This window comes from Pteronotus mesoamericanus, unplaced genomic scaffold, assembly GCF_021234165.1.
Source record: "Pteronotus mesoamericanus isolate MK-2021 breed Mesoamerican mustached bat unplaced genomic scaffold, CSHL_Meso_final contig_2, whole genome shotgun sequence".
NCBI lineage: Eukaryota > Metazoa > Chordata > Mammalia > Chiroptera > Mormoopidae > Pteronotus > Pteronotus mesoamericanus.
The window spans coordinates 11,982,932-12,107,185 of record NW_026555084.1 but is presented as its reverse complement, the minus strand read 5'-3'; the positions used below and the strand labels follow the sequence as shown (position 1 = coordinate 12,107,185).

Below are 124,254 nucleotides of genomic sequence, written 5' to 3'. Positions count from 1 at the left end.
AGCACCAAAAGACAAGTTTTAGTTTCATCTCGTTCCACTGGTCTGTATTTTCATTCGCTCACCTATAGGAAGAGATGTATACCAGGGATCAACTTCTTTGTAAAGTACTGAATAGTTACTTAGCAAGCCTTGGAGATTTTCACAATAACAATCAAAAGGATGTAGTGGCAATTAATCCTCAATCAGAATCACCTCGTAAAATGACCTAAATGGTGCCTAATATTTCCATAGGCAACATTTACCATGCCTGGAGAAGCTAGCTTTCTTTTCTTATCAAATTTAGTGTAATTCAAATAAAAAAAAAGTAAAATGTCTCTGCCTTTACTCCCTTCTCTGTCTATAGGAGTCAAAGTAATCTTTAAAAACATTAATCAGCTCAGATCATCCGGTGAGGAAAATCCTTCTCAGCTTCCCAATCAATGCCTTGGAAGGGAATATAGTTTTCATGCCTCTGTGGAAGAAGAGGGGCCACATACAGGGTCTGGCAGGAGTAAGGCCTGCTTGATAGTTGGCAGGGTAATAATATGGGTGTAATAATTTACAGTTTTAATTTGAATATTTGACCTCAAATGTCATACAGTATGCTTGAATGTGCTATTGTTATGTTCCAGAATTACATGCTTATGAGTTTGTAATAGATTTTGTAATAAAAAAAGAAAACATTATTTGTGCCAGACCCTTGTTAACATGACAAGTTCAGGGGAGGCTTGTGTGGCAGCCTTAGAAACTGAGAGACCTAAAGTAACCAAAAAGGATGGTCTAAAATTAAAACTTATTAACTAAAAACAGTTCCTAGCGGGTAATCACGTCCTAGGCAGTATTTTTCCCTAACAAACGCCAATGTTTACTCTAACTGAGCCTATCTACTGTCTTTTGCTATCTATTGCATCTATGATAACATACCTGTGGAATGTCAAGGTAACCTCCCTTTTTTCCCAAACCCCTTGGGCACAAGCTGAGACCACAAATCCCCTCATTACTATTGTTAACGATCCCTTACCTATGTATGTAAAACAAGTATGTGTCTATCATTTCACCTTTTATCCAAACCCAGAGGTTTCCCTGCTTTGCTTTCTCCTGCCTCCCCTAATCTCTCAGCAATGAACTTCCTGTAACCACCTCCTGTCTCCTTCTTTGATTCTAATGTGTAAAATAAGGCGCTAAACTGCCTTCTCCAGGGCATCTCTCAATCTGTTGAGATGTTGCTTCCTGGCAATTGTCCTCGGTTTGGCTCAAATAAACTCACCAAAAATTCTCTGCAGGTTTGAACGTTTCTTGCGTGGACACCTCCAAGACCTCGGCTCACCTGGCCTCTCCGTTTTTCCTCTCCAGCCTTACCTGGGGGATCACTTTGCCTTGGCTTCACTTCTCCAAAGCCGCCTCGGGCTTCTTTTACTACCTCTTCCATGCAACTCATTTTTTGTTGCCTGAAATTTACTGCTCCCAATTCCCCATGTACTCTCTTTACCCCACTGTTTCCTTCTTGATAGTTATCCAAGTTCTCATTACCCTTCTATTTCTTACTCAATGCTTGTTTACTTGTTTTGTTGCAGTCCCTGACACCCAGAGTTAAGCTGCAGGAGGCCAGGAACCCTGTTTCCTTCACCAGTGTATCCTCCAGGGTCATCATGGGTCTTTGTACAGAGTAAAGGGCCCATAAACAAAACTGGATAAACACCCAATCTCATAGTAGAAGACGCAAATCCTGGTCTTTTCTCTGGGAGCCAAGTGACCTTAAATTACTTAATGACTTTCTGTGAAATTAGGGGAATGAATTATTTGGAACATCTTTATGGACCCTCTCAGCTTTGGAAGTCTTAAGGCCTATTATTATTGGTAGATTTTTAAATCTCATGTTATTAGACTCTGAGGGAGAAGGAAAATGCAAGAAAATCAAATGAAATACAAGTAAGATTTGTTATCTATTTCTGGATATTAAACATGAACTCTGATCTCATCGGAAGTCAGGTTTTTCAGGTTGTCATTGAAAGATCAAAATAATACTCAAATGCGCAATCATGAAGTATGACATTTGCTTTATACTTAGAAGTTTGATAATCTGTTGATAATTTTCCAGAGTCAGAAGGACCAGAGTTAGAAGGACGTTTTTTCTATTATGTAGAAAAAGCAGGGAAAACACCCTGAGAAAGCAGGAAGTTAATCCCAGCCATACCAAGAAAACAAGCCAGTTGGGCGCATTCTTTGGTTGACTGTAAAGGCAAACATATAATCTTGGTGAAAGACGACATCACACAAAGTGACAGACCTTGGCTACTTTTGGCAGCGAGGGAGCACTCTACCAATTGTGTCAATTAATTGATGGCCATCCAAGTGTATCGACACTCTAGTGCAGTGGTCTCCAACCTTTTTGGCACCAGGGACCGGTTTTTTCCACAGATAGGAGTGGACAGAAGGCGAAGCCCGGCCAGGGATGGGGGTAGCCGAATGGGGGTGGGGGGGTGTAGCCGAGTCGGGGTAGGGGTGGGGAGGGGCGGGGAGGGGCAGGAGGCGGAGCTCAGGCAGCTCCCCTCACAGCGCGGTTCCTCACAAGCCACCGACCTGTACTGGGCAGTGGCTGGGCGGCTTGGGACCCCTGCTCTGAGGGATACAAAGGTGTTTTCAGACTTGGGCTCAGAGGGTGATTTTATGCTTGGAGTTATTTACCTTCTTCCTCATTTTCAAAATATTTCAAACCCAAATATTTTTATTACGTTTTATCTTCATACACATCTTATACTTTAACAAACGCACCCTGTTAGATTTATTTAGGATTGGGAATAACAGAAAGGCCTCGCTGGCTGAGGATATCACCCTGACTGGTTCTTAAGGAGATCCATTTTACAACTAGTATTAATTTTTTAAAAACCTATATCCTTCCAGCTGAGATGATGTTAGCCGTACTTTCTATATTTGGTAGTTCAAAGACAATAGTTTTGAAAAGGAAATACGAAATTACGTTATTTAACATATTCTCCAGCTACCCTCTTGTTTGGAGCCTTCCTCCCACTGAGAATCAGTGATTTTGTTCCAATTTTGAACTAGCTTAAGGGCAGTATAAAACCCGTTGTTTACAACACTCCAAACCCTCTTGAAATACATACCATCTGTGCTTTACGTTTATCTTCACTAACCTGAGAACTAAACACCATGTTCTGGGCGAAGGGGTTGGCGGAGGGGCGCGGTGCGAGGGGCGGGGGGGGGGGGGGGGGGGAGATGTTTCCTGTTTGATTGTTTCAGTGCATACCAGGCCTGAGCACTGCAGGAAAAAACAAAATTCCAAGAAAGGATTGGGAAGGCGATTCTTCACGTGACTAGCCCCTGATAGGGCTGTCCCTATCTCTTCACAAGTGGGTGAAAGGGTATGAGAAATCCACAGGACAAGGAGGCAGGAGTGTCTTGCCTGCTTTCTCCATCACAGTATTGCTTAAGGGAATGACAAGTCTGGAGCAGAGCGCTAACAAAGCTTGAACATCTCAGGGAGAACAAACGGAGGCCGCCAGGAACAATTATTTATTGAATACACATATATTTTTCTCACTGTGGGGTATTTTTTCCATTTATTAGTCCAACCATTTTGTGAGATAGTTACATCCCTATGTTACAGATGAGTAGACAGCCCCTCATTTGCAGGGGAAAGGAGTTCAGACAGTGCTTTTGATGCTGAACCCTGGGGGCCAGGGTTGGGGGAGGGAGTCACCCCGGAGAATAGCTTTTGGGAATCTAGTTTGAAACTGAGGCTGAAGGCCAGCTCGGCATCCAGCCTTGGAAATGGAAGGATTTTGGAGACTACCCTTAGAGGGAGATGCTTAAAAATAGCAAGGCCCAGTGACTTGGGGTTAGAGCCTCTAGGACGAGCATTGTGCTTTGGGACGTCCACACTTCTCTCCGGGACGGGAATTGGTAGCCGCGTGAAGGAACTCAGTACTTTGACTTCTTTCGCACTGCTGGAGGCCACGAGGCGACGATGCATCCCAGCCTGGCTGAATGATGCCAAGGACTGGCGTTGGCAAAGAGCCTTCTTTCCAAACAGGACTTACCGGGAATTGAGGAGGACAGGGATGGGGTTGGGTGGTCGGTCTTAGGATCTCCCTAGGCTAGGCCTGGGCCCCATGGCTCTCGCACTAAAAATCTGCCGAGCCTGCTTAGCGTCCGCCAAGTCTCAAAGCTTCTCGGAAGGCCAGGCAACGTCTTCGGTCTCCAAGAGCTTCCCCCACGGGAGCCCGCATCCTTCTAGTAACTCGAGCAAGTCCCGGTGGGACCGTTGCTATGGTAACGTTGCTCGCCCGGCTCCTATAGGCCGGGAGAAGGGAGGCGGGTCTTGGCGGACGTCACCCACACTCGGTTTGGGGGTGTTGTACCCACCTGTAACTAACTGTTTGCCTGGAAGAAAGCCGTGAGGTAGATGCTTTGTAAGTGAGGAGTCCAGAGGGGCGCATTAGTGCAGAGTGAAACGTCAGGATAACCAAGCTCCCCCCAAGTCCGCTCCTACCAAAGATTTGAACATCCTTCAAAGCAGGGGGTTGGAGGCGTAGCAATTTGGAATTTGATCTGACCCGCTACGTCCCTCGGTTCACCTAGGCCACGCCCACCTAGGTGGGTCTAATTCTAGACCACGCCCCTTCCCTGGGCGCATGGGAGAACCAAAATGGAGGAATAGGGCTCAACATTAAATTGAGTCAGCGAGACTAATCTCGCGAAGGCCTAGGGCGGGCCGTGTTCCGCATGCGTCCTCTGTGGCCACCCCGCCCCGCCATTTTTGCGGCGTCCTCTTAGTTTTGCGCCTGCGCGCCTGCTCCTGCGACCTCACCGGTTGGGCGAACACGCACGGGATCGCTGGGGCGCGCAGGGGAGGAGTAGGCATGGTCAGGCGCGCGCGCGTCGGGAGTGACGTAAAAGGAGCAGGCGAGTTGGGAGGATCGGGTGGATAGAGTGGTGCAGCCATGGTGTTTGGTGAGCGCTGCGTAAGGCCGCTCTGGGGACTAGGGCGCCCATCTCGGTGGCCCGCTCGATCCTAGGAGCAGATCCGGGGCAGAGGGAAGACAGCGCCGGGTCAGGGGCCGCAGCTCCCGCTCCGCGGAGTCAGCCCGCCAGCTTGCCCGCTCTCGCGGGCCCTGCCTGTCAGGGTAAGCGGGCCCGCGCTTACTGGAGAGGAGCGTGAGACGAGAGAGTGTGGGAGGACATCTGGGTGTGTGGGAGGAAGGGGAGTGGGGCGTGTTGAGAGTCAGGGTGTGTGAGACGAGAAAGGCCCATAGAATAGTGGTAATATAATAACCACTACTACACGGTAATATAATAGTGATGTGTGCCAAGACTTTACAAAGCAGCTTAAATATGCTTCATTCTACTTAACCTCTACTGGCGTCTTCTGAGGTGTATACTGCTATTAAACCCATTTTATACGGTAGGAAAACTGAGGCAAGAGGTTGCGTAATTTATACAAAGCCCCACAGCTGGTCGCTGGTTTGGCTTCGAATTTAGGTCTACCTGACTTCAAGGCCGGTAATTGTCATTGTTTTGCACAAAAGATGGAGGGGAGGGATGAGTGAGAAGTGAGTGGATAATCCAGAACGCGAGGACAATGGTGACGTGAGTTTGGAACCTTGCAGGCTTCCCCCTTCTTGGTTCTTGTAGCTCCGCAACTTTTCCTTGCTGTTCTATGGCTTTATGAACCGGGGCTCTTGCTGTGGAGGAGCTAACTCACAGGCCTGGACCCGATGGGTGGTTTTACTGCGGTTCAGTCCAGGATAGCGTCTTCCGACACTGTGTGTTTTTGGGGACGCGGGAAGACAGCGGTGGCGACTGCCGTCCGTGGTTGTTTATAGAGAGGACGCTCTTCCTAGTTGCTGCCGTTTCTTCTGACGTGCTTCTACTTCCTTTTCCATCTTCTGCACGCGCTGCAAAGCCTTTGTTCAGCGCTCTAGAAGGGGGATGTGATGTTTACTGTTTTCTTGCACACTTAGGTTTAAAACAAAACCAGAAAAACGAAACATTTTTTTCTCAAGCTTGCTCAGGATTGCTTGCAGAGAAAGCTTTCAGGTGGGTGTATGATTAGTTGCTCTTTTAGAGATTTCTTGGGTAAACAAGGAGCTTTGTTTTGGAGTTGTTTTACTCTAAAGGTCATCAGGAACGATCTGAACAGACAGTACCCAGAGATCAGCACAAGGCAGGGACCTCAGTAATTTCTAGCGAATATGTGTTTGAAAGGTGTTTGACACCTTTCCTTCTTGCACAGTCTAGTACTGGGAAACAACAGGTATCAATTAGTACTTGTCTTTTGCTTTCATATGGAGTGAAGCAGCTCATGTGGAGTCGTTTTAAAGACAGCCTGTCAGGCGAACATTGCATGCGATCAAATCTATCCTTAAAGGTTCCTTAGGAAGTTGCGAAGTTGTAGATGACAGACCTGTTTCTCAGTAAATCCAGCAGGCTCAGTTCTTTTCTTCAGCTTTGGAACTTGTTACTGTTTCTTTGGTTGTAAACCAGATACAGTACTTAGGTTACCTTTAGGGACTGTGTTGCACAGATACACCTATTTGAAGGGCATTGTCATTCAGCCCTGTGCGGTACTCTGTGCAGTACTCTGGATGCAGGCACTGAGAGACTTGGAAGGACGAAGACTAACCAAGGGGAACAGTCTTTGTGATTCCCATCTCAGGCTCATTCTGGAGCATGTGCTCACTGAATGGAAAGTGGCAGGCAGAATTGCTGGCATTTCTTATTATTATTTCACTTTTTGGCTAGCATATTCAGTAATTTATGCTAGGATAAATGTGCATAAGATAATTCCTCTTAAATTTTTGAGTGGCATTATGTTTAGGGGCTTGCAAGCTATTGTCTATTTCCTAACAGTTTTCGTTGAAAAGAGTTTGGTACAAGAATGTCTTACATATTTTTGCCAATAATTTGCTTTTGTGTTCCTAATATGTCAGATATGTGTAACTATGGTTAGCTTTAAAAAAATTTTTTTTCTTGGAAATGGAAGTCACGATGCTACCTTATTATGTTAGTGTCTCTGAATTTCAGTTTTTTATCTGTAAAATATAGGGAAGACAGCATTGTACCAAGTTGTGAGTTTTCTTCACTGTTATTTTGGAACAAAACCCCACATTGTGTATCAGTCACATGTTTTGCATTATCTCTAAATGATGAAGACTTTTAAAAACCGTAGCCACAATATAACATAACACCCAAAACAGTGAGGGTCAGGGGGCAACCCTCACAGAAACCCAAAACAAAAAAGTAAATGACCAGCAGTCATTGTTCAGACTTATAATGGATTAAAAAAATTGATAGCTTTTTTGCCCTTGCTGTTTGTTTAAAGCAGGATCCAACTAAGGCATATACATTTTGATTGGGTGATATGTCTCCTAAGAGTCTTTTAGTTTGATTTCTTGTAATTTGTTGAAGAAGCTGGGTGGTTCTGTAGTTTCCCACAGTAATTTCTGGATTTTGCTAATTGTGTTGTTGTGGTATCTTTTAACATGTCCCTCTGTCCTTTATTTTTCCTGTAAGTTGATAGTTAAGTCTGGAGGTATGGTCACATTCAAATTAGATTTTTTTTTCTTTTTCCAACTGCAGTCATGTGCCGCATAATATTTCGGCCAACAGTGGATCGCATATACTACAATGGTCCCATAGGTTACAAGGGAACTGAAAATTCCAACCTCCTAGTGACATCATGGCTGTCCTCACATTGAAGTGAAACACATTATTCATGTGTTTGAGGTGATGCTGGTGTAAAACTTCCTACACTGTCAGTCTATAAAGTATAGCATATACAGTTATGTACAGTACATAATACTTGATAATGATGATAAATGATTATGTTACTGGTTTATGGACTTACTATACTATACTTTTTATTGTTATTTTAGAGGGTGCTCTATCTACTTATAAAAAGTTTTGCTATGAAAGAGTATGCTGTGTTTCACCTGCAGCAGCCTCAAACACATGGTGTTTACAGAATCTTTTGATTGCATCATTTCCTTATCATTGATTAAATCTTGTGTTTTTCGTATAACATATTGCACAGGTTTGTAGTCTGTACTGTACAGACAGGTGTGAAGTGGGCTGTGCCACCTACGTTTGTGTAAGTGCAGTCTGTGATGTTTGCACAACTGTGAATTTGCCCGATGATGCATTTATATCTCTCAGAATGTATTCAATTAAGTGGTGCGTGACTGTTTTTGTTAAGCGGCACATGTTACCTGGTTGTCTCTTTTTGTGATGATAACAGCCATTGTGATTATTTTAGCAGCTTTATTGTGGTATAATTTGCATATTATGAAACTTGCCTATTTTAATGTAGAGTTCAGTGATTTTTGGTAAATTTACTGAGTTTTGAAATTATTGTAATTGAGTTTGGGAACATTTCTATTGCCTCAGTAAGCGATCTCATTTTCAGTCCATTTTCTGTTAAGCCTCATTCCTATCCCCATCCCACCGCTGTAGTCTGCTTTCTGTCTTAATAGATTTGCCTTTTCTGGTTACTCCATATAAATGCTATTATGATTATTCATTAGGAATCACAAAGTAGTGATATTCTATCATTTCATATTCATTTGTTAGCTGTATAACTTCTGAAAAGAAACCCTCAGTTCTTTGATTACTTCAAGGTACAGTTTATATAGGAAAGGCAAGATACGGTTTTTAAAATACTAAATTGATTCACTGGCATTCTCCAGTGGTGACCAATTAAGTTTGTTTTCTTCATTATGAACTCATGGATTTAAACTTATCTGAGAAGGTAAAAAAAAAAAAAAATTTTTTTAAGCCTCGCCTGAGGATATTTTTCATTGCTTTTAGAGAGAGGAAGGGAGGGAGAGAGAGAAATATTGATGTGTGTGTCTGTGTGTGTGGGGAGGGAGTGGAGAGAAGCATTGATTGGTTGTCTCCCATAAGCACTTGGACAAGGAATCAAACCTAAAACCTAGGTATGTGCTGTGATCAGGAATTGAGCCCACAACGTTTTGGTTATGGGGGCGATGCTCCAACCAACTGAGCCACACTGGCCTATAGGAAAAGTTTTAATAAACTGTAGTAATTATCCATTATGATTGTTCATACTGTCTTTGACCAGACTGTAAGATTGTTTTGGCTGGGGAATCTGGTTCTGAGAGTTTAGTGTAAATATCTAATTGTCCCCTTTTTAAGCCTATTCTGTGCTGTGTGGAGCCAAAGCCTTTTTTTTTTTTTTTTTTTTTTTTTTTTTTTTGCTTGGGTCCCTTTTGTTGCTTTTGCTTTTATAGAAATATCTCCAGGAGCTATACTCACTTCCCCTGATGTAATTTATGGTTGCATATGAAATGACACTGAAAAGGAAGTGCATTTTTTCAGTTAGGGAAATAAGGAAGCTAAGTGGTAACAATTTAACATTAACGGGCATAGAAATGGTTTAAGGCCCTTATGCTGGTTTAAGCACGGTTTAGAATCTAATTAGTTCCAACATTTTCTTAATTATGGTCAGATAGTAAAGTCCACGCTCAGTCTGAAGTTCTGCCCTTTTCTGATGTTCTTTATTTTTCCATTTGCAAGCCTTTCATTCATGCCTGTTGTGTACAAAATGAAAAGGAGACGAATGGATACTGCCTTTAAGGAGTGTCCACTTAAATTTGTTAGGAAGATACTGCAGTCTACTTAAATTTTAGAGTGATTGTAGAAAGTCTGCTATGATTTCTGAGAAACAAACATGTTGAAGTGTAGAGTGCCTTAAATACACGGAATCTTTAAAGGTTGCTTACAAACCAACAGATTGGTTTCTTAGAAGTTTCTCGGAGAAGCTGCTCCCAGTGAAGCTCACCTGCAACTTTCTCCTCCTCCCTCCCCCAGTGCTTCTGTAACTAGTTTCCTGAACCCACGTCTTCGTCTTCCACACCTCACTTCTACTCCTGTTTCTCTCTCTCTTCCTTCCTTCCTTTTCTTTCTTTTCCCTCCCTCCCTCCCTTCCTTCTCTCTTTGTCTTCCTTTCTTCCCCTTCCCGCCCCCCCGCCCCCCTTCCCTCCCCCCCTTCCCTCCCTCCCTCCCTCCCCTCCCTCCCTTCCTCCCTTTCTTCCTTTCTGGATTTTCATTTCATGATTTGAGAGAGAGAGAGTGAGAAAGAGAGAAAAACATTTTGTTGTTCCACTTATTTATGCATTCATTGGTTGATTCTTGTATGTGCCCTGACTGGGGATCAAACCTGCAGCCGTGGTGTATCAGGACGATGGTCTAAATAACAGGGCTACCTGGCCAGGGCTCTCCTGGGACTTTCTAAATAAACTTTTCCTTGTATTTGAGTCTTGGCTCTGAATTCTTTCTTAGCCAGACCTCAAGTGCTGAGGTTGCTGGACCAAGGTCTGGTCTGACTCCACCTGTCTAACACCGTGTGCCTTTTTGCCCTCATCAGTAGCATCTTGGGGACATGTAATATAAAATTGTAGTCATTCCCCGCATTTGTTCGTTTGGCTGCTAAAAGATCTCTGACCAAAGAGGTCAATAGGGACTGTATCAAAACATCAACAGAGAGAGATCTTATCAGAACTTAATTAGGGCTTCTAATTAGGGAACCAAACTAAGGATCCTTTTAGCACTCAACTAGGCATTCCCCTTGATTTAGAAGTACCAAAGTGCACCCACATCTCATTTAGCTAACAAAAATAATGTTTACCTTAACACTGACCTCCTGGTGGGCCTAAGTCAACAAAGACAGGAGAATCATGTCTCAGAACCCCACTGAAGAGATCTGGGAGCTCAGGCACACTTTCTGCAAGTCTCCAAGTTACCATCACAGTAATTTTTTGACACTAGCACAGTTTGAACAATGCATGGCTTGTTTGCTGCTCTTTGATAAATAGAAATTATTAAATAAGCCAGTGGGCACTGTTAAGATTAAAAAAAAATTGCAAGTCACAGGAGGAAATTTTCTACGTAATAACGGGACTGACTCAGTTTTTATGAAGTTTTATGAAGTACCATATTGACTTGTCTATTTCATCTGTATCATGAATGCAGCTCCCTGTCTGCCTCTGTTTTGAAGAATAGTCCTTTCCTCCTTTTCAAATGATTTCATGTTGCGGTATCTTTAAAAACTGTAAATGGTCCTAGTAGTCAGTAAGAAAACAACACAAAGCTGAAATAGTGGTTGCTGTTCTCTACAAACTTAGAGACTCTAGCCATGAATAAGCAAAATTTTCAAAGCAAAGTAACATTCACAAGAACATAATTCTGACTGGAAAACTTACAAAGAGGAGCAAAACTTAAATTAGTCCCAACAATAAAAAAAGAAAAGAAAAAAAGTTTCTCAGAGAAATGACGACACTGGGCAATGCCAGTTTTGTTTTCCAGATGCTTATTGAAAAGTAGAAAACAAAGATTTTCCTTGCTCTTTCCTTTGGAAGACACGCTCATTTTACTGTTTTCTAGGAATTTCCGCGAGTACATACCCTGGTGCCCACTTTTAATTGTTTTGAGGATACCTGTGGCGGGCTTGCTTTTTAAGTAAATGCCCTATGGTAACTATCTTTTTATGACTGAGCATCTCATGTTGAGTTTGCTAAAATAACAGCATTACCCCAAGGCTAAACCATCTTGAGTTTTTATCTTGCAGAATACTATCCCCTCCTGTCCTCCCAGAATATATACCATAAGTCATTCTGTGTTTGTTTTTTTTAAAGATGTTATTTATTTTTAGAAAGAGGGAAAGGGAGGGAGAAAGAGAGGGAGAGAAACACTGGTCAGTTGTCTCTTGCATGCGCCCCAACTGGGGATTGAACCCGCAACCCAGGCATGAGCCCTGACTGGGAATTGAGCTTGGCAACCTTTTGGTTTGCGGTATGACTCCCAACCCACTGAGCCACACCAGTTAGGGCAGTCATTCTGTTTTGATTGAATTATTTATACCTGCTTTCTTTATCTTGCCTGTTGAATTGCTGCTTGGTTTCTTTACAATATTATGTGTTTGAAAGTAGACATTAATAACGCAAATTCAAGTATTTCTTATGATTGTTAAGGTTGAAATTAGCATGTATTTTGCCAATTAAATCCCTGTTTGCACACGTCTAAGGAGACACTATATGAAGTTTGTCAATTGCCTCTACTTCTATTTGACTTCTGAATTGTAGGGAAAAAGAATTTCTGTTTGGAGGATGGAGGGGGAGCCCCATAGCCATAGCCATCATATAGGTGTAAAACTTTATGTGTGAGAATTTGGGTCCACATTCTCTCAGGCTTTCAGAGATCCCGGGTGCATGTAAGCTGGCTCCAGTGATTCCTTTAGAAACGTTTCCGTGATTTGGCCTCTGAGCAAAGTGCTGTGAAAGTTACTGATACGGGCATGTCTGTGGTCTCAGGGGACTCTGAGTCTTTGGGTATCCTGGAGAGGGCTGAAAACGGGCTCAGGGTAGTGATTTTCCTTCTCTGCTAAAAGGAAGCTTGGGCAAAAGTTTCTTCAGGTTTTGGAATAATTTTAGTTTCTTTAGGGTAAAGAACTGTGAGTATATGTGTGGGTGGAGAGTAAATACTGTAATAGTCTTTAATATTTTAGCTTAAATTAGTGACATGATGGTAAAATATTGTTTTGCTGTCTGTTATATTGACATAACAATGTGTAAACTTACGTGATTGCAAAATGTGTTTTTGAATCTAGATCACATCAACCATTGGCTTGTTGTCTGTCATAGTCAGCTGAAAGTGACTTCTGAAGTTTCTTCAGGATGCCTGCAGCGCTTGTGGAGAACAGCCAGGTTATCTGTGAAGTCTGGGCCAGCAACCTGGAAGAAGAGATGAGGAAGATCCGAGAAATTGTGCTCAGTTACAGTTATATTGCGATGGTAAAGAGCTCTACTCTCTTTGACCCACCTTCTGGTATGGACTTAGGGAATATTTAATGTGAAGTTTTGAAATAAGTGATTACACTAAAGTGATGGTAAATTAAACCTGATGGAAGATTATATTGCTGTTAGGAAACATCAGGGTAGCCAATATGTTTGAGAAGGGTATAACCTGTAGTGTCTTAGATATTTTGTAATGTTACTCTGTATTTAAAAGTGTTTAAAGCAGAAGTATGTCAGCAGTAGAGCACCTCTGTCCCTTAGATATGGTAAATTTGCATAGTATTTAAAACAATTTTTAAAAATTAGTTTCCAGCATTTAAAAATCAAGAGACCATACTTAAAATCCAGATTTTTGCCATCTCTGGAAAAATTGGGAAGATCTGGCAGTATAGGGGCCACATTCCTGCCTGGCATTGTGTATTATGGTGATATCGAGGGTCTCTTAGGGGAGGCACGTACTTGAGTTTGCGCCAGCCCCCATTACTTATAAACATTTTCGTATCCAGTTTACTTCATTCCTTTACATGAGCTGCTTAGAGTTTGTGACCCCTGCTGTAGAGATTATAGAATTAAGTCTTTAGGTTGGTATTTAGTATTCCCTATGATCTTGTTCTTTTTACTCAAGCTAAATATGGCTATTTATTGTTTTTTTCTGAATGGCATTTTTATTTTCCTATTTTTGTATTTTTATTCACATATTGTTCTCAACCTAGAATGTTTTAAAAAGTTTTTTTTTTTTTTTTAAATTGATTCCAGAGAGGGGAAGAGAGGGAGAAGGAGAGGGAGAGAATCATTAATGTGAGAGAGAAACATTGATCAGTTGCCTCTTGTGCATACCCTCACCAGGGACCATACCCACAACCCAGGCATGTCACTGGGAATTAAACCGGTGACCTCCAGGTTTGCGGGATGATGCCCAACCAACTGAGCCACACCAGCCAGGGCTAGAATATTCTTAACTGCCTATATATCTACCTATTGTTTGTCACTACTTCTGTTTTTAAACTGTGCAGAATCTGTAAATTGTAATGCAAAGCTTCATGATTTTAGTGCTTCTGTAGCTGTCAACAAGATCAGTATTTTAATTTTTAAAGATTTTATTTATTTATTTTTAGAGAGGGAAAGGGACGGAGAATGGGAGAGAAACATTGGTGTGTGAGAGAAACATCGATGAGTTGCTTCTTGCATGCCCTCAGCTGGGGACCTCGCCTGCAACCCAGGCATGTGCCCTGACAGGGAATCGAACCAGCAATCTTGATTCACAGCTGGCGCTCAATCCACTGAGCCACTTCAGCCAGGGCAAGATCAGTATTTTAAGATAGATTTTTCTGCCCAGCCTTGGGTCTTGTCACTTAACTTTTATAAATTGAGGTAAAAATTTTGTTTATGAATGAGCAATTCAGCTTCCAGTATTTTGTGAAACCTGATGATGAGATACTTTTTCCTTTTCTAGGACACAGAATTTCCAGGTGTTGTGGTGCGACCAATTGGTGAATTTCGTAGTTCCATAGATTACCAGTATCAGCTTTTACGGTGCAATGTTGACCTTTTAAAAATTATCCAGCTGGGCCTTACATTCACGAACGAGAAGGGAGAGTATCCTTCTGGAATCAACACTTGGCAGTTCAACTTCAAATTCAACCTTACGTAAGTGTCTGAGACACTTCTGAGTGTTATCCTTAGATCTGCTATATTCGTGTAGACTGATTTCTGAGTTTAATTTTAAGTTTTGTTTCTACCGAACCCAGGTAAGGGTTGGATGAAGCAGTCAAGCAAAGGATGGATAGAGAATGTGAGAAAGTAAAGTGCCTCTTCAAGAACTCTTACAAATCAATAATAAAAGGACAAATAATCCAATTAAAAATGGGCAAAAAAAAAAAAAAAGAATAGATATTTCTCCAGGGAAGATATGCAAATGGTCAATAAACCCATGAAAAGATGCTCGCAATCATGTCATTGGAGAACCACAAATCAAAACCACAGTGAGAGCCCTGGCTGGTGTGGGTCAGTGGACTGAGTGCTGGCCTGTGAACCAAAGGGTTGCTGGTTTGATTCTCAGTCAGGGTACATATCTGGGTTGCAGACCAGGTGCCTAGAAGAAGACGTGCGAGAGGCAGCCACACATTGATTTTTCGCTTCCTCTTTCTCCCTCCTGTCCCCTCTGCCTCTGTCTAAAAATAAAATCTTAAAAACAAAAGAAAACAAAAACCATGGTGAGATACCACTTCACATCCACTGTGGCCTAAATAAAAAAGACAACAAATATTGACGAGGATGTGGAGGAATTAGAATACTCATGCATTGTTATTGGAAATGCAAAATAGTACAGCCTCTGGAAAACAGTTTAGCTATTCCTCAACAGGTTAAACATAGGGTTTCCATATGACCCAGCAGTTTCACTCATAGGCATAACTCCAAGAGAAAGAAAACATATATCCATGCAAAAACTTGTATGAGAATATTCATAGCAGCATTATTCATAAGGACCCAAACGTCTGTGAACTGACAAATGGATAAATTAAATAGTATATCCATGGAATTGAATGTTATGGAGCAGTAAGAAGGAGTGAAGTTCTGATATATGCTATACATGGATGAACTTTGAAAACATGCTAAGGAAAAGAAGCCAGAAGCTGGAACGTTATGGGATCATGGGGAGTGAGTGCTTAATGGCAAGAGGGTTTCTTTTTGAGGGGATGAAATAATTTATAATCGATGGTGGTGGTGGTTGTGTATCTGTGCTTTATTAAAAACTAGTAAATTGTATACTTTAAACGAGTGAACTGTTTAGTATGTGAACTATATCTCAATAAGGCTATTTAGAATTAAGTCAATTTCCCAGTTAAGAGATTAGTGTTTGACCTGCCATTTCTTTACTGGTTGACTTTGGGTCACTTATTTTCCCTTTTGTAATTCAGTTTTATCTGTAAAAGAGGGTTATTAGTATCTTTCATAGTAAAATAAGGTACAGAGTGGGTGCTAGTCAAAGGTAGTTGAAACTGAAGCCTGTCTGGTAGTGGGAAAATTTTGATGTAATTAAAAAAAATTGTGGTAAAAAAGTAAAATTTACTGTTTTTGCGCTGTTGTGAAACAGAACTTCAGAACTTTCTCATCTTGCAAATCTGAAACTTTATCCCCATGAAATAACAAGTTGCTTTTTCCTCGCCCCCAAGCTCTTGGTAACCCTCATTCTACTTTCTGTTTCGGTGGAATCTTAGTGTCTGTTGTTTTATGACTGGCTTATTTCACTTAGTATAAAGTCACTGAGGTTCATCCATGTTGTAGCACACGGCAGAATTTCCTTCCTAAAATTGAATTGTATGTATATACCACATTTTATATTCATGTGTTGATGGACATTTGGGTTGTTTCAACTTCTTGACTATTGTAAATAGTGCTGCTATGTACATGGAGGTGCAAATACCTCTTCGAGGCCCTGTTTGCAGTTCTTTTGGTTGTATGCCCAGAAATGGGATTGCTGGATCATATGGTACTTCTGTTTTTAAGTTTTTGAGGATGGTAAAATTTTTAAGGGGAAAATTATGGGGAGACTATTATTTTGCTGATTGTTTGAGGTGGTGTTAGTATATTTCTTATTGGGTTCCAGTTCTTTAATAATGCTCTTTTTAACTAGGCATCAGGAACATTTGATAGCTCAGGAATAGTTTTTTGTTAATTGTCCATGTGTTTTGGAGATTTCTTTGAATTTCGAAGAACAATTTTGGGAGATAATCTGGATTTTCCTTTAACTGCATTATTTTAGTCCATTGCCAAAACCTGTTATTTGTAGCATAATGATAGCATTATATGCAAAATAATATTTTTTATTTCAGCGTTTGTGTATGTTTTTAAAATAATGTTTATTTGAGGTGGAATAAAAGATTGTAATTCAACACTGCGTTTAATTTAGTGACAAAAATTAAAATTGTGGTTTTCTTTCTGGTCATCTTACCTAAAATTATGTAAAAAACAAAAGAAAGGAAAACACTGAAACCTAGTTGAAAATGAGTTATTTCCCTACCTTTGTGTTATTCTAAATATTCCTTGTTTAAATTAAGGGATATATCTTTAGAGTGAACTATTATGCCAGAGTTACAGATGCTCACTACTTCTGTTACATTATCCATCAGCTAAGTTGTGAACACCTTCCTTTTCAGAGAGGATATGTACTCCCAGGATTCCATAGATCTCCTTGCAAACTCGGGACTGCAGTTTCAGAAGCATGAGGAGGAAGGGATTGACACACTGCACTTTGCAGAGCTGCTTATGACGTCGGGGGTAGTTCTCTGTGACAACGTCAAATGGCTTTCATTTCACAGGTCAGCCCCAGAGGATGTATATCTCTTAATTTGGGAGCAGGGAATTGAATTCTTATGTTATTTTTTAGGTTCTCTTGGCTCTCTTCTGTTGGGCACTGGCACTAGCAGTTATAAAGTTGAAATAGTAACTATTAACTCATTTTTGTTTTTCAAACAAACACTTTGGAGCTCACACTGGCTTGTGTCATGCAGTATTGGGCTCTATCATGTGGCTGTCAGCAGGTGTATTCCAAATGGAAAGATGGAGGTGGGGAAGGTTGAAGCGCTTCCTTGTCTTTTCTTAACATTTAAGTGGCTGGCCTGGAGTTTCCTATGTATTTGGAAGCCAGATTCTCCTTAGATGTTATTTATCCTTTTCAGTACTTACAAAGTTTTGACAAAAAGCCACAGCTATAAACCCTTGGATTTTCTTGTATATCTTCCATATTAGTCTGTTATTTTTTAATGTAAAGTTCAGATTATGGTAGGATAAAGTACTTTGGAAGACTCAAAGGTAGCATCATAATCTTTTGATAAATAAAGTGGTTGAACATTGGGACCTAATAACTGCTGCTTTTTCACTTTAGTGCCTCCTTCTCTCCTTGCAGTGGCTATGATTTTGGCTACATGGTAAAGTTACTTACAGATTCTCGTTTGCCAGAAGAAGAACATGAATTTTTTCATATTCTGAACCTTTTCTTCCCATCTATTTATGATGTGAAATACCTGATGAAGAGTTGCAAAAATCTTAAGGTACAATATTTTAATACTCATAAAAATAACAACAAAAAGCCAAAAAAGCAAACCTAATTTTGCTTTGTTATTTGTTCAGCATGTATTCTTGAGGGCCTGCTAGGTGCCAACATTGTGCTAGGCAGGTTGTACATAGAGCTGATTGGCACTGGAATTTGTGTGGTTACTGTTTTTAACATGGGCAAGAAGGGAGCCTCTCTGCTTCTCTCATCCTAAGACAAGGTTTTCTTCACTTCAGGTCCACAAAGCTAGTGAAACAGTTGGTAACATGCGGAGTGTGTGCCTTTTGCCAGTAATAGGGTCTGTAATGTACCAGACTCTCAGATCAGAGAAGTATTCTCCACCCTAGATCAGTGATTTTCAACCAGTGTGCCACAAGAACTTTTAGAGCGTGAAATACCTGACTATTTAGTCGGGGGCACTTTCTTCTTTTCCCCTTAGATTGTCAAATAAAAAAATTATGCCCTTGCCTGGTAGCCAAGTTAAATAGAGTGTTGTCTTGATACACTCAGGTTATGGGTTCGGTGTCTCTGGTCAGGGCACATACTAGAACCAACCAATGAATGCATAAATAAATGGGACAATAAATTGATGTTTCTCTCTCTCCGTTTTTCTCCCTTCCTCTCAAATTAGTAAAAAACCCCAAAAAACAAAAAAACAACAGCCAACACAACAATCGCCATCGAGTGTGAATTCCTTGTCTTGAACCATAAATATATGTCATGTAATAAGAGTTGCATCTTGTTGGTCACACTGCATAATAAGGCTTCATCTAATTGGTTAATTCTTAGTACCAGATATCCTTATATAGAAGTACAGGCACCTCATTTTTTTAAAAAGTCACTTTGGAGCAAAAAGGCATATAATTCCTTTTATTATTATTATTATTTTTTGTAAATGAATAAAAATTATCCCTTTTTTTGTCACAGCAGCAAAAAATATATTTTTCAGTGTGCTGCAGAATTTTAGTAATTATTTATGTGTGCCAGGAGATGGAAAAGGTTGAAAATTGTTGCCCTAAACAGTTTAAGAACTCACTACCCTAAATTATTGACATAAGAGATTTGCTGTTTTGGATTAGATTGGCATTTACCATTTATTAAACCTTGTTTTTCAGCAGTTAGGACTTTATGGGGTAGAAATCTGACAAAATTAATGATAAAGAAAGGAATGAAAAGTGGAATATAATACAATGTATCATTTGGAGGGCTGGGTAAGGCCTGTTAAGTAAATGGCCTGTTCCCACTTCTCCTCATGGAAAGAAACTCCAGCATGGACTTAGTTGATTCTAGTAGAGGAGTGTGGGTCTGTTCTATTATCTTTGCTCTCCTTACATCTGTCTCCAGGGAGGTCTTCAGGAAGTTGCTGATCAGTTGGATTTGCAGAGAATTGGAAGGCAGCATCAGGCAGGCTCAGACTCGCTGCTGACGGGAATGGCGTTTTTCAGGATGAAAGAGGTAAGGCTCGGGAGCTGGGTGACCTCTGTGGGCTGAGCCTCCTTGAAGATTTATAGCTTCTGTTGGAAGTTGATGACCACGGGAAGCAGTTGATATTTTGTTTGTTTGGTTTTGGTTTGTTAGGATGTTCAATTAAATGTAGTTTGGGAAACAAAGAAACATTCTGAAAGGGCCACTGGTATGCCCAATCTGGAAGTGTATGTGGTGTGCCTAGCAGCTCTAATTGTTGCAACTATTTGTTTTTCTTCTGATTTCTATCCTGTGAACCCATTTGCTAGACCACCCACTTATCCCACAGCTTTTCCTCTAAGGTCAGAAACAAGACAAGGATGTTCACTATCACTACTTTAATTCAACATGATATTGGGAGTTCTAGCCAGAACATTTAGGCAAGAAAAAGGAGCTAAAAGGCCTCCAGATCAAAAAAAAGAGGAAGTAAAACTCACTATTTCCAGATGACATGTTGTTATATATGAAAACCTTAAAGTCTCCAACAAAAAACCATTAGAACTAATAAATTCAGTACAGTTGCAGGATACAAAATCAGTATACAGAATTCTGTTGTGTTTCTTTATACTAATAATGAACTTTCAGAAAAAAATTAAGAAAACAATCTCATTTATAATTGCATCAAAAAGAATAAAATGCCCTGGAATAAATTTAACCAGAGACCTGTACACTGAACACTGTAAGACAAGGATGAAGGAAATGAAGACGACACAAATGAGTGGAAAAGTATTCAGTGCTCATGGATTAGAAGAACTAATGTTGTTAAAAATGTCCATACTGTCCAAAGCAATCTACAGGTTCAGTGCAATCCCTATAAAATTCCAATGGCATTTTTCACAGAAATAGAGCAAACAATTCTAAAATCTGTATGGAACCACAAATGACTCCAAATAGAGCGATCTTGAGAAAGAACACAACTGGAGGCATCATTCTTGCTGATTTGTCCTGTGAAGTATAATACTTTTGGTAGTGTCTGGAGACACTTTTGGTTGTCACATCCTGTGGGGGTTTCGGGGGCAATGTGCTACTGGCCAAGGACACTGCTAAATATCCTGCAGCACTGCAATACATTGGACAAGCTACGTCCCCAACCCCATCAAAGAGTTATCTTTCCCAGTAGTTCCAGGGTTGAGGTAACACCCTGTTATATGTCCATGATCTCAGTCATGACAGCCTATTAAATTACTCTGTTTTAAAGATAGGGAACAGTGCCTTAAGGAGAGTTGAAGTGCTTTTCCCAAGGTCACATGGTGAGTCAGTCTGTAGAGCCCAAGCTCTTAACCATTGCACAGCATGTTAAAAGAGAAGGGACATGGCCTAGCTGATAGAGCAAAGGGTCACTGGTTCGACTCCTGGTCAGGGCCCATGCCTGGGTTGTGGGTCAGGTCCTTGGCTGGGGGCATGCAGGAGGCAACCAGTCGAAGTTTCTCTCCCACATCGATGTTTCTCTCCCTCTCATTCCATCTCTTTAAAAATAAAATCTTTAACCCCCCGCCCCCCCAAAAAAGAAGGGACAAAATGGGACATTTATATTATACAGCAGCAGCCGCACAGGCATCCTGGCGATAAAAGACCTCGTGGAAAAATAGACGTCTGTTCAGAAAGGAGCATGAAGAGGTTTGACCACCTTTCTTTGTGGAATTAGTTTCTAGTTGGCTAGATTTTCAGGACTCCTATTAAGAGAGCTGGGAGGTGTTGATGTGGTGGTATTGAGATTTGACATGACTCTTGGTGTGATTCTTACCATGGGTTCTCTGTCCCATTCTGCAGTTATTTTTTGAGGACAGTATTGATGATGCCAAGTACTGTGGGCGGCTCTATGGCCTGGGCACGGGAGTGGCCCAGAAGCAGAATGAGGATGTGGACTCTGCCCAGGAGAAGATGAGCATTCTGGCGATCATCAACAACATGCAGCAGTGATGGCCCGGGGCTCTGCAGGGCGGGCTCGACCCCATAGTGGTGCTTACTGAGTACTTACCTCCCTCCCCGAGAGAAACGCTTCTTTTGAGCAAACTACCATCTGCATTGAGCAGAAAGACAATTTTGTTTTACTGAAGACAGAAGAGGTCTATTAGATCCAGAAGAGGGGAGTTTGCTCTGCATTTGTAAACAAGTCTTACCTATTCCTCATCCCCAGGCCTCTTCTCCAGTCGCCTCCTGCCACCAGCATCCATGGCTCATTTGACAACTTTTAAAATATCCAGGATGAGTGAGAAACAAACTAGTAAAATGTATATAACTCTAACCTGTTGTCATTCTTTTTCTTTTAAATTTGTTGCTAATCTCTGAGGATGAAGACTTCTCACTATGATTCTCAGCTGAGCTGAGGGCTTCCAGGAAAAGTGGAACAAAATGGTATTCTTGTTAAGCTTGGGTGATAGGTGTTGAGTCTTTTCCTTTCTTTTCTTTCTTTCTTTTTTTTTTTTTTGTTGAGACTTCTTGAGGACACTTGCTTTCCTCACACTGTGTTAGTCTTTTTTTTATGTACTATTATGTGGGAATAAATTTCACACTCAGTGCTGAAATTTGAAGACTAGATAATGAAAACTTTTCTTAAAAATAAAATTCTGCCGAATCTGTCTACTCTTTATTCACGAGGAATGCCAGAGTGGGTATTAAGGTAACCACTTAAGTGTCTTTGTGTTCTGTTGTGCTGCTGAGATTTGCCGCCACACATGCTTCATTTGAAATCATTTATGTTTTCATACAAAATCATGGATTTGATCCTGAAGGAAATTAGTTAAGATCAGATTTTTGGATCATAAGTCTGTTGTAATTTCAGATGGCCGCTTGTATTCTCCCACCACTCCTTTCTATTTCCCCTGCTTTTCCTTTCAGCAGACCTGGTAAGAAGTTAGGGAGGTAGATTAATATGAGTACCAGGAATCTGAGTCTTTAAAAAGTTTTAGTGGTTCATATAAACAGGGCAGTAAGGAATTTGGTTTATAGAGTTCTCTTGGAGTAATGTTGCACAACTGGAGTAGAAAGCTCAGGACTGTAATCCCCCCGCCCCCCCAAACTAGTCATTTAGGAAGTACACTGTATTTTCTTTTGAATGACTACAGTATGGACAATTTTGAGAAACCAAAAGCCCATTTGCAATGGTGGAAGTGAAAACTGGTAACTCACCTAAGTGGATGTCTTGCATTTTAAAAGCTTATAGAAAACTCAATTTGAAATGATTAAAAAATGTCAACTTATAAGCTGGTATTTAAGATGCTTGTAAATATATTTATGTTTTTAATTTTGTATAATAAAGATTTCTTTTTAACCACTGGCATGAAGTTTTGGTCTTTCATAGAATTTCTGGCTCTAGAAATGGAAGTTTGCTGTCAGTAACAAGCATTTTGTCTGTCCCCAAACTCTTGCCTCCATTTCCCAAAGTGAAGCTTTTAATAAGCAGCTGTGTAAGTGGAATCATCACTTCACACCTGTTGCTGATTATTGGGCTTTCTTTGGAATCCAGTTTTAACTATTTTGGGGAGCCAGTCTATGATATATAGTGAATTAGCTTGTTAATTAATGGAATTCTTGTACACAAATTGAACTTCTGATACCCTCAGAACTTAGTTTCTAACCCTTTCTGTTGGCACAAAAATGTGTGGCTATAAGAAGGTCAGGTACAGGAGCAGATCCAGGATTCTGACTGGCATGTTCACATACAGGATGTGAGATATTTTTTACTAAGATTGGCTGTTTTAGAAGTTGCATAGGCCAGTGGTTCTCAGCCAAGGTGCTTTGGTGTGCGGGCGACTACAGTTCTGCACAGATGTCCTTCCAGATTTGAATTAAAATAGGAACTATCTTCGCAACAATTGAGGACAGACTTGTTGACTTGTCAGGAGAAATGTTGAGATGAAGCACTAAGTAAATTCAGTGTTGAGTGGGAGTCTGGTCACTTACTGCATGGGAGAGATTAAGAGACAGCTTATTAAAGTGCTAAAGGTCCCAAGTACAGTAGAACTGGCAGGAGCTTCACCTTGTGTACGTATGGGTGTGTGTTGGGCTGTGTGAGTGGTTATACGCAGAAAGGGATGCTCCTGAAGATTAACCAGAAGAATGCTAACTATGGGTGTAACTCTACTGCACATATACTGCCAAATGTTCTTGAATTCGAGTTCTGCTAACTCAATAAGGTTGACTGCAAACCACAAGCCTCGTTGTCAGCTACTGCTGTTGTGAATTAGCTCAGTTATGAGTATTCTTTCAATTTTATAATTTACTCATTCAGTAAAGTGCTAGGGATAAAACAGCACATGGAAAACTGCCTCTATCCTCATTAGAGTTTGCAATCTTAAGTTTGCTACCAGACAGTAAATAGTTAACAAAAATACACTTTGTGAACTGTGAAGTATAGGACACTGATGTCCTTGCGTTTGAGGTTCTCACTATGGGACAGTCTTTTTGGAGAAAGGACATTGAAGCTGAGACCTGAGAGATGAGTAAGAGCGGGTGAGGCAGAGAACATGGGCAAAACCTGAGATGACAGGAGAATTACTTGGTGCGTTCCAGCAACTAAGAGACCAGTGTGGCTATGATCTAGAAGCAACGATGAGAGGATCTTGACAGATGACCAAGAGGTAAGGGCTGGGACCCAGCAGGACCTTGGAAGCCATATTCAAGGTGACCTTTTTTCCAGGAGTAATGGGAAATTACTGAAGGATGTTTTTTTTTGTAAGAGGGTATTGACAAGATTTGGTGTGCAATTTAGAAGAGCCATTGGTATATAAAAATGAAGAATGGAGTATTAGGCAAGTGCAGATGTGGACATTGTGGGAGCTGAATGCAGTCATCTGGGTAAGAGGATGGTGGTTTGTACTAGGTACCTTTAAAATTACTTTGGAAGTGGTAAAGGACCAAAAATTATTCTTTAGTTGCTTAGTGATATATTTTGTCCACTCAGAAAGCTTGAGTGAACTCCTCAGTACTTTGGCTTTTTGGGGTTCTGATAATTACAGAGATAGAAGTAAAAACAATTTATTCAAAATTAGAATAGCTTGAGTACATCATATAGTATTGGAAAGAGGAGTTTGAAAGGAGGTAAGAGTTGTGTCATTTATGTTATCATGCTACTGGGTAGTTTCACTGCTTGGTTGTCGAGTAGTAATTCTTGCTCTTACCAAGGCAGTAAGAGAGGAGTGTGCAGGATTCTTCCACCGACAGGTGGTAGTTTCGGTACACCACAAAGTTTAAAATTTCTACTTGAATAATACATACTGTTCTTCACTCAAGTGGAAGGGAATATTTTTCCATCCCTGCAAGTGAAGCACTTATTCATTTTAGCAAAGACTGTAGAACTGGTATCTACTTGTCCACTTAGTCATGCCTATTTTTATCTTTGCAACTCAGAAGATTCTCCAACCCCTACTAAAAACCGTCTTCTTTCTAGAGTTGATTTAACTGTGTAAAGAACTGTGAGGATCAATATTTCCACTTTCGAGTTTAGCATTTTTAAATTTTAAAGCTAAGTCTCTTAAAAAACAAAAAACCACCACCCAGTAAGTCACATACTTTAAAACCACCTCGTAAACTTCTTCCTTCCTAGAGAGTTCCTGTTAGTGAATTTCATTATTGCTGCCCACATTAATAATACCAACCCTAGGGAAAAAACTGAAAAATAAACTGGACACTCAAGCAGAAAAGCCTTCACAATATATTCCAAAAGAAAATAGTTCAGTTATTGGGAAAGAGTGCTTGCTCTCAACCCCACCCAACTAAGTGGTAAGTCCTAGCAACTGGGATATTACGGAAACAAAGGTTCCTGACCTTGTTCAACTATTTACATAACCAAAGAGGAGAACAGACCTCAAAGAATGCCGTTTAGCCAACAAAACAACCACCAAAACAAGGATTTGTAATTAAATAGTATGTAGGGTCCCATTATACAATTACTCAAAAGTCAGAGTCCAGGGATCCACAGCTTACATATACAAAATTAGGAAGCAATACGCATTTTTCTTCAGAGATCATCTGTGGCTTCCATCTAATTCTCAAAGGGTCCCTATGATCCAAAAAAGATTAAGAACAACTGGAACAGTAATTTCTTCCTGAGCTATTTTTGATCACCATTAAAACTGGAGGGATAAGACAAATTTGAGTTATTTGTCCTTCTAACACTTTAGTAAGTGATACATGAAACAATAAAACCAAATTTTTGACCTCAAGTTCAGACAGAGGGTAAAGAGTCAACATGATGGGTAAGGCCTATTTCACAGTCAGCAGAAGTAGCAGTAGTAGAGTAGAAGGGGAGAGCCCAAGTTAACAAAAACAATTTAAAAGACGATGCAACAGTCAAACTGCAGCAATTCTATCTTGAACAAGAATGACATGTTTACAATCAGGAAGCATCTATAAAGGTAGCTTGTGTATAAGAACATAACACTTTGGGTGATTACAAGTTTTTCCTCTTTGGGTGAAACCTACATAAGGCTTTAGAGATGATCAACAATCACGCTTGCAGGTGTTACTTCTAATAACAACTACTGGCTTTTAATGTCCTTCAGTAGGAGACCACAACGGAGTCCAAAGTCAGAGTCTACCGTGTCTAAGGGTACAGTTGATTCAAACTTGACCCTCATTTTGTATTATCTGAATCACTGCCAAAACATCTAGGGATCATAGCGAACATCTGGCAGAGGTGAAAGGTGACAGATGGTTTGCATTTGGCACAGTTTATCTTAAAGGTCCTTGAAAGTTCATGTGCAGAAGGTCTGGCAGTGTCTTTGGTAAACTTTAGTGCTGCCATATTTCTGAAGGAGCTCCTGGGCCTGTTGCTGCATTTCCTGGGTCACGTGGCCAGGACACTGGGACCCGATGTGAAGCAGGACGAGGCAGCACTCCAGCACATCTGGGAAGGGCCAGGCCTGAAAGATGACATGAAAATGAAACAAGGAAGCACTTGCAGAAGAGCCACCGACATCTGCACAGCAGGCACCTGTAACTCAGTCTCGTCCACTGATACTTCTCAGGCACAGTTGTCTTGTTCTTCATCAGCTACTTTACGGAGAGATGATACTCAAAACTGGGATGGCTACTGGGATGTCTTTCTCCAACAAATACAATCTAGTCGTCTTCTAGAGGTCCACTCCAATTAATTTAGAAGGTGACAATTCTATTACTACTAGGGCCACATCCAAATACACCTGTCCATCTGTAAGCTATCAAATACATGGCCCCAACTTTATTTTTACTTCACCTCCCAAATACAGAATTTGTTAAGATTTCTCTGAAGACTGAGGTATAAAATTGCTTGTGTTGTCAATAATTCTACTTGCACAAAATATTTTAGCTAACCAAAGACAATTGGATCCTAAAATTTTAAGCACATATGAATGCATAAAGACTTCAGAAACTAAACAGAAAAGTAGATGATCTTTAAGAATTTGGTGTGGCCGATTGATAATACACAAAGTAATGTTTTACCAAATGAACTGCTATAAATCTTACCTTAACACTCTCAGGAAACTTGGCTATTGTCTCATTCGCCTCCGTAAGCCTTTTGGTTAATTCAGGCAGAGAAACTGGCTCATTTTTCTCGTTTTTACTAGTAAATAATAATAGAAAGTATAAATCATTATGTCATTATTAATAATAAATAATCATTATTTAGTACCATAAATCATTATGGTAACTTTTAACTATTATCTATAAATAAAACTCCTTTGTCACCTGGGTCTTTATCTCCCATCTTTAAATACAAAGTTCAAGAAAAGGCACTTTAATGTGAAATGAAATGAAGCTTTCAAAATGCAATTTTATTCCTTGTCATTTTCCAAATCCCCACTTTTGAGAGACTGAGCTCCAATGAATATATAGGACCCTTAGGGATTCAACCTGCAGCCAAGAGCAGAGGGCCTGGATTTACTAGGGGAATCGTTGGACAGAGCTGGGCTCTTCCCCAGGGAGTGTGCGGATGCACATTTTTCGGGGAAGAGTGTGTTAAGCTTCTCAAAGGGGTCCTGTGATCCAAAGGGTAAGAGCTGCTGGGTTACAGAACTTCCCAGTGTTTTTCTTGTTATTAAAACCAAACCTAAAGTTGCTTAGAGTTTGGAAGCGTATTGGAAAAGTAACTCAAAACTCTGACTCAAGATTTCAATGGGAGTATTTAAATTTAGAGCAAGAAGTATAAGGGCTTCAAAGCTTCTTAATTCTAATTTTTTAAAGTTAGTACTAACAGCTGTAAGTTTATCATCTGTTCTAGTGACTGTATTTTAGGCCCTGTGCTGGGGGACATAAGGTAAAACGCTCTCATCATAGTAACCAATCAATAACTGTTAGTCACTGCCAACACCACAGCAAAGCGCCTTGTGATAATAAAAGCTCTACAGTGAGTGCCTGGTGACAGGTTCCTGTTGTCCATCTGGTCCCTGTTTTCAATGGAAGTGATTAGGATGCTACAGTATTCTGATCATTGGGAATATTCTCACTTCAGTGAGCAGTTTTGTACACTACCCTCTTCGTGTATTTTTTGTGACAGTACAAAACAACTGAAAAACAGTGGTTTTCATTAATGATGCAATAATACAACTCATTTTACATGATTGGACTTTTTTGGAATCTATTACTGCACAAAGTATTATTGTTATTAATAATATATGTGATTTTGTTTAACTCTCAAAACAAGCAAGGCAGGAGTTGGTACTTCCATTTATAGATGAGGGAACTAAACTCAAAGACACTGATTCTGGCCTGAGGCCACTTAACAGGGCTAGGATTAGAACCTGCATTGGCTCCAAAGCCTGTAGGTTCATCACTATATTATGTTGCTTCCAAGTATCCTTATCAATCTCATCAGGTTTTCAGGTGATTACATGAGAATCCAGCAGGGTATTTTTATTCCAACTTCTATTGACTTGGTACTTACCCCGGGCTCTGAGGACTAGAGAGGGACCGTTCTGCTTCTTGTTCAGGGTCATTTTTATCAGGACCATTTGCTGTGGATTTACAGAGTTGACTCTTCTGGTGTTGACGGATCATTTCTGCCAAGGTCTCCTGAACTTCAGCAACAGTTCTCTGTGAGTTTTGGAGACTGGCGTGCTTTTCTGAAAAGAGCTCCTTGCAAGTGTTCAGCATTCGCTCACTTTCTTCAGTGAGTCTCATGTCTAGTTCTGGAGGCCTGCTTGGCTCTGGCTCAGAGGCCTGGGGGTCGCTTGCTTCAGGGCTGGCATCGTCCAGCTGCTGGCATTGTTCAATAGAGGCCGTCCTTCGGTGAGCAGCCCTTCCCCGGATACTGGATTCGGGGCAGGGCCCGGAGAGCGACCACCAGAATTCATACAGACGTCCATAAATAAAAAAGGCCTCCAGACTTTTTAAAGCTGGTGTGGCAGGGGACTGACAGTCACCCAGCTTGTCTCTGAGGTGGTCACAGCCTAGGAGAAGCAGAAGAGAACTTAGGGTTGTGCATTTCTTTATCGGCCAGAAATACGGCTTCCTACCTGCATATTGTTTCCTTTCCCCTATGGGGCAGACTCCAGGAAAAAGGGCAGCAGTGATCCATGGGACCATGTGCCTGCCACCAAAAGCCAACCAAAGCTAAACACTTCCTGGCCTAGGACAATGTTCTTGTTGCAACAGGCTACAAGTCAGTCAAAGCATGGTGGGAAAAGTACTCAATCTGTCCTCCTGAAGGCTCTCGGGATCCTGTTGTTTGTGAAAATATCAGTGTTTTAATTCAGTGACTAATGATGGAGCTCAAGGAATGCCTATCTTTTGTTGTGCTCCTCCAGTCTTACTAACTCATGAGGACAATGCTATTTCTCTTGCTCCTACACTGTGTGTCAGAAAGTAAGTAGGAGGCAGTAAGGCAGGTAGGGCCAAGGAAAACAGCGCAGCCATTCTGGCTACCTCTTAGGCGCCTAGGTAAGAGAATTCAACTTTCCACTAAATGACACAACTGGCCAATAACCTCTGCACTCCCAGTGCCTTCCCATCACTGGTGCGGGGGCCATTACCCTCAGGAAGAAAGGCTGAGTGCACTTCCTGCATGACGGTGAAGTTCCCTGAGTCGTAGCTCCGGACCACAGCCCGGAGCAGTGCTTCCACGGCCTTGTCCCAGGAGGCCACCTGCTGGCTCAGCACTGCCAAGGTCAGGTCGTGGCAAATGTGAAGCAGGAGCTGGAGGGAGAAGCCAGAGTCTCAGTTAAACGTCCTCCCACAGAAAGCCCTAGGACAACACCAGAAACATTTCTGTTAACTGCACTTGGGCAGCAGTACACACAGTCCACATTTAAGAAAGGTCCTCCTTCCACCATCCATTTTTGCTTCCCCACCTGAAACTTTCATATCTAAGTGCAAAGCCACATGCATTGTCTGAGTTAAAGTCTGCTCACGTAAGAAATATCCTGACATTTGCATTTAATTAAAACAAAAACTGAGCTTCTGGAACTAAAAGCTGTAATTTAAAACAACAAGCAAACCTGGAATATAAGTTTAAAGCTTTATCAATTTTACTGAGGGATTTGATAAGTTTTGGCAAATACATATCTATATAGATATATATGCTATAACTGCAACCTAAACAAGACACAGGGCATTTTCCTCATTGTAAAATATTCCCTTCTGTCCCTTCGTAGTCACAATCCCCTCTCCCCACCCCCAGTGTGATTTTTGTCACTGTAATTTTGTGTTCTCTAGAATTCATATGAATGGAGCTGTAGAGTATGTAGTCTTTTTATCTTGGTTCTTTCACTTACAGTGCTTTTGAGGTTCACTGATATATTTGTGCACCAGTAATTTCTTCCTCTGTATTGCTGTTTAGTATATATAGCAGTCCACTGTATGGATATGCCACAGCTTGCACATCTGTTCACCAGCTGATGGACATTTGGGTTGTTCCTAGTTCTTGGCTATTGGGAACTAAGCTGTACATTTGTGCACAAATCTGTGTGGACACTGATTTCGTTTCTTTTAGTAAAATATCTAGGCAGTGGGATTGCTGGGTCATTGAGCACATGAATGTTTAACTTTATGAGAAACTGCCGAACTGTTTTCCAAAGTGGTGTACCATTTGAGGAAGTCTCGTTCATCAATAATATAATGTTCCTTCATTTTCAAAAGAGAAAGTAGGTAAATTGAGCTATATTCATAGGATGGGTGTAGTAGTTATAATGAATCAATTTGCTCTCTTTACATCAACGTAGATAGATTTGACAAACAGTGGTCACTGCAATAAGCAAGGCGCAAACTGACACACGTGGTCTGACACGGGGCTGCCTCTGGTGCCTGGCCTAGGCAAAGGGAACAGGACTGAGGAGGGGGACATAAGTGACTTCCACCGGGTTGTTTCCTTTACCGAAAAACAAAAGAAAACACAAAACAAATCCCCCAAATACTATGAAGCAAAAGTGACAAAATGTGAATGTTTGTTAATTCTGGTTGATGGGTACTGACGTTATTCTCTGTGTTTTTCTCTATTTTTAGACTTCTTTTTCTCTTTTAAGAGGGAATGCTGATTTAAATCTAATCTCAAAGCTAAAGGGCTTTAGTCAGTCTACAGGGATCTTTCCAGGTTGCCTGGGCCTGCCTTAGTCTTTTCTGAAATGCAAACTGGCATTGGACTTGTTTCCTTATTACACTAGACATGGATTAAGGAATTTTTACACCTGAGCGATTAATATCAGAAGCTCATGCAGATGGGGTACCTGTTTGGAGGGAGTGTTATTGGTAGCAGAGGGGTACTGGATGTTTTGCAGCTGCTGCAGTGCTGCCTGATACTGCTGTGGGGTGTCCAGGCCGAAGGCGCTCTTCCATACGGCAGTCACCCGCTCCGTGAGGGACCCTTCAGCACCGGTGGGCCATGCATTGTAGGAAGAGGTAGAGCTTTTGCCGTCCGCTAGCTGGCTTTCTTCCCGGTGCTTAGAGAGTAGCTCAAGAAGGCAAAACACCAGTCTCTGACCCTGGAATCCAACAACAGAGGAGAGGAACTGTCACGCGGGGCAAGTGCTTGATTATCTAGACAGTTTCCCTAGGTCTCTCACAGTAGCCCCCTTCACATCTGCAGCAACCAAACCCCCTTTGTGGGCTGCGTGCCCAGTGTGAGTCATGTATAAGGGGAAAAGAGGTGATCTAGCAGACAGTTTTCCCAGGTATCTTTTGGAGAAAGTTCCTATCCATACCCTTGGAACCCAAAAAATCACTTTATTATAACATGGAACCCCAACAATAGCTGTACCCACCACAACCTAAGCCATATACAGATCAGCCAAGATCTGTACTGGGATGTGCCTTTCCCCTGCCCAAACTTGAGATTAAGGGATACAGTGAAGAGTCCACTGGGCAGAAGGTGCTGGAGCAGATAAACTGTGTGTCTCTGAGCTGGGGCAGTAGTTAGGGGCCATGTGCAAATAGGCTTAATGGGGTTGGCTGGAAGAGAACAGAAACACAGTGAAAGGTCTGGGAAAATCTTTATTTTTGTTGGGTTTTCATGTGCCATGAGATTCCTATAAATACTATTTTCTCAGTTAAGCTTGGGAAGGTCTCCATTCCTTACCACTGAAATAGCCCTTATCAGAATGTTTAGCATAAACTTATGTGTTTACTTGGTTTGTTAAGGATGCTTGTTTAGGAGAAAAAAGTAAATGGCTAAATGGAAACCATTCCAGAAACTTTTTGTTGTGGATAAATTAAAATCTCTCTAGATTTGTTCATTTTGTAAATAATATACAAAGTGACACTATCTTTGAGGGTGTGCTACTTTTGCTTCCTTTTTTATTTCGCGGTTCCCAGAAAGCTGCTTGCTCACCTAGCATTTTCCTGGGCTTGGAATATTCAGCTAGGAATGATTTTTAGGCTCCGTTACTACACAGGGGAGAGGAACTGAAAAAAGTTTACATTACATCTGACAAAGCAAAGTCATCTAACCCGGACCAAATGTTTTTGTATTTTGGAAACTAGACGAGTGTGTTGCATCTTCTAAAGTAATCTCAATTTTGATGTGTCAAATAGGCAGTGGAAGTTACTGATTTTCAACCACATGGGAACAAAACATTTAATGGAACATTTCAATTTCACCACACTTCACGGCACATAGCTGACAAGGGGCGCTGCAGGCAGAGCGCCGCAGCTTCTGTTAGAGGCCAGTCCTCTCCCTTTTCAGTGATGTGATGATGTCAACGAACAAACACTAGACTGCCAGCCCAGGGAGGGGCCAAGCTGACTAGTCTATTCATGGATGTCTCCACACACTGATAAGCAATGGGAATGAATGTGAATGACCACATTATCTCCTACTCTGCATATGGCAACTGTCTAATCCCGGTACCTTAGTGGGATAGTATGTCCGGGATACCTGCCAAATGAGTACAGCTTGTGCAACTGGGTTATTCACTTGGAGTTTGAGGAGAAAAGGATCTGGGGCCCTTCTTAAATATCAGGAGATGCAGTAACAGACCGACCTTCAGACTTTCATGGAGCTGCAGGGCTTCCTGGGCTCCCACCCAGTTCCTGGCCAGAAGCAGCTCTTGGGCACATCTGAGAGCCAGGGAAGCGGACAACTCGTCCTCTCCCACGATTGAGGCCAACTCTGCGGCTGTTCTCAGTGATGCTGCATCCCCCTTTTTGGCCAAAACTTTGGCTGCATCGTAAGCGGAAGCGGCTCCTAAATAGCTACAATACAAAAGAAAACTCAGACCGTCATAAACAGATCTTCTACTCCTCCCTCGAAGGTCAAATTCTTTCCTTCTGTCAGCTTGTCGTCGCCTCGTGTGCGTTCCTGTGGTTCCAGGTATGCCTGACTTTGGCTAGAGTCCAGCACAGCAGAGAACAAGGGACAGCATGATACGGGTTAAGGACATAAAGGAATCCAAATACTTGCTGAATTGAACCCAAGCAAAGGAGTCTCTCTCTCCTATTTTTCCTGATGGTACAAGACATCCCTAGAAAAAGGTTTAATTTCTTACCATTACTGGGGTTTCTTGAATAAATAGTTTGGGTGGTAGATCTTGTGAGTCTTACAAAACGGTTTCACACACATACGCTTTTTTATTTTCTAGTCACTTTACCTCCACCTCTCAGCTGATCACTTTTATTCTCATCCTGCTCTTCTGTGCCACGGCTTGTCTGTGTGTGGGTGCGCTCCTGTCCCTCTGAGGCTTACCATTTAGCTGCTACGGCATAATGGCCATCTTTTTCAAGGACGGCTCCCCAGCTGAGGTACAGGTCCTTCAGGACGGGGTCCTCTGGGCGCAGTCGGGCCTTGGCAACTGCAATGGCCTCTCTAGAGGCAAGAGCACATGGTTAGCCAATCTACAAAGGCTTCCCTGGGAGGAGCTCGTGGGAGGGGCTGCAAGGCAGGACAAGCTGTCCCTTTAGTGTTGTTCCAACTTCTTATAAAAAACTGTGTTCCTGCCTATACGGGAAGCTAAAACCACATGCTGTGCCCAATTCTTCTCCCACGTCAGCAGTTCTGTGGATGCCTGGGGGTCCTCAAGACCCTTTCAGAGGGTTGAGGTCAAAACTGTCTTAGCCCTGACTGGTGTGGCTTGATGGGTTCGGTGTTGTCCTGAAAAACAAAAGGTCGCCGGTTTGATTCCTGGTCAGGGCACATGCCTGGGTTGCTGGCCAGATCCCCAGGTGGGGGTGTGCAAGAGGCAACCGATTGATGGTTCTCTCGCACATCGATGTTTCTCTCCCTTTCTTTCTTCCTCCCTTCCCCTCCCTCTAAAAATAAATAAATAAAATATTTTTTAAAAACTTAATAATAATGCTAAGAGATTATTTGTCTTTTCTCACTGTGTTGACATTTGTACTGATTGTGCAAGAGCAATGGTGGGTATCTTGCCAGTATCTGAGCAAGAATCAAGGTAGCGGTCATTGTAGTCTAAAAAAGAAAGGCCAAGGTCCTTGATGAAGTAGTAAAAATGATTAATTTTACTACACCTCTCAAGCTCATGCCTTTTTTTTAAACATTAAAAAAAATCCTCAGAGGATGTTTATTGATTTTTAGAGAGAAAGGGAGAGCAGGGTAGACAGAAGAAAGAAAAACATGAAGAGAAAAACATTGATCAGTTGCCTCTTGAATGTGCCCTGACCAGGACCGATCCCCCAGCCTTTTTGGTGTATGGGACAATGCTCTAACCAGCTGAGCCATATGGCCAGGGCAGGCCCATGCCTTTTTAATATTCCATGTGACAAAGTGCGAAGGGCAAAGAATACAAAAAAAATCTTTGCTGCATTCCAAATGTGATGGTTGACTCTAGGATAAACCTGTATCAATGAACTGTAAGCTGAACTACCTGCTTTTTTTTTTTTCATGGAACCTCATTACTTCTTGAAAGAATGACTACTAAACAAATGATAGTTATTCATTATTGGGTATTGGGTATTGAACTAAATAAGACTGTTCCTTTGCAGAGAACAACCAAAAGTATTGTTGCCCACAGTAAAATTTGAGCTTTTGTGTGAAAATTGGAATTTTAAAAACTTGTGCTTGCCACTGTGCGTTTGATAGTGTCCTAAAATTTCAAGCTGTTTCTGATGAGATTGATGGTGACATTAAGGAACATGATCTTTTTTTGATATTTTCTAATAAAACATGTTAACATTTGAAGGATCGTATAACTCAGTGAACTAATATTTTCCAAATGACACAAACCTTCTGAGTTGCAGGTATTTTAGATTAAGGCGATAGAGATGGAGCAATATTAATGAAGTCTTTTGAGGCTTTAACTTATAGCCCTGATGGAGTAATGGGGCCCAGACTTAACCCTCCTGCCTTGAAACAAAGAACTGGATAAAATAGGTATGAAACAACTGTTTTCAGAGATTGGGCACCAGGCAGTGCAGGATTATCACTGGAGAGGAGGAAACCAATGATGTGAGCACTATCATGGCTTCTTGAAGCCACTCGCCCACGGGCAGCCCCGGCAGAGCCTCAGCCGTCTCACTGTGTCAGGAGAAAAAGCAGCTGGAATTTGAGGGGAAGGGAGAAGCTGTCCAGAGGAAGAGCTCCAGAACTCTGTTAGGGGTCCCACTGAGGCTTTGCATGTGCAGGAAACTCACTGAGGCTGGACAAAGGACAATCAGGGAACAATTCCCAGAGCTCACTCAGGGCTTGGGCACTTTTGAGTTTGACCAGCCCAGCATACAAGGCATTCAGGAAAGACACCAGAACAGAAGGCAGGAGGGCAAACGAATTCCTGAGTATGGATTTCTCTAAATCTGTCCTAAGAAGGCTTCAAAACAAGCCATGGAAAGATCAATGATCTAAAGGAAAAGAGGATAAACAAAAAGAGTTTCACCCAAGCCATCATATCAAATGGCTGAAAATCAGTAAAGGAGCAAGTACTAAAAACAGGGAAAAAAGACATAGTTCCTATGTCACAAAGATAAAGGGAGGATGAAGAGAGCAAAGTGGGTCAAATATATGGTAATGCAAGAAACTAGAGTACACAGTAGAGTACACAGATGTTGTATTACAAAGTTGTACTACTGAAATTTATATAATGGTATTAACCAATAAATTAAAAAAAAAGAATAAATGCAGTCAAGTCAAGTCAAAAATGATGCAAGTCTAGAGAAAAATGACAGCCTGGAAGTGCTGAAAGACAAAAATTGCGGATGGAATTTCATCAGCTGAACTACACTGAAGAAAAACTGCTGAAGTTCTTCAGGTGAAGAAGGAATTTATAGCAACTGGAAACTTGGATCTATGTAAGGGAATGAAAAGTGCTGGAAATAGGTATATGGGCAAATAAGAAAAAAGTTTTAAAAAGACTAAACTTCTCAGCAGCAGAAAGGATAGGAGGAAGGAAAAAAACAATGTATACAAGAACTGGTATAATATTATTTGAAGGCAGACTGTGATAACATTCCAATTAAAAGAAGGAGACTATCAGACTGGATAAAAAACAACTTCCAACTATATGCTGTGTATAAGAAATATTTTGCTCCTTTTATTTGTTGGTACTTACATATATAAAGTCATGTGCCATATAATGTTTTAGTCAGTGACAGGCCACATATATAATGGTAGTCCCATAAGATTATAATGGAGCTGTAAAAATTCTTATTGCCTGGTGACATTGTAGCCATTATAAAGTCATAGCACAATGCATTACTCACACGTTTGTGGTGATGCTGGTGTAAACAAACCTACTGCATTGCCAGCTACATAAAAGGATAGCATGTACTATTATGTACAGGACATAATAGTTGATAATGCCAATAAATGACTATGTTACTGGTTTATGTATTTACTGTACTGTATTTATTATTACTTTAAAGTGTACTCTTTCTACCCGTCTTTTGATTGTACCTTTTTCTCTTGTGCTTGGTTTAATCTCATGCTTTGTATAGTAATGGGCTATATAGGTTTGTAGCAAAGGAGCAATAGGCTACACCTTACAGCCCAGTAGATGTGTAGTAGGCTACGCCATCTAGGTTTGTGTACATGCACTTATGATGTTCCCACAATGATGAACCTGACTAATGACACATTTCTCAGAACATTCCCCCTGTTGTGTAGCAGCACAAGACTGCAGTGTAGTGAAAGAATAGTAACTTGGACGGGAAGGCTCTGTATCAATCTCAGGGGAGTGGTTACTTACAGAGAAGGGATGAGGACAGAATTGAGTAAAAGCAATTCAGCTAAATCTGGAACATTATACTGAAAAAGTATACAAACAATTGGGGCATATGGAGAGCTTTTGGGGTGACTCGGAGATTCTGTCTCTTCATATATGCAGCTTAAAAAGGGAGTTCCTCTTTTAATAATTCATTAAGCTCGTTTGTCTTATGCTGTCTTCTCTATTTGTGTTGAAGTAACACACATAGTACCGAAGTTTATAAAAGTGAAGTTTAAAAAAAGATCAGCGGCATATGTTGATAAAAGTTAACATTTGTTAAGTACAGGTGGTGGGCGCACTGATGTTTGTTAAGCTAGCATACCTATATTTCTGTATGTTTCACATGTTTAGTTACCATACAGGTTTTATGCTAGAGCTGTTAAGTAGATTCATTTCACGCTACATCCAACTATTGGTTCAGCTTCTGTAGGGTTTTACCTGTAGAAATGGTTTGACTTGAGCAGCTCCACAGCTTCATATACTTTGTGGATAGAAAGTAGGTGAGAGGCAGCCTTGACATACTGATCCTGAAAACATAGCTGTTTGGCAAAAGCTTCCACAGCCCACAGCCACACATGGTAGCCAGCTTAAAAAAAAAGAAAAAGAAATATGGTGGTTAAATAAGTAGCAGGCTTAAGGGGGGAAAAACACTGTACATGTGTATATCTGGGTTGAAAACACTTTTTTAGTCACTGTATTAGGCAGACAATTTAGATAACTCAACGGCCATTATAGATCATTTGCTTGGCCTACCCCTCCCCACACCCACGTTTTGAAACATAAACTGTTGGATTATGTAACGCATACAAAATTCAAAAGGTATGAAAAGTTCAGAAGCCAGGAGAGTGGCTGCCCGCGTCAGGGTGTGGTGTGGCTGCTGACCGAAACGGGGCGTGCGAGAGGCTCCCAAGGTGCTGGCAACGCTATGTCTCCTACTATGGGTACTGGTTATGAGAGTGTACTCAACTGGTGAAATCCGTGATATACCCATGATATGTGTACTTTCTCTGTGTGTGCGTGTGTGTCTATGTAGATATAAATGTGTGTGTGTGTGTGTGTGTGTGTGTGTGTGTGTAGCATACTTGAACAAAAAGCCAAAAAACGGCACAGCATAAAAGGCTTCCCTGTTACCCTGGCACCCTCCTGCCCATGTCGTCCAAATTCCTTTCCCTAGACACAGTCAGTAGTAGTAGTTTCTTTTGAAACCTTTGGAGATATAGTCTATGAATATATACACATACATAAATATGAATGACAGTGTATTAAAATTTCTGTTGTGCATCTATACCTTGCTTCTTTTCACTTACTATGCTCTGGAGTTCTGTTCCATATTAGAATATACAGAGCTACCTCATTCTTTAGGTATCTGTAGGAGTTTCTACTGTGCAGAAGTAACCAGTGTCTCACGATGGACACAGAAGTTGTTGAGATCTTTTGCTATCACCAATAATGCTGCAATAATAGTCTATGAAGATTTGCCAATTTGCATGTGTGAGTGCAGTTAAATTCCTACACAACTGGAATGACTGAGTCAAGAGGGATGTGCTTTTTAAGTACATTAGATGTGGCCAAATCGCCCTTCAAGACATTGCCCATCATTAGTAGACATATCCTAGAGATGAAGGAGCTTTTGTTGAAAAGAACGTACCAACCGGTGCCATGGCCACGAGATTGTCTGTCAGCTCCCCTCTTTCCGCCGCAGTCTGGAGAACACCTTTTAGATCTCCTTTCCACAGCATGAGCTGGTGGAATAACTCAGGGTGGCCGTTTTCCAAGTGACCCTTTCCTGTTTGGAGGAGAGATGATGTTTGGAAGATGCTTCAGAAACACCTGTCTATACTAACTTCTGCAAAAAGGCAGGATGAAAGAGAGGAACATACTCCTAGAACACGTAGTCACTTACTGATGGGGAAGCCACTTCCCAGCATGGTCACCATGGGGCCCGAAGCCCCGTCCCTCGTCCACTCCCTCACTCACTCTCCCTCAGGCACTCAGAGTAAACTCCGTATGCTCAGGGTCCTGTGACGGACACAGGGATCTGAGTGTGCAGACTGGGGAGCACAAAACCTAGGTAGTTGACATGTAAAACTAACCATCACAGGGCCACAGGACGGCAGCCATAAAAGACATACAGACGGAGCTTTAGGGAACAGGGACATCTGCCGTAGTGCCGACAATTAAAATAAAGGGAAGCATTAGGGAAGCATAAAGATGGAGGTGCTCTGTGATGGGCCGTGCCTCACCTTCCGCCTCCATCATTCGGTACAGGGTGGCCCTGTCTGTGAACAGCCCCAGGTGAACTCTTTCCTCAAGGTCCGCAGACACATCCTCGTTCAGCTCTGCGAATTCAGAAAGACAAAATAACCGGATGACACGGTTACGCAGGCTACTGTTTTCCTAATTACTTCTGCATGCTATGCCCAGAACACCAACGTCAGACCCTGAGAAGGAGTCCTGTGCCTTTGTTTGCTCCAACAGAGACTCCTGCTGGTTACGAAGGTAGCAAAACATGAAAATATTTCCTGTTTGTTAAGCTTAGCTTGGGTGAACCCAATGGGACAATTTAGTTTATAGTTTGCTCAAAGAGAGATTGGCGGGGGGAGAAGGACTGTAAAAAGTTAACCCAAAATTTAACATGTATTTAAATGAAGTAAAAACCAAAACATAAAAAACCTAACAAGTGAAGAAATTTCCTTAACGTTCACCAGGATCTACCACAAAGGGATTCAAAGTTCATTCTCTGTTTTTAAAAAAGTCAACTGAGTAATTTTTTAATAAGGAAAATAATGTAAAACTATATGCTTAATTGTGTAAGTTATAAGAAGTCATCACAAAGTTCCAGAAAGAGGACTATGTATATAATAAGAGCATAAAATATGTCTGGAGGGAGACAGGAGACTGATGACAGTGTGGCCTTGGGGAGAAACGGAACAGTGGCTGTTAGGGGTACGAGGGAGTTTGACTTTCTTTTTACACTGTTTTAATTTCATTTTATCATGCACATCCCTTTTCAACATGTAAAATTAAAAATTAAAAAAACATAATTACTCCATTATCAAAATAACAGGCATTAGATGAGAGCTTTGAAAAATTAAAACCAAAAGACCTTCTGTAAACAAAAACTTCCATTAATTTTTCTTAAAGAAACTGCCATATTATGGTATATTTCTGTTAGGCAAATAATTTTGTTTCTACATGAAGGAACTGTTGATTCATGTGGAGATACCGAGCCCGCACACCAATTCCAGCACACAGATGGCCGATAGCAGCCTGACTGACGCAGAGCCTGGCACATCAAAGGCACGGGAGTGCGGGCAGTGGGCCAGGAAAGGGGGCTTGGCAGTGGGATGCGGGAGAGGGGAGGGTGGCAAAGAACGGAGAAATACAAACGAGTTTGGGTATTTGTTTGCACATTCATTCAGCAAATAAACAAACATCTGTTGTGTGCCAGTTCCCAGAAGGCTACAGATGGGCCGAGGAAGTGTATTTTCATACCTTTGGAGTATTTTGCAGTTGCTAGTACCAAACAGTCCTGATGAAGCTCCTCTTTGGACCTGTGGTCCAGGCTTGTACTCAGTGGAAGAATGAGACGGGCTTTTCGCTTCCTGACTAGGGCTTCTGAAATGTAATAAAAGTATGGACTGTGTAAAGAACAGCTGATCAGAAACACGAAACTGAAGGCCAATGTGTGAATGTACCCTACTGGAGGGATATTGCTGGGTACAGAAAGTCTCACTTTTGAATTAAATTAGCTCGCGGCAGTGTTCACAACACACACAAACATGACCCTGTGAACACTCGTGAAACAACATCAACAACTGCAAAACAACACTTCATCAAATACTAAAAATGTTTTAAAAACTTGGCCCAAAATTGAGATATAATCAAAACACAAATATTTTAACACTTGAAAAAACCCCACACACTTTTGAGTTTTCAGTTGCATGTAACGTTTGAGGGTGATTTAACAAAGTACTTTAATTATTAGATACCAACCTGGCTTGTCTTTAGGTAGCTCCTTTTTCAGTGAAGTGACTTTATTATTAACGATGACTTTCGGCTTCTCTAAGCCTAAGGAAACTGGAGGGCAGGTGACTGGTTCTCTAGAAACTACATCATAGAGGAAAAAAAAGAACAAGTTTGGATAAGAACAATGCAGAATCTAGTTCTTTTTAAAAAATTAAGAACTATATACCAGGCTTAACAGTGCGATTTTATCTATTACCCAAAATATGAGAGAAAACGCTTTGAAAAGGAAGCATGGGTGGTCTGTCCCCCTCACCTCCCAAACTGTGTTCCAGGATCCTGTGAAAGTTTATTGTTTACAACTTTGACTAACTGACCTAAGGAAAAGTTGTAAGCTTCTAGCCTCCACACCTTTATACCAGAGGCCCAGGAGTTCCCAAATGTTCCTCAGGTGACAAAGGACTTTTAACATATTTAGATGACAAAGTACTAATTGCATGTTTAATTACATAAACAAGGAGCAACTTTACTAATATAAGAAAGATTGAGGGTATAAGATATGGAGTCACAATCCTGAATGTACCACAACTATGACTTAAAACAAGCCGTTGATTTATAGGGGTAAAGGACATTTTTTGCAGCCACTTTGAGATAAAAAAGTATTTTGTTGAACCTAACAAATAAATCCATTAAACTTTTAGTTTTTTATTTATCCAGACCATAGGTCCAACAGCCACCCCTCGGGATGGAGAGGGTCAGGGATGACTCTGTGCAATATATTTTGGTCACTTTAATTCTGTCACATTAAAATACTGTTTTAGAATTAAATACGAGTCATAGCTTCTATTTATATCATTTGCTATTTAATCATTCATTTTAACAGGTAATAGGCACCAGAGCTTTAAGGTAAATATATAAAAGAATTAAAGTGCTAAAATTTTATCCATTAACATTTCTTTCCCTTCAAATTAGAAGTAGACTGCTTTATTAGAAATTAGTGATGGAACACTGAAAAAGAGTAAAGAAATTTTTTTATTATTGATTGATTTTTAGAGGAAGAGGGGAAGGGGGTTGGGGGAGAGAGAGACATTGACTCATTGTTCCACTCATTCCTGAATGTGCCTTAACTTGAGGGATCAAACCTGCAAACCTGGGCTTATCAGGACCAACTGAGCTACCGGCCAGTGAAAACAGTTTTGTGAGAAATCTGAGAACTGTCAGTATAGCTTAACAGACTGAAAGAACTTAATCATAATTCATGAATCTTTCTAGGAAAATAAAAACCCAAACAGGTATAAACCTAACTACTTAGGGTTTTCACCTACGAAGGGTGAAAACTTGCAAACTGCCCAAATGGCAGTAGCGTCCAGGTCAGACATCTGTCAGGAACAGTGGTTTCTTTCTATAAATGTGGATGGTGCTGTCAAATTGTTAGAATTTTCCCACATAAGTTTCTATGCATATAGTCTCTAGCTCTGCTGTGTCTCACAGTCTTAACCTGCCCAAATTGATAAGAATTTTCCCTACAGAACTTCACTATTTCTATCCCAATTATCCACTAAATCCCTTTTAATATTTTAAAGGTGTTTAGAGTCTTAAAGGAGCCCCTTGGAAAAACCTAATGTGGTTTCCAAGGGCACCAAAAATACCACTTATGTTAGGGAATTGGGAAACCAGGTAGGACAGAGGCAGAGAAATTTCACACTGAATAAGGACCTTAGTATACTGGTCACGACTATTTAGTCCCGGGGAGTTAGTGACAGGGCACATACCCACAGCGGCGGGCGGGGCACCACACGGTAACTCCGGCTCCGGGGCCTCCTCCTCTCCCTCCTGGTCGGACAGGCCGCCGTTCTCCACGGGCCCCACGCTCTCCCGCAGGCTCTCCTCTTCGTTCCCATCACACAAACCCTGCTTGACGGGCACTCTCGAGGGGGGCTTTTTCTTCTTTTTGGGCTTTGGCTTAGGTTGAGAAAGCCTTTTTTTCTCTAACTCAATACTTTTCTTGCCTGTAGGAATTGCAATGAAGGATAAAAAAAGGATAGGCTAACATATATATTGTTGGTTAAAAGTACACTCTAGGGGACAATCTCCAAACTCTCATTACTTTCTGGATGGCAGTCTTACCCTTTCCCTTCCTTCACAGTTTTTAGTTACATTATCCAAATGTTAACCAAATGATACCAAACCCTTTGGGGATTTTATTATATCCTAAATACCATGCCCAATTACCCCTGAATACTTTAGTGCGTATCCTACAAATGATATTATCGTACATCATCACAGCACAACCATTAACATCAGGCAATTAACATTGATGCATTACTACTGTCTACTCCATACACTTCATTCAAGTTTCGTCAATTTTAACCAAGAATGGCTCTCACAGCAACAGGAATCACCCACTGCACTTGCTTGTTATGTCTCCCTCGTTTCCTTGAGCCCGCAACAGGCTCAGTTTTCCTTTGGTTTCTTGACTTGAAACTTTTGAGGCCTGCCTGATGTTTTCATGATTAGATCAAGGACACACATGACTGTCTTTCTTCCTTGCTTGACCCTGATCAACTCAGTTACTAAGGAAGGGAGAGAGGGAAGTAGGCGAGCGCTTACGGGCTCCAAGTTCTGACTGACCTTGAGGAGGCCGGGAATGTTCTTGCATGGAAGTGAGCCATTTGTATACACAGAAGTCATCTGCCCCTGAATAGATGCAGTCTGGATCCAAGGGGGACCACGCCACACAGAGCAGTCGTCCTCGGTGTCCTCGGAAATTGCACAGAGGCTCTTCCCGGAGAGCATCCCATACCTAAAACCAAAAGCCACAATCAATTTCTGGTTATGATATTGTCCTGTAGGATAAGTTAAAAAAAATCTAACCCCCCCTCCCCCGCAAAATCTATGCACACTTATTTCCTCTTGTGATTTGTAATTTTCTCTTAGGCGTTCAATTCCAGAGAATGCTATTTCTGTGGGGTAGCTTTGAGTGAGCTTCGAAAGGTGGCCTGTGGTTTTACTATCCTGACGTAGTGCTGTGTGTTATTTATGAAGAGGATTCACACTCAGCCCACTCCTGCACGTGTGGGCTGTACTGAGGGTTCTAATTTCTCATAGGTGATTCTTTTGTCCCTCAGTAGTACCTGGGCAACTGACCAGTGTCCCTGCTATTTCTTGAATTACACCAGCCCCCATTTCACGGAGGGCAGCCCTTCCTGGCTCTCGGCTTTGTGCAGCTAGCTCAGCTACAGCTCAGCACTGAGGCAGACACCCACCGTCAGCATTTGCCCTCCAGTTCCCGAGGCCTCTTCTGGTCTGATACCTGAAACCCCTCCCTCATAGTTCTAGCTCGGCAGCTCGTCTTTATTTTTTATAACTTAGAGATTTCTGACTTATCAACTTCTTATTAAAGATTATTTTATGATTTATGAGCCACCATTTCTGTGTCTGAACAGCAGCAGTACTTTTCACGTTAATTTATAACTCCACCATACTGACAGCAAGTCAGAATGAAATCTTAAAAAAAAAAGAGAATTTAGCTAGTTTTTAATAATACTTTCCTTTTTAGCTTAAGTAAAAAGAAAAAACACCCAATCTTAGCCTGTCAAGGGCCCAGGTATGTGGAATAAAAGTAAAATGCTTTCTACAACTCAGAAACTCCCTTTCTGTAGGGGATAACAGTGAGGGAAGGGAAACGTACACAACGGGGGAAAAGAGGAACAAATTTAAGTGGCAGTACACTGAGAAGGACCCACAGACTCAGAGACACAGTAGTACCTGAGCTGTACCATCATAGGACGCGGACACCAGCCTCCCATCATGATGTGGGCTCCACGCCAGACTGGTGATCTTGGCTGTGTGCCCGGAGAGTGTCCGGAAGGGCTCCGTAATGGTCACTGGAGATTCAGGGTTACTCTCTAAAAGGCAAGGGGAAAATGAGGGTAACAAAACCTGTCACACAGGATTGTGAGAGTTGGATGCACTCAAACAACATGTGAGTGGGATGTGGGTTGTGCGGGCAAATACTCAAACTCTATTGGAAGAGGCTATAAACTGGAACAATGTTTTCGGAGAGTCACTTGGCAATAACCATTCTTTAAAAAATCTAGAGAAAACATGCAGCAAACTGAAACACTGGTTATTATTGAGGGATGAGATTATGGGAAGAACTTTCTTTTTTTTTTAAAAACCCGTTCTTGGGATTCTTATTTATTTATATATTTATTTTTAGAGGGGGAAAGGAGGAAGAAAGGGGGAGAGCTACATCAATGAGCTAGAGATACATCAATCGGTTGCCTCTCGCATGCCCCTAACTGGGGACCTGGCCTGCAACCCAGGCATGTGCCCTGACGGGGAATCGAATCAGTGACCTTTTGGTTTGAAGGCCGGCACTCAACCCACTGAGCCACACCAGGCAGGGTGGGGCTTTACTTTCTTAGTTACCATTTCTATCATAGTTGAAATTTTTAAATTTTAAGTAAGATGAATATATTACTTCTGAAAACAGAAAAGAATAACATTTATTTTAACAGCAAAAAGAAAGTAAAAAGCTACAGAGATTGGAATGGCAAACAGCCAAACACATGACAGCACACCCAGTATGGAAGAGGCTGAAGTTACCTATGACCGTCTTCAGGTTGTGCACGTAAATGATGGCATTGTTGGACCCAGAGGCCACCAGACAGCTCAGCTCTGGTTGGCTGCCATGCTCATGGTGCCAGCTGATGGTGTTCACAAGCTTGTGGTGCTGCTGGATGGTGCAGATCAGTTTCAGGTTGGGAACCTGGAATATTTCTATTGATCTACAATAAGAAACACACCAAGACAAGAAAGATGGATAATCAATTTTCAGTCAATGCAAACAGGAGTATCTCCTTCATTCCATCAGTCAAGGAAAGGTGAAAAGGAATACGATAACCCTATCTATCACTGCAACGGTCAGTCTCTTACAAAGGACCAGGTACAAAAGGTTGTCTCTCAAAGAAAAATTTTCAGCTCTAAAAAACCCCCTAAAATCTCTGGATGGAAAGGTGTGTTTATCAGACTCTTGTAATAAACAGTTCTAGGGAGAAGCTGAAGGAAGAATGAATGAAACAGCAGCTGAATTAGGACTATGTTACTATGAACAACATGGGAAGGGCATGGTGATGTCTAGAAAGGACTTGCGCTTTGGCTTACTTTAAAAAAATAAAGGGAGATTTAGGCAGTTCTATATAGGAGATGAGCATTTTGTGAAGCAGACAGCAACCAAACACGGAGTAAGCAAACACTCTCTTTGGAATGAAAATATCCAACTTATTTTATAATTCTCAGATACAGAGAGCTCTTGGATCATTCACAGATATCAAGGATAAATCAGAATATCAAGTGCAACTGGGCTTCCCCAACTTATATTACACATGGCATTAACCGGCTTGTGATCAAATATATGTACAAAGTTTTTTTAAAAAATAAATAAACACATACCCATCTTCATTGCCAAGAGCCATGATTTTGCCGTCTGCTTTCCAACTGATCTCTGTGTGTACAGGCAATTTGTACTAGAAAGCAAAATAAACCGATCTGGACTAAAAACATTGTTCTCTCCATATATCTTACAAATCAATGAAGACAGCATTGGAAATAAATCCCTAGAGTTTAAAAATGTTCTAATTATACAATAGCCATTCTTGTAAATAATCTACATAATTAACCAAAGAATAATGTTCTAATTATAATTTCCTAATTGGAACAAAAAGAGGCCAGTAAATACCAAATGTCTACAGTATCTAACTACGTGAAATGAACTACATCAAAATGATTTTTATCCCACAATGAAGAATGAAACAGAGCTGCTGGCTTTGGCAACATAGGGGTCATGGTCTCCTTAGCAAAAACAATACCCATTGCCCTTTAGTTCTTCCTATTCCTTTGTTTGTTTTCCTTTTTTTCTGACCTAGCTATGTTGGTGTTTCTCGAGGCTACATGAGCCCTCTTTTCTTTCTTGTCTCTTTAGACCACCTTGTACATTCCCATAGCTTCTTCAACTACCACTCACATAAAGGGATTCTAAATTTCTATTTCTAGCCCAAACTCCTTGTGTGAGCTTCTGATACACATATTCAACTGCCACAAAACTCAAAGCTCATTTGGAAAAGGAATTTGGCCTCTTTTATTCATTGCTGAATGCTAATGTTCAGATAATATTTAAGACAATGGAGGGCCCTGGCTGGTGTGGCTCAGTGCACTGAGTGCCGGCCTGCGACCCATTAGGTCACTGGTTCAGTTCCCGGTGAGGGCACATGCCTGGGTTGCAGGCCAGGTCCCCAGCTGGGGGTGTCAAGAGGCAACTGATTGATATTTCTCTCCCTCTCTTAACCGATGGATGTTTCTGTCCCTCCCTTTCCCTCTCTCTAAAAATAAATATTTTTTAAAAAAGACAATGGAGGAATGTAGTCAATAAAAATAACTCAGTTTATGACTAAATGCTATTTTTATGCTAGCCATAGAAAAATAATGAGCAACAATAAAAAATGCTCTTTTGAAAGAGTAAGGAAATCTCAGCATTTATGATTTCACTTCAAAAGATAGTTCTGGCATACAGATATATTGATAAGACTGGTAAAGCGAATGTGATTAAATGCAGGAATCTGGGTCAAGGATAACAGGGAATTATTTGTATTATTTTTGTAGCTTTTATGTAAATCTGTAATTGCTTCACTAAAAAATTAAAAACAAATGACAATTCTTTCTTGAGCAAAATACCCTGCAGCCACACTTGGACACCATGTTATAAGGTTATTTTTACAAAGGCCTCACTCTGGAGGAAGTGGCTGGCCTGAAAAAGATGCTTTTATATCCAAGATCTAAAAGTCTGCAATTGAAACAAAGCATTTTTTTATTAAGTTCCTTGCTTTTCTCAAGGATGAAGAATTCTAAGATATGTGTTGTAACTTATAAATTCACTGAGTTTTTAAAGAACATCTAAGAAATCCGACTGAGCATAATGGATAGCTCTAATAATGGCATTTATATGTAAGATGGGAACCAAAGATACAGAGATCAAGAGAAGACTTTAACCACAAGGACTTACTTTGATTGAATTGGTGTCCCTGATGAGTTTGTTGATGTCGAAGGCCTCTCCATTCAACTTCCAAGGATTATGCTGTAAGACAAGCCCTTCCCCTCCACAGCTGTACAAAGTGAGGGAAGGTCTGTCTCCTTCACCTCCTATATGAGATAAGAAAGCTAATCAGTTTTGCACTCTACCAGCTCTACAGAACAACTATATCATACTATCAATTGTTTTAAAAGAATTACATTAATACATTGTAACAAAGCCACAGTTCTTTACATCTGAACATAGTTGTTGGGAGTAGAAGTAAAATTGGTATGTTAATAATTCTACATTAATATTTATAATGCAGCATATTTGTTTTAAATATTCACCTGCCATTCACAATAGTAGGGGTTTCAAAACTGGAATCAGAAAACTTCTCAGAGGTTTTGAGAATTTACCTTTTCTTTCAAAATTAAGTACTCTACTCTTCCGGCAATTAAATATATGGAGCTGCAGGACTTCCTAGGCCTAACTAGAAGGAGCCATCCTCAAAGCAATAATTTCTTTAGTGTTCCAGCAATCCTTTTGTTAGAAGCAAAGAGTGGTTCTGCTGGTTTTCTGTATGGGCAAATTTTATTTTCACCACTGTTAGAATTCTGCCTGGCACAAATCAAGGATCCAGTCAACACTTGTTGAGCGAATGAACGAACTACAACTGCAGTGCTGCTTGCGTTCTGATGACTTACCCTATCCTCTCTCCGTGACGCACTTACTATGGAAGTTTACCGTAGGGTAAGAATAGTTTACTTACAGTAGGGTAAGTAAAAGATTTTTACTGAACACATTCATTTTAAAAGATATTCTGAAAGAACTGTCACTTTAGGAATAAGAAAGAGAAAGACCGAGCTGAGGGGCTAGACGAGGGAAAGGGTCAGAACACAATGAAAGGCAAAAAGAGTCATTTAAGAAGTTCTCAGTCTGCTTTAGAGCTTATTATGGGTGAATGGTTTCTGAGTTATCACCCAGCATGGCTGCCCTCGTAGACCCCTGGGGACATAGCAGACGGTGCCAGCAGTTACTGCGCTAGAGTACGTATGACTCTTGAATATCCTAGGATTAAACGGAGAGAAAAAGAATGCTCTAGAGTTTGTAAGAGAATAGTTCGGACACTTACCAAGTGACATCGAGGGTATTGGTGGCCCCCAGGCTAAGCTGTACACAGTCTTCTTATGATATGTGCTGGAAATCTGTGGTGGTCTGGGAGGAAGGGGGATTACAAAGATTTAAAACAAAAAGGCATAGTGGAAAAAGCACTTTTTTCCCCTGCCTTAAAAGGTCCCTATTATAAACTTACTTGCTGATATTAGAGAAGAACAATTTAATAGTACCCTTCTCCAAATAGCTGATTGTAAAGAAGCAAAATACTTAAATAACATGCGATGTAATGATATCTACTAACAAAATGAGTAAGTCTCAAACACATTTTACCCAGAAAAAAGTGATTATCTCCCTCCCCTGGCCCGACCCACTCACCTGGCCGCTTTGTAATCATGCCCCCATCTCACCCTCTAAGTTGCCCACTTTACTTAAGTGTCAAATACGCTAGTACTACTGTAGTTCCATAGCAGTGTAAAGGCCATCACAGGAGAAAAGCGGGGCCAGAGCGAGGATGCAAACTGCTCAGCCCAGAACTCCGGTTGCTGCTAAGCATGTGTGATCACCACGCAAGTGCGCCCACCACGTAATCGAGTAAAAGACTCTAAGTTATTTTTAGTGCACCCTCTCATTAACATCCTGTGCTTCGACTCAGACAAGACTTTTAGATAGATTTTAAAGTTTCTGACTGTTTTTTGAAAGAAAACTTTGTCTCAAGGGTATTTTTTAAAGATTGCTGATGTGATGTGTCAGTAAAAGCTAGTGTGGTTATTAACTTTAATGTATACTGTATTCTTTATATGATTTTAGAATTCCAGGATTCCAGAACCTATGACTAAATTAGCTATTGATTCATTTACTTCCATATGTCTGAAATATTTATTATTATAACTCTAGACAGTATTCAAAATTTCTTTGGCCTAAAGAAACGCAATAGCAGTTCTAGCCGAATGCTTAAGAATATGTCTACAGCAACATCCTTCCCCCTACATCTTACCTTTTCTAATGTTCATTTGAATATTCAGCTTTTAATAACCAGGAGATATAATTTAATAGAATTAGTAGGTAATTCTGTGATGACACAGAGTTATTTAAATTAATATAGTTTCAACATTATGCTAAGTGGAATACGCCAGTCAAAGACAAATACCATGTGATTTCACGTCCATGTGCAATCTAATGAACAAACTGAACTAACAAAAAGAGGGGGACAGACTCCTAGATGGAGAGCAGGGTGACAGCTGGAGGTGGGGCGGTTAGAGGGTGGAGGGATTGAGCAAAGAGGAAAAAGGGTTCCTGGATGTGGACAACAGCGTGGTGATTGGCCAGGGGGAGAAGAATTAAAGGGACTAAAAGGTAATGTAAAAAAACAAACACACACAGTAAAGATTAAATTTAAAAATAATATAATTTTATCTTCTTCAATGCTTCTTTGAAATAGTTTTTATTGAGAATTAAACATGGAGAAAAACAGTTAACTGCGTGTAGATTATTCATAAGTGCTTAAATGATTGCCGAAAGGTTAGATCCGCAATACGATTTTCACTTGAAGCAACTGGTCTACAGCAGCGGTAGGCTCACTTATCTTGCAAAGGGCCAGACAGTGAACACTTCCAGCCTTTTGAGCCACGTAGTCTGTGTTGCAATTAGTCATTCTGCTGTGGTACTATGAAAGCAGCCCCAGACAAGATAGAAACAAATGAGTGTTGCTGGGTCCCAGTAAAACTTTTAATTTGTTTATGGCTGGATACGAAATCATATTATGGAATTACTGTTAATTTTATTAAGCTACATAGATAAAGCAAGTATAGCAAAATGTGAACTAGTGAATCTCGCTAGAAGGAGCAGAGATGTTCTGTGGGTTAGGCTTTCAGTGTTCATGGATGCCTGGCAACTATTGAGGGAAAAGAAAAGCAGATCATTTATATTCCCACAGGTCAGATGGGCTGAACCACCATCACCTGAAAAATATTTTTTTAAATTAAATTCTGAGTTTTAAGCTTTAGTCTCAGAGCCAAAATCTATTTTCTTTTGTAAAGATTTTATTTATTTATTTTTAGAGAAGGGAAGGGAGGGAAACATCAATGCACCTCCTACTGGGGATCTGGTCTGTAACCCAGGTACGTGCCCTGACTGGGAATCGAACTGGTGACCCTTTGGTTCGCAGGCTGGCACTCAATCCATGGAACCACACCAGCCAAGGCCCAGAGCCAAAATCTTAAAGATGCTTCCCAAGCCAGTTTTGATGCACGTCCAGGTTTCAGAACTCAAACTCCATCACTGACATTGTGGTCAACAGCCTAAAGAAAGGATCATCTATTTCTCTTACTTGTTGGAGTAGGTGTCATACAATCCCACTTTTCCATCATCAGTTCCAAAAGCTAAGCAGCCTTCCTTGGTTGGGTGCCAGCATAGCTACAAAATGTATGAGAAAAGGGCAGACTGTTAAGGGAATTCCCAGATTATCCTTCAGGCATTTAAATGGAAAACGTCCTTACTCTTGGTGTCTTCTAATTTTACAATTCTCATTATTTAAGAGAGAAACAAAGAAGTATTAAATACAAAGTAAAAGTTACCTGTAATCTCACCATCCAAAACACCCCATTGCCAGTATTGTATTTTTCCAGAATTTTTTTTGTGTGAATAAACTTAAGATACATACAATTGAAAAAAACAAAAATAAGTTCAAACATGTAAATGATGTACATGATACATCATTGAGTGGGGGTAGAAGATGCCAGAACAATTTAGAGAATATGATTCTATTAATAATTAACAAAATTGGGGAAGATCCATCACAAATTGCCGACAGCAGTCCTCTGGACTATGGGAGTGGGCACTGGGGCGGAGGGCAGAGCAGGAAAACGTCATTGCTTTCTAAACTCCTGTACTGTTTGGTTTTCTTTTTAAACCACACACATTGCTTTTAGACTAAATGGCCACAACAGATGTCTCACTTTGGAGAAAAACAAAAAATTCATACATATGGTTTTGCAATGTGCTCTTTTGTAATTTGCATTCTTCATGGGTCATTAACATCTTTCACATCAAATAAAGATCTGCATTATCATTTCTAAAAGTTTGATACCATTCCAACATGTGGTTATAGCATAGCTTAATGTATCTTCCATGAATGCACATCTAGGTTATTTCTAATTTCTTACTATTAGAAAACATGGTGACTTGAACAAAGCTTTAATTTTAAATCCTAAATTTGGAGGTAATAGGTTTGGCTAGGGAGGGCCCTTCTGTTTTCCTAGTTTCAAACTTTATTGAAAATACCATTGAACAACCTATGACTCTCAATAGAGTTCATTTAAGTGAAGAGTTATTTTCTAAAAGAGACTTACTTGAAAAAAAATTCATAGCAAGCTCAAAGAAAGCATCCTTACCGCTGTAACCTTGGACTTGACACCCTGCCAAAAGTTTTTCACATCATAGTTGTTCTTTATGGAGAGTGTGTTCCACACGCGGATCATGCCGTCCCCAACGCCTATGGCCAAACAGCCTGTGTCCACAGGAGAGAAAGCCAGACTGTAGGCGAAGCCACCGAGGGAAGGCAGGGTCCAGCAGCACTCCAGGGTAGCCATGTCCCAACATTTTACCTGAAAGGGTTAAGGGTTAGGGCCTAAATATAAAAAGGATCAGAGACACAGGGAAAAAAAAAAAAACATTTCAAACAGGATGGGTTCAGAGAGTAGATAAGGATAATGTAATTTAACTATTTTAATAGGAATTAGAGAAGCATCTCTTAAGGACAAAAAAACCCCCCAAAAACCAACCGATAAATTGTAGAGCTCAAAGATATCTTAGTGTGCATTTATTCCCAAGAATGTCAAGTGAATTTAGGGCCATACAATTAACCAGAACACGGGCCTGCCATTCACAAGCTCAGTGGCCTTTCCACTATATGGTACTGGAGCCTTGGTAACTTCCTCTTCTGGCAAACTCTAGGCAATAAAGATGGCCTCCAGAGAGGGGAAGAATCAGAGTAGTTATCTCAAAAAGCAAAATATCTTTTCATACCAAGGGGAAGAGGAGTGCTAAGTTTTTAACTGTCACTTGTTTAACAGAGGGACTTGGGAGAGAAAGTCTATCAAATGAGCCTAGTTTAACTGCAAAAGAGTAAGGCCATTGACTCTTGAGGCCAATTCTCCCTTAATGAGATTTCACCAAGAGCACACGATTCTGCTAACTAAACTACAGACAGGGACCTATCAAAGCCCAAGCGTGAAGATCTCACAAATCCTTCCACAGGCACGTCTGCTCTTCTTTATCATATCTGCTTTAACAAGAAGGCATCAGATAGTTCCTCGCTTTCCCGCTGCCTCTCCGCTGTTATTGTATTTAGTGCAGATCAGTAACAGGAACTCTGAAACTGGGCCTGGAGGCAGGGTGGGGCGTGAGGCCTGGGGTTGGTGGAAAAACCCTCTGATCCAGTCTGAGTCGGAGAATGAGCTGCTCTTACATCTCTGTCCATTGATGTGGAGAGCAGCAGCTGTTTGCCATCCTCAGTTTGCAACGGACATAAATTGAACACAATTCTTGAATGATTCTGCCCTTCCGAAGAAGCACTAAAAAGGGTATATTTCCGTCTCCAAGACTGTGTGAGGTCCCACAACAGCAATTCACCTCTGCGAAGGAACAACAGGCATTAGCTCTCTTTCAGAAGCAATCTGAAAAGATATTCTGGGCCGAAAGGTGTGGGCTCTCAGTTACAAAATAATTTCTGTTCATTGTTTTTTTAAGGACAGAAAAATTGTGTATTTTGAAATATGCACAGAATATCTCTGGAAGCGCACGCAAAAACAAGGAGTCACTCCTATGGGGAGGGGAGCCAAGTAGCTCGAGAGTCAGCGGTGGAAGGGTAGGTACTTTATTATATCTTTCCTTCTTTTGGGACCATGTGACTGTGCTGGACTATGCTTTGAACAAATTTTCCTAACAGCTTTAATTAGAATATGCCACAATTTGCATAGTCCCAAAGGCTTTAAGACATAGTATCTCTTTTATGGGTCCCGGTGCTGGGGAGGTGTGTATGTAGGGCCGTGACTAACATTTTGGTGGGATTTTATATGCTTTACCTGTATTAATTTCATTTAAAAGCAGGGGCCTTCTGTTATATTCACTTATTATCTCAAGCAACTAGAAGCTGGTGCTTAATTTTTATTTAATGAATGGCTATAATCATCCTAAGAGATAGGAAATACTGTAACCTTCCCTTTTTAAATGTGAGCTAATTAAAGCTCAGAAAAGTGAAGGGTCTTGCTCATCAACACATAGCAGGTAAGTCAGACTGATTCTGAAATTCATTTCTGCCTGGCTTCAGAGTTCACACTCTTTTTTTTAAAAAAAAAAAAAATTTATTTATTTATTTATTTACTTATTTATTTATTTCTAGAGAGAGGGAAAGGGAGGGAGAAAGAGAGGAAGAGAAACATTAATGTGTGGTTGCCTCTGACATGTCCCCCACTGGGGCCCCAGCCCACTACCCAGGCATGTGCTCTGATTGGGCATCGAACCAGCAACCCTCTGCTTCATAGTCCGGCCCTCAGTCCACTGAGCCACACCAGCCAGGGCCAGAGTTCACACTCTTAACCACCAGGCTGTACTTATTTGATCTTTATACAACTCTGTTATTAGACAACACAGGTATTGGTCCCATGATTTTTCCATTACAAAAGGCCTATGATAACATAAGCCTCAGCCATTGCTTTCTCCATCTTCTGTGTCTAGAGAAAGAAGTCTAGGAATTCCCAAGGCTATAGAAGAAAAAAATATGTCAAAGAGCATGACCCCCAAAAAGACTTACCCAAAACAGCTAGATACTAGCTGTGTCAGGTGATCCTTGGGCCAATGGAGAGTCAGCCAAAGGCGCTCTTTCACAGTTGGGTCTACACCTCCTCTTCTCTTTAGAAAGGGCAATTTCAAAGTCATCACACCTGCGGTTTCAAAGAAGGTCCATGGGCGCTCAAGAGAGTGAAACTACATGCATGAGCGATCAGCAGTTCACAATAGAGAAGCCCCCGTTATCTATGGTGTCAGTTACCTGTGGTCAACCATGGTCCAAAAGTATTAAATGGCAAATTCCAGAAATAATAATCCATAAGTGTTAAATTGCACACTGTTCTGAGTAGCGTCATTGAAACCTTGTGACAGTGCCCCGCTCCTCTGTCCTGCCCTGGACATGAATCGTCCTTCTGTCCAGTGTACCCATGTTGCATACGCTCCCCTCCCATCTGTCACTTCGTAGCCATCTAGGTTATCAGCTCGACTATCAGAGTCTCACAGGGCTTGTGTTCAAGTAACCCTTCACTGAGTAATGCCCCCCAAGTCACTCACATAGCTCACAGTATATCGTTATAACTCTTCTATTTTATTATTCATGTTATTGTTATTAATCGCTCACTGTGCCTAATTTATAAATTAAACTTCATCATAGGTAGCTATGTATAGGGAAAAACGTAGTGTATATATAGAGAGAGAGAGAGAGTTCAGTGCTATCTATGGTGTCAGGCAAGTACTGGGGCCCTTGGAATAAATTGCTGTCAGGTAAGACGGGACACTACTACCAGCCTGTGGTTTAAAAGTGTGTTAGTTTGATTACTTAGAATCCAAGCCTCATTTTCTCATGGTAGCATTATTATGCATACTGGTTAATACAAGCCTAGCTACTTTAGGTCAAGTGAGCTTTTACAGGCTGTCTTGGCAACTTAAACACATCAGGAACACCGTTTGTCCTAGAAAACGAGGTGTCCAGGTGGTAACCCAATCTGATTCTCCAAAGCTGGAAGGACAGAGGGTGGGATTCCTTCTTCCAGTTGGCAAGAAATCCAACAAAGGACACAAATGTGGCAGCTTACATGCTGTGACAGGGAAGTCCCTTCTCTCCTGACAAGTCCCTTCTCTCCTATGTAACCAGTGGTTCTTATTTCCTATGGCGTTTTCAGAACATTTGCCAGGGCCCAACTCCTAGAGATTCTGATTTAGTAAATTTGAAGACTGTCATCCATAAGTCCAGCGGTTACCTTTCTTAGCCTGATGTTGTCCCTACTTGGGAGAATCAGCCAAAGTATGTCTAAATGCCATCCACAAATCTTAAGATATTCTGTTTCCCTAAATTATGCTACTAGTCACTACTGACTAAGTCTTAACTATGCTACTTGTTTTACATACACTAACTCATTTGGACAAAGATGGTAAGACTTCTATGGTTTTAAATAAAGTGGAAAAAGAAGACTGTTATAAAGAAAGGCTAGATTTTTACTATACAGGTTAACACCCACTCTGCATGGAGTTTCTCCCAATCTTAACGTAAAAGTTCTGTTCAAAGAAATGCCTGGGAAGGTGGAATGCCTGAGGGTCTCTGTGATCTGGACACCTGTGCTTTTGCATTTAAACAAGCACTTCCCTATTGGGTATGTATTATTTATTCTGCACTTGCGCATTAAAAGCTCAGGCTCTAGTGATCTTTTCCATCCCTCTGATCTAGACCTTGCCAAGTCCCAGTACTCTCAGTCTCATGACAAACACCTATCCTCTATGCCAAAGAGAGATCGTCCTGTGAATGCATCAGAAACCTGCATCTCCAACACCAAATTCAGATATTAAGCACAGATAGTTCTTGTCCAGGCAAGGCTGGGAAACAACTTTCTGGATAGTAAAGTGAATGAACTGCTTTTGACAGGTGACATACTCTCAGTACAAGGCAGAATAAAAACCTTCTGCTTCTACCGGATCAATGTAGGTTATATTGTAAAAGAAATATCAAACATCAATCTTACCTCGGCCTCTAGTGCAGCTCCAGATGCGAATGGTCTGATCTTTGCTTCCAGTGGCTAAGTAGCAGCCATTTGTCATTGGAGTTTGTCCTATAACTCTCCCATTAGGGATTTCAGGTTCTTCTAGGATAGAAATGGTAATTTTGTTTTTAATTTGCGCAAAACGGGTACTTAGCTCAGAGGAAAAATAGTTTGCAAGGGTTCCTGAAACCCTCACTTTCATAGACCTGATCGGTAAAACCTAATGTTTTAAATATAATTCACATGATACAGTTCTAGCCATTGTGTTCTTTAGCTCTAAAGAGTTCAGGCCCCTTCCTTAAATGACCTCTACCTGAATTTTCCTCTTGATTTATGGATAAACAGTCTTCACCAGGCAGAGGACACCAAGCTATGGAGTGGATCTCATCTTCATGGCCCCGAAGCCTGTGAATAACTTCTCCTTTCTTGCTGATGTCAATTATAACCACTATGCCATCCTTGTAGCTGAAAAACAAGAGTTAGAAAACATTTTGCTTTCCAGTAAAAATTTTGGCTTATTGGAAAGGAGTCATTGTGCATTTGGGGTTGCGGAGAAGGGAAGAAGACAAGAAATAATTAATTTTGCCCTTTTTCCAAAGTGTTCATTTCATGCTTCCTGATTTTTTAAATCCTCTTCATGACCAACCTTTGTAATAGTAATAGTGTGCATATTGCCTGGCACAAAGCTCAAACTGGAGCAATTCCTCTAATTAGAGATGAACTCTCCTAAGACACTAAAAAACTCCTCCTTTTTACCAGTGATCTCACTTTGCTAACTATAAACTTAACAAAAGCTGCCGAACTCTAAATTCTAGATCTGGATGTTACCAGGCTATCATTTATTGAATTCAGAAGAAACTGAGAAATTCTAATAGCTTTTTTTTTTAAAGTGATAAAGTATTTTATTTTATTTATTTTTTGTTGCCTCTTGTGCACCCCACCTAGTGTGTGTGTCGGGGGGGCTGGCCCGCAACCCACATATGTACCCTGACTGGGAATCAAACCAGTGACCATGAGGTTGCAGGCCGCCGCTCAGTCCGTTGAGCCATACCAGCCGGGGCTTAAAGTGATAAAGTATTTTAGACATAAAGTATCTACCACCCAGTCTAAGAAAAAAATAATTCCCAATACAGTCAGAGTCCCCTGTATATGTCACCCTAACCAAACTCTGTTCCTCTCCTCCCCAGAGGGAAACTGATATTCGTGAATTTTGTGTTATACATCATTCCTAGCCTTTCTTTGTTTATATCCCTAAATGAGATACAGAATTATTTTGTGTATTTTTAAACTTCATATAAATGGTATCACGTGGTCTGTTTTTCTGCGGCTTGCTTCACTCATTCTGTCTGTGAGTCGGCCGCGTTGACACTGTTAACTAACCCCGGTTCCTGGTCAGCCATTTACACTGTTGTGCAATACTCCACTGTATGAATTTGCCTTGTCTCTTTGTTCATTTTCCTTCCGAAAGGCTTACATTTTTAGCTGTTCTAAACAAACAAACAAAAAATGCTGCTATTAATGTTCTCGCACACACATAGACAATTTCAGGTTTGATGCCCAGTAATGGAACTGTCAGGATGTAAGGCACGTGCAACTTTGCTTTACTAAAAATGTAAAACTGCTCCGCACAGCTTCTTGTATTTATATTTCCTACGTACTACATAATTCTGCAGGGAAAATACCATTTACGGCTTTATTTATTTAGTTTTCTCCTTTTGTAAATATTTTTTTCCATCATAGTTTTATTTAAAAAAAATAGCATGTATCAGTCTTTGAAGATGATGGACTTTGAAAACCACCAACTTACGTAACCTAATAGCCAGGCGATCAAGCTTTCAGGGGATAATCACCATGCTGAAGATCCTTGGGAAAGAAATCATTCTCATTCAGTCCTGTGTCTGACTGTACCTGAAAGACTCTCCTTGTGAACTGCAGCTCGTCTTTCAAGGTCAGTTTGACTGAACATTCTCTGACTCCTGCCTAGCACCCTTCCTGCTCATTCTCTCTGGTACCCCCATGGCAGCAGTGCTCCCGCTGCAGAGATGGCTGGTCCTCAGGCCCCTTCCAATTTCACTGTTACTCACCCACACCTGTCTTCCCACCCTTCCCGCTATTGCAGCACAGCTTTCATGACCCATCATTGTAATTACTCCTTTAAAAAATACCTTTCTCTTCCAGCCCTGAGAAGAGGCTGGTGTGGCTCAGTGGATTGAGCTCTGGCCTACAAACTGAAGGGTTGCCAGTTCGATTCCCAGTCCGGGCACATGCCTGGGTTGTGGGCCAGGCCCCCAGTTGAGGGCGCGTGAGAAGTAATCATACGTTGATGTTTCTCTCCCTCCCTTTCCCTTCTCTAAAAATAAAATAAATCTGTGTTTAAAATGTGTTATAAAAAAATATCTTTATCTCCTTATGCCCCCTCTCTCAAGGCTATTCATATCACAAAATTTCAAACCTGGTTGAATTCAACAATCTCTCAACCAGTTTGGATACAGCCATGACCATCATCCTTAGCTTAGCTCTCAACAGGGACCGTTGGACCTACAGTTTTCCTCAGTAAGTTCATTTTCCTATTCTCTAAGGTGACTGTCTTCACGCCTTACTCCTGCATCCAGGCCCTTCCCCACCCTGAACTTGACTCCATCTCCTCTCTGACTTACGCCTCATGGAGAAAATCAGAAGCCATCAAAATGAGGCACCCTCCTCTTCCAAACAGCTCTACAAACCCGCCCACACCCATTTCCACAGCCTCAGCTATTCCGCTTGTGATCTGGATCCGGCCCCCTCTTGAATTCTCATCACTCCTGTACTTACCATGGTTTACCCCTGCGACAAGCTCTCCGTCTTCTGCCTCCATCAGCATAAAAACATGCCCTGTTGTCTTCTGTTTAATACTCCCTTGACCCCTAGATACCGCCTGGTTTCGTGTCCATGCGCATTTTTTTGGTAACTTTGTGACAAAGTTGTCTCTGTTTACTTTACCACCTTATCCCCTCCACCCCATCTCTTGAATCTTCTCCAGTCGGACTTTCTCTTATCCAGCGTTCAAACCAGGGTGAACGGACATCTCTGGGAGAGGAGTAAATAGAGTGGTGACGGCAAGGGGGAGGCCCACTCGGGCAGCTCGGGGGAAACAGCCTTGGTGGTCAACAAGGAGTCAGATCCCAGCGTCAGATCACTTTGCCAGTCTAGAAGGAGAGCTGAGAACCAGAGAGACAGAGTGACTCACCATTTACTCTCTGGGAGTAAATGTTACTACATCCAAGGGCAAGTAAAGAGGGAGAAAAGGGTGAAAGAGGACGGTTCCTACATTTGGAGGTTGACTGGAGAAATCAGGTATCAAGAATGTGGAAACTACAGTATCATAGAAACCAAGGAATGAAAAACAGAGTGGGAGAGAGCGTAAGGACCTGGAGGTCGCAGGAATAAATAAATGATCCCAAGGGCTCAGGGAGAGTGGTTAACACCTGTAAATGGTTTCCTTTGAGGAATAAAGGGACAGAAGAAGGTAAAGCAAATGTAAAATTTGATCCTAAGCAAAAAATAAATGATCAATATAGATAGTATGGTACTTACCCAATGGCTACTAAATCTTCATGATGAGGTGAGCAAGTAAGACAGAAAATCGTCCTGGGTTCTATAAAAAGGTGCTGGCTGTCATTTCTGTTTAGCCAGTAACAGAAAACTACTCCTTTTTCATCTCCAGATACTATTAAATCCTTTACTCGAGGAGACCAATGCAATGCTGATATTGTATGCTTTAAAACAAAACAAAAATGCATTTGCTTTTTTGCCACCCAGTCTAAGATAAAAGTAATTCCCAATACAGGCAAAGCCCCCTGTATATGTCACCCTAACCAAACTCTGTTCCTCTCCTCCCCAGAGGGAAACTGATATTTGTGAATTTTGTGTTATACATCATCCCTAGCCTTTCTTTGTTTATATCCCTAAATGAGATACAGAATTATTTTGTGTATTTTTAAACTTCATATAAATGGTATCACATGGTCTGTTTTTCTGCGGCTTGCTTCACTCATTCTGTTTGTGAGTCGGCCGCGTTGACACTGTATTAGTTGTCAATGCTGAATTTCTACTTAGTTTTTAACCAGTATAATACTAGGCACATTATAGGCACCTACTGAATACTGTTAGCACCACTTGTATAGCAAATGGTGGGAGAATTTAGGCTACTGAACATCAAAGAACCACTTAAAATAATTTCTGTCTTTAATAGCTTAATGGAAAAGTTCTTACTAAGAGTACAAATAAGTCTTTTCCTTTCCTACATTGTCTCAAAAGACAGGTATATCAAGTAATCTGGTTTAGAAGCAAGTTTCACTTACTGATTTATAGTTTATATCAGGAGTCTATTTCATATAAAGAACCAGAAAGTAAATATTTTAGATTTTGTGGGACACATTGTCTCAGCTGCAACTATGCAACTCTGCGGATATAGCATGCAAGCTACCAATACTTAAATGAATGATGGCTATAGTACAGTAAAACAATTTGCAAAAGCAGTGTAGTTTGCTGACCTTTGGTTTATAAGCATTGCCTTCCAAAAATGTTTCCTAAAATATAGAGCTTCTTATCCAATTACTGAACACAATTATAAAAGTTACCTTGCACAGGCATGCTAGCAAAATTCTACTCAAAGCAAAAGAAACCTTGGCACAGATCTATGACCACAGTCTGAGAAACCAGTAAGCCATGGTACCTGATGAAGTGCATGTTCAGTCACAACGGTTTTTGTCTCTACATCCCATATTTTCACAGTCCCATCGTCGGAGCTGGTGGCACAAAGGTTGTACTGACCCGGGTGATGAGAAAATGTGAAGCCAGAGACTCTTTCGGTGTGTCCCACCAACTCCCCTATGACTTCAAACAAAACCAGACTCCAGGTTAAAGTGCTACCTAAAATAGTGAATCACACTATTGTTAGATAATGAATGGGATCTCACTTGTCCCATGGGACAAAAATATCCAGGGACTCGTTTCATCTCCCTGAGCTTCAGTTGTCTCAACTGTAAAAAATGCTGTTGATAGTCCCTGTTGTGCTAGTTCATACAGTGAGGAGTAGCTCAAAGGAAGAACGTGATTCTTATTTAGATCTGGCTAGAGATTGCTTGGAATAAAACATCTGACATGCCACATCCCAAGGTATAATCAAAACCTTGTTTGGAGCCCAAAAGCATCTGTCTCAACTCCCTCATCTTAAGTAAGTATCATATATTTGTAGGATCTTGCTTAGGGCCTGGAGCTGTAGGCAGCTCCCTGATCCCAGGGAGGCTCTTAAGGGGTCCACGCACACTGGGTGGGGGAGGGAAGCCATAAATGTTAAAAATACTTGGGTCTAGACAAGGACACTTTCTAATAAGCGAGCAGTCCCCACGTGAGAGCGCCAGGAGGCGGGACAGCTCATCCACAACGTTGTGTAGCTGAGTACTAGAGATCGGAACGCGCTTCACCTTCGGGGTTGTGAGCAGAGTCTTCTCTCTGCCTGGGCCTCAGTTTCTCCATCTGTAGAGGGATCTCACTTAGGGTATAACAAAAATACCCAGGGACTCACAATCAGAAACCTCCAATGCTGGTACTGGCTTTGCCATGTGCTTTCAGATAAGTCATTTTATCTCCTCGAGCCTCAGCATGTCTGAGGATGTACAATCGGTGCCTCCAGGGAACACGAGAAGTGCAGGAAAAGTGGGGGCAGGGTGAGAGAGTTACCTCGAAATGGGGGCGTCCCAGGGATCGCGCCCGCGCCTGGGCCCACGCGGACAAGGAAGACGGAGGTACGCGCCGCGAACCCGAAGAGGCCCCCGGGCACGGCATCGCTGCATCGGGTGCAGTACCAGTTGGGAGAGGGTGGCAGCGTGCGCGGCTCCAGGCTCATGATCACAGGCCACTAGGGAAGAGAGAAGGAGTCAGTGGGGCAGACCGTTTGCAGCCCCACGCTGTAGCCGGGAAGGGGGCGGGGTTTAACTCGGAGCCCCACCTCCCGGGCCCGCTGCTACGGCGCGCGCGGAGGCCCAGGCCGCACCGCGCGCTCTGCGCCAGCCACCACAGGGCTTCGAAGAGCGTAAGCGCGTCGGGGGCACTCTACTCCCAACCTCGCCCGAGGCAGCAGGATCTGTTGCTGGCTGAGTCCAGCCAGGGGTTTAGGAGTTCTTGCTTCCTACTGTCAAGGTACCTAATGGTTGGTGGAGTCTTCTTCCCGCCCTGCCGGTTTATTCTTTGGCCCTGTTCAACGCTGCCCCATCAAGTAATTTTTGAACGCAATGTATCAGGGCACTTCGCAGCTCTGGAGATTCTTTAGCGGTTTTCAACCGCTGTGCTGAGGCACACTCATGTGCAGCAAGAATTTTAAAAACGTGAATACCTGGCTATTTCGTCAGAGGCACTGACCTCTTTTCCCTTAGATTGTCAAATAAAATAAATGACAACAGCCAACACAATAGCTGTCAGATGTGAATGAATTAAAATTATACGTAATTTTTGTCAAAGTGGCAAAAAATATAGTTTTTGGTGTGCCACAGCATTTTAGTAATTAGTTCGTGTGCCACAAGATGGAAAAGGTTGAAAGTCTCTGCTTTTAAGATTACAAGAAGCCAATTAACAAAAAGATAAAAGTTCAGATCAGAACTCCAAAAGGAAAGAGTTAGTGCGGTTGGGTGGAAATTCTGGCTGTGGGTTCTTGGTAACTCCAGAAGAATAGAGTGACTCAGTTTGATTGAGTGCGAACTCTGTGAAACTGTACGTAGTAAGTGCTGTGAAGGAATAAGGTGGAAGTTTCCTTTCAATTCAAACACTCTAAAATGCTCAGATTTCTGCACTTACACTCTCATACACCTGTAATGCTTGTTTGCATGGGTGTCTGGCACTCTTGCATGTGTGGCAGATGAGACCTGAGATATCTATCTTAATGTAGAGACTTCAAAGGTATGTATTCGGCTGTAGGTTGGGGCACTAACTTTGGAGGCATACAGCCCTAGATTGACTAACGGTTTCAACCTATCTGAAATTTTCGTTTGAAGAAGGATGATGATAATCCACACCTTGTTGGATCGCTGTAAGGAATACTGAGATTTAGAGAAACGCCTGCTGGACATATATGGTAACAAGTGCCAGATGATTATTAACTTTTATCTCTTGTAAATCAACCGGGAGATTAATGGGGATTAGGACCTCATACTTTATATTTGAACTGTTTGTTTTATAAAAGAGCTTTCCACATGATCTTTGGTGTTCTTAAAACAAAAGTGCTGTAGGGATAATTATTCTATTTTACTGGCTAGAAAACTGAGGCCCATCCAAGTTAGGTGGCTTTTTCACGGTCCCTGTTTTCCTAATCCTTTCAGACCATTTTGGATCCCTACGAATTTCCGGAATCTCGTAGTTTTCGGCCTTTGTTAAGTCATTCATTCCCAAGTTGGGTTGGGCAGACCACAACTGAAGTGCCGGCCCCGCGTGTTCGTGGTCTCCATGACAACACCGCAGGCGTGGGGACTACAGTGCTTTCCGCCGGGGAGAAAAGCGGGGAATTGCGCATGCGTCTCGTCCAGACCCTGATTGAGCTCGGAGGCTTCCGTAGAGGGTGGGAGAAAGATGGCGGCGGCCATTCTGGAACGGTTGGGTAAGGATTTCTTAGTGGTTCAGGAGCAGTAGAAAGGAGTGGAGGTGGGAGTCTGAGCTGACGGCTTGTGTTGCTCTTGCAGGTGCGTTATGGATGCAGCATCTGAGGGGGAAGCTGGCCTCGCGGTAAGTCGCCTTGGAGTTGCAGAAGGGCCCAAGGTTTCCTTACTAGTCGTGTCAGTCAATTACTAAGACCCTCTGCGCCGGACTCTGCTTTAGGTTCTGGGCTAGGGTGGAGACAGCCAGAGCCCGCTGTCACCCCATCATCCTTCCGCCTTACTTCATAGCCCTCAGGGCGTTAGAATTACCTTTTCCCCCAAGGGATATCGTAGATATGTTTTCAAAACAGGTTCTTCTGGTCTTTCTGAACACAGCTGGACTCTCCCAGCCCTGTCGCAGCGTCCAGCTTTCCTCGTTAGCCCTGTAGTTACTCGTTTGCACGAACAGAGACTGTGTTACAGACAGCCGCAGCTTACAACGTGCCTGGTATTGTGTTAATTGCTTTCTAAGCGTTATTCATTCTCATAACATCTTGTATAGTGTTCAAACCTCTGTACCCATTTTCAGACAAGGACCTTTGGAGCTCTCAAAAGTAAGATAACTTGCCTGAGGTCCCCCAGTTATAGGAAGTTTTGAAGCTTTATACTGTACTCTCCAGAGTGTTCTTTGACCTCAGGACAAAAGCATTGCTTCAGGTTAGGGAACGTAGTCGGGTCAGGACTGGCAAGAAGCCTTTCCCATTCCTTTCTTTCTGTCCTTTTGCACAACAGTGATCCACATTTGGAGGTTGATAACATGATTGTAAATTTTCTGGTCGGTGCTTTTCTTAGCCTTTATTTTGGTTTATACAGGCTTTGGAGACTGATAAGATGGGTTCAGATCTACTTTTTAACTGTGATTTGGGGAAAGTTACCCTCTCTAAGTTTCAGTTCTCATATGCTATAAGAGGATTAGTACCTACCAAAAGGGGGGTGGGGTGTGTGTGTGTGTGTGTGTGTGTGTGTGTGTTTAATGAGGATTAAATGAGATAGTGCATATGAAATGTTTGGTACAGTGCATGGCATGTAATAATCCCACACTCAATGCTAGCTGCCATTACTGTTTTTATCAGTATAAATGATCATTGAGCCCTTGCTAGTGTGGCTCAGTTGGTTGGAGTGTCGTCCTGCACACCAGAAAGTTGGGAGTTTGATTCCCAGTCAGACACATACCTTTTTTTTTTTTTTTAAATTAATTTATTTACTTTTTAAATACATTTGTCTCTGCCTTCCCCCCACCTCTTTCCCTTGCCCCCTCCCACCTTCCCTCCCTCAGCTCTTCCCCTTTGGTTTTGTCCATGAGTCCTTGCTATATGTTCCTTGACTTTCCCCTTCCCTTCCCTTTCCCTGCCCCCCCCTTCCCTCTTGTCTCTGTTGATTTCTTTTCCTTTCAGTGTTGCTGGTCATATTTTCCTTGCTTCTTTGCATTGTTGGTTAGGTTCCGCTTATAGGTGAGATCATATGGTATTTGTCTTTCGCCCCCTGGCTTATTTCGCTTAGCATGATGCTCTCCAGTTCCATCCATGCTGTCGCAAAGTTTAGTACTTCTTTTTTCTTTCTGCTGCGTAGTATTCCATTGTGTATATGTACCATAATTTTTTGATCCAGTCATCCACTGATGGGCATTTAGGTTGCTTCCAACACTTGGCTATTGTAAATTGTGCTGCTATGAACATTGGGGTGCACAGGTTCTTTTGTATTGGCGTTTTGGTGTTCTCAGGGTATAGTCCCAGCAGGGGAATCGCTGGATCAAAAGGCAGTTCCATTTTCAGCTTTCTGAGGAAATTCCACACTGCTTTCCATAGTGGCTGCACCAGTCTGCATTCCCACCAACAGTGGACTAGAGTTCCCTTTTCTCCACAGCCTCGCCAGCACCTGTTGTTTGTGGATCTGTTTGTGATGGCCATTCTGACCGGTGTGAGGTGATACCTCATGGTGGTTTTGATCTGCATTTCTCTGATGGCTAGTGATGCAGAGCATCCTTTCAAATGCCTCTGGGCCCTCTGTATCTCCTCCTTAGAAAAGCATCTGCCCAGGTCCTTTGCCCATTTTTTGATTGGATCGTTTGTCTTCTTGGAGTAAAGTCGAGTGAGTTCTTTGTATATCTTGGAGATCAAACCTCTATCTGATGTATCATTAGCGAATATATTTTCCCAAATGGTTGGCTCCCTTTTCATTTTGCTGATGTTTTCTTTAGCCGTGCAGAAGCTTCTTATTTTGATGAGGTCCCACTTGTTTATTCTTTCCTTTATGTCCCTTGCTTTAGGAGACATATCAGTGAAAAAATTGCTGCGTGGGATATCTGAGAGTTTCCTGCCAATGTTCTCCTCTAGGACTTTGATGGTGTTGCGACTTATATTTAAGTCTTTTATCCATCTTGAGTTTATTTTTGTGTATGGTGTCAGCTGATGATCCAATTTCAATTTTTTGCATGTAGCCATCCAGCTCTCCCAACACCATTTGTTGAAGAGGCTGTTATTGCCCCATTTTATGCTTCTGCCCCCTTTGTCAAATATTAGATGTCCATAGAGACCTGGGCTTATTTCTGGGCTTTCTGTTCTGTTCCACTGGTCTATGGGTCTGTTCTTGTGCCAGTACCAGATTGTTTTGAGTATAGTGGCTTTGTAGTAGAGTTTGATGTCCGGTATTGTGATCCCTCCTACTTTGTGTTTCTTTCTCAAAATTGCTGCTGCTATTCGAGGTCGTTTATGGTTCCATATAAATTTTTGAAATGTCTGTTCTATTTCTGTGAAATACGTCATTGGTATCTTAATAGGGATTGCGTTGAATGTATAAATTGCTTTTGGTAGTATGGACATTTTAAGGATATTAATTCTTCCAATCCATGTGCACGGTATATGCTTCCATTTATTTGTGTCTTCCTTAATTTCTTTTTTCAATGTTGCATAGTTTTCTGCATACAGGTCTTTTGTGTCTTTGGTTAAATTTATCCCTAGGTACTTTATCTTTTTTCGTGCTATATCGAATGGTATATTTTTCCTGATTTCTTCTTCTTCTATTGTATTGCTGGTGTACAGAAACGCCTTTGATTTCTGAATGTTGACTTTGTATCCTGCTGTTTTGCCAAATTCACTTATTAGGTTGAGGAGTTTTTTGGTAGAGTCTACAGGGTTCTCTATGTACACTGTCATGTCATCTGCAAACAATGATAGTTTTACTTCCTCCTTTCCTATTTGGATGCCTTTTATCTCTTTCTCTTGTCTGACCGCTGTGGCTAGGACTTCCAATACGATGTTGAAAAGAAGCGGTGAGAGCGGACATCCTTGTCGTGTTCCCGATCTTAGTGGGCAGACACATACCTTGATGGCAGTTTCCATCCCCAGTTGGGGCACGCGTGGGAGGCAGCCAATCAATGTGTCTCTCTCACATTGATGTCTGTCTGTCTGTCTGTCTCTCTCGCCTTCCACTTCCTCTCTCTCTAAAATCAATAAACATTTATTGAGTTCCCATTTTTTTTTTTTTTTAGCTCTGTCCTTGGTTCTTGGTTCAAGGGGCTGAAGAGGCTAATGAAGAAAATAGGGTGTACGGCCCTAAGGATTTGTCTACACTTTTCTACCTTAGGTTACCTTCCATCACTTCACCCCAGCCATGCTGATTAACTTACTTTCTTCTGCTTATGTTGTGTGTTTACTTGCCTCTTGGCTTTTCATGCTGTGCCCTCACTTCCCATCTATAAGAGCAGTCCTACTCATTATTTAAATCCCTGTTCAAATGCTCCACCTTCAGGAGGTTTTCTCAGGCCTCACTAAAAATGAAAGGAATTAATTTCTCCTTCCTTTTACCATGCGTGCCTTGAATAGTGGCTTCATGTGTGTGTGTCAGTGCCCTTGACTAGCTGTGAACCCTCAGTTCTTGTTTTTCTTTGTAGCTCCAGCATAGGACTTGAATAAAGTTTGCTAATGTTTATTGATTTAAATTGTCCTGCACTGATTTAAACTGGGAAGCTCTGAGCCAAGTAACTTAAGCAGTTTGGCTTCAGTTTTTTCATCTATGTCATACAAGATGGTTGGATTCTTCTAGATAATCTCTTAAGGCTCTTTGTAGTTCTGAAATATAATTTTATGAATCCCTATTCTGGACTTTCTAATAGGGAGATGATCACATGAAAACTAAGTAGAAAAGATATGAATAATGCTCATGATAACTGTAAAATCTTAGAGATCATCTAATTCCGTCATTGGAAACTAATCGCATAGGATGCTAGAAGAGAATAAAGTAGAAGTGGTCTTTGTAAAATGAGAGAGTGTGGTAGGGCCTGTAGCAGTTTAAATTTAGGGTGCATTCCTCATGTAAAGGTTTTGAATTGGGTTAAGAAAAATGCTGCTGACCATATAAAACTTTTCTGCAGGCTGTGTTTGGTAGCAGACTGACAGTTAACAACCTTTGAGTTCCAGGTCTCCTATTTTACCAACGGATGCATTTGAGAAATTTTGTGACTTACTAAAGGTTCCATAGTAAATACATGGCAAATCTAAGATCTAAACGAACAAGTTCTTTGGCTTTAAATTGTTCTGTCACACCATGGGCCCAGAACAGGTTTGTGAGAGTTCTTTGGGAAGAGGGGACCTAAGTTCAAATAGAGTGAAGAGTGCATTTCTATGATTTACAAATGAAGGGTTAGTGTAAAGGCACTTGCGACTGTGGTGTCTGTAGTTTAAAAATCTCCACAAGAAAAATCAAGTTGGAAGTGTCATGAATTAGCAGTGTTGTGGGGAAAGTACTACAGCCATGTGATACCCACACTCGAGTAGACGCTGGCTGCAGAAGCTAGAGGTGGTCTCTGCCAGGGACAAATATCCCTAAACATTTTGCTTAACGTCTCTGAGGCTCAGTGTCATCATCTCAGAAAGCGAGGAGGACATCTACGCTAGAGGGTGGCGGTGGGAGTTAGGAGAGAATTGGTAGTGAAGCATCTGGCACAGGGCCTGGCACTGTGGAGGCGGCGTGGCGGGGATGCCAGCGCCGTGACGATCTTTCCCCGGAATCACATTGTATTCTGGAACCAATCATTAGCCACCTGAAACTCTTAGATGAGGTTACATATTTTATCTATTGCCCCACATTTATACAAGAGTTGGCAAGAAGGTAAGAAACTGAAACATAAATGAGCCTTCTTTTTTATTTAGTTAAGTCACTCTTAAAAGACTTTTCCAAAGTAAAGGGTTTACCCTTTACTCCAGTTTTTATTCACCTTCAATATTCTGATTGCCATGACCAGCAAGATTTGACAACCACTTTGATTTGTGCTCTCTTAATTAAATCTTACGCTCCGATATGAGGGGTTGTGATTTATTGCTTTTTGAGACAGTGGCTCTTAAATTTGAGTCACAGATCCCTTTGAGAGTATGAGGAAAGCCACAAAGCATCTTCCCAGGAAAATGCATGGTACAATCATAGTTGTGTTGGTGATTTCATAATCCTCAATCTAGGAATCTCCCTGCACTGGCACATGGCAGCAAAACATAAGCATCTGTTTGTGATGGTACTGTAATGCTTGCCATACAGTGGGTACACACTAAGGATTAGTGCAGTACACAATGGAGTGTTATGGCAGTAGCTAGAGGACTTGGTGAGGGGAGGGCTGGTTTTAAGTTGGGAGATGTTGGAGTACATTTGTTGGCTGGTGGGCGTGATCCAATAAAGAGGAAAACATTGCTGATGGTGAGAGGGAACAGAGAACTACCAGAGCAATATCCTTGAGTAGGTGGGTGGGAATGGGATCTAGAGAGAAGGGATGAGAGTGGTCCTATCTGGGGCATAGACAGTTCATGCGTAATAATGAGGGAAGGTTGTAAGGAAGGACGGACCTGGATGCAGGTAGGTATATGGATTAGGTGGCTGTAGCTTGTTTGATTTTCTTAGCTAAATAACCATGGTTCTCAGTTGAGACTGAGGGTGAGGGAGGAGATAAGGGAGGTTCGACTAGGAAGAAGAGGTATGAGATTTGTTTGTGGGGCAAGAAGAGGAAATGGACCTGAGAAATATAATAGGAATGCCAGGCAGGCTTAAGGGTCCACTTGGGGTTTATGAATGAAAGTGTAAAGTTTAGCCATTTAGTTAACCTTGGCTTACGTAGTAAGAAAATCCGGCTGATTGACTACCCACATGTGTGTGACACACTAATGGGAACCTTTTGGAACAAGAGGCCTCATGCTTTCTGCTCTGCAAAAACTAGTGCTGTTTTTTGTTTGTTTCTTTTTGTTGTTGTTGTTACTGTCACTTTATCTAATAACTGGTGGCAGTTTTGCCACCCAGGGGACATGTGGCAGTGTCTGGAGACATTTTTGTTTTTTACAGCTGAGGCAGGCTTTGATCCTGGCATCTAACTGGTAGAGGTGAGGGGCGCTGCGAAACATCCTGCAAAGACTGGTCTGGCCCAGAGAGCCAGTGGGGGAGGGGTTGAGACACTGAGCATATCGTTGTCCAGCATTGCTGGAGTTGCGCTTTTGTTTGCAAAACTGTTTCCTTGTTTGATTGTCCTTGACTTTCACAAAGTAAGATTATATTGAGTTATGAGAATATACGTATCATGTCAGCCCTTTGGTTTTGATTTTAAATGAGGCAAGAGAGAGGCTCTTCTTTTATTCAGTCTCAAGTGTAGGATTAACTTAATGTTATCAGAAGTAAATTTGGAACAAAGAGTTTTTTTACGCTGATGAGTATAATAGCATGATATTCTCAAGACTGAGCCTGAGGCCAGTATTATCTTCCCGTGGAACTTGGATATACTTTGTTCTGAATTTGAAAATGAACTTTGAGGAATAGATAGGAAGTATTAGTTCTTTCTTTCAATTGTGACTTTGTATAAAGTTTCAGAGTATCTTATCTGAATTAACTCTTAATTCTAAAGTTTGGCTTATATCTACTCCCTATCCATGCCTACAGACTAGGAGTAGAATGCCATGAGTGACCCTTACACTTAGTCCTCAGGCATTGGAAGATAGGAGACACCGGAATAATGAGAGTGAGGAAATGCTTCACATGCTAGTTTCCGTCTGCCGCCTGCTCTCTGCGTGCGCTCTGGCGGTCCCGCCTTACTGTGGGCCACCTGTGCGTCTGTCCCAGGTACAAGTACTCTGGAAAGTCGGTTCACAGCTCTTTACCTTCACCCACTTTACTGAGATATAGTGAAGTTAACGGGATTTGAGATTCCTAGTAAATGAAAGGCTGTTGTTAGAGATGACACTTGAATTTCCAAATGGTAAAAATTGATCCTAGATTTCTTTCAGTGCTTCTTTTTTTAAAAAAAGATTTAACTTATTTTGATTCTTTAGAATACTAACAGCAAACTAGAGCTCTAGGCAGCCTTAAAATTTAATATTTGTTGGAAAACAATAGCAATAACCCATGCCATCATTTTTTTAATCCCACCAACTTCCTTTTCTTGAGTTTGTTTTCTCAAGGGACCCCTTCATAAGCCTTCTCACATAAAAAGGTGTCATAAAAGCCTCAAGTTTGGAATTAGTTTGGTTTTCAATTTTACCTTATGATTGCTTCATTTTATATTTTTAAATTTAGTGTTATTCTAAGAGCTGACCAGGAGAGGGCACATAAGAACTTTGTATTTAATATGCTTTAAAAAAAAAATTGCGTATTCTATTACAGTTGTCCCAGTTTTTTTCCCTTTTGCTCCCCTCCACCCACCCCACCCCTCTTTCTCACAGTCAATCCTCTGAATTAAGTAACCAGTTTGGAATAATAATTTAATTTGATTATGGTGGTTTTGTGTTTACTTGGTAATTCATTTTATGAACGATTGGAGCCCTGAAAGTGTTGAGGGTATTCCTGAGCTCTGCCATTATTCATTCAAAATGTGTTTAATTTATCAAGCATCATAATCAATTCATTGAATGTATTGAGGATTGAGTGCAAGACCTGCGCTAGATATGGGGGATTATGGTGTGTCTTATGTATATTTGGATTGGTGACAGAATTAGGTTTGGAGAGGCCCTAGAGATGATGTAGTCCAATTCCTCTTTCCGTAGATAAAGAAACTGAGTCCCAAAGAGGTAACAGACCTAGTGTATCCAAAGTTAATTACAGCTTTGTAAAAACATAAATGATCATGACTATAAACATGAGAAGATTTGAAATTGTGTAATGTAAAGTGTACAGGAATTTTTTTTTTTTTTTTTTTTTTTAAGAACAGGAGAGATTAACTGTTCAGAGGGCCTAATTTAAAATCAGTACTAGTGCCCTGGCCCATGTGGTTGAATTGCTTGGAGCATCATCCCATGCACCGAAAGGCTGGGGGTTAGGTTCCGGTCAGGGCATATTCCTAGGTTGCAGGTTTGGTCCCCACCTGGGGAGTGTATTGGAGGCAACCAATCATTGAGGTCCCTGTCTCATGTTGATGTTTCTCTCTCTCTCTTTCTTTGTCCCCCTCCCCACCTTCCACTCTCTCTAAAATCAGTAAACATTTTAAAAAAATAAATAAAATTAATACTAGTCGTCAGTGTTTATCATCTCCTAGACATTATAGGATATGGCACATTAATTATTCATGTACCCACAACAGAGTGAAGTAGGTTTTATTTTCCTCATTCTAAATATAATATGTAAAATGTATTGAGCCCTATTAAGTGTCAGGTTAAATATTTAACTTCCAGTATCGCATTTGAGCTTCTGAAGAAGGCTATAGAATGATTACTGTTATTGCTCCTTTTACTGTTGAGGGAACTGAGACCTAGAAAGTCATGTGACCTCCCCAAGGTCATTCAGTTAATAAATTAGAGTTAGAATTTAGACCCAGGTCTGCCTGGCTCCGTAGTCACTGCCCTCATCACCTGGCTTACAGTTTCACTCGGAAATCCTGTCCTCTAACATCATGTGTTCTAGGTTTGTGTTTTCCATTTAAAACATACGTACTTAAATGCGGATGGCAGAGGTACAGATTCTGTCAGGTACTTAGATGGCACTGATCTTAATGTTATGATGTAAAACGGTTATTTGAGGTAGAATAGGAGAAAGGAGCCACTAGGAGAATATTCGATTTTAAAAATTCTTTAGTCTCAATGGTTTGAGGGCTAAAAACAAAGGCGCTGCCACATATATCATCCAATTGCATCTATGCATCTATTGTGTGAGAACCTGCCAGTATATGATGACAACTTTGAATATGGAAGCCTGGGTTAAATATTTACTCATTATCCATATGCCAGATGTTGTTGTTGGTGCTGGAACATGGAATAGCATAAGATGCTCAAATATGTACCCTTAGTGTAGCGCTGACTGTACTGCAGCCAATTTATTACAGTACAGTAGCTCCGCTCAGTGCTGTATGGCTGGCAAGAACAAAGTACTGAGACAGTTGAGGGAATGGTTGTCTGGGAGAGGGACTAGGAGATGTTTCACACTGAGGTGACATTCAGGAGATAATGAGGGAGGAGAAAACAGTGTTAGCAAATGTGTAAAGGTATGAAAGTACCTGACTTATTCAGGGAACAAAGAATGTCTGTGTCTGGCCATAAAACGAATAAGCAGAAAGGTCTGGTTGGGGTTAGACTGTGAAAGGCCTTCTGTGGCTTGCTAAGCAGTCTGGATTCTATGTTATAGGTGGTAGAGAAACACTGAAGTTTGTTGCATTATGTGGGTATATCCAGACATATACAAAAACAGACAGCATGATGAACCCCCGTGAACCCATCACTCATCTTCAGCAATTCCTAACACACGCTCTTGTTTTATCTATAGTCCCTACTCTCCCCCATCATATCTTGAAACAAATCCCAGCCCCTGTATTACTTCATCCATAAATACTTCACTGCATGTTTCATTAAGAAGAATTAGGCGTCCATTTAACGTTCAGATTTCCCATGGTTAAGTAGCTGTCATACTTTTGAAATAATAGTCCACACGTTGAAATGAATTATTTCTCCTAAGTCTCATAATCTGTAGGTTCTTTGTTCAGCTCTCTTTTTCCCCCCCACTGATAGTTTATTTGTTGAAGAAAATGGGTTTTTTGTCCTGTAGAGTTTTGTAAATCTTGTATTTTGCTGAGTGCATTCTCCTGGGGTTTGATATGTTCCCCTGTTTCTGTATTTCCTGTATTGAATCTAGAGGCTTGATCAATTCTGGGTCAATATTTGTGGAAAGACTGTTTCATGGATGGTATGCTCTTCCATTGGGAGACATGTCATGCTAACTTTATCCATTAATTTCTTATGGATTATAAAATGATGCTCTTTGCCTTCTTACCCATCAAAGTTGAAGATATCCACATGTCAGGTCAGGGATCCATTATGTCTCCTTTAAATCTGCTTTAGAACTGGACTGACTTAAAATACAGTCAATATTTATTGGCTGGTGAGAGCAAGAGATCTTGGGTGAATATTTATTATTTGACATACACAAGTTCCTAACTTTTCACTCTTCTTAGCCTTTAATAAACTAGCTCTTTGTGCTATTTTATGTAAAAGCGGTCTCTGTTAGTGAATATATCTAGAATGTTTCCATTCCTGATCCTTAAGTAGTTTCCATCAAAATGAAGCTGATATAGTTCAGAAGATACTAAGCTCTGCAAAAAGATTCTAAGGTTCTGTTGTTTTACAGGCTTCTTCCATCTCAGAGTATTTTACCCCAGTCACACCTCCACACAAGTGCTTCTCTTGACACTTCTCGAAGATGGGAGAAAAAGAATAAAATTGTTTATCCTCCACAACTGCCTGGAGAACCTCGGAGACCAGCAGTAAGTTTGGGGTAGAACTAATTTCTAAATTAAAAAAAAATTTTTTTTCTTTTATTGATTCTAGAGACAGGGGAAGGGAGGGAGAAAGACAGGGAGAGAGACATCGTTTGGTTGCCTCCTTGCCTATGTCCCGACTGGGGACTGAACCTGCAACCCAGAAGCGCCCTGACTGAGAATTGAACCTGTGACCTTTTGCTTTGCAGGACAATGCCCCACCAACTGAGCCACCCTGGCCAGGGCTAATTTCTAAATTCTGATGGAGAATTCTTACTCTTGTATGGCTAGCAGTGATATATTATTCTATGTTAAGAAAAGAAAAAAATATACAGCAATTGGCATGATTCTTTAACTGATAAAGAAAATATACTAGATTTATCTCTTTGGAAGTTTAAAAAGATCGTATTTGTTTTATCTATTTATTTGCCTTACTTGACTTCCTGGATAGTGGCCTTATCTCTAAAACTAAGCTAATAGTTTGAGACTTACTGATTTTTGGTTCCAAGAGCCTTCCTAATGAAATTTTTTTTTAAGGTTTTATTTATCTATTTTTAGAGAAAGGGGAAGATAGGGAGAAAAAGAGGGAGAGAAACATCAGTGCATGAGAGAAGCATCAGTTGGTTGCCTCTTAAATGCCCCCAACTGGGGGCCTGGCCTGCAATCCAGGCATGATCCCTGACTGGAACTGAACCAGCGACCTTTTGGTTTGCAGGACGACTCCTAAACCACAGAGCCACACCAGTTAGGGCTTCCTAATGATTTCTTGATAATGGAGCATGAGGAGTTGGCAAGAATGACCTAAACCATTGGCCAATATTTAAATCATATGTGGTTTCCCAATATTTTATATTTGAATATAGAAACACCTGGTTGTTTTATAGTTCACAAACCTAAGGTTTGAATTTAATCAAGTTCTATCTTATTTTTATCTGCTCAGAATTCTTTTACTCTCTTCAATTGCTTGTGATTGCTCTTGTTTGAGATGTTACTAATTTCCAGCTTAATGTGAATTTGCTGTGGAATATATTTACATCTGATAAAAAGTTTAAGCAAGTAGTAATAGCATAAGATAGGAACATTTAAATCCTTCAGAAAAGAAACTGTGCTAAGTACTTTAGAAATAGAATTACTGTGATAATTGTATATAAATCACATAGTTCAGTACACATCTTCTGAAGGCCTTTGGGATTGAGGTCTTCTGGATAATCAGTCTAAGTATTTTCATTTGCTTAGTTTTTATATGAACTTGATAGCATAAGTTTTATTAAGATTCAATTGCTGTCTAGGTATTGGTCTGAATTAGTACAGTTTTATGTTTTATTTTTCTTTTTCCATTTAAGGGAGTTAATTTATTGATTTAAAGAGTTCCCACTTGATTGGGAAATAGGAGAAAGCGATGTTCATAGTGTAAACAAATACATTATTAATTTTTATATTTTATCATGCCATCATAACGTAAAGTTAGATTTGTAACAGGATCTGTACTATTAAGTACTGACTCCATTTTGTAATTAACCAAAATTTAGAAAATGTTATACATTTGCACAATTTATCATAAATAACATTTCCTATATTAATGAGCTTTATTCTTATGTGAGCTCTTTGAACTTAGATACTAATTGGAAGTAAAGAAATCATAATAGTATTTGTCAGGTCCAGAACCTAAGAGCAAAATTTTATATTTTGTATAAGGAGTCTTTTTTGGATATTAAAACAAATGTGCTGCAGGATACATTCCAAATGTCAATATTAAAATAGTTAACAGTAGGTCATTTACTTAACATCAGCGAATGAAGAACAATGTCGGTCCAGTCATTTGTTATGTACTGTATTTCCTGAAACTATTTTGATTAACTTTTTGTATCATTTATACTTATTATTATATAAGTGGCTATGTGAAGATGTTTGGCTTGATCTTATATAGGCATATTGAGAAACCTAATTTAATTTTCTATTTTGCACAGATTTTGTATTAGTGAGTAACCCTTTTGGGGACTTTTGGAAGATATCTTAATATTTTCTGACTTTATACATACAGTATTTGGTAAATTGACTGACATATCACTAATACCGATTATGACTAAAATATTAATGCTCTTGATAAATATCCACCTTATTAATAGAAAATAATTCGTTCATCTAGCCACATAGGTCACTCACTGGGCCAGCATGTGCAGCGCCCCTTAGATTGTTAGCTGCAAACATTTTTAGAGCTGGCTTTATCTCTAACCCAACAGAGGGCCAGACCGTGTTTCCCATTCTACCTCATTCTGAAATTCAGCATCAATATATGTAGTTAAACCAATAGTAGTGGGTGGGCATTGAGTGTATCCTAGGGCAGAAAGTTAAAGTGGATGTCACCGATTTCGGTACGTTTTAGTCCACCCCTGTTAGTTTCAGGGCTACCTTGTCTAATTTAGCATGACAGGGGGAGACAGGGGGAGAAAATGTATAGTTTCCTGTGTGGACTTATTTTACCTGTGGTTTCATCATGGTAAAGAAAATAAGACAGAGAAATTAATGCAGTTTCTTTGTAAATAGTCATACTTTGTTAATTTGGGCTTGAGTTTACTTTTGCAATATCTTTGGGAAAAAGGCTATGTTAAATAAATTAAAAGTGTAGTGAGACTATAGTGTGAAGCAAAAGTAGGTTTATAGTTGAGTATGTGAAACAGTTTATTCTTGTATTATTATTTCTTCTTGTATTATTTTCCATACAAACTATAAACCTACTTTTGCCCTACTTTTGAGTAACTATTTCTGTAAGAGCCATACTTTTAATTCATGGATTAATTAAAATATAAAAAGCCATTCTTGTACATTACTAATATGGATTCCCATAAAGCTCTTGCAGGGACTTTATTAGATGACACTTTTTTTTTTTGTCATTTGAGTTATTATACGCATTTAAAAATAAATTAACTTCTTTAGAAGTTCCTGGCCTTGATGTTTCATAATTTAGACTTCTAACTTCATTGGATAACTATTTTGTGCATTATATCCTAACTTTCCCTCATTTACCACATAGATTAGTTAATATCAGTGATAGTTAAGCGGGCCATCCGACCTCCAACTTTGCCACGTTATTTGCCGTGCTAGGCTTATTTACTGAGACTTTGGTTTTTCTTCAGAAAGTATCCTTAGGCATTGTACCTGCCTAAAGTAAATGTTGAGCTTTTTAGTTTTAGAAGAGGATGATTGAATAATTGTCCTTTTTCGTAAACTCTTGATTCCCTTTTCTCCCATGCTCTTGCTAGGATTACAGTATCTTTTTAACAAAATTTGAAGATAATCATATACAATTCGGGTTTAAAGATAGCCCACCATGGGATACCAAGACTTGAAAGGTTTTTATATAAAAGATTTTTTTGAGTGTATTAATTTTTGCAGATTAATATTATCAGTCATGACAGTTCTACTTTCCTCTCCCGTGCTCCCCAGGACGCTTTAGTGCTGAAAATGTAATTAGGGTATTGCCACAGTTTTCAGCCTGTCAGCTTCTATTGCAACTCAAATGAAAGCTGCTGCAGATTAAAAGGTGGCCACTTGAGAAAACTGCTGTTTCTAAGCCATTTGAAAATTTCCTGCAGGAGTCAGAATGTTAGGAAATTCTGAGGTGTCCTTGCTATTGCTTGCCTTGACAAATGCTTCCTAATTTTTTAAAAGTGGTAGTATGTAGTTCCTGGTTTATATGTTTCATAATTTAGACCTACTTTTACTTCATTTGAATAACAATTTTGCACATTATATCCTAACTTAACTTTACCTCATTTATTGTAGGTTATTTAATAGCGTGTAGTAGTGGAAAGAATGTTGGTTTTAGAGTCAGAAGGGGACCTTGAAGATATATGTGCCAGATGTGGCAGGAGCTTCACCTACTTCCCTGGACGGCACTGTTGCTTCTGTTACAGCTTGGTCTCTCACAAGCTTTGCAGTCTTGGACAAGTCACCTGGCTTCTCTGACTTTCACTTTGTAAAAGGATTATGAAATGTTTCCTTTCCCAACTCAATGTGTCGTATCAAATGAAGCAATGGGCTTGATAATCCTTTGTGAACTAACTATACATTGTTTAATGGGTGGTTGATTAAAGAAAAATTAAATTGGAAATACCTACCACTGTAAATAGAAGGTAGCAAAAGCTAACATTTATTAAGATTTTACAGTGTGCTAGGCAATGTGAAGTGCTTTTTTAACATAGGTTATTTTATTTAAGCCTTATAGTTTTATGAGGTAGATACTGTTACCTTCATTTTAAAGAAGAAATTTAGGCAGAGAGAGGTTAAGTAGCTTGGGCTCTGTAGTTAGTAAAGAGTAGAGTGACCGTTCCAACCCAGGTAGTCTGGTGCTAGTACCTATGCTCTTGACCAAATGCCTAGAATACCGGCTTTCCTATAAACACAGTTATTTTCTCCATTTCACAGTTGTTCTCTTCACTAACAGGAAACTCTTTATCTCTTGTACCTTTACTTTTGTTCTTTTCACCAGCTAGATGTTTTTAAAAATACTTTCACTTAAAGCTTTTACTATTTCTCTTGATACAAATATAGCAAATGTTGACACAAACTAGCCATTTTATAGTTTCTATTTTTCTCTTAGTAATTTTTTTTTTTTGGTCATAGTGAGACTTTGGAAAATGTATAACTTTGTTTAGGGAAGAGAAATCTGAAATGCTTAATAATGTTTTTATTTCTTCTGGCAGCATTTTTGTTGGGCATAGAAAGTCAAAACTTTAGTAACAGCATGTTACTGTTCTGTTGGTATAAATTTACTGAAGTTTGTTGTTTTTTTTCCCCCGTCAGGAAATCTACCATTGTCGAAGACAAATAAAGTACAGCAAAGACAAGATGTGGTATTTGGCAAAATTGGTGAGCTAAAGTGACTATTACCGTGTAATACTTAGGAAGAGAAGCTAAGCTATGACTTTTCCCCTAGGATTTGAAAAATCAAAAAAATTTGCCCCAATTTCTCTAAAAAGTCAGGAGTATAATTACATGTTCAGACAATTGGTAGCTAATCTAAAGGTGATTGCCTAGAGATGAGTAATTTTGCTTAATTTTTACCTTTCTTGTGAGAAACTACCTCACATTGGATACATAGGTATTTAGAACAAAGGCATCAGGAATCTGGCACTAACCAGAGAATCCAGAAGGCAAGGTAACTCACCTGTAAAAATTGATTCAACCTGTTTCAAAACCGTTACTAAGATTTTTTTTTTTTTAAATGAAATTTAGGGATGAGAGGAGGCAAGCACAGCAAACATGCATGGATGTATTTATCCTGTAGGAGAAAGAGCTGCCTTTAGTGCCCCGGCTGCTCCTTGCCACCTGTGATTGCTCTCTGTCATGTCTGCTCTCTTTTTTAATATCATTGAACTACTTACTAACAGTCTAGGTTTTATGGGGAACATGTTTAAATTTGATGATGGCTTAAAGAGGGTGGCATCACTTCTCAAACTTTTCCTCTGCCTGCATTTAATTAACTATTTTAATTTAAATTATTTTCCCCTGGTTTCATTGAGATGTAATTGACTTATAACTACTTAGTTATTTTTAGAAGTTATTTAGATTACATAAGGCCTTTGCTTTTCATTGAAAGAGAATGGTGACTTTGTAAACTAGTTTATTTTCTCTTGTCTTTCACCCTTTAATTCTAGATTCGAGGAATGTCTATTGACCAGGCTTTGGCTCAATTGGAATTCAGTGACAAAAAAGGAGCCCAAATAATTAAAGAGGTAAATTAAGATTTGGGGCAAGGGGTGCATAGCTGGCTTGCAGGTGTTAAGCTTGGCCTAAATTCTGAGTTTCCTGGTGTTAATGCATAGGTTATATAATACAAATTGAGGGCACTCATTTTCATTAATGTCCTTGTACCTTTGGGATGTTGTGTGCTTTAAGCATTTTTTCCTGAAATGCTTTTATTTGTATAAGACATTTTATATTTGAAGTGATAGTGATAAATTTTATTTTTAATGGTTTGGAGCTTGATATATTATTTATTTATATATAAAAAACATTTTATTTATTTATTTTTAGAGAGAGGGGAAGGGAAGGAGAAAGAGAGGGAGAGAAAAATTGCTGTTTAGAGAGAAATATCGATTGGTTGCCTCTTGCACACCCCTACCTGGGGACCTGCCCTGCAACCCAGCATGTGTCCTGATGGGGAATCAAACCTGTAACCTCTCACATTGTGGGATTACACTCAACCAACTGAGCCACGTTGGTCAGACTGATACATTTTTTAGAAGACTTTTTTTTTGGCAAGGGGGTCAATTCCACAACTGAGAGTTTATGATTTTGTAAACAAGTTGAGTGGAAAGAGCATGAGACTGGGACTCCAGAAACTTGGGGTCTGGTCCTTTCTCTGATATTTCTGTTATGACCATTGGCAAGGCACTTAATCTGTCTGGTCCCATTTTTTTTTTAAATTTGTAAACCAGGTGGTTTTGGATTTAATGATCTTTAACGACCCAGCTCCAAACGTAGCTGATTCACTGTGTATAAATGTGCTGACGGTAACTGCGCTAGCTGTTGTTTCAAAATGCTGGGTTGAAGACATCTAGGATATCAGCAGTATATATTGTACCTCAGTTAAAACTCTCACCTAAAGTCAGATCTTATCTTTTCAGTTTAGTGGGTGAATAGTTGAGATTGATCGATTTAGACTTCTAAGACGTTCCATTGTAATGACTATATTTAGTTCAATTCAGAATGCGATTATTAAGCATCTGTTGTGTACCCAGCCTTGTTCTATGTTTTTTTACCTTTAAAGGAGTGAAGGATCTGGCTTCTGTTATTCCTGACAACAGTTGTCCTGTTTTTAAAAATGTGCTCTGGAGGAAGTTGACTTCATTCAAAATATGTATGGAGTTTAAATCTAATAATTCTTAAATGAAATTTTTAAGTATTTTGTCCTCTTGCCTGATGTTGTTAAGGGTTATGGTGGATTGAAATTTAAGTATTTTCAATAAGACTTAGTTCTTGAGCTTCTTGAACTTTTTGGTAAGTCTTAGGCTCCAAGACATAATAATCTTCATCACTGAGGCAGCTGCTGCAAGGACCGCTCTCTCCTCCTTCCCGGCACATGTTCCACTTAAGGCTTAGCTGGATGGGCTGTTTTCCTTCCATTTGCAATTGTCTGAAGAGGCAGGCTTATGTATCCATTTTCTTAGTACCATTTGATATTCTCTTTTTAAAATTGACTATAAAATGGAGGCATGTGATTAGCAGTCATACAGAGATAGCAACAAGAAATGAGAAATTTAATTCCATTTTAGTTTAGGGTCAGCCATATGAATGCCTTTCTTTTCCTTGTTTAAGATTCTTTTAGAAGCACAAGAGATGGCAGTGAGAGACCACAATGTGGAATTCAGATCCAATTTATACATAGGTAAGATCTTTAAACTTTTTAGTATTGGAAAATTTCCCCCAATAGAGATGCCAAGTTCTTTACCTAACAACAGTTTTTGATATCTGATTACTTAGGACTGGGTTTGCCAGAGAAAATTGCTAGGAATAGCTTGTTCTTCAGCTTTCAGCATGCTAATATTAATCTGTTGTAAATGGTAATAACCTTACTGCTTTATTGTTACCTGTTCTCTAATGAAACTGAGGCTATGAAACCTACCGCCAATAATTATTAAGTAATGGATACCAACCAGGATGGTACAACGAGTGGTCCTTTAATCATAATAATGCTAAGAAAGAACATAACTGATTTTGTTTTTAATGAATCGTTTGTCAACCTGAAGGAGGTAAATAAAAGGGTCATAGGTGGACTTAAAAAAAATCCCTATTTATAATATGTCAAGCCAGGTGACTAATCTACAAAGGAGTCCTGTAAATTAACCTTCCAGTTACCAAAATGGAAAACCTGTTGAACTGTAAACAACAAGGGGCCTTGGAAGATGCAGATGACCCAGATGCATTTGTTTCCCTTTGGTATTACATCCTGAAGCATCATCTCTGGTTTTGTGTGCTTGTTCCACATCGAATTAAACTCATGTAGTAAAATGCTTTGGGAAGCATTTGTGCAGAATGTACAGGGTTTTTTGTAGCATACCTTCACACAGCTCTTTTTCCAGAAAGAGATCGGTGTTTATTACAAAGCTCTCTTGCCCCCTCTCAGCTTCACAGTAAAGTGCAGCAGTAGTTGAAGTTAATGTTTTTCTCTCACTTCAGCAGCAATTACTCCTAACCTCAGCAGTTTTGTAATCAAACAAAGATGTTGATGTCGAAGCAAAATTTTTTCCGTCTGCCAACCGTACATAAAGAAGGATTATTTTATCTAAGATATTTTAAATTCAAGATATGGGGAACTACACTCTTCAAATAGAGGAAAAAAGTTATCATTATGTGCAAAATTAGTTGTACCTTATAATTTTTCAACAATCAGAGTAAAAAAAAAAATCTAAATTCTACATGTCAAATAACCGCTGTCCTAGTGGAGGTACTTATTCCGGTTCAATTGAAATCTTACCGTAGCCCACCCGGAATTGATGCTGCAACCACAGCAACTTCTGAAATTCAAATGAGTTAAGATTTTTCAATTGAAATATCTTATTTTAAAGCTGAAACTTGTATAACTACATATTTTCTGATACATGCATAGATGCAGAAGGAAATCAACATGGCAACTCAGAAGATACAGGGCCACAGTAGTTAACCATGAGCATTTTCCTCTGGGAGCAGCATTAATAAATAGTGCTGGGAGAACCCAGGATTATTGGAAGAGACAAAGTGGATGGAGAGCAAGACCATTTACTTAAAACCTCTTGGTGACCTTTCCTGCACTGTGGCTGAATAACAAATCAAATTTAATTAATTTTATTCCATTTCTTAGGAATGTGTGGGCTTCTTAGCTGATAGACAATACTTTGTAATAGAATTCAGATACAAATGAAATAGAATTTGTCTTTACGTCTATTTTAATAATTGTAGTAGAGGGAGATAAGGTGAGAAGCTTAATCCTTTCCCCCTAAATGAATGAGCAAAGTCCATTGTTGCCATTAAGCAATAAGTAAGCTTAACCAATCCTACGTGAATAGGTGTTTAATTCATTGGTTTCCTTATGCACGTTTCTGCTGAAAAATCTCTCCCCACTTGCACCCTCTTTTCATGCATTTCTGTGTAAAAATCTCTCTCTCTCTCTCTTTTTTTAAGGTTTTCTTATGTATTTTTAGAGAGCAGGATAGGGAGGGAGAAAGGGAAAGAAACACCAACTGGTTGCCTCTTGCATGCCCCCAGCTGGGGGCCTGGCCTGCAACCCAGGCACGTGCCCTGACTGGAAGTCCAATCAGCAACCTTTTCCATTTGTAGGCTGATGCGCAATCCACTGAGCCACACCAACCAGGGCAAAAATCTTTTTTATTAAGTAGAGCAGGTAGTTTGGATTTGTCTTATGATTTGAAAAAACTCATTTGCTAAGTATTTTATTACCTAATTTCATTACTAAGTATTTTATTACCTAATTTCATTATGAATGAAAAAAAGAAGAATACGCTCAGGAAGATCAAGTATTTTACTATGACATATCAGACATTTTATCCTTGTATTTGCCAAGCTTCCCCACTAAGAATCATTTGAGGTTCTTACAAAAAATACAAATTCCAGGGCCTCCCCCCAGACTGACTGAATCTGAAACCTTAGGGAGAGGCCTGAAAAGTACCCTAGTGATTGTTACCTATAAAATGTAGGTAACTGATTTGTTGTGTTCTTGGAAAAGGCCTAGACATTTTATTGCATAAACTTCTTTTAAGATTTTAAAAGACTGGCTGCTTGTTGGCTACTGCTGCTTTTCAGCATTGGCTGTTTCCGTCACCTGAAATAAGTAAGCACAGGTATTTTAAAGGAATTGCTATTTGGTAGCATATGTTCTCATTACACAGCAGTTCCTTCAGATGCCTGTCATCAGTCTAAAGCTAATACCTGGTGTTGCATGACCACAGACTTTGAAAGTTCATTCCCCTTTCACACTTCTAATGATGACTAATGACACTGTGAATAGCCTTAACAAGTGGACATGGACTAATAAAATGTCACTGCTTAGTGATTCATGGCATCTAAAGTGACTCACTAGAGAAAGTGATCGACTGACTTTGTAAATTAGTCCTCTGGGCTAAGAGTGATGAGGTGGGGATGTGAGGGTTACTAACATTAAAACGTCGAGGTTCTCATGTAACTAAATACTAGTAATAGGAAATACTGACATTATTTTAAATACACAGTTCCTATTGGGCACTACCTTTAGAAGGTGGTTCTCATTTTTGAGATGTCTTAATGTTTCTTTCATTGAAAAAGTTTTTGAGTACCTTCCATATGTGCCCAGTTAGGTGATGGTATGTCTTTTATTTCAAACATTTAGCACACGTTGTTTTGTTCTTTGGCTGTAGTAACCTTTTGGAGGGATATGTGAATTATTCTTCTGAGTTGGAATAAAGCTATGTACATTCTTAGTATTATATTTTCCTGGAAAACTTTGAAACTTATTTTAGAATTTGAGCAAACTTAACCAGCGATGTCTGTATTGAAAATATGATATTTATGAGCAGAGGGTGTATTTTAAAATCATCTCTGTCCTTTGTGGAGTCCGGACTTCTGGGGCAATACAAAAGGAGTAAAAGTTTGGTGGAAGAGGGGGAAACATGAACACTTACATATGGCAGCCATATGGTTTGGGACCAAAAGGAGTAATATAGATAAATGGGATTGGAGTAGAGAAGAGGTGGTCAGTATGGACTAGAAAAATTTGACTTTTGGAAGAGAGGCTTTGGGGGACCTGAAAGAGTGTGCAGGAGAAAAGATGACTGTCAAGATGAGGCAACCACACGAGCCAAGGCCTGTGGGTTGGAGTGAGCAGTAGTTGGGTGGTTTGATGAGCAGAACAGTGTGAAGGAAGTAGAGGGCTGGCCCAGAGCAGATGGAATTGAAAGGGTGGACTGGGCCTAGGTGCCAGAGGGGTGAGCGGGGCAGGCTTGGCATTTGGTTAAAACTGTGTTCAGTGAGAACCACAGGTGTTTTTGTTTAAGAGCTTTATGTTAGGCAATGTTCTAAGACTATTAACTGTAAGCAGTGGTTTTGAGGTTGTGCCGTACAGCCTTCAGGGGCGGGGCCCGGTTCACACAGAAGGGCTCCTTGATATCTGGGTCACTACAGAGTCCTTGGAGCCCAGGATAGAGCCTGGCCCCCAGTAGGAGCTCAGAAATATTTGCCAGGTAAATGAATGGCACGGTTTTGGACCTCTCCCCACCCATGTTTCAGTTGCAACAGGCCCACCTGACAGTGGGCTTCTATATCTTGTTTCATTTTAACTGAAGTTGTTCCATACAAATGCACTTTGAAACCCCTAACATGCAGAAGTAGTGGAGGAGGGACTTGAGGAGGGGAGTTTGGCAGCCAATTTGGAATCTATATTCTAGGTCCTGATTTCATTCAGACCACAGAGAGACTGCGTTGTGTATTCACATTAGAGTGTGGTACAGCATCCCAGTGTTTCAGAAGAATTTATGTTTCGTTTTGACATTAAAAAAAAAAATGATGGCACTATGTGCCATAAAGATAGGCAGATGATATTTTACGGCCCGAGGATGAAATCATGACTGGCATTTAGCAGGTAATGAGCACCTCCTCTTAGGCAGGTGTTGAGGGGAGGATGGAAGGAAAACAGTAGTTACCTTAGGCCTGACGGTGGTGATCGTTGGGTTTGAAATGCCATGCAGCGCTGCACGTTGGCTGGCTTTGAAACTTCTTTCACCAGAGTAGTGTTCCTTATCTTGAAGCATTTGGAAATCGGTGATCAAATCGAGTAGAGTAGCAATTTTGGATAGAGGCAGCCATCAGTTTTGTGAAATGCTTTGTAAACATTTTCCACACTCTTTCCAGCCTCACTGACTCATTTGTAGGTTTCCGCCTGACAGGTGGGTCCCGGGAACCTCTGACACTTCATTGTAAAGTGATTTGTGTAATGCTGCTTTCTCTTTGGAAATTCTTCTAAAAACATTTTTATTGAGGTATAATTGGCATACAACATTATATTAGTTTCAGTTGTACAACATAATTCAGTATTTGTATATATGTTGAAATGATCACCACAGTAAGTCTAGTTAACATCCGACCCTGTACCTAGATACAATTCTTATTTGCATATGGTGAGAACTTTGCAGATCTGCTCACTTGGTAGCTTTGAAATACATAATACAGTATTATTAACTTGGCCGTGCTGTGCCTTACATCCCCACGACTTATCTTTTCCATAACTAGGAGCTTGCACCTGTTGACCACCTTGGAAATTCTTAAACTCCTTTCTTTAGTGCCCTGCAGATGTGGCTTTCCTTATCGCCCAGAGGCCCCAGGCAGTTTTCTCAGTCCTGTTATCCTCAGCGTTCTCCTGGGCAAAGCGAGGCTGTTCCCGCTGAGACACATTTTACGGGAGGAGGGACGTAGAGGGCTGTCTCGTGTGTACTTGGATGTAGTCCTCGTACTTATAAAGTGATGTCACAGTAAGAATACACAAATGGAGGGTATTGAAGGGCAGTAATTTGATATGTAGTCTATATCAAAATCTATAGATTTTGCCTTTTAAAAGGCTTATTAAATTAACTAAAGAAGTGAATATCAATAAATTTAGAAAATAGCAAAAGGTGATGGCTACTCAGAGTTACTGTAGTGGACAGAGTCCTTCTTCTGTACTATTTAAAAGATTTCTTCGAGTTTTACTGGGTCACACTCTGACATGCAGAATGGGGAGTGGGAGGTGAGATGCTGGAGTCCCTAAAACTGGCTGGGAATCAGAAGGGGGCGGGGGCGGGGGTGTTGGTGTTCACTCAGGATGTAATTTCTCAAATGTGCTAAATCAGAACTTCCAGGGATGGGGTATCAGCATCCGCATCTCAGATGTGTTCCCTCGGTTAGTCTGATGTAGCTGGCTCAGGGACCGGCATTGGTGGACCATTGGTTCCAGGGGCTTCTCATCACAATTAGAATAAAATTGAAACTCCTTACTTCGTTCTACAGGGCTCCATGTAACCTTGCCTTCATTTCTCATCTCTTTCCCTCGTTTGTACCATTCTTTGCCTTGCCCACTGTGCCTCAACAGGCTGGCCTTCTTTCTGTTCCTAAGACAAGCCAAGCACATTCCTACCACTGGGCTTTGGTGCTTGCTGTTCTTGTTTTCTCTGCCCAGACAGCTTGCCCCTAGATCTTTTCATGGATGATTCAATCTGGTCTTAGCTCCAATGTGTCCTCCTTGATGATGCCCCTTGTCACTCCCCCATTCTGAAATTGTCTCCCTACACCCCATCAGTCTGCGTCACACTTTTATTTTAGTCATTGTCCCTGTCACTGACTGAAATGATCATGTTTCTCTTCTGTGTACTCTGCAATGTGTATGGCGTGGAGTCAGGTCCGTGCTAGTCTTGTTCACTCTTGTTTCTCCAGCATCTAGAATAGAGCCTGGTCTGCAGTAAGCGCTCAGGAGACACTTGTTTTGAGAGAGGCCTGCTCCAGCCAGCCAGGAGGCTCGTGTGGTCTTAGAACCAGTCAGGGAGAGCACAGTGCGCTGAACTGATCGAGCCAGTCTTGTGAGTACAGTAGTTTCCTACAATTCTCTTTTTCTTCCCTGTCTAGCTGAATCCACCTCAGGGCGAGGCCAGTACCTGAAACGCATTCGATACCACGGCAGAGGTCGCTTTGGGATCATGGAGAAGGTTTACTGCCATTATTTTGTGAAGTTGGTGGAAGGCCGTCCACCTCCCTGCGAGGCACCAAAGACAGCAGCCACCCACGCCAAAGAATACATCCAGGAGCTTCGAAACCGGACCATCATCCACACTCTGTGATGGGGGATCTCAGACTCCACAGTGTACATAGTTTGCCATTTATTTCCTAAAAACAAACAATAATTAAAGATGAATGTTTTTATGACTTGTCATTGAATTATTGAAATACGAAGTACAACTGATAGTTTTTCTATAAGGTTGCCCATCGCTCTGAGCCTCTGGGAATGTTTTGTGCATTTCCAATTTGGAAGGGCAAATCGGCTTTAAATATAGTAAGACACTATAATTCACTAGGCTTTTTTGAGTACCTTTTGAAGGAAATGTTAACTTTTCCACTAGCGTCCTGCAGATGGAAGTTTCGATACTGGACGTGAGTAGATTATAGGATAAGAAAGCTGGGGCTTTCCCTTGGTTTTCCCTTGGGAACAGGGGAGGCCTTGTGGGAGGTGAGCATAGCCACATGTTTTTCATCGCAGTCTTTTAGGGCGTCCTGTGGCTCTGTGTTTCCTTTCACTGTTGGTATAGGCCAGTGGCTGAGGGGTTGTATTTCCCTTTACTGTTTTAGCAATAACCTGAAATTACAGGAGTGTATTACATATATGTAATCTAAAACTCCAAAAACCCTTTAACTCAGAAAGTTTCCTTCCAGTTATTAATAAAGACTGTCTTCATGTCTCCTAACAATATTTTCTAACATGTGGATATCTTGTTTAGGATTGAATCATTTTTCAGAGTGAATTCAATTATGGAGAGGACTTGAACGCATCTCAGCATTGCATTCTAAAACAAGGCAGCAGGTGGTGCCCACTTACCTCTTTTTGGCAGAAAATTGTTAGTATTGAGAGTGTTCAGTACTACCCGGTTCTCACTGATTACACTAGTTTTCATTGATTGGAAGCTACTCTGTCCACAGTCCTAGCTCATTGTTTCTCAAACTTTTATATGCAAAAAAATAATCTGGGTGCTTGCTTGTTAATGCAGACTTCTGGGTTTTGCTCCAATGATTTTGATTCACTAGGTCTTGTTCCAGAAATCTGTGTTTTAAACAAGCACTTCCACATGGTTCTGTTGTAGGGGATCATAACTTTGAGAACAGTCCTCTAATCGAATGAAGAATGTTTTCTTTTAGTGCCATGTTTTAAGTTGACATTAACCATAGCTACTATTTACTGGAAACTCATTGTTTGCCAAGCTTTTTGCTGGTATTATTTTACATTATCCTCACAACATCCTGCAAACATAGTATTGCTTTGCCACTTTATAAAGGAAGAAACCAAAGGACACAAAATTCAAATAACTATCCCAGGTTCACAGGGCTTGTAAATATTGGAGCTATGATTTAAACTAGGTTTCTAAGGTACCTGGCTCCGCATAGCTAACGAATACACGGACGGGTTTTTGTGCCTTCCTGTTGAACCAAATGCGTGGGTAAAAAGGCAAAGGCCTCATGGAGTAAGCCACTGAGGTTTAAAACAGATTCATGCTGGGTCCCTAAGCTCTTGTAGCATGGAATCATGGGGAAACACTAGTGGTAAAGGTGACCTTCGGTCCAGTCCTGGCGTACTCAGTAACAAGGAAGGTCTGGCAGGCCCCTTCCCTCCCTGGCCTCTATTTCATTCATGTGTAAAACAAGAGGCTCTTCTCTGTAGACTATCTTCTCCAGAATCACTTGGAAGAACTTGTTTAAGAATGCAAATCTCTGGGCCCTACTCTCAGACTGAGTGAGTCAGCATCTGGTGTGGGATACCAGGGACTTGTACTTCTAACAAATACCCCAGCGATGTGCATGCTGGGGAACCCTGGACCAGAGGGTCTCTTTGCTGTCTCAGTGCAGCTGCTCCATGATCCTTAGCCTGGCTGGGGGTTTTGACTTGTCTCGGCGTGACTAAAACAAGCCAGGTGGTGATGTGGGCTCCATAACTGTAAGTTTTATAAACAAATGTATTGCTTCAACCAGGCTTTTAAAGCTATTCTGAAAAAGTTAAGAGACAAAACAGACCTTGGATTCTAATGAAGAAAGTCTGCTTGCGCTCTAAGCTTAAGTCTTCATTTGGAACTGCTTCTGGTGTGTTAAAAAATGTAGTAAGAGCTAACATGTAGCAGTGTGTACATCACACTTAATACATAGCATGTAAATGTATATTAACATAGTATGTTATATCCATTACCTCAACTAAGGAATCTCTCCCATTGTGACTGGTACAGAGTACAGACACCTGGTTAGTTTCCATGGCTGCTGAGAGTACTTTCTAACACATGAACATTTTGATCCCCACTCTGAAGTTTAACTTTGCATGTTTAGAAACTAATGTTGATTAATTACTCTTAAACTATGTTTATTAATTATAATGGCAGTCTCTGAGTGCTTGCAATTTCCTTTTTTCTTTGTCAGAGAATTATGATAGACAGACTTTTTTGTTGGAGTGAAGCCCCTTCAGAAAGTGCACCAGTCTCAAGTCTGTGGTTCAGTAAGTGATCCCCTGGTGAACGTGCCCAGGCAACCAGCCGAGGAAGTAGAACACGATAGCAACCCGGAAGTCCCCTTCATGCCCCTCCCCAACACTGCCCACCTCTCTTCCCCGAAGGTAACCATTATCCTGACTTTTAACACATGATGGGATTTTAAAAAAATGGTTAGCTTTTGTTTTTTTCCTCTTCAGCATAATTTATTTGGCAGTCATACATGCCTGGCCGCGAGGGTACAGGCAATGACAGAAGAACAGCCCCAGCCCCATGGAGCTCACACTATGATGGGAAAGACAGGCTGTACATCAGTAGTTGCAAGTGCTTACCGTGCCGAATGTTACGGAAGTAGAGGGACGGGGCTATGGGAGCAGATGTCAGGACGCCCTGAAAAATAGTTAGGATTTGTTTTTGGGGGGGAGCCACTTATTTCCTTCAAGAGATGGAATGAGGGGAAAGGATAAAAAGGACAACTATCGTATGGATTAGTAAAGAGTTGTGTTAACAGAATGCCAGCTTGGGTGTTGTTTTTAACAGTATAAACATTGGGACCACTTCATCCTTCCATGAGTTAAGATGTATGGCGGATGCGTGATGTGGAGGGGGAATATACTTTCTTTGGAGTGGACTTAGATCTATCAAACTTTATTAGGTTCCCAATAAGCCCAAGGGGGGAAGACGTGAAATATACTGCAAACATCACAAAATAAAATGGGTGTGTTTCTCTCTAAGTGATAAAAAATATTAGAGTTTTTCCATGCACTTCACTTTAATACAGAGGTTGGAATAACAATTTTAGTTAATGAAGTAGGGCTCATCATGTGTGTGTTTTTAAAACAGGAAACGTTTTTGCAGTAGGTGAGCTTCCAGGCAGATTCCAAAGCAGGAGAAAGTTGCAGAGGTGACATTATTAACACTCCTAGGAATGGGCATCTCTTCCTAAGCCCCCGTCTCTGAAGTAACTCACTAAAGGTCAGGTCCCTACATGAGAGAGACTTTAGCCTTTATTCTTAAGTCAAACGAGCCTACTGTAAATTCCATTAATATATAATCTAGGATATGTCTATTATAGAATCACAAATATGTTGAATGGGAAAGAAGATATATTGGTGAGTCATACTTGTTCACTGAAATATATTTTATGTTTGTCCAATAAAAACTTGAATGAATTCTTTTTAAAATTATATTCTATTGATTATGCTATTACAGTTGTCCTGATTTTTACCCCTTTGCTCCCCGCTCCACTCAGCAACCCCAACTCCCTCAGGCAGTCCCTCATCATTGTTCATGCCCATGGGCCATGTGTATAAGTTCTTTGGCTACTCCATTTCCTATACTGTATTTTATATCCCCTTGGCTATTCTGTACCTACCTATTTGTACTTAAGCCCCTCACCTCTTCACCCATTCCCCCACAACCCCCCCAACCCCCAGCCATCTGGCAACCGTCAAAACACTCTTCATATCCCTGATTCTGTGTCTGTTCTTCTTTGCTTAGTTTGTTTTTTAGATTCAATTGTTGATAGACTTGTATTTTTTGCCATTTTATTGTTCATAGTTTCGATCTTCTTTATCTTAAGTAAGTTCCTTTAACATTTCATATAATAATGGTTTAGTGATGATGAACTCCTTTTGTTTTTTCTTGTCTCAGAAGCTCTTTATATGCCCTTCGATTCTAAATGATATCTTTGCTGGGTAGAGCAATCCTGGCTGTAGGTCCCTGCTTTTCATGACTTTGAACATTTCTTGCCAATCCCTTCTAGCCTGCAAGGTTTCTTTTGAGAAATCAGCTGACAGTCTTATGGGAAGTACCAGAACCTCCCGTGTAGGTAGGTAACATCTTTTCTCTTGCTGCTTTTAAGATTCTCTCTTTATGTTTAACCTTTAGAATTTTAATTATGATGTGTCTTAGAGCGGGACTTTTGCATCTGTCTTATTTGAGACTCTCTGTTTTCTGGACTTGCATGTCTGTCTATTTCCTTCACCAAACAGGGAAATTTTCTTTCATTATTTTTTCAAATAAACTTCCAATTTCTTGCTCTTTCTCTCTTCCTTCTGGTACCCATATGATGTGAATGTTGGACCTCTTAAAGTTGTCCCACAGGTTGCTTATACTATCCTCATTTTTTTTTTGGATTCTTTTTTCTTTGTGTTGCTCTGATTGCTTGTTTTTTGCTTCCTTTTGTTCCATAATATTGATTTGATTCTCGGCTTCATCTACTCTACTATTTTCCTGTAAATTGTTCTTTATTTCAATTAGTGTATCCTTTATTTCTGACTGGATCTTTTTTATGCTGTTGAGTTCCTCACTAAGTTCCTTGAGCATCCTTATAATCAGTGTTTTGAACTCTGTATCTGATAGATTGCTTCTCTGCATTTTGTTTAGTTTTCTTTCTGTGGTTTCGATCTATTCTTTCGTTTGGGCCATGTTTCTTGTCTCCTTGTTTTGGCAGCCTCTTCTCTTTGTTTCTATTTATTAGGTAGAGCTGCTTTGACTCTGTGTCTTGGTAGTGTGACCTAATGTAGTAGGTGTCCTGCAGGGTCCAGTGGCACAGCCTCCCCTATCACCCAAGCTGGGTGTACCAGGTGTGCCTTTATGTGGGCTGAGTACACCCTCCTCTTGTAGTTGAGCCTTGGTTGTTGTTGGCAGATCAATGGGAGGGATTACCCAGGCCAGTCAGCTGCAAGGATTAGCTGCGACCACTTACCACCAGCCTCCACCTTCTGTGGAGAATCATCTGTGTTGGGGCAGGGTGGTGGTACTCCAAAATGGTCTGTCGCTGGCCCTGAGGTTTCCCAGGTGGTGCAGGCAAGGTCGGCCCCGACCTGTGTTTTGTCCGGAGCCATCCTATCTGAGCTATAATGCAGTCTAAGATGGCTTCTACTTGTGCTGGGCTTGGAGATTCCCAGGTGAAGCCAAGCTGTGAATCTAGGCTAGCTGCTGCTAGTGCTGGGCCTGGGGCTCACTGAGGCCAACCGTTGTGTGTTTGATAGGATTTAGAAAGTTGTAAAGCTTAAGCCCAAACCAGCCATTCATATGGAAAAGCAGCTTGGGTGGGCCCATAAGTCGAATGGGGCGGAGTCTCTGGGGATCTCCAAAGTGGGTCAAACAGCATTAGTCCAGTTGATGGAGTCTCAGATATGGCACCAGCTTGCCGCCTCAGTCTGCATGGATGTGGTTTCTTTAATTCCATAGTTGTCAGACTTTCATTCAACTTGATTTCTGATGGTTCTGAGTGAGAGTTGTTATATATTTTAGTTGTAATTTTGATGTGATTTTGCAAAGAGGTGAGCCCTGTCTATCTACACTGCCATCTTTGAATCATTATTTTCACTTATGGCTCAAGGAGGCTTATAAAAATTCTACTCTGGAAAGTAAGGGATGGCAATATTAATATCAAACAAAATGGAATTTAAGGAAAAGACATTAAGTGAACCTAAAAGAGTTGTTCATGCACATATGGAGGAACACATTCTACAGTCAATTTGAGAAAATTTCAGGACTTCCTAAAGGTCATCTATAAGTTCCAACTACCCATAGTGGACCACAGGATAATAAATTCTGATTTAAATATGTTTATCTGTCTTCGCTCTTTCTCTGTTTGCTTTTTGCAATGCAGTTTTACAGTTCTTCTCATTAAGAGGTGGTGTCTGTTTTGACTTCTTGGATTTGGATTGACTTTGTGACTTTTTTACTCCAGAATATGGCAGAAGTGACAGCTCGCAGGTCTCTAGCCTAGGCCTTGCTTGCTTCCTCTTGGACCTCTGCTTCTGCCATGTAAATAAGCCCCAGCTAAGCTGGTGAAGGACAAGAGACCATGGGGAAGAGAGCTGTGTGCCCACAGCTTACAGCCAGCCAACCACTAAAGATCTGAGAGCCCCACCTACATCAGCAGAGCTGCCTACCCAACCCAGACTACCGAGGCAGGGTTGAGCCCTGTGGAGACCAGAAAATCACCAAACTGACTTGTAGACTCGTGAAGAATAATGTTTCTATTGTTTAAGTCATTGAGATCTGAGGTGATTTGTGACGTAGTATAATAGCTGTGATAAATACTTCAAATTATCCCACAGAGAATAACTAACCTTTTCAAGGCTGTAAGAATTTGTAATATTGATTCTAGGCTTATCACAAAGAAGACATCAGTAGATTCTCCCAAATAATTTTATAGGCTACTTTTAAAAATCATACCGCCATAAAACCAGAAATTTGTTCTGAAGTAATTTTAAACATAATCTACTTGGTAACACTTCTAAGTCTTGGTTCTTTGAAGAAAAAAGTTGAAATGGACAGATCCTATGATATGAGCCCAATTAAGAAATACCATATGATTTCACTCAAATGTGGAATCCAATGAACAAACTAAACTAACAAGTAAAAGGGGGACAGACTCAGAGATGGAGAGGAGGACAACAGCTGAGGCGGGGGACGTTAGGGGGTGGAGGGACTGAGCAAAAAGGAAAAAGGACTCATGGATGTGGACAGCAGCGTGGTGATTGCTGCGGGGGGGAGGTATGAAGGGATCAAATGGTAATGGAAAAAATACAGTGAAGATTAAATTTAAAAACTACAAAAACATTAGTTATGGTCAAAGGACATAAAAAAATACAGAAAAATTTAAGAGTCCTGTGTGTAGGAATGTGCTAGATCATTTTCTTGCCCATTTGGTTCACCTGGAACTAGATTTCCCAACGTCCCCTCCTCTATGTGGTTTTGAGTTAGAAGTGGTCAGAAGATGAGCTTGAATAATATTTGAGAATTGGAAGTGGTGCTCTAACATTTTGGCATCCTGTTATCTATCACAGTGGTGCCTCAGTCTAAGGCTCCACACTAAGGCAGCAAGATTCCCGTTACGACATCTTGTAAGACCATACTTTGCTGTGTATAATGTGCACTTCTTTGCCCAAGTTTTTGAGGGAAAAATAAGGATGCACATTATACACGGGTATAATGATCACATAATCCCATGTGTAACGCACGTGCGTGCGCGCGCGCACACACACACACACATACAAGTGCATTATACAGGACAAAATATGGTAATTTAACCAAAAGGGAATTATTAAAAAATATTAGCTCAAGAAAGGACTTCCAAGTAGGCCCAAGAACTACATAGCCAGAACAGTGCAGCCAGGATGACACAGCTAGACAATAAAAGCTTTTTTCACTAATACAGGACTGTCCTGGTAGAAAGACCACCCACGATGCTCTGGGCTTGACACTAGGATTCCACCTTAGCAGCTCCCAAGGGCCAGATCCCTGTGTGCTGTGCCTGCTAGAATATACTCATATACTCTCCAAACTGTGACTGCCTCCTCACAGTGCTCTCTTCCTTCTCTGACTCTTGAATAGGTATAAATGATTCGCGGAAAGGTCAGGTGACTGAACGTGAGCTATAAGGGAGTCTAGAAATGTACTTTTTAGTTTCCTAGACTCTTGAAGCATGTCAATGTCCCGCAGCCAGAGACCCATGAACATGACTGTAGTTGAACAAATTGGTTTATCGTTGCCGCAAGGGAGAATACCCACTATGGGAACCATGGAGTGTCTCAACAGGAGGTGTTATAAACCATATTACGGGATTTGGGCTTTAGTTGGGTGATCTGTGGAGACTCCAAGGGAGCAAGAATTCGCTGTAGGTTGGATGCTGTCAGGAAGTGTGTGTGTGGGGGTGAGAATTCTGTGATTGAATATTTCCATAAATTTCATATATTGAGAAAGCCAACGAGGGTGAGAAAAAGGCATAATTTGTAAAGAAGCAACAGTCACTCATTTTAACCAAGAGAGGAGGATGTTAGGTATTTTGTGGGGGGCACAGTGACCCTATTTTTATCTGCACTTAGACAAAATTATGGTGTGGACTTGCTTGACCTCATTTAATCCTGGTCGCAGAGTGTCCTTGTCTGAATGGGTGTTCTGTGAGTTGGTTTATGTCCAACATGGAGAACAACATGGCCTGGTGGTAACTGTCTGGCCATTTTCTGCATGTGAAGGGCTGCTGTTTTATTTCTCAAGTACAAACTAACGGGATTGGAGTGTTTGTTGAGTAATTGGATTTATTGTATCTGCCTCAGTATCATCATACTTAATGGTACAGCTCTGGTATTTCCCACCAAAGTCAGATAAGGTCAAGTATGCCTACCATCCATGGTCATTTAATATTTCCTGAAAGTTTAGTATAAGCAGCAAGACAGTGAAATAAGAGAAAAACCTTTGGCAAGGAGTAGACAAATTATTACTTGCATATAATTGCATATCCAGGAACCCAAGAAAATCAACTGAAAAATTGTTACAAGTAAGGAGAGTTCAATAAAACAAGTTGGTTACCAAATCAGGATACAAAAAGTGCTTAAGTCAACAATTATTAGAAATACAATTTTAAGAAGGCGTTAACATAGAGAGCTAAATGTAAAATATCTAGGAATAAGCTTGACATAAATATATGGAGGACCCATATATATAAAGCTGTAAAACTTTGCTGGGAAACTTGAAGATTTAAACCAAAGGTAAGGCATACCACATTCTTGGATGGCACAACTCAATAATTCAGCCATTTCGATTCTAATAAAAATGTCAAAAGTATTTTTTTTTTTAACTAGACAATATAATTCTAAGGTCACCTGGGAAGCTTAATAAAAGGCTGAAGAATTTCAGGGAGATTGAAGGGTGACTTACACTGCTAAAAAGAAAGATTTATTTTCAAAGCAGCATGATTCTTGTGGAAGAATAAAAATAGACCCACACAGATTCAGGTATGCATTTGCTATAGGATACAGGAGGAATTGAAACGCTCTTATGCTTCTTCTTAGGATATGAAAGCTGCTAAGCACATGGTTCCTGCCTTAACAAGGAGAAAATGATAGATAAACTACAAAATCATTACTTTTGTTGAGCCCTTAAGAAAGATGAGTTTGTGAGTAACCAAGTGGTCTAATTCCAAAGAGAGACAAGCCCCCAAAGGAGAGACGGGTTGCACAGACTGCCTCCCCTCGGGCACAGCGCAGCAAGCAGAGGCTCTGCCATCCTCCAAATGGGTAAGAAGAAATCAGCTAAACTGCGACCTACCACCCAGATCCACATGTGGGCTCCGGAATAGCTGAGACAGTGAAGGAATTCACACTCAGCTGCACACTCCCCCCTAGACTTCCACTAGGTGCTCACAGAACTGTTGGGACCGGGCAGGACACGGGCTCTCTCCAGGCCAGCGGGAGGCAACCAGCAGTGGTGGGGTACAGGAGATGCCATGGGGTTCCTTGGGTTCTTCTCAGAAATCAAAAGCCTTAAGCTCCTAGGGATTAGGGCAGTGCACTCTGGCCCACAGGGCTGAAAGTGACCAGTGGGCGTGGGGCACAAGGTCCTGCCCGCTGCCCTGGACGCTTGCCCCTGAACAGTAGAGTAAAGCCTCGGGTCTCTGGGGTGGCAAAGGCTATTACTCCCAGGGCAGACAGACAGAGGTGCATTGCTCAGTAGATGGATGAACACTTGATATAACTGAACATCCATTTATGATTAAAAAACCAAAGCCTGTCAGCAAACTAGAACTTCCTGAATCTGATAGAGGACATCCACAACAACCTACAGCTAGCGTGATACTTAGGGTAAAAGAGTGAATCTAGAAATCATGGTGCCTCTACACGATGGAGCACTACTTGTCAGTAAAAAGATGAACGTCTGATGCAAGCAATAGCACGGGTGAATCTCAAAGCCATTATGCTAAGTGAAGGGGGCCAGACTCAAAAGGCTGTATGTTGTATGATGATACTAGGTTGGTATTCAGGAAAATACAAAATTATGTATAGGGACAGAGAACAGATCAGAGGTTGCCAGGGGCCGGGGGTGGTGGGCGGAATGGAGAATTGACTGCAAAAGGGCACAAGGGGACTTTTCGGGATGATGGAAACTCCCTGTCTGTCTTGGTTGTGGCGGTGCCTACAGGACTGGATGTGTTTGTCAGAATTTGTAGAATTACACTCTTAAAAGGATGAATTGCCTCTCAAGATACCTGACCCAAGCCACCCCCGCCCTCCAAGTGGTTCAGAAAGACAGTTCGGTGCTTTAAACAGTGCTGAAGTAATTGGCGAGCCATTTGGGGGGAAATAATTTTTGATTCCTTACATCCCATAATAAGATAAATTCCAAATGGATAATAGGTATGAATGGAAAAAATAAAACCATTAAAAACTTAGAAATATGCAGACAATATAGGTGATGAATATGTAGGAGATAAAAGCATGAAGACAAACAAGGAAGCCAGGATGGCGGTTACTAGGAGGCAAGAGGAACGTGTCCCTGAGGAAGGACCCGTTGCGGGAGTCTCTCCCTTCCCCCCTTCCCCTGCCTCACCTCCTCCCTCTACCTCTATTCTTCTCTCTTTCTGTCTCAATAATATGGATGACAATTTCATGGACATTTGTTTTATTATTATTCATCAACTATGTAGCCCTCTGTATAGAGACAAATAGAAAAGAAGAAGTAAAACCGGAGGCCAAATGTAATTTCCTGCATTTTACACCCAGGGCATTTAGGCACAGAAAGGCCAAGTCCATTGGGAAAGATTAATTTCTGCCCTTTCCTTGTCCGATTCTCCATTCCCTACCCACAGCTCTGCTGGCCAGAGCTGCCACAGGATGCAGCCCACGTTAACAGGCTCTGGACCTTAGAAGCCAAGGCCAGTTTAAAAGGGCCTAGGCCCCAGGTATAAGATGTTCAATAGAGAACTTAAACAAATGTGGGTAAGATCCATCTGATGTGGAATGGAGCAGGCATTTTCAAATATCAAAGTATAGGCAAGAACCATAAAAGAAAAAATAGATGTGACTACTCCTAAGTTAAAAATGACACACAGATTGTAAAACATCAAAGCAAAGTTGAAATACAATATGCAATTGGGGAAAATACTGTTAAAATATATGGCAGATAAAGGGTCAACATTGTTTAATTACAAAGAGCCCTTGAAATCAATAAGACCAATATCCCAGTACTAAAACCAGCAAGGAATATGGGTAGGCTGTTTTTAAGGGCAGAAATGCATATTACTAAAGAGCATTTAAAAAGTCATTCTCTCTAGTCATCAAATAGTTGTTGCACATTAAAAATGTGCACTTGTCACACATTTAATTGTCCAGGATTAAAAGGAATGGAAACCTCTGATACTGGGAAACCTCTGTAGGGGAACAGTTCAGCAACATTAACAAGAGCCTCAAAAATGGTCTGTTCTTTGATTTAACAAGATATGCACAAAGATACTTATAATCGTGATAATTGGGAATGACTTAAAGCATTCTAGTGACAGGAAACTGACCAGGCTATGTTACCTTTGTATACCTGGGCATTTACTAGCCAAAGTGGCACCACTGTGGGACTTAGAAAGGATGCCCCCTCTTACCCCAGGCAGACCCCACCCCATGCCAGGCCTGCGGCTGGTGCGGGGAACAACCAGTGCATTGGGTACCATGGTTCTGGTGCACACAACCATGTGATGCTGTACCGCGTAGCCATTAAAACACATTTTTAAATAATTTTGAATGACAGGGATATGTTCACAATACACCGTTAATCATATAAAACGTGGAGTGCGAAGAATATTGTCTGACATGTAGTAATAGCTATTTTTTTAAAGGTAAGTCTTTAAGTGTGTATAACATGAGCCCAACTTAAAAATGAGTAGGTCATATATGCATAGAAAGGAAAAACAAAAACAAAAACAAAAAAATCCTGTAGGATATATACTAATATTTTAAGATTATGTGCAACTTTTATTTTTAATTTTTGTGTTTTTCTATACTTTTGCTATTTTCTGGGTGGAATGTGTATTACCTATGTAATTAGAAAAAAAAACAACAACCCAGTAAAATAAAAAAATCTCATTTAGAGGACTGAGCAGAACCAGATCAAAAAAGCCATGTTCCCAGGAGAAATGTTTGCTTTTGGCTTCTTTTCATCACCTTGAGTTTCCACATAAAAGCTTAAGCTTTCTAGATGGAGAGAAAAATCAGTGGAGAGCAGCTATTTAGGATGACGTTCCCTGATGGTAGTGAAAACAACCACATTAGAAAATTTAAACAAGGTGAGGTTGTGTGACACAGGCCAGCCCTGATGTGCAAGTTGTAATCTGAGCAAAACTCTTCTGACCCAGCCCTGCTCCTCACAGATGTTCAGGGTCCAAAGAAAGCTTGGCACAAGGGTGGGGACAGATGGAGAATGCAGTGGGGAGCTTTGGTTAAGTCACAGAAGCGTGGGAAGCTCTTGCGGCCTCCGCCCAGAGGTTCAGGTGGGAGATAAGGAGAGGGCATCTTTCTGGAGATTGTGCATAAATCTAACTTGACTTTAGTATGCAGCTAGTTACTTTATATCCAGCTCCCTCCTCTGAGTGTTGGGTGCAAAGTGAGAGTGTTAAATGTGGCATTCCCTTTAATGATTTGTTTTCCCTTAAGCCAATGGTGTTAATTATCTGTGTTAATGGAGAGGAGAAAGCCCATTACTGAGTGAAATATACAGATTTCTATGTCCCTAAAACTGTAGCTTAGTGATTACTTCCCTCCCTTCCCTGCCGCCTTCTCGAACATTTCCCACCACTGTTCACAACCCTCCAGTGACCTTCCACAGGCTTCAGGACAAAGTTTAAATTCTTTAATTTGGCATAAAAGACCTGATTTTCTTTCTAGCATCACTGCTAATCACCACATACACCAACCATATTCAACTAGCTTTAGTTTTCTGAACACACTTGGTATGTTATTTTATGTCTCTAGGCATTGATGGTCTTGTGAATATTTTCAAATGCCTGCAATGTGCCAGGTACCATGCTAAATATATTCTCTTCCTCCTTGGCTTGAATACTGTCTCTTTTTATAAGTGAGAATCCAGAGGTACAAAGATATTAAATAATTTGCCCAGGATTACACAGCTATTAAGTGGCAGAGTCAGAACTGGAACCTAGGTTTGCTTAAACTGCTCTATTGAGATCTGATTGACATGCAAAAAGCTGTAGATATTTAATGTGCACAACTTGATGGGTTTAGAGAGAAGTATACACCTGTGAAACTGTCATCACTCTCAGTGCCATTAACTTAACACCTCCAGAAATTACCTCCTTCTCCCTGGTCCAGGTTTGACTTTCAAGGTTTGAATTCCTTTTTTTATACTGGTAAAATACATACAACGTAAATCTTAGCCTTGTAACCACTTTTAAGTGTGTGTTTTGGTGGCATTATCACATTTACATTGTTGGGCAACCATCACTGCCCTCCATCTCCAGAATGGTTTATCTTCCTCAGGTGAAACTCTGTACCCACAAAACAGTAACTCCCCGCTTCTCCCTCACCCCAACCCCCGGCAACTGCCTTTCTACTTCCTGTTTCTATGCATTTGACCACTGGGTGCCTGGTACAGTTGGAATAACACAATGTTTGTCTTTTTGTGGCTGGCTTGTTTCACTTAGCGTAACATCTTCAAGGTTCATCCATGCTGTAGTGTGTCAGAATCCTTTCTTTCTTTCTTTCTTTCTTTCTTTCTTTCTTTCTTTCTTTCTTTCTTTCTTTCTTTCTTTCTTTCTTCCTTCCTTCCTTCCTTCCTTCCTTCCTTCCTTCCTTCCTTCCTTCCTTCCTTCCGTCTTTCCTTCCTTCCTTCCTTCCTTCCTTCCTTCCTTCCTTCCTTCCTTCCTTCCTTTCTTTCTTTCTTTCTTTCTTTCTTTCTTTCTTTCTTTCTTTCTTTCTTTCTTTCTTTCTTTCCTCCTTTCGGAATAAGATTCCATTTTATGTATATTCCACATTTTGTTTTTCCATTCAGCTATCAGTGGACACCTGGGTTGCTTCCACCTCTTCGCTATTGTGAATAGTGCAGCTGTGGACATGGGTGTGCAAGTACCTGAGTCCTTGCTTTAACTTCTCGAGTAATTACACTGAAGTGGAACAGCTGGATCATATGGGGAGTCAGTATTTCGTGGCGTGGACATGGTGGACAATGGTAGGCCAGTCATTTTGTAGAGTCTCCCTTATTTGGGTCTTGATCTCTTTCCTCATGGATAGACTCAGGTGATGCGTTGTGGCTGGGATGTCATGGATGCTGTGTTTTGGTTTTTTTATTCGTGCCTCATGGGTGGCACATGATGTCTGTTTGGTACCAGTGTTTTTAATTTTGGGCACTTACGTTGGCTTGTGTGTGCCAGGTGTCTTTACTGTAAAGTTACTGTAAATTCCTTCTATAATTACCAAGTTTCTTGTGAGGAGCTATTTAAGACTATGTAAATATCGTTTTCCTTGTTAACTGCTCACCCACAAGAGTTTAACATCCACTGAGGTTTGTTGGCTGAATTATGACTATAATGTTAACCAAGGGTGATTTTCTCATACTATCATCATTCCTTCTACATTTATTAGTTTTCTTTCTACTATAAAGAAGAGCTTTCTCTTCTCTCTTATTTATGTATTTATTTATTTCCATTAGTGTGGGTACTGATACTGAGTACTTTATTCAGTGACTTACAATCTGTTGTGATTATTATTTATTTTAATCCTCAAAACCCCCCAGATTTGGCCAGTGGGAGCCACTTCAAGTTGGTTCTTGTGTCCTTTTGACATTTCCTCATCACTGTTTGAGCAATTCTTTATTTGTTACCCTGGATCCAGTGCTTTGCAGAGAGCGTAGTCATTTGTAGAAATACAGTTACTCTTAAGTGTAGAAATAAGACGACTCTTAAAATATTTAAAAACGCAAAAGGGTGTTATCCAGGCTGCTTCACCTGCACCCCAAGCCGCAGGGGTTTGAGATTTCACTCCAGTTTGCTGCCCGATTTGTTAGACATCCGCCCGCCCCCCCCCCTCCCGTGGAAGATATGCGCACTTTAGAGCCAGTTAAGTGTCAGCTGCAAACTCGAGCCTCCCAGAGGGGCACAGAAAGGAGCTGCTTGGGTCTGTTCTGCAGGGTGGTTGGGCTCCTCCTCGCAGCCACTCAAGGAAGGCCTGCCAGCACGGAACTCTGTCGTGGGGGGAAACTGTTTTTACATACTTCTCTTCAATGGCAGTAGAAGTGAAACTATTGTAAAAAGACACCGAGCTTAGACGCCACCGCAGGGGTTCGAGAGGCATTCGCCAAGACAGCTTCTAACGGCTGAACTCAAAATTGCCCATATTTCTGCCCTGATGGAGAAGTAGCCCCTGACTGCAGGAAACACCCATTGTAGCAGCTCTTCAGCCATGTAATTTAAAATAATTACTAATTAAGTGAGAATAAAATAGAGTCCATAATAACAATAATAATCACTGTAGCATTGGTCATTACCAAGTTACCGTTTGTCGGAGTGTGACCGAGGGGAAGCTGGTTTGCCAGAGGGAGGAAGAACTGCGAGGGAGCCCTGGCGTCGTCTTTGCTGCTAAGGTAAGGAGTCGGGACCACCCCGGGGAGCTTGGCAATGACAGACATAATTTTATATTCCAGCTCTGTCACCAATCTCATGTTGTTTCAAGGAATTGGCTCACTAATGCAGCAGGGTGCATGGCATTGAAAACCAAGGAGCATGAACAGCTGTGTGGCATTTGTCAGTGGATTTATATCATCGCAGCAAACAACTCAATCAATTACAGCACCTTGCCTTTGACAAAGCATCACTCTTATCCCCATCTCAGGAAAAGCAAGGCCCTTTGCAAGAGGACCTTTGGGTGTGTAGGTCCAACACCAAGTGCATATAAGCTGGTGTATGGGATAGTGTGGGCGGAGCAGGTATCAGACCAGAGCGATGCGTCAGCGCCCTGGCATCTAAGAAAGGAAAAGGTGGGGGCTGTCTGGGTTCAGGGCAGGGTCTCTGTTTCTCATGGTTGCGACCTAAAAGAGCATGCATTCCCTTTTTTATTCATTGCTCTGACAAGTGAGTACCTACTCTGGGCCAGGTATTGTACTCAGTGCTGGGAATATTGACCCAGGCAGGTGCAGGTGCTAACCTTGGGGACCTGAGAGTCTCCTGGGTCCAGTGGGGAGGACACACAAATAAAGAAGTGTGAAAAGTGCCCCAGAGGCAGAGACGTGAGCAGAGGGCCTCTATTCTCAGTGTGGCACCCATGAAGGACCCTCTGCAGAACTGCCACTTAGGCTGAGGCCTGACGGTAAAGGAGTATCAGCAATGGGGGGAAAATGTTCCAGGCAAAGGAGTGCCATGGGCAAAGGCCCCGCGTGGAGTTGGAACCTAGTTAGTCTGGGGAACTTGCGGAAGGACAGAGTGAGGGAGAAAGCGGCACAAGGAGGAGTTAGAGGGCGCTGCTGGCTTCAGGACAGGGAGGCTTGGAGAGGAGTCCAGGTCTGAGTCCAAGGGCAATGGGAAGCTTTGAAGCCAAGCAGTGGCAGGACCTGGTTCATGTCTGTGAAAGCTTGGTCTGGCTGTTGGGGGGTGGGGGAGGGGCGGTCCTGAGCGGATATGGGGAAACCAGGTAGGAGGTCGTTGGAGAGTTCAGGTAAGAGGCGATGGCAGGGCCTGACAGGGAGTAGACTAGGCGTTCATTGAGGCAGCAGAGTCGAGTGGGGCTCTCCGCGGTGGGGAGGGGCCAGGGCTGGCTGCAGGGGCCCGGCCTGCGCTGCTGGGTGAATGGCTGCGCTGCATGCTCGGGTGGGAGATGCCAGAGGACAGCCATACCCGGGGGTTGAAATACTTAGATATTTTTTGCGTGCTTGTATCAAAAATATATATAACATAAAATTTACTCTTTTAACCATTGTAGAACTCTGGTGGCGGGAAGCACATTCACATTGCTGCTCCACCATCGCCACCACCCACCTCCGGACGGTTTCATCTTTCCATCTGCAACGCTGCACCCATTAAACAGGAGCTCCGCGCTCCCCTCGGCCCCAGCTCTTGGCCACCACCATCCGCTCTCTGTCTCTGAATCTGAGTGCTCTAGGCAGGTACTGCAGATAATTGGACTGGCTTGTTTCTCTCAGCATCGTGTTTTCAAAGTTCATTCATCCTGTAGCCTGTGTTGGAATTTCCTTTCTAAGGCTGAATGATGTTTCATTGTATGTATACACCCCGTTTTTGGTTTTTTTTTTCTTTCATTCATCCATTGATGGGCATTTGGGTTGCTTCCACATTTTGGCTATTGGGAATAATTGCTATGAAGTTGGGGTATAAATATTTGTTCAGGTCTCTGCTTACCCTTCTTTCCAGAAGTGGAATCGCTGGATCATATGGTAATTCTATGTTTAGTTTATTGGAGGACCATCCAACTGTTCTGTGCAGTGGTTGTACCATCTTACATTACCCCCCACAGTACCCAGGGTCCCAGCTTTTCCACACACTCACTATACTTGTCATTTATTTATTTGATAATCGCCAACCTAATGGGTGTGAGGTGGTATCTCATTATGGCAAAACAGTCCGATTTTTGCAGGAGGGATATTCACGTGATGCTGTCAAGTAAAATGCTCGGCTATATCAGGCAGAGTTTCCAAAGAGAGGTCTTTCTGGCCCACAGGTCAGTTGAAATCCCACAGTGGGTTCTTGTGAAAGCCTTGTCACTGTGGACCTCCTGTGTTTGTTCTTAAGATGTCCAGCCCCCGCCAACATGCCCTCTGTATGGGGATGTCAGCCTCTGGGCATTTGAGTTCACTTCTGGTGAACAAATAACATCTTGTCCCTGGTTCTCTCTAATCCATATTGCAGCTCCAGTGGAAATTAACCAAGATTAATTAAGTATGAGCTGCAAATAGAAGTGGTGGAAAACCTCCAAAAGAGGGAATTTATTGTCATCGTCTTGGAAGGTGTATCTAGGTGAAATCAGATAGGTTTGATGACCTTTTAAAGTGAATGGAAGGCATTTTTGTTTTGTTTTGTTTGAACAAAGAAAATGCAGCTTTAAAGTGTTTTTCAATTTCTCAGCTCCTTCTGATTTCTTTACTCTTAATGGGATAATATAAACCAGTTTTCTGTTGTCTCTTATTCATCAAAGCTGTCGATTTACCCTTAACAGAAAGAAGGCAAGGATGTTATTAAAATAAAACAACTTCCAATTGAGCTGCTAATAAATGCTGAAATGCATCCACATTTCTCCTATCGATTATCTCCTGCCGACAAAGGCAAACACAGGCTTGCATCACACGCTGCCTGGTGGAAATGAAAGATTTAATTAGATGAAAACCCAAGGAGCTGGAAGATCAACTGCAGTCAGGCTGTCCCACAATTGTTATTCATAATTGACTGTTTGCAGTGTCCCTGCTTCTTGAGCCTTTTTCACTTAAAAAACTCCCTACCGTGCATTAAGATGAACAGAGTCATTAGTAAATTCTCCCCTCACTCCCCTGTGCATTTTAGAAGGTCAAGGTTGTGGGCTAGACCGAGCCTTGTCAGGCCATAAATCAGATGCAACAGAACATCTTGAAACTGAGAATTAGCAAGCGAGAACAGGAGGGCAGCAGTGTCTTCTCAGTTTCAGGCCGTCTCCAAACGCCGGAGGAGAGAAGGAGGGGCTGGTGGGGAGGATGTGAGAAGAAGTCCATAAACTCAGAGTGGGATTCTTTAGAGCTCACTAGCTCTGAGAATGTGTGCATGTGCGGTTTACTCTCTGGTAAATGCACTGATGTTTAGTGATGGGAGTGTTTTTAAAAGTTGGAATTCACTTTGCCAGGAGTTGTTTCCAGCACCTATCAAGTGACCTGCTTTTTAAGATACAGTGGAGAAAGGAAAGAGGGAGAGAAATCATTCCTGTGGCAGCACATAGCACTTAGCCTACACATGTATTTCTTTTTGGAAGTCTGAGCAAGGTATTAAGATTTGAAGACTTTGTTTTCTCATTTGGGGATATTAATTGTACCTATCTCATTGATTTGTTATGAGGATTAAATGAGATAATGTAGACAAAGCTTTTAGCACAGTGATTTGGGCACATGGTACACACTAAACAGATGTGAGCTGTTAGCAATAATAATTCACCTTCCCCATCTACGAGACGCTGAAGGGAAGACATCATTTCTTCTATTATATTTCCCAGTGTCTAGCCTAGCGCCTAACACCCTGCTCTCAAGAAAAATTTTAGTCTGAATTAAAAAACATTTCAGTTTCTCAATCTTGAGGTTCTTACAGATTCAGACGGGAGTTGACAGTTGTCAACACATGTGTAGTTAACATCTTAAATTGTTTTACTTAACAGCTACTGCTTGGCAGAGGCAGTGACGGTGGCGGCTAAGAGGGCAGGTGCTGAGCCCCATTGCCTGGGTGCGCATTCCTGCTCCTCCCACCCGTAGAATGATTGGACTCCATGAGGACTGGATGAGTGAAGACACATAAAGCCCTTGCAACAGGGCCTAGCACCTAAGATGTGCTCAGTAAATACTTCCTGGTGTTAATAATATCCAGTAAAAACAAGTAAAAGATCACTCATTCTGTCACCCTAAGATAAGCTCTAAGAAATACCGAAAGTGTTCTCTGTGGTTACCGCAGTGGCAGGCATTGCGGACGTCTAGTAATGGCCCATTTACCGAGCGCTTGTTGCCACCAGGCACTGCACTCAGTGCCTGGCACATGTTATCTCATTTAATTCACACAACAACCTTATGAGGTGGACAATATTAATATTAGTACCCCCTCCCCCATTTCTTTTGAGATGACAAAACAAGGCCAGCGATGATGGGTAACTTCCCAAGATCATACAAGTGGAAAACGATGGAGCTAAGATTCCAACACAGGTAGCTAGTTCCAAAATCAACCTTTATGCTGTGCGACCCCGAGAAGCCCGGTATCGAGGAGGCGCCGGGTAGCCCACAGGAAAGAGAGAGGCATGACCTAAGTGAAGTGGGGAAGCTGGTGGAGGACAAGGAAATGAAACTATGATGTGCTCTGTGCGATGGCCGGAACTCTTCTAGTCAGGCCTCAGGCTCTTTCTCAAAACAGTGGTTTGGACATTAGCACAAAGCTGGCATGTGAGATGAAACCTTTTGCATCCCCAGCACATTGTTACCTATTAAACAAGGACTCAGGAACCCCCAGTGCATTTTTCCCAGAAGGCTTTATTGAGCTCTGACCCGTTCGGGCCTGATTCTTTGTGTCATATTTCACCGAGTTGATGTTGAACTAGAATCTCAAGCCAGAAATTTTTTCTTTAATATCTGCCCCCTGTGGTCACCACTTCTGTATAAAAACACTGTGGTGTGTTCTTGTTTCTCAAGCGTAATTTGGAGTGAGGTTGAATAGATAATCACTGTCACTGAGACTATCTTGTAGACACTGATAGGACTTATCTGTCGAGGAACCAAGAGATAAAGGACACAGGAATGTTTAATTTTACTTTGCATGTTAATCTAACCACTGAACACCCTTGATCCCCAAGCAAATTAATTGTCACAAAAGGAGCGTAAATGACACATGGTCTGTATGGAGCTGTTGTCTGTTGGATCAGCCACCACTGGGCAAGGTATCAGGGAAGAGGCAGGTCTCTGCAGGTGGGTTGCAGGAGCAGCTGTGCTGGATCAAGCATATTAGAGGACTCCTTAGAAAACTCAGAGCACTGAGCTTGTAGCTGGAGTTGGTTCTTGGTGTGTTTGTGGAGTGAAAGCGCCCTTTCCCTTGTGGATGAGGCCCAGAGCTGGTCTCTGAAGTCCCGATGTTGAGGCTGCTTCTTCAGCAAGTCACAGCCTCTCTGAGCTTTATTTTGTTCACATGCAAAATAGAGTAGTGACTGTTAAATATTAGCCACAAATTTTATATGTATGAAATTTTTATTTTTAATTGTGTTAAAATACACATAAAAGTTACCATTTTAACCATTAAAAAAAAAGATTTTATTTATTTTTAGAGAGAGGGGAAGGGGGGAGAAAGAGGGAGAGAAACATTTATGTGCCAAAGAATCAGTGATCAGTTGCCTCTCACATATCCCCTACTAGGGACCTGGCACACAACTCAAGCATGTGCCCTGATTGGGAATCGAACCAGAGACCTTTTGGTTTGCAGGCCAGCACTCAATATACTGAGCTACACCAGCCAGAACTTAACCACTTTTAAGTGCACAGTTCAGGAGGCTAATTGATTATATTTCAATAATGCTAGCAATATTAGCACCACTTGTCCAGTGGAATTGTTGTGAGGATCAAATGAGAAAAAATGATGTGAATGAAAGGTGTTTTCTACACTAAAAAGTGCTTTGCAGATATCAGTTGTTGCTATTAGCATGACCCCCATCACCCTCCTGGACTCCGTTTTCTCAGCAGGGGCTTGAACTTAAGATCCCTTTAGTCCTGACATTCTGTAGAAACATTACACCTACCTGGCATAGGTTTTCATGTCACCTGGGAGCCAAGCCTTATGCTAAAAGGCTTTTTCTCTAGCCAAACATGAGCATCGTAATTCACATAGAGGTTCTGTCACTTTTCTTGTCATTCTGTGGGAGGAAGTCATTGGTAAGTCTGTCTGACTTGTTGGTGACACCATATATCTGTATATTCATGCCCATATCTACATCCATGCCCATATCTATCTCTTACTCATTTATTCAGAAATATTCATCCAGAACCTATTCATTGCTGGGCACCATTTGAGATGCTGGGGATACAGCAGTGAACAAAAGAGACGAATTCCCTGTCCTCCTGGAGCTGCCTTTTCATTTGGGAAGGCAGAATATAAACCAGCTGACATATAATAACAAGAATGATGCGATGGATGCCATAAAGAAAAACAGTGCCTGTCCTGGAGATGGAGAGTGACAGGGGCTTCTCTTTCAGATGGAGTGGCCATGGAAGCCCTCTCTAAAGAGGTGACGTAGGAGCAGGGACCCAAATGAAAGGAGAGGGCCAGCCATGCGCAGGTGCGGGGCAGCGGGCTTTGGGCAGCGCTGGTGTCAGGTGTGGAGGAAGAACTTCCCTCAGAGACCACAGAGACTTCTCCCTGCCATGTGGCTGAGCCAGTGGTAGCCCCTGTGCAGAGGGACTTTGGGTTGCTTCTCTTCTCCCTGAGTTTCCATACGTGAAATTATTTCAAGAGCTCAAATCTATGAGTTATGGAACTCCAAAGTGTCTCCAGGGAGCTGGGAATCAATATTGGGAGAACCAAAATTCTTACTGGTTCCTTTGTTTAATTTTATACTGTGACTATGCTTCACTTTGGACATATAAAAAAATGGAATAATTTTTTTTCTGAATGGGGCATACTTATACTATAACAACTATTAGAATTTTAATTTGGGACATACTATACTAAAAATGATTTGTTGTTTATCTGACATTCCAGTTTAACTTGGCATTCTGTATCTTATCTGGCAATCTTGGTAGGCAATTAATTAAAGTTGTTTTATGGGCTTCTTCCTTTGGGCACAGTGGACCCTCTCCTGCCTTGCAGGCCTTGGGGTGAAAGCACAGTTCCAAAGGCTTTCTTTCTCAGATAGTGGAGACAATACAGGGAATTTCAAGGGCTTCCCTCCTCCTGTGTTAGCATGGTGTTTTTTGTGGCATTGGAACGCCCAGCAATATTATCAGACCAGGCTCAGGACTGCTGAGTTAGTGGGTGAGACATGTCTCCCTCCTCCTCTCTGCCTTGGTTTGCTATCTGTCCTACCTAACAGAATTTCAAGTAGTAATAAATGTTCTAAGAAATTGATGCAAGTAAGGTAGGGGTTGAAAGGGATGTTGCTTTTTAAATGGGGAGACTGGTGGAAGTTTCTGTGGAGAGAGGACATTTGAATAGTGTTCTGAATAAATTGAGAGAGGAAGCATGTGAACCTCTAAGGAAGAGCATGCCAGCCAGAAGGACCAGCTAGTAGTGCAAAGACACCAATGACATTGGCGTGTTTCAGGAAACAGAAGAAGGCCCACATGGTTGGCGTGGATCAAGGGGGAGAGGGTAGGGGAAGCAGGCAGGGGAGTGCCTTGAAGAAATATTTTTACTGTAGTAAAGATGAGAGGCTGCAGAAGCTTGTTGAGCAAGACCGTTACAAGACTTACGAGTATCTTGCATTTTATATAGCCTCTGTGCCTACTGGGCAGTGGGCGTGGCCAGCAGGGGCAAGAGTGGAGGAAGGGAGATTAGGTGGCTAGTGCAGGGAGTCTGGCTTGGATAGGACCCTGGAGTGGAGGGAGTGAGTGAGACGTGTCGGGATTTAGGGTGTTCCTGAAGTAGTAGGTGCGAATATCACCCTCACCTCACAGATGAGGGAGGCTTGTAGAGCTAGGACTGGAACTGAGGTCTGTGTGACTCGATTCCGGACCTGGGGCGGGCGGAGGTGGGTGAGTGAGAGGAAGGTCTTGCAGCTTTAGGAGACAGCAGAGGTCCTTCAGTCCCTGCTTCTGACGTTGCAGCAGGAGCAAGAGGCGGGGGGCCTCAGATGAAGAGGCCACTTTCCCCCCTTCTCCTGCACTCTTCTCCAGCACTGACTCTGCCTCAGACTCTGGATCTAAGGTAATCTAATTGGCCATTGGCTTTGTTGGAGTAAAACCTTGTCTCCTCCTCCATGAAAGTAATGAATAAGTAAACAGAGTACATTCTTTTGGAAGTTGGCAGCTGTGACACTGATAGCAACATAAATTCTAGAAAGAGGGCGGTGACTGTTTTATTCTTCGTGATCCTTGGGCCCCTGGGTTGTGGAGGAAAGAGGTTTGGAATCAGCCGCGCTTGGTCCTGAATCTCATTCAGCAGCCGAGTCTTGGTTTTTTTGCCCCTGCAAAGGGGGACCATAACACAGCTGCTCTACATAATCGCTGAGAGCATTACAAGTGCAAATGCCTGGAACTAGTGGTGTCCAATAAAAGTGATTCACTGTAGGAGCTGGGGATCATTTTGGCTCCAGCTTGCACTTGGCACTCTTCTTTATCTTTTCACCAGTTAGGGTCACCTTACCTTAATCTTTCTGGCTTTCCTCACCCCCTTCCCTTGCTTGCTTCCATCCTATCATGGTGTCTAGAGCCCCACACAATGTGGCCTGGAGGGAAAATGCTGGGAGGCGGGGGCCAGGAAATGTGGAAGGCCCTGCCAGCAGCCTGTTCTCTAGAGCTGGAATATGAAATATTCATTTAAGTCAAGTGAAAGACATTACAAACTTGATGTTCTCGCTCAGTTCCAGAACTACGCTGCTGATAAGAAACAAATTAGAAGTGCAAGGTTCCCCCCACCCTGGCCCCAAGCGCTGTGAAGATGGTCGCTGATGGTGGGGCTGGGATTTCCCTGTGGGTCAGTCAGGCAATCCCTGGAGCATAAATGCAGATAAAACTGATCGCTGCTTCTGATGAGGCTGCCAGGGCCTGTATCGGAAATTTGGAAAAGGTGTTTGACACCCTATTGCTTTGAATCTTTCATAAACAGACTCTGTACGATGTCTGGTTGCTCTCGGGGAGGGGTCGGGGTGGAAGCAGGTTTTTCCCCGGTGGGTTTCACAGCTAAATCAGCTGGCCAGAGTGAGGGGATGCAAAGATTCGGAGCTGCGGCCTCAGAGCAGGAGCAGCCCTCGGAGACCTAGGGGAGCTTTTGTTTTTGCCGATAAGGCTGCTGGAGCCCAGAGAGGGGTGCCTACTTGCCCAAAGTCACACAGCTTAGCTTGAAAGTAAAGAATAAAAGAACTCTGGTGGGCTTTTGGGGTTAGACAGAGTTCAGTTCAAATCCTGCACCTATCATAGTGTTCCTTGGGTAAGTTACTTAATTTTCTAAAGCTTCTATTTCCTCACTTGTAACATGGAGCTAACAGTAGTTCCTACTTCATAGGGTGAATACCAGGATTAACGAGAAAATTCATATAAAATAGCACAGAGCTTGGCATTTAGTAAGTGCTCAGTAATTGTTGGTATTTTGTGGTGCTGATGATTATATATACATTTTTTGGGGGGTCCCAGGAACTGACATGAGGAAAATCTTTCTATAGTTAGCATGCCACAGGCCTCTAGTTTGGCCCTAATTAGAGGATGCGGTGGGCTGAATTGTATTATCCAAAAAGATACGGTCTAGTATCTAAAACTCCCAGGACCTGTGAACCTAACCTAATTTGGAAATAGGGTCTTTGTAGCTGTAATGAAGTTAAAGTGAGGTCATACTGGACAAGGGTGGGCTGTAATCCAATGACTGGTATCCTAATAAGAAGAGGGAGACTTGGACACAGACACAGAGGGGCGACATCATGTGAACACAGAGGCAGAGAGTGGAGTGTGTCTGCCACAGCTCAAGAAATATCAAGGGTGACTGGCAACCACCCGAAGCCAGACAAGGCAAAGAAGGTTCTTTCCCAGAGCCTTCGGAGGGAGCATAGCCTTGCCGGTGCCTTGGTGGTGGAATGTTAGCCCCTGGTCTGTCAGGCAATGAGTGTATGCTGTTGTAAGGCTCCCAGCTTGTGGTCATGTGTTATGGCAGCCCTAGGAAACGAACCAGAGGATATCGGTGGAGGCGGGTGTCCGGGCCTCCTCCAGTTGAGCATCTAACGTCAGGGCTGTTGGCTACAGAACATGCATTTCCTGGTTGATGAATGGAACCACGGCTTGACGGCCTCCCCAGGAGATCCTGGGTGTTTGCCGGCTGGCTTGGTGACGCTGGAGGGGGGTGTGTGTTGCGGGGGGTGGTGAACACAAGACCCACGACTGAGGAGAGCCAGGGTGGACATTCAGGATGACGCGACGCCAAGGGCACACTCGGAAAAGGCAGGAGGGGACACAGCTGGACAGGGGGCAAAGGCTGCTGTGTCTCATTGGTCCCAGTCCTGCTGTGAAGTCGTCCTCCTTCCCCTTCCCTGTCCTGTGACTAGAGGTAGTTTTCTCGTTGGGCTGAGATGCAGAGATTGGAACGGGCTTGGGAAATGGCTGCGTTTCATAAGCCCGTGGGGAATGCCTCATTCCAGTCAGGGGAGGACCAGGGGACTACTGCGAGGGAGGTGCTGCGAGTCCCTCTAGCTTTCCAAAGGCAGCCCCGCGGTCTCTGTCTGAAGGCCTGTGTCTGCAGGATGGTCCTGAGAGATGTCGCGGACCCTTCCCAGCCCCTCCCACTCCGCACCCCACTCCGCACCCCACTCCGCACCCCGGCGCCGTCCTGGCAGCAGCTCTGAAGTTCCCTGCCGTCTCCACCCAGAATGTGTCCCTGCGGACAGGATGATCGATCCGTCTCACCGCCTCACCGCCGTAGCCGCTACGGGAAGTACTAGAATTGGTGGGGAAAGAAGAGAGAACCCGTGATAAGGATGTAGGCTGTTCTCAGGGCTCCTGGGCCGAGGGTGAAGGCGCGCGGGGGTGGGGGTGGGGGTGGGGGGGGCGGCACTTCAGTCACGTGATCGACGGAGGCCCCCTGTGCCCAGGCTAAAGCTGCTGTGCGGGACCCTAATCAAAACCAGTGCCCTTGGGTCCTGGCCCTCTTGAGCCAAGAGGGAAGGGGTGGAATCGCCGGATTTCCTAGGTCATCTGCTCAGGGGCAGGCTCAGCGCCTAGCTCATTGGCCGGGAAGTGGGTTTTGTTGTTGTTTGTTTTGTTGTTTTAGAGCACGTGCGAAGGGGAGAGTAAGGGGAGAACCGGCGTGGGGGGGGGGGGGAGGCCCAGGGGCGGCACGTGGCCCAGTGGGGAGTCGGGGGGGCCGACGGGAACCCGAAAGAATTCCCCGTACTCCGCCCCTGTGTCTACACGGAGAGCACGTCGTGAGCTGCTGTCACCTGCGGCGCGTCTCCTAGAGGGACGTTCGCAGCAGGTGCGCCCGCAGAGACACAAAGCGGATTAGTGATGGTGAGAGCCTGCGGGGAGGGAGGGGGAACACCTGCTTAATGGCCTTCGTTTGGGGGTGATTCAAAATGTTCTGGAACTGACAAAGGCGGAGGTTGCGCAACATGGTGACTGTACCAAATGCCACTGAATCGAACAATTTAAAACGATGAATTTTATGTTATGTGAATTTCTCCTCAGAAAACAAAAGCCCCCTCCCCCCCAGGGCCCTTGAAACCGCACTGATGCCGTGAGATAAGGGCCCCGGCTGGGCTCGGCGCCTGCGCCCCCTGGCCCCCCCCGCCGCCCGCGGGGTGGCCTGGGCCGAGCTAGTGCGGCGGCAGCGCGGGCTCCTCCCCGCCCGCCATCCGGCCTCAGAGGACCCGGCGCCCGGAGGCTGAGAGCGTGGGCTTCCCGCGCCTTCATCTGAGGGTGACTCTGGATGTTACAGAACCTCTCTGAGCCTCAGTTTCCTCACTTGTAAAACGGAGGTGACAATATCCACCTCATAGGGTTTTGTCAGCATGAACTCAATGGTAAAGCATTGAACACACTATTACCCCTCAGTAAATGGTAGTGGCCCCTGTAGAAAATAATTCTGTTATCTGTGGTAGCTGCCTAAATAGAGTTCCGATTGCCTAGATCCGGAGGTGGCAAGAAGGCTCTGCTCCAGCCGAGTCCTCTGCCGGGCACCCCGAACGGCGGCAGCCGACCCGTGCGGTGGGGAAGGGAAGGGAGTCAGCCCACAGTGGAGGGTGTTACGGCCTGAGCTGCGCTGCTGAAGGGGTCAGATCAATAGCATCCTTCTTCCCTGCCTGAGTCCCGAACCAGTGGAAAGGTAAGACAACACTTAAGGAGACAGGTGACCCGGATGTCGCCGTTATACCAATCCAGTTAATTCTGAAGATTAGTGAACTGTCTTATCACTGAACCCCACAGTGAGACTTCTCACCCCGTCGTGGACAAAGACGGGTCACTGCAGAGCGGCCCAGACGGGGGCCTGTTCCCGCTCACCTTAGGGCGGGAAGGAACAGAGGGGTGTGCGGGCCCTCAGGGAGGGGGGCTCCTTCCTGAGCCCACCCATCAGGGCGGGCACTCCACCTCTGGTGGGGGGAGCCGGGAGCGCCCCAGTGGAGCTCCGTCCAAATGGTAGAAAAGTCTTGAGCGGGAAGGAGGTGGCCTAACAGTGGAGAGCTGTACGCCCCACAGAGCTCGTCTCCACGGCCAGGCAGGGCTTCCCGCCCGCCCGGAGGGCGCTCTCGCCGGCTTCCCCGCGGTTGGCCGCGGGGTGGGCCCTCCAGGGGGCGCTGGTGGCTCTTTCCTTTGCATTCAGCACGGAGTCCTGTGACAGAAAGAACTAGAATAGCAAAAGCAAAGAAACAAACAAACATCTCCTACCTACCCCACCCCCCTGCCCCACCCCACCCCACCCCACCCCAGCCTGGAAACAGCCTCATTGGGGACTGATAAATTACAGAATACCCATTCACTGGAATGTTAAGCCGTTTTAGAAGGCTGTTTACAAAAGATTTGAAAGGACGTGGGAATTAATTACATGGTAACATCAGATGAAAAAGCATGATGCAAAATTGCACATGTAATATGAACTCAGCTGTAAGAAAGCCTCCCTAAGATTATGCATAGAAAAACGAAAAACTTAAGAGGAAACTCCCAAAATACTAACAGTGGTGATCTTTCGGTTTAGTTTTTTCTTATAGTTTACAAATTTTCTGTAATGAGTATGCACTTCTTTTGCAATGAAAAAACCTCAACTTTATTAAAAAATAAAACTATTCCACTAATGGCGAGGGTTGCACGTTATTAGTCAAACCAACAGTTTAAAATTTAAAGGTTCATATGATTACAGAATGCTAATGCTGCAAGGGACCTTAGAGAGTTTCCTAGTTTAAGGATTTTAAATCTTTTTTTGGGTTACAGATCCCTTTGAAGATCTCCCAAAAGCTATGGCTTCTCTCCTGAGAACATTTCACAAATAAACACACTATCATTTGAGTTGCTCTTTGTTTCAAGTCTAGAAAGCCCTATTCAAAGAAGCTTAAACAGTGGAGGAAATTTCCTGCTTCATGTAACTAAAAACTTCAGGGGAGTCAGGTAAAGCTTGATCCAGCCCTTGAACAATTTCACCCAGACTTTCATTTCTTTATGTCTCTTGGCTTTGCCTCCCACAATGTCAACTTCATCCTAAGGCTGGCTGCCCTGTAGCTTCTCAGACAGCTGGTGGAAGTTCCTGGCATTTCATCCTTACTTGTTTTTGTCTAGCACGGAACAGTGTCTCTCATTCCCAGAAAAGGTTAAAAGATTTGATCTGATTGTAAGGTTTAGGCAACCACTCCTCTCTGTACCGACACCTCAGCTGGGAAGTCGAGAGCACTGATTGTCTTAGCTAGGTCACGTGCTCTGCCCCGGGGTTGCTACGGAGTTAGAGTCTCTGGGACCGCATTATTCTCTAAACAGAAACTGGGCACATGAGTGTCCCTTACACCCAACTTACTGCCTATGATTTAGGCTAACACTGAAATTCCCCAAGGCTTGCCCGTGTGCCTCCGCTTGAGGATTCCTGGTTTAGTCCAACCCCCTTATTTTAGAGTTGGGGATTCTAGGACAAGGCCACGAAGGGTCAAAGGCATACAGTTGTCTTGCTTCAGTCTCCTGCCCATCCCCCTGCCAGACTCCCTGCAACCTCACATGGGGCAGTAAGTTAAGTCAGGGATGAGTAAGTAATAAACAAGACCCTTAGAAAATCCCTAAGCTCCTCCAGGGTGTGTTTGGATGGAGACATCTGTCCTAAACAGGGGGGCGGGGAGGACCTTATATGGAGGGGACAAAAGGGTCCAGATAGGGACAGGTGGTGGCATTGAGCCGCTACTGGCTGGAAGCCTCCCATCTGAGACCACATGAAAGGGAAGCGGGGAGAGGAGGAATGATTATGTTATTCATGTCTGTATCTTGAAGATAATCATTGTAATTTCCCCTCTAAAAACCCTGCTTGCTCAGAGGCAATGACTGTATTCTAATAAGCACTTGTTTATGAAACTTGCAGTAATTGGATCAGAATGTGAATTATTAAACTGTATGTGGGGCTGCATTTCTCACCAGGTGTTTAATGATTATGTTCAAATATGTGGGGCTGGCCTGTCGACTGGGAAGATAATACTCCCAGGAAGAAAGTTGTTTAACTCTGAGTCAGGGCGAGAGTGTCTTTCACAGACTTCTAAAATAGCTGGGCTGCAGGCACCCTTACAAGTCACGTAGTTCAGCGGCCGCACTCTAGGGACAGGGACACTGAGACTCAGGATATGAAGGCTGTGCCAGATTACGCTGACAACTAACCCTTCCTTTCTCACGTTCATCATACTCATGCACCCCTTGTGATAGAATCTGTGACGTGGCTTTCTCAGCTGCCATTTCCTCTTCCTTCCGCCTGGAGAGATTGGCAAGCTAAGCCATCTTTCTTGCCGCTAGGGTTTCAAGATACAAGGTAAGTTCCACCAGTTTGTTGCCCTTGCATGAGGTCTCTCTGCAGCTGTGGCTCTTGGGAGACAAGGCAGTGGAGAGGTGTTAAGAAGCAGCATTCCAATGTTGGGCAAAGGGACAGTGGTGGCAGCAGCTTCCTGACCTTGGGTTTGTATCTATGGTAGCATGTCCTTGAGCGTCAAGTCCCTGGCTTCTGCCCCTCCGAGTCCTCAATGCTGTTTTTCGGGAGGAGTTCAATTCCCTGTGTTAAACCTCTTTCTGCTTCTAAACAGCAGTCTAGAGTGACTTCGATTTCCAGCACTGAACCCTCACACATTCCTCTGTGTTAGTGCAAATCATACTTATGACAGGTAATCATCTTTCTCCCCCTGGATCCTAATTTTATGTTTCCTGTGTCCTGTAGAGTATAGCCCCATTCATTTCATCCTAGAACCTTCAGCTTAAGAAACCCAAAATTATTATTATTTTTTCCTCCAAAATGTACTTTCCAGAGACTTCCCTTTGTCCATTCTTGTGTTTACTTCCTCCTCATAACTCAGGTTTGGAGGTAGCTCTGGTTTCCGTCTTACTGCTATCAGATACATTTAAAATCTTATTGGTTGTATTTTCTTAGTTAGGGCTATTGGCTTTAAGCAATCCAAATGTAATGATCTGTATGACTGGTAAGTCCAGCATCAGGCAGGGTTGGATCCAGGGGCTCAGAGAATGTCATCAGTATTTGCTCCACTTCTTCAGGCTCTGCTTTCTGCTAGTCCCGTTCTAATGGTGGGCTGGGGCGGGGGTGCTGATAGCTCTCAGTTTCCATAATCTTTACATCTGACCTTGTGGGGATAAGTCTTGTCTTTCCCACTCTTTCCAGAAAAAGTTCTAGATAGAGCCCTTTTGGATAAAATTAAATCAACTGTGTAGTCTGAAAAGGTGTGTTGAAGTCCTAACCTCTAGTACCTTTGAATGTGACATTATTTGGAAATAGTGTTGTGGATATAATTAGTTACGATGAGGACATGCTGGGTGGGCCATGGATCCAGTGTGACTGGTGTTCCTGTAAGAAGAGGAAGAGGAAGAGACGAGGCACAGAGAATGCCAGTGCGAAGACACAGAGATGCAGAGAGAAGGTGGCCAGGGGGCAGAGACCGGAGGTGCCACAGTGACAAGCCGAGGAATGCTTGGGGCTACCAGGACCCGGGAGAGGCAAGGGTGCCTTCTCCCTACAGGCTTCTGAGGGAGCATGGCCCTCCTGGCACCTTGATTTCAGACTTCAAGCCTCCAGAACTGTGAGAAAATAAATTTCTGTTGTCTGAAGTCACCCAGCCCTAAGGAACTAGGGCGGCACTGTGGCCAGGAGAATGGAATCCGGAGACTGGCCAGGCCTGGGGCGCGCTTCTGTCACGTGTGTCGTTTTCCCTCTGAGGGAGGGAATACTGATTCCCAAAGGAAAATCGGGGATCATTTACCAGAAAAGGGGACTGAAAGCTGCAAAGGCAAGGACTACAGGTGACCATGCTAACCTTTAATACCCTATGGCAGGCCCCCAGCGCGTTTTGGCTGAATTACTGATCGAGTCTCCCAACTGTCCTTCACGTTTTCCTCCTCTGCTCTTCCCATCCCATTGTACATAGGATGCCAGGTGACTGCTCCTCAGTTTTGATCTAACCACTCCCAACAGAATAAGATCCTGTTCTTCAATCCAGCCTTGGAAAGCAGCACCAAGCTGGCTTCCCCCGCCCCTCCGCCTCCATATGACAAAATTCGACCTGCCATTTAAAACTAAAATCAAACTCAGTCTCCTTTAAGAAATTTCCAGGTGGCTTCTCCACTGAAAGTTTTCGCTGGCCTCTGAACCTCTTTCTTCATTTCCATTAGGGCATGTGTATTTGCTGGGGCTGCCACAACATAGCACTGCTGGCCAGGTGACTTCAACACAGAACATTATTTTCTCACTGTTCTGGAGGCTGGAAGCCCACAATCTAAGTGTCAGCAGGGTTGGTTTCCCTGGAGGCCGCTCTCCTTGGCTTGCAAATGGCCTCTCTCTTGCTGTGTCCTCACATAGCCTTTTTCTGTGCCCATGCACCTTGGGGTCTTTCCCTCTTCTAATAAGGACACCAGTCCTGTTGGATTAGAGACCCACCATAAGGGCCTGGTTTTTAACTTAATCACTTCTTTGAAGGCTGTATCTCCAAATATTGTCACAAGGAGTAGGGCCCACTCATATGACCACCCTGAACCTTAATTACCTCTTTAAAGGTGCTGTCTCCAAATGAGGTTACATTATGAGGTGGTTTGGTGGAGGAGGCACAGCTCAGTCCATAACAGCACTTAAAACTTTCTATTTTGTTGTGTTCACATTTGCATGCTAATTTTAACTTCCTTAGAAGATGGTTAGCTCCTTGTAGATAGGAAATATATCTTGTTTACATCCTTTTATCTATCATAGTGTTTACTATACTATGTAGACTTAGTAAATGCTTAGAATTTTTGATGAATGAATGAAAGGCCATGAAGTAATTCTTGATTCATGAGACTTTCTCATTTCCCAAACTTTTGCTATTGCAAAAGCTGTGTGGTGCAGGTAGCATTGGACTTGATGTCAGGAACCCAGGGCCTTTTCTCAAGTTTCCGTTTCTAGCTGTGTGATCTTGAGCAAGTCACTTGATCACTCTGGGTCTTGGTTTCATCATCTGTAAAATGGGAATAATAATGCTTTCCTGTTTGTTTTACCAAGTTGTTTATATTAGTATTAAGGAAGTAGTTAAGTCACTCAGAAGATGTTTTGGGCCACCTGCTGTTGCAGGTGCATGAGATAGAATAGTGAACAAGCTAGGCAAGGGTCCTGTCCTCATGGTTCCTGTGGGGGACAGGTAATCAAAAGATCACTAATACAGAAAGTAATTCACAAAGTGCTATGTAGTCAGTGATTGTCTATGTACACAATGAAGCAAGAGATGTCATAGGGAGGGGTAGTTAGGGAAGACCTCTCTGAGGAGGTGACATTTGAGACAAGATGTGAATCCTGAAAAGAAGTGGCTGTTCCTGGGGGGGGAGGTGAGGGGGTACATTCTAGGCAGAAGGAGGAGCAAAGACCCTGAGGGGGAGACCGTGTGTGTGAACGCAAAGTTATGCTGCTTAAAATGCGAGTCTCTTTGTATCATAGAAACCTACACTTGAAACCTACACAATCTTATTAACCAATGTCACCTCAATAAATTTAATTTAAAAAAATAAATTGGGAGGCTCAGCCACTGTGCAGGGTTTCCTGGGCATCGCAGGAAGATCCCAGAAGTCGGGGTTTTGTCCCTGACTCAACTGCAGGGTACAGCTGGGACATTGCTTCCCAGGTCTGCAGGCCTGGGCACAGCCCAGCGTCCTGTGCCAGCCCTGGGAGGGGCTCGCATGAGACCACGCTGGGGAAGGTGCTTGGAAAATACAAGGTGCGGTGCAGTCTCCAGGTGGCATCATCGCTTGAAAACATGTTTCCCCTGATTAAGGGATTTGGACGTTGAATTCAGCAACTAGCTTGCTGATCAAATTTTCTGAGGAGAGCCGCAGTCATCCCCGATTAGGGTTCAAAAAACGCCTGTGTCAGGCTTTTCGAAGCAAATTGATAAAAATTAAGTAGATGCTGCAGCAGTGATCTGCAAGCTGTTTTTGTGGGGGTTGAATTCCAACTTTCTTTGCCACTGAGCCTCTATACAAAAGGTCTGGTATGGCCAGTCACCTTGCTGGGGCTTTTGGGTGCCTATGAAACTACCTTGGGGTCAGGTCGCCCCGTGTGTGCACGCACACATGCCCACACATTGTTTTGCATTGCAATAAAGTATTCCAGAAAAAAGCCTTCTACTCACATATTTTAAGCATTCTGCTCCTGCCAGAAGTGGTGTGATTGAACACTGTACACATATTTCTTGAGTAGTGAAATTATACCCAAGGTACCTATAAATGACACAGTAACAGAGCATTCTTTTAAGAAGAGCTGATTACTTCAAAGTTCTTGGTAGTAAAGCCTATTTCCTTTGAACCTGTTCCCAGGTTTCTCCCTCCCCGCGCCCCCGCTGCTGCCCGCCCCATGAACCCCCACCTTCTTTGCTCCTTGTCCCCATTCTCCTCTGCTTTGCACCTCAACCGTCATATCTCAACCATCCTCAAGGGCAGCGTGCCTCCCCGTTTCTTGCTCATCTGAAGGCGGCAGGATGCTGAGGCCTTTAGGATAAGGGAGAAGTGAGCTGGAAAGGTCACCCATGCTGCGAGCGCCATGGGGCTGACAGGTAGAGGGAGCACGGCTTCCTATTTTTATCTGCGGTGCAGCAAGAAGGAGGCGCCTGGAGAATTTCACCAAGCCCGCATTCAGAAAACAACCAGGATGGCCTGAAAGCCTTCCTGGCTGGCGCCGCGGGTGTTGGAGGTTTGAAGAATTCGTTCCCTCTTTGCGTCTACCTCCTCCCTCCCTGCGTGTTGGTCGGACTCTGGGTCTCTGTCTCCATTTCTCTTTCTGTTTCTTTCTCTTGCTCTTCCTTGGCCCCCTGTCCCTTAATGATTTGCCTCATTGGAATAAAGTTCTGTTCAGCTAGTGGGGCTTCCATAATTGAAGCTCTGGGGCATTTGAAATGGAACAGCTAATGCTGACTTTTTTTTTTTTTTTTCCCAAGGTGGGTTATCAATTAAGAATGGCCAGGCAATCAGAGATCAAAAGAAACCTG

At 42.0% G+C, this 124,254-nt stretch overlaps 3 protein-coding genes across 5 annotated transcripts; 2 read left to right on the top strand and 1 right to left on the bottom strand.

Annotated features, from left to right (window-relative positions):
- The first annotated feature begins 4,984 nt into the window (after positions 1-4,984).
- CNOT8 (CCR4-NOT transcription complex subunit 8) lies at positions 4,985-22,600 on the top strand. Of its 2 annotated transcripts, none has more exons than XM_054568127.1 (7): positions 4,985-5,123; positions 12,623-12,806; positions 14,263-14,456; positions 16,967-17,128; positions 17,716-17,860; positions 19,207-19,317; positions 21,097-22,600. In XM_054568127.1, exons 2-7 carry the CDS (start codon positions 12,690-12,692, stop codon positions 21,244-21,246), a joined length of 879 nt encoding a protein of 292 aa, XP_054424102.1. In that variant the 5' UTR covers positions 4,985-5,123; positions 12,623-12,689; the 3' UTR covers positions 21,247-22,600. The 2 variants fall into 2 exon arrangements, with proteins under 2 accessions (XP_054424102.1, XP_054424103.1); XM_054568128.1 differs by lacking the exon at positions 4,985-5,123 and adding an exon at positions 7,634-7,725.
- A 2,562-nt stretch (positions 22,601-25,162) lies between these two features.
- GEMIN5 (gem nuclear organelle associated protein 5) lies at positions 25,163-62,790 on the bottom strand. 2 transcript variants are annotated; one of them, XM_054568125.1, is made up of 28 exons: positions 62,562-62,790; positions 61,555-61,715; positions 60,414-60,595; positions 57,154-57,305; positions 56,823-56,942; positions 54,851-54,980; positions 53,507-53,672; positions 52,431-52,643; positions 51,368-51,453; positions 49,058-49,140; positions 47,917-48,053; positions 46,311-46,384; positions 45,465-45,646; positions 44,622-44,761; positions 43,485-43,656; positions 42,626-42,862; positions 40,884-40,997; positions 40,383-40,505; positions 39,131-39,226; positions 38,536-38,673; positions 37,326-37,473; positions 33,419-33,538; positions 32,718-32,928; positions 30,966-31,220; positions 29,277-29,439; positions 28,190-28,694; positions 26,773-26,869; positions 25,163-26,189 (listed from the first exon to the last, which is right to left on the bottom strand). In XM_054568125.1, the coding sequence occupies exons 1-28, from the start codon at positions 62,725-62,727 to the stop codon at positions 26,022-26,024; spliced, it is 4,539 nt and encodes a 1,512-aa protein (XP_054424100.1). In that variant the 5' UTR covers positions 62,728-62,790; the 3' UTR covers positions 25,163-26,021. The 2 variants fall into 2 exon arrangements, with proteins under 2 accessions (XP_054424100.1, XP_054424101.1); XM_054568126.1 differs by having other exon boundaries at positions 56,823-56,939.
- A 1,601-nt stretch (positions 62,791-64,391) lies between these two features.
- On the top strand, positions 64,392-89,355 carry MRPL22 (mitochondrial ribosomal protein L22). The gene is made up of 7 exons (XM_054567906.1): positions 64,392-64,467; positions 64,550-64,592; positions 75,077-75,212; positions 80,010-80,075; positions 80,864-80,941; positions 82,527-82,596; positions 88,830-89,355. The coding sequence occupies exons 1-7, from the start codon at positions 64,440-64,442 to the stop codon at positions 89,039-89,041; spliced, it is 633 nt and encodes a 210-aa protein (XP_054423881.1). The 5' UTR covers positions 64,392-64,439; the 3' UTR covers positions 89,042-89,355.
- The last annotated feature ends 34,899 nt before the right edge of the window (positions 89,356-124,254 follow it).

Coding starts and splice junctions, on each gene's coding strand:
- CNOT8 (XM_054568127.1), top strand. CDS start 12,690: ATGCCTGCAGCGCTTGTGGAGAACAGCCAGGTTATCTGTGAAGTCTGG. Junction 12,807..14,262: donor GTTACAGTTATATTGCGATG/GTAAAGAGCTCT, acceptor TTCCTTTTCTAG/GACACAGAATTTCCAGGTGT. Junction 19,318..21,096: donor CGTTTTTCAGGATGAAAGAG/GTAAGGCTCGGG, acceptor CCCATTCTGCAG/TTATTTTTTGAGGACAGTAT.
- GEMIN5 (XM_054568125.1), bottom strand. CDS start 62,727: ATGAGCCTGGAGCCGCGCACGCTGCCACCCTCTCCCAACTGGTACTGC. Junction 42,863..43,484: donor ACATTCCCGGCCTCCTCAAG/GTCAGTCAGAAC, acceptor CAATTCCTACAG/GCAAGAAAAGTATTGAGTTA. Junction 26,870..28,189: donor TCTAGTCCTCAGAGCCCGGG/GTAAGTACCAAG, acceptor ATTATTTACTAG/TAAAAACGAGAAAAATGAGC.
- MRPL22 (XM_054567906.1), top strand. CDS start 64,440: ATGGCGGCGGCCATTCTGGAACGGTTGG. Junction 64,593..75,076: donor AGGGGGAAGCTGGCCTCGCG/GTAAGTCGCCTT, acceptor GTTGTTTTACAG/GCTTCTTCCATCTCAGAGTA. Junction 80,076..80,863: donor TGTGGTATTTGGCAAAATTG/GTGAGCTAAAGT, acceptor CTTTAATTCTAG/ATTCGAGGAATGTCTATTGA.